Raw genomic sequence first — 144,179 nt, 5'->3', positions numbered from 1 at the left:
GGGACCCAGTCTATTGTTCAGATCTCCTAGTAATACCACTATGGACTGAGGGTATAGTACAGATATATCTTCTAGGATAACCTCCAAGCCCATCCAGCATTCAGAATTATAGTGCAGGGATGTGCTTGGAAGAATATACACATTTAACAATATTAACTCAAACTGGTAATATTCAAATTTGACAGCTAGGAAGTACAGATACTTATCTTTGTTATATAATTTCTCCCCCTGCCATTGCAACTCTTGCTTTATAAGAATGCATAGCCCACCAGAGGGTCTCCCTTTGTTCTTTGTTTTTTGGGCTGGGGAGGCCCATCCCTGAAAGCCTGGCAGTTGTACTGGTTCATCCACTTCAGTTAACCAGGTTTCTTGAAAGGCTATTATGTCAAATCTAGAGAGGAAGCTCATTAGTCCACTATCAACCATCCCTTTCCAGCCAGCTATGTTCCAGGTCATTAACTGTATGGGGTTCTCAGAGGCAAGGTGGTCTGGCTTGGTTGATTGGCTAGATGGTAAAAATGCCAGATGTCAACTTGACATTGGAGCCGGGTCGATAGCATATATGCTTCCCATATAAACACAGTTGTTGTGACGTTCGATATTTCTCCTCGTGGGTTGCAGAACTTTTTGTTGCTCCTCTATACCTTGGTTGCCAGTGTGCCTCTGCTCTTGCTCCAAGAATGATTTTTTTTCCCAATGGCCAGGTGCTCCGGCTTAAGTCTATAAATGTAGATTTATGTCCATTTTTGGAGGGGCATAGCTGAGTATTCATCTTGTGAAAAGATGTTGTGGGAACTTCTAAATCAAATGAGGATGGAAGCTGGATTACATCCTTAGTGTTTGTCAGCTTAGGGGGCACTGTGTGATGAAGCCTTTTCTCTTTCAGTTGTTTCTCAGAGGCTGTGTCAGTCAGTGCAGTTACCCCATTGTCAGCCTGTGTGACAGTACTTTTTTTACTATTGAGGTAAAGGCAGATTGTTGATTAAATATATTGTCAGAAGGGTGCGTGATTAGTGGAGCCAAATGAAATAGAGGCTTTGCTGTAGATTGAGTTGTTGTCAGTGCCTCTTTTTTTTTTGTTGTTGTTGTTAGCTGCGAAGTCGTGTCCGACCCATCGCGACCCTATGGACAACATTCCTCCAGGCCTTCCTGTCTTCTACCATCTTCTGGAGTCCATTTAAGCTCACGCCTACTGCTTCAGTGACTCCATCCAGCCACCTCATTCTCTGTCGTCCCCTTCTTCTATTGCCCTCGATCTTTCCCAGCATTAGGCTCTTCTCCAGTGAGTCCTTCCTTCTCATTAGGTGGCCAAAGTATTTGAGTTTTAGCTTCAGGATCTGGCCTTCTAAAGAGCAGTCAGGATTGATCTCCTCTAGGACTGACCGGTTTGATCGCCTTGCAGTCCAAGGGACTCGCAGGAGTCTTCTCCAGCACCATAGTTCAAAGGCCTCAATTCTTTGGCGCTCAGCCTTTCTTATGGTCCAACTTTCACTGCCATACATTGCAACTGGGAAGACCATAGCCTTGACTATACGCACTTTTGTTGACAGGGTGATGTCTCTGCTTTTTAGTGTGCTGTCTAGATTTGCCATGGCTTTCCTCCCGAGGAGCAAGTGTCTTTTAATTTCTTGGCTACAGTCCCCATCTGCAGTGATCTCGGAGCCCAGGAAAATAAAATCTGTCACTACCTCCATTTCTTCCCCATCTATTTGCCAAGAATTGAGAGGGCCAGATGCCATGATCTTGGTTTTCTTAATGTTAAGTTTCAACCCAAGTTTTGCACTCTCCTTCTTCACCCGCAACAAGAGGCTCTTTAGTTCTTCTTCACTTTCTGCCATTAGAGTGGTATCATCTGCGTATCTTAGGTTGTTGATATTTCTTCCAGCAATCTTAATTCCAACTTTTGATTCATCTAGCCCTGCCTTTCTAATGATGTGCTCTGCATATAAGTTAAATAGGCAGGGCGACAGTATACAGCCTTGCCGGACTCCTTTCCCAATTTTGAACCAATCAGTGGTTCCGTGTCCAGTTCTCACTGTTGCTTCTTGACCCGCATATAGATTTCTCAAGAGACAAATAAGATGGTCTGGTACTCCCATCTCTTTAAGAACTTGCCACAGTTTGTTATGATCCACACAATCAAAGGCTTTAGCATAGTCAATGAAGCAGAAGTAGATGTTTTTCTGGAACTCCCTAGCTTTCTCCATGATCCAGCGTATGTTGGCAATTTGATCTCTAGTTCCTCTGCCTCTTCGAAATCCTGCCTGTACTTCTGGTAGTTCTCGATCCACATACTGCTGAAGTCTAGCTTGTAGGATTTTAAGCATGACTTTACTAGCATGAGAAATGAGTGCAATGGTGCGATAGTTTGAACATTCTTTGGCACTGCCTTTCTTTGGAATTGGAATGTAAACTGATCTTTTCCAATCCTGTGGCCACTCTTGAGTTTTCCAAATTTGCTGGCAAATTGAGTGTAGCACTTTTACTGCACTGTCTTTTAAGATTTTGAATAGCTCAGCTGGAATACTGTCACCTCCACTAGCTCTGTTGTTGCTCAGCTTTTCTAAGGCCCACTTCACCTCACATTCTAGGATGTCTGGCTCGAGGTCAGTGACCACCTCATTGTGATTATCTGGGACGTTAAGCTCATTCTTGTATAGTTCTTCTGTGTAATTTTGCCACCTCTTCTTAATCTCTTCTGCCTCTGTTAGGTCCCTGCCATTTTGGTCCTTTATCATGCCCATTTTTGCATTAAACGTTCCCTTCATCTCTCCAATTTTTTTGAAAAGATCTCTGGTCCTCCCTATTTTATTGTTTTCTTCTATTTCTTTGCACTGTTCATTTAAGAAGGCATTCTTATCTCTTCTAGCTATTCTCTGGAATTCTGCATTCAATTGGGCATATCTATGTTTTTTCTCCCTTGCCTTTCGCTTCCCTCCTTTCCTCAGCTATTTGCAAAGCTTCCTCAGACAGCCATTTTGCTTTCTTGCATTTCTTTTTCTTTGGGATGGTTTTGGTTGCTACCTGTTGTACAATGTTGCGAACCTCTGTCCATAGTTCTTCAGGCACTCTGTCTATCAGATCTAATTCCTTAAATCTATTTGTCACCTCTACTGTATATTCAACAGGGATATGATTTAATTCATACCTGAGTGGCCTAGTGCTTTTCCCTACTTTCTTCAGTTTAAGCCTAAACTTTGCAAGGAGAAGCTCATGGTCTGAGCCACAGTCAGCTCCTGGTCTTGTTTTTACCGACTGTATAGAGCTTCTCCATCTTTGGCTGCAGAGCATATAGTCAATCTGATTTCTGTGTTGACCGTCTGGTGATGTCCATGTGTAGAGCCGTCTCTTGGGTTGTTGGAAAAGAGTGTTTGCTATGACCATCGTATTCTCTTGACAAAATTCTATCAGCCTGTGCCCTGCTTCATTTTGTACTCCAAGGCCAAACTTGCCTGTTATTCCAGTTATCTTTTGGCTTCCTACTTTAGCATTCCAATCCCCCATGATGATAAGGACATCATTTTTTGGTGTTACTTCTATAAGGTGCTGTAAGGCTTCATAGAACCGGTCAATTTCATCCTCTTCAGCACTGGTGGTTGGGGCATAGACTTGGACTACTGTGATATTGAATGGTTTGCCTTGGATTCGAACTGAGATCATTCTGTCATTTTGAGGATTGTATCCCAGTATTGCTTGTCCTACTCTTTTATTGACTATGAAGGCTACTCCATTTCTTCTGAGGGATTCTTGCCCGCAGTAGTATATCTGATGGTCATCTGAATTAAATTCACCCATTCCTGTCCATTTTAGTTCGCTGATACCTAAGATGTCGATGTTCAGTCTTGTCATCTCTTGTTTGACCACGTCCAGCTTTCCTTGATTCATGGATCTTACATTCCAGGTTCCTATGGAGAAAAAATCTTTACAGCATCGGACTTTCCTTTCACCACCAGACATATCCACAGCTGAGTGTCCTTTCGGCTTTGGCCCAGTCGCTTCATTCTTTCTGGCGCTACTAGTACTAGCCCTCTGCTCTTCCCCAGTAGCATATTGGACGCCTTCCGACCTGAGGGGCTCATCTTCCAGCGTCATATCGTTTTGCCTTTTGATACTGTCCATAGGGTTTTCATGGCAAAGATACTGGAGTGGGTTGCCATTTCCTTCTCCAGTGGATCACGTTTTGTCAGAACTCTCAGCTATGACCTGTCCGTCTTGGGTGGCCCTGCACGGCATAGCTCATAGCTTCATTGAATTACGCAAGCCCCTTCGCCACGACAAGGCTGTAATCCATGAAGGGGTGTGCCTCTTTTAGGTCATCCAATCTTTGAATGACATTAACATGCTCAGGTTCCAGCAATGCACTGAATAGGTCAATCAGCATTTCCTCTGGCACATCCTCAGCAGTTCCTGCAGCTGTGGGTAACACAGTTTGTATATTGCTCCTTTGCCTTCTCAGGGTCAGTTCAATTGCAGCAGCTTCAGGCTTAGTAGTGTGAGGGCTGTTGCAGCCTGGATTTAAAGTGATGGGTTCCCTCTTGGTGATGCTGTTTCAGGAGTGGGCACACTTTGTCTGAGCAAAAGACCCTTATTGGAAGTATTGAAAAGGTGCTCAGAAAGGGCTTCATTCTGAAGAGCATGGAGGAAATTGTGGGCTGCTTGAATGATAGGAGAATTCTCATACATTGCGTTCTTGCTGGCAACCACTCTGCATGTAGTAGATCTATCAGAGTGAATTCACAGCCAAGCAACTGGCACAGGGACAGCCTAATAGCTTTTTTATTGCTCCAACACCCTCTATTTACTCTCTTGTCATAAATTTGCAAAGTAACCTGGTTAGTTTGCAGACTGTAGTTATATTGGTCATCTCTTAGACCTTTGCCTGATTGAGTGTTTTCTCTATGTGTGTTCAAATTTTTGGAAGGAAGACAAGGTCCTTCTCTAGTTTCATTTTCTGAATTAGCCACCCCATGTCTATCCATGGTTGTCCTCCCAAGTCCTTCTGCAGTATTTGGGTGGCTCCTAACAAACTTTGCGAAAGATTCTTTCAGGCAGTCAACCTTATTTATGACAATTGACAAAAGATCATATATTGAATTTACAGTTTGAGCTGTAAGCAAACATTGTCTGGAGAGGAAGTCTGTCACATTTTCTCCCTTTAGATTTGTTACATCTTCCTCCTGTGCAAAGAAGGCTGCTGCTGGGCTCCAAGGATGGGAGCCACTCTCCGAGAGGGAGGAGGACAGCTCCACACACTGTCTGCTCTCCAGTTCGGTTTTCTCCAGTCCCATTCCAATGAGTCACATAAATTAAATTTATCTGATAAGGTGCCTGCGAATGAGTTACTTACTGGAACAGACTGTCTGTTTGCAATATAATCTTCCATTTTCTGCTGCTTCAATGGCTTGGATAAACTCTCTGCTGCAGAGTGCTGTCTCTTCCTCCTTTTCCCCATTCAAGTTTGTTAAAAGAGGTTTAAAAATGTTTAAAACTAGGTTTAAAAAGGTTAAAATAAATTAAAAAAGGGTAGGTTAAAAATACAATATTAAAAGAGGTTAAAAAGTTAAAATAAAAATAAAGTAAAATAAAATAAAGCTTTTACTTTTGGAGGAGCTCTTTACAGCCTTTGCTGCCTGTCCACCATCTTGGCTCCTCCCCCCATATCGTTATATGTATTTGAATCACAATATTTCTGGCTTTTTAATAAGACTGCCAGGCATAAATTACCCTTCATGTTGTCAGCATTTCCAGCATAAATTTGAAGAATCTTTAAAATCTGGACACTTTTTTGTGCAGCCATATTTCAAGAGTAAATCATTTATAAAAATTCTCTTATAAAGTAATCTTAACGTAAATTCTCTTTTAAGTTTTCTTAATGTAAGTTTCTATCCATTTAACCACATATTTTCCATGGTTCTATTAATATGTAATGTCCAACAATCTTAGCTGATGTTATCATACAGTCTTTCACTGGTTCTTCTTTCATTTCAAATTTCAATCTTTTTTTACATTTTAGAAATTGCATGTTCAGCATTTATACATAGTTCAGCCTCAAATACTGTCTTCTGCTGTTCAGTTCTAAATTTCTTATTATCTACCTTAAATATGTCTTTTAACTATGCATATGAAAACTATAGAAAACTAAATTCTGTGCAGCCATTTAGTCTCTTGATTTCATTTTATATTCTCCATCATCTTATCATTTGGAAAAAAAATCTTAATACGGCAACTTCATTTCCTTTAATATTCAAAATTTTCTTCTGATGCCTCTAAATTTGGAAAGTCTATGGTGTGAAAAATAATTTTCAGGTGTTTGAAAGCCTGAAATTGTCAAATATTATTCCTCTTTATTTGCCACTTATGATTGAAACTAGGAGGCTTACTAGAAAAAAAAACATATTTTTTTTTCAGACTTAATAATTGAATTGTTGTCTATGTAGTAGGAGGCAGTTGATTTTAGGACTCCTCAAACCAAGGCGGGAAGTAAAATGATGGCTGCATTATCTGCATGCAAGAGAAGTGTAATAGGTCTACCAGTTAGTTTGGAGGAGAATGGACTAATTTTTTTAAGTCTTGCCACCATATCATTAATGTAGAAATTAAATAATAATTTCATTTCTAGCATATGACCATGGTTTATATTCTTAAAAGCAAGAGAGATGTCCTTGGTTCTAAAGTATTCTCATGCAGCATTTTAATGAGTGTTAACAAAGTTCTATCAATAACAAAAAAATGTTTCCAATTTCAACAGTCATTCTCAGTAGACTGAATTAAAAGCTTTTTTTTAAAAAAGAGCTTTAAAAATCACCTACAAAACACACTTAGAGGGAAATATACATTTCTCAATTAGAAGTTGTAAGTCTAAGAACCGGTCCATGGTTGGACTTATCCTAAACCCAGCATGCTCTTCTATAAAAATGGTCTCTATTCCCACAAACAACTTTGCATATCATGAAACTCCTGATCAGATTCTTCTTCTTAAAAAATATAATATCATGTTTCCATTATACATTCAGTAATGTGTCTTGTCTGATTTGTACTTGACAATCGACACTTAATCATTCTATGTATATGATGCACACCCACATCTAAATTCCTAGCATTGCTATTTATGATTCTGGGAAGTCTCAAACAATTCTCTACACGCAGTGGTGGGATTCAGCCAGTTTGCACCAGTTCGACAGAACCGGTAGCTAATTTTTTGTTGACCAGGCCCAGAATGGACTTCCGGAAGTGGCATCCTCACAAAGAACTGATTGTTCACCACTGTCTACACCACTTTCAGTTAGTATTACAAAAATAGCCAAAAAGGATAACTTACTTACAGGATGGAAGCTGTTCCCAGTAAAGATGCCTTTTGCAATTGACATATGGTGAATTTGTCAATGCCAATGGTGTTCAAGTGGTGCTCCAGTTGTTTTGGGATTGTACCCAAGCCACCTATTATTATTGGTACTACCGTTGATTCTCTTTGCCACAGTCTTTCTATTTCTATTTGTGGATCTTTGTATTTTGTTATTTTCTCCAATTCTTTCACTTCTGTTCTGCTGTCTCCAGGCACTGCTACACTTTTTTGTCTTTCTTATCAACAGTTGTTAAGTCTGGGGTGCTATGTGGCAGATCCCAGAAATACTATTTTTTTTAAAGGAAAAATCTGTTGCTATTGAAGACTTCTTCAGATCTCAGCTTTGTCTAAAGTATATACGCTGGGCAATTATGAGACTGGAAAAGGGAATGCCTAGGATTTCTAATGGGAATTTATCTTGGATTTGTCAGTTCTATTTACATCTGGCTGTAAAATTGTAACTTTGACAAAGTTGTTTAGTGAACTTCCTCTTTTTCTTTTTCTCTCTCTTCTAAAGTACCATTTTATTACATGATAATATGCTCATGGGCAACATTTGATTTCAAGCTTGTTTGCTGTTTTGTTGTTTGCAATCCTAAAAGTAATCAATGAAACAGATTATTCTTGAACTCTTCTTTTAGTGCCATTAAAGTAATGTCCTCAGTGCCAAAGCATCTTATACCAAGCATGAAACCTCGCTGCCACTTCCAAAATGACCCATGGATTGAAGTAGAACAGAGAAAGATGAATGACATTTTCTCTGACATTTTAAGCTAGACTTAACACTTATACACTGGGGGGAAAAACATCCTTGGAATGTATGCATTGAAAGCTTCATTTTTGGGAGATCATTTTTTATTTAAACAAAGTTTGAGAGGGGGAACCAATATGCCAATTCAACATTGATGCAGAAGCCGTAACTCCTGATGGAAAGGTAAGTCACTGAGAAAGGCCATGGTTCCATTAACAAAGCAAAGGGCAGCAAGTTATTATGTAGCTGCCAAGGGACAGAACTTCATAGAGGTCAGTGAAGAAAGAAAAGTTTTCAAGGGGGAAGACAGAGCATCATTGTATATTTTTATTAAAAGAGAAGATTGGAAGGCAGCTATTGGGAATTTTTCTTCATAAAAAAACTCTTCACTTATTCTTCATTTTGGTTTCAAGTATTTATATGACTGTTTTATTGTTTATTGTTCTCAGTTTTATTTATTTTTTATATATAAAATGATGGTTTGGGAAGTTGTATGCTACTTAATAGGGACACAGTGGCTCAGTGGGTTAAGAAGCTGAGCTTGTCGATCAGAAGGTCGGCAGTTTGGCGGGTCGAATCCCGAGTGCCGCATAACAGAGTGAGCGCCTGTTACTCATCCCAGCTTCTGTCAACCTAGCAATTCGAAAGCACGTAAAAAATGCAAGTAGAAAAATAGGGACCACTATGGCGGGAAGGTAAAAGCATTCCGTGTGCCTTTGGCGTCTAGTCATGCCGGTCACATGACCACAGAGACGTCCTCGGACAAGTGCTGGCTCTTCGGCTTTGAAACGGAGATGAGCACCGGCCCCTAGAGTTGGAAACGACTAGCACGCATGTGCGGGGGAACCTTTACCTTTACCTTTACCTATGCTACTTAAAGTTGAATTCAGCAGACTATGAGGCTGCAAACCAGAAATTGTTCAATTTTTCAATGTCAGTCAAGGTGTTTGTGATAATTGATTGGCTCCACAAATCTTTGTATGTTTATGGCAGGATGTTTGTACAACAGAAGCTTCCACTAATACTGTGATAAGTGGATGGGGCTGTGGAAGACTTTGTCACTTGTCTGAAATGGTATAGGTTCTCCTGCTTGACCAGGGGACTGGACTAGAAGACCTCTTAGGTCCCTTCCAGCTCTATTCTATTCTATTGTTGTAGACCCACTAGAATAGTCCCATGGTGAGACAGGCAGCAAATAAATTGAGCAAATAAGTAGGGTATTTAAAATCAACTCTAGTTTATGAGAAGTCAGTTAATGATATTGAGCCAGATACTATCTAGTCTATACCTGCACATTTGATTTCTCTTGACTAAGTGTGACACCTTACTTTTCTCACCACTGAATTATATTTTATTGGAAGGGCTCAGTGTTCAAGTCTGTTGAGATCCTTAAGTGTTACTTATTTCCCACAGCTTGGTGTCATCTGCAAATTTGATGAATTTCCCTTCTATCCCTCATCTAAATTGTTTATGAAAGTGTTGAAGAGTACTGGGCCTAAGACAGAACCTTGGGGTATCCCTCTGCATATTTTCCTCCATATAGATGTAATTCCATTGATGACTGCATGTTAAGTGTATTTTGTCAGCCAGTTACAAATACATATGGTGGTGATGCTGTCTATCTTATATTTTTCTATCTTATTAAGAAGTAGGTTGTGGTCTACTTTATCAAATGCCTTACTAAAGTCCAAATATAATATATCCAGAGTATTTTGTTGGTCCACTAATTTAGTCACTTTGTCAAAGAATGCAATAAGGTTTGTCCGGCATGAACTGTTTTTGACAAACTCATACTGGCTTCCAATAATTGTTTTCTTTGTTTTCAGGTGTTCACATATCCATTGCTTGACTACTTTTTCCAGGATCTTCCCAATTATTGATATCAGGCTGTTCTGTAATTTCTTGGATTCAATTATTTTGCTTTTTTTTTCTTTAAGATGGGAACCACATCAGCTCTTTTTAGTGCTCCAGTAGTTCCCTGGTGCTCCAGGATCTTTAAAAGATATGGATCAGTGATTCCAAGATTACACCTGCCAGTTCTTTCAGAATTCTACATTGTAATCCAACTGATCTTGGTGATTTGAACTTGTCTAAAGTGGATAGATGTTGTCTTACTATCTTCTTGCTTATTTTGACTTCTATTCCTAATCTGCTTTTTACGGTATTGTTTTTGATAGGTTGGACTGTCTCTCTATGTGTGTGTGTGTAAGAGAGAGAGAGAGAGAGAGAGAGAGAGAGAGAGAGAGAGAGAGAGAGAGAGAGAGAGAGAGAGAGAGAGAGAGAGAACTGTACTATATGGAAGCCTTGTTGCAGGTATCTTCATAGTGAATATAGATAACTTTGGAAATAAGCCATCACTAGTGTGATTTGAAAGAGCTTGAATGTATCCATACTGTTCACATTTGAAAATGTTTGGAGAGAAGTGTTTTGTATCTCATACAAACATAGCAACTTCCTCTGGTATTTATTAAGGTAGCTCCTCCTTTTTCTGTCTTTCATGCAGACCTAAAAAAAAATGCACCTGCTGAAAGGAGTTAATTTGACTGAAATAGCCACATCTTATTTTTCAGGGTAATGCAAGTCACTTTAATGAATAGGGGATACTGTACTACAGGGGCATCATGCCGAAACCGTGCCCACCCCATTGCCGGCAATGGAAAAAAAGTCATGATACATTATGATACGTCACATGACATTGTGAGTTTGACACCCCTGCTGTACTAGAATGAGATCCAAACTAATTCTTCTGAATAATTTTCAACACATGATTGGCACTACAGAATTCATCAGTTTGACATCATTGTGGCTTAGTCTCAAGATGGCCAAATAATGATTCATGAGAAGTACAGCCATCTCAAACAGGATAGCTCCAGGAAGCAAGACAGAAATGAACATGAATTTTACAGCTAAAAAAATATGAAAAAGACTTTCTTCATCTAAAGACAAGCACTAGAATTTTTTATTCTGTTAACATTCATTTCATCATGGATTCACAGGGAGTAAAACATTCACATTTAATTCCTTCATACATTCCTTTTATCATATTCTAGTAAATTTATCAAATTGTAATTCAGTTGTGAGATATATAAAACAGTGTGCTTTGCCTTTGACAAATTAAATAAAATGTGTTTAAGTGTGAAGTCCTCAGAGCTTGATGAAGCTGAGCTTAAATTGATTGAGAATGAAAATTTGTGGGAAAGATGCATAATTATCAAAACAAGAGGTCACTGATTAGATATGATTAAGAGGAGAGTGAATTCCAGACATTGATGGTCCCTCAGCACTTACTTTTCTACTGGTATCCCATTCTGTTGCTGAATGATATTATCTTTATAACCTGACATGTATCACTTTTCTGTTATTGTTTCTTTTGAAAAGAAGAAAAGGAAGGTAAGTTTCTGTTATGCAAGATGTTGAAATCAGATAACATTTGACTTTGAAAATTACTTACCTCTTTATTTCCAGATAAGTTACACGGTATAGTTCTACCCCATATATTAGTGATCGGGAAATGCTAAATTTAACTTGGATGCCACAATAAGTATTCAACAAGTGTTCAACCATGTCAGTCCTAATGCTGGAAATTTGCATCCATAAGCATATTATCACTTGTTGAGCTTCTGCTTAAACATTTCAGATGGAACTTTATGTACTCTTTGATATGGACTAAAAGGCTACAATTCATTCTGTTCCTTCTCTCATTTCTCACTATTCATGCAATTACAATAAGGGTCATTCAAAACACCATTACAATCTGGGTAGGAATGAGTCCAATATTTCAAACTAGATAAATTTATTTCTGTATGGCATTCCAAATACAAACCTTTCACATTACCAGAATTATACTTTCCTTCATCCACCCTGGTTAAAAGCAACTCTCTGCTTTATTTTCTCCCTAGAGAGCTGTAGCTACATCAAACTCTTTAAATGAAACATTTATTGGGGCTTTTTTCATCTGGGCAGGCCTTTGGCAGCTCTAACCATGTGCTTTGCATCAGACCCAATTCTAAAGCATATGTTTGTAAATGACCCTTTGCCTGGAATGCTGCAGCACAGTTAGTTACTAGTGGCATATATTGAAAGAGTTGCAGTTGATATGAATTAGAGGCCATGTTGTTTATATGTATAGCAGGAGGATAATCTTTCAAGCTTCCAAGCAAGATGAGTGGGTATATCTGTAAAGTGTATATGGGTCTGTGTGTGTGTATATAATAAGAAAACAGTTTATATGGGGACTTCCCTATTTTGATTTTTATAATAACACAATCCTGTTACATTTATCTCAGAAATGGTGACTAAAAGGAGCAACTGCAAGGTTCAATGTCTGGTAAAAACATGTATTTGGCTGGAGATTTAAATTCAATTGGAATTGACCCAAACAGTACAAAACAACAAAAGAGTAGAAGGGACAACTGAAAAACTGATGATCTAATTTAAATTTGATTGAAAACATTTAGTGTGATTCTTCTTATGTCTGAGTCGTGTCTTCTTTTTATCATATACTAAAAATTACAATTTGGTAGAGAAGGTATGGAAGGAGATGGATAACCTGCCTGTATCAGCCTACCAGATCATGAGGCCCCCTTTCAGGCATCCATTGAATTGGGAGGGAAATGGCTCATGCAAAACTGGTAATCAAGAGTAGTAGGGATACATACAGAGGGGAAATAGGACTCAAAGAAAGCACTTTCTACTGTGAATCTTCATAGATTACAAGCTAACTTGAGGGCTAATCCACATGGAGCCCCATTTCCATCTGTCCTGTTTGCCATCGTTCACTCCCTAGAGACTAAAATGGACAATGTGAAATTTGAGCGGGCCCCAAACAAGGAGTATATATCGGAGGTGGTGACCCTTTGAGAGCTGTATACAATGAAATTTCATTTTGATATATGCTGATTGGTGTACATTCAAAGTGACAATAAAGTTATCATCATCATCATCATCATCATCATCATCATCATCATTATGTCAAGGATGTAGAGAACATCATTCAACAATTTGATCTCTCAGCAGAAGCTTATTCACACAATATTCTCAAGCCAAGGACTCTTCTCATTCTCTGGAAGTGCTTAAGAAGTATCCAGTGAAGATTTTGACTGACAACATTCAGTTTAGTTATATGCAAACATACTCTCCACCCCATTGCTCAAGCCCAGCCATTCCTGTATATTTCAGAAGGACATCTTTCAACTCTATAAATTGAGTTATTCCAAGTGAAAATGGCCTTGTCTTCGAGCTAGAGGATAAGAACTTACAGAAACTAAATATTATAATTAAAGGAGAAAAATACTCAAACCTGACTTGTATTTGGCTGGAGATTTAAATTCAATTGGAATTGACCCAAACAGTACAAAGCAACAAAAGAGTAGAAGGGACAACTGAAAAACTGATGATCTAATTTAAATTTGATTGAAAACATTTAGTGTGATTATTCTTATGTCTGAGTCGTGTTAATTTTAAGACTGTCTGACACTACAGACTCGGTGTGTTTAAAAGATGTTATTTGAAAGTGCATTTATAAGTGATAGGCTACAAGAATGACATTGAAAAAATGTTACAATGGGCATATAAAAGAAACTGTAATGTCATAAACAATAAAACAAGAAAGTGAAATGGATAATTTTCTCCTTTCTTTTTCTTTACTATATTCTTATTTTTTTCTTTTTCTATTTGCCTATTTTTTCTCTCTCTCTCTTTTCTTCTTGCTTTCCTGTGACTTTTATGTTTTATTGTTTTTAGTTTGTGTTAGAGAAATAAAAACATGAGATTGTCTGCCAAAAATAAAAAAGAACAGAATGAGTTTCCAAGTAATATAATATAAACCTTATTAGGTTATGTAAAAAGAGCATAAACATCAGAATGACCTAATATCCAAGTGTTAATACAGGTAATGGGTGGTTATGAATATTCTGAACTTTCCAAAATTACACATAGATTATTTTTTTTCCTCAAGCTATGTGTTACAAAATATGCAGGGGAAAATAATAGCAATCTAAAGTGGATATGATTACACAAATTAGATTTCAGTCAGGAGGTTCCCGGTGATATTTAACATCTACAAGTAATCAGGTGCAGTGTATGTTTTATGTTATCTTAAAGGCATCACTTTTTGTTTTAGTTTGTAATCTTAAACACCTGCTTGCTTCAGTATTCTCTTGAAAAATAAAGTTCCAGGTTCTGACAAGCCATCAATACATTCAATATTACCTCATGCTCTTTAGAGATTTTCTAGCAGAATGCAGAAGCCTGCATTCATTTGCCAACCTTGCATGTCCTGACAAGATCAACAACTTAACATATTGAGCAAGATATGTATGCAATCTGAATGGTTGGGCTACTGTATTTAATTCTGCAGAGATCTGAGCTACATAAGATGCCAAAACCTCTAGCCCATGTAGGGGCCTAGGGGTCTCCCAAAACTTGAAAGGAGGGAGGTTTCAATATTTTGATAATTGACAGAATAGATAGTGTAATGTATTGGCTTATCTGTTTTAATTCACTTGCTTAATGTCTGCCTGCTTGTTTAATGTCTGACCTACTTTCTGTGTGTATTTAACAGTTGCTGTTCCTGAGCTAGATTTGCTGTCTCCAGGCTGATAATTAGGTTTGGGGCGGGAAACTGCTACTTTAAACCTATTGGTAGCCGCCTAGAGGCCAACTGTATAAATAGCTGTGCAGCAGCTATTAGCTTGCTTCTATTCTGTTCTGAGTTACAATAAACTTGTTGCTGCTTCAACACTTCTTCTTGCTTAATGCCTCAAGAACTGAATATTTAACACTGGCAATGAGGATGGGATGTGCTGCTTCATCGTAAGAGCCTGAAGTCACTAGGGAGTGAGGCCAGCTCCAGAGCCTGGCAGGAACTACGTTCTCCCCCCACCCCTCGGTCTGCCTAGCAAGCCATGCTGGAGACCACCGTGCCCTAAGAATTTGAATGAATGAATGAACCTTTATTGTCAAAGTACAACCATGCATACATTGAGATTGGCTGAACCTCCCTTCGTTCCCCCACCACCACAACTCACAGTGACAGCAAACCCACCATCTTGTTACACCATGTGAGCTAATTGCATAACACATCAGCCTCGCAAGTCAATCATACATAAAATTATAAAATTATTTCCCATTCAAGAGCCTGACAGCCCATGGATAGAAGCTGTTCTTCAGCCTGTTGGTACGGCTGGGTATACTCCCATATCTAAACCTTCTGAATGATCATGAAGGCCGCCTAAGTATCTGCAAGATTATGTAAAGCAATTGAGAGTATGTGCTACCTAGGGGAAGGGGTGTAATGTATTGGCCTTATCTGTTTTAATTCACTTGCTTAATGTCTGCCTGCTTGTTTAATGTCTGACCTACTTTCTGTGTGTTATGTAATGGTTGCTGTTTGGGGCGGGAAACTGCTACTTTAAACCTATTGGTCGCCACCTAGAGGTCAACCGTATAAATAGATGGACAGCAGCTATTAGCTTGCTTCTGTTCTGTTCTGAGTTACAATAAACCTGTTGCTATTTCAACACTTCATCTCGCTTAATGCCTAAAGAACTGAATATTTAACAGATAGTATATCAAAATGGTTTCAATAATGAAAGGACGATTTCCAGAGACCAACCTATACGCTGATGATACCCAACTTTTTCTTTCCACCCCGAACCAACCCAGCGATGCCCTCGCCGTGATGTCCCGGTGCCTGGAGGCGGTCCAGGTCTGGATGGGGAGAAACAGGCTTCGTCTCAATCCCGCCAAGACTGAGTGGCTGTGCATATCGGCATCTCGGGTCAACCAGACTATTCCATCTTTAACGATGGGGGGGTGAAGTGTTACCCCCCATTGATAGGGCTCGCAACTTGGGCATCCTCCTGGATTCACGACTAAGTTTTGAAGACCATATAGGAGCCGTGACCAGGGGGGCTTTTGCCCAGGTTCGCCTGGTGCGCCAGTTGCGACCCTATCTGGACCGAGATGCCCTACGCACAGTCACTCATGCGCTCGTGACCTCCCGTTTAGACTACTACAACGCTCTCTACATGGGTCTGCCCTTGAAGACCACTCGGAGGCTTCAGCTGGTGCAGAATGCGGCCGCGCGAGTTGTGATGGGGGTTTCCCGATACTCCCATGTAACACCTCTACTCCGTGAGCTGCATTGGCTTCCAGTTGCTCTCCGGGTGAGATTCAAGGTGCTGGTGATGACCTATAAAGCCCTACATGGCTTGGGTCCGGGATATCTGAGGGAACACCTGCTGCCGGCATCAAGTTCCCTTCGTCCAGTGCGCTCCCACAGGGAGGGTCTTCTCAGGGTCCCACCGGTAAGAGATTGCCGGCGGGTAACACCCAGGGATAGAGCCTTCTCAGTGGGGGCACCTGCCCTCTGGAACCAGCTGCCCGTGGAGCTTAGGACTGCCCCTGACCTTCGTTCATTCCGCCGGGACCTGAAGACCTGGCTCTTTGAGCTCTCCGGCCCAGGCTGAGAATTTTTAACTGGGATTTTTATTTTTAGGGATAATTTAATCTTTTTAAATTGTTTTTTAACTTTTGTATTTTGTATTGGTTTGATTTTAAAATACCCTGTAAACTGCCCTGAGTCCTTTGGGAAAGGGCAGTATATAAATCTAATAAAATAAAATAATAAATAAATAAATAAATTCACCATATTTCAATTAATGGAGAATCATTGAAAAAATATCAATGTATTACATACATTGCTGGCATTGTGCAATGATCTAATTTAAAACGATAATTTTGTTGATGTGGGGAAAAGAAAGGAGGGAATCTGGGATGGGTGGTGCAATGGCAAAAATATGTTAATTTAGACAAATCTTATACAACAAGTCAAAAATTTGTTATTTGTTATAACATCTGAATGGAATACCATCATTCATAGGCTGTAGAGCATTTTACCTATTTTGGTGACATACTATTAAAAAAAACTGATGCTGCTTTATTTTTCTGTTTGTAGACTTAATTAGAGCATTTGTTGGACACAGGATGTTCAACTGGATAGATTGTGGGTTTTGTTTTGGTTTTTTTTTTTTTTTTTTTGCTGATTCCCCATTAATTGAAGCATGCTAAATTGGTCTCTGGAAATAGTCCTTTCATTATTGACACCATTTTTATATATCTAAACAGAGATTCATTTGTCACTGGATCAATATTGGGTAAAAGGTAACCAGCATGTATTCCTTTTCATAAGAAATCCATAGTATATCCAGCCTGCAATCCTTTCCTAAAATTTACAAAGGAGCAGCTGAATCTCTTCTCACTTTCTTTGATTTGAAAACACCTAGAGTAGTTATAATGCTGTGTGAACCCAAAACCATGTCAGATAGATCTTAACAAATATTTTGACAGTGCCATTAATGTACTGGATAGCTTCTAAGTAAAGCTAGATGGACAAGATTTCCTTGGACATCTTATAGATTTACAAAGGAAATATAAGATTCATCAGCTTTCCAGTCAAGTCTGGTGGTTTTTACATGGATTAAAACCCAACAAATACCTGGGTATAAAAAAAAATTATTGGCTCAAAATCAGTCTTCAGAAGAGTTAAATAAAACAAACTTGTGAATTGATTCTTTTCTTGACAGCATCTTCTGCAAGGTTTGCTTGTCTGCATTACAGTCTTCATTGCTTGGAAACACTCAGCAAGAGGTCCAGATCTTTTATTTATGACTGTGTGCTTTTCTGTTTCTTGTCTTCATGTGGAGAACAATGATTTCTTTCATGCATTTCACAGAACATAAGGTATGCCATTGCTACAATGCTAAACACTAAGCAGAAGCTTGGAACTGATCTCATTTTGGAAAAGAAGAACGATTTTTAGCATTATGATCTTCTGAGGCTTTATTGAAAAAAAATCCAGGTGTTGAAATTTGAGCATAATCACCACATTTGTCTTTAAACTTTATTTCACACAGAGTTACAGAAGAAGCCTGTATACAAATGTATGCTGATTTCATTTAAAAGAGTTGAAGATACTCCAATTTAAATGAATACAGACCCACCATTAGCAATAAATAACCCCAACTCTAACAAAATCTGGCAGCAGCAATTGCATTTTCAGAGATGGCTTTTTCCTCATAGCTTTTTATTTTAAAAAATGCTGTGGATACAGATTTCAAGGCTTGATGCTTATTACTTTTTTATGTGACTATGTTGTAACAGGATGTAAAAGTATGACACAAAGGGATTGATTGCTTATATGCAGATATCAATAAATCCATAGCATCTTCTACATCAGGGGTGTTAAGCTGCCGGCCCACAGGCCGGATGCGTCATGCTGAAACTGCGCCCACCCCATTGCCAGCAATGGAGAAAAAGTCATGATACATCACATGACGTTGCAAGTTTGACACCCCTGTTCTACATTGTTATTTAAAACTACTGCTCATCAACAACCTTTTCATTTGTCAATATTAATAAAGTTGTAGTTCTTTTGAAGAAGAGGACACTGGAATTAGCAAAACAAAAAACAAAACAAACCAGAAACAAACTTATTTTATCACTATAGCTTATTAAAGCTTATACCTTATAGTTGTAGTTGAGAAATGTAGTATCAAACTTCTGATTTTTTTTGCTTCTATAGACTGACATGGATCCCCTCCTAGAATATCTACAATTAGCTGAGAACTTCAGACATAGATTTTGGTTCCTCAGTATTTTGCCTTATGCTTATCACAGGGATATTGAAAAACTGTATTTGCAATTAGGAAAGAGAAAAACAATGATGAAATCATTCTATTGACATGATACAAACCCATCTCATATCTTTATCATACATCATGATGCTCCTTGTATGCATAAATGAAAAGATGGGGAAGGAGGGAAGGAACGCAATATTCTAGAAATTATTACAATAGATTGAAAAACATTAAATATCAGAACTTTCAAGAAAAGAGTATGATTGAATTGAAGAATTATTTTGCTATTGTCTTCCTTTTTTTTTACTTTCAGTTTAGTCTACCTCTTGGTTGTTCCAAATATTGTCCCACCTAACTACTAACTTACAGTTGATCATGTTAACTTTTTAAATAAGACAAGACTGGCTAAGTGCCCAAAATTATGGTGAACTTTAAAATTTGAGGTAAAATCAGGTATTGATGAAATAATTAGTTTTTAGAGATTATTTCACCTATTCCAAATTGAGCATTTGTGGACATGGATGTAATCATCAGGATTTAACCTTACCTGGAAGGCATTGTTACCTTTTCTATGCATGTATAACTGATACTGATATAGGTGTCTTTATAAGCTTTATAAGGGGACGCGGTGGCTCAGGGGACCCGGTGGCTCAGTGGGTTAGGACGCTGAGATTGTCGAACAGAAGGTTGGCAGTTTGGCAGGTCGAATCCTGAGTGCCGCGTAGCAGAGTGAGCGCCTGTTACTCATCCTAGCTTCTGCCAACCTAGCAGTTCGAAACCACGTAAAAATGCAAGTAGAAAAATAGGGACCACTATGGTGGGAAGGTAACAGCGTTCTGTGCACCTTTGGCACCTAGTCATGCCAGCCACATGATCACGGAGACGTCCTCAGAAAAGCGCTGGCTCTTCGACTTTGAAACAGAGATGAGCACTGGCCCCTAGAGTTGGAAACGACTAGCACGCATGTGCAGGGGAACCTTTACCTTTACCTTTATAAGCTACTCCTTAAACAATGGTGTAAGGTTAATCAACAATGTGCTATTTTAAGAGGATAGACTGAAAAAGACAAAAAGTTTCACAAAATATGTGGTAGAAAATAGAAACTGTGTTCATTTATCTGAAATTACCATGGGAAATCTTTGAAAAATCTTGGAGACCATCTCCCAGTCACAATATTTATCAAAAATGGAAAAATGTTGCTCTTAGACACTATTATAAAATATACTTAATTATACTGATAGTGATTTATTGGAAATATTTAGAAAATGCTTATACACTAGATTCAGGAGATCATTTCCAGACAGGAAGACCATCAAATTGAGGAATGCTTTACAAGCTGGTTTCCTGACAAAATATGTCAATAGACAAGATTCATAATGATATACTGTATAACATTTACTGGGTACTTTGCATATTTCTGATCTTACAATTCCTCAGTTTCTTTGTCTCTGGTTTTATTTATATAAATTCTGTTCTTTTGAATGAAGATTAAAAAATAAGGAAGCTAATGACAGCCATTAAGAAAGATACTAGCCTAATTTATTTTATTACATTTATATACCGCCCTATTCCCGTAGGACTCAGGGCGGTTTATAGGGAGAGTTAAAAACAGAGATACAAAAATTAAAATCAGATTAAAATTAATTAAATCAAGTCCCCAAAATTTAAACTAAACCCAATAAAGTTAAAACCCCTCAGCCTGGGCCCGACAGCTCGAAGAGCCAAGTTTTCAGGTCCCGGCAAAATGAGTGAAGGTCGGGGGCAGTCCAAAGTTCCATGGGGAGTTGGTTCCAAAGGGCCAGTGTGCCCACAGAGAGCGCCCTTCCCCTGGGAGTAACCCGCTGGCATTCCTTAACCGGCGGTACCCTGAGAAGGCTCTCCCTGTGGGAGCGCACAGGACGAAGGGAGCTTTATGCCGGCAGCAGGTGTCCCCTCACATAACCCAGACCCAAGCCATTTAGGGCTTTATAGGTCATCACCAGCACCTTGAATCTCACCCGAAGGGCAACCGGAAGCCAATGCAGCTCGCGGAGAAGAGGTGTTACATGGGAGTATTGGGAAACCCCCATCACAACTTGCGTGGCCGCATTATGCACCAGTTGAAGCCTCCGAGTGGTCCTCAAGGGCAGCCCCATGTAGAGAGCGTTGCAGTAGTCTAAACGGGAGGTCACGAGCGCATGAGTGACTGTGCGTAGGGCATCTCGGTTCAGATAAGGTCGCAACTGGCGCACCAGGCGAACCCGGGCAAAAGCCCCCCTGGTCACGGCTCCTATGTGATCTTCAACATTGAGCCATGAATCCAGGAGGATGCCCAAGTTGCGAGCCCTATCAACGGGGGGTAACACTTCACCCCCCCATCGTTAAAGATGGAATAGTCTGGTTGATCCGAGATGCCGGTATGCACAGCCACTCAGTCTTGGCAGGATTGAGATGAAGCCTGTTTCTCCCCATCCAGACCTGGACCGCTTCCAGGCAACGGGACATCACGGCAAGGGCATTGCTGGGTTGGTTCGGGGTGGAGAATAAAAGTTGGGTATCATCAGCATACTGATGATACCCCACCCCGAAACCACGAATGATCTCACCCAGTGGCTTCATATAGATGTTGAACAGGAGGGGAGAGAGAACCGACCCCTGAGGAACTCCACAAACGAGAGGCCTCGGGGCGGACCTCTGCCCTCCCGTCAACACTGACTGCGAGCGGCCCAGGAGATAGGAGGAGAACCACTGCAAAACAGAATATGAGCATCACAAACATTTTGTACTGGCAGCCTATTTACTAACTATTAGAGACTTTTCTTTTTTCTTTTTTTCCTTTTTAATCCTTTATATACCTATTGATAGAATTATGAGGTAAATTCAGAAAATTGCCTTTCCATATTTGTTTTTCCATATTCCACCTCTATTGAAAACTATATAGTAATATGAGCTGAGAGAGTCAGTAAGTGTCCCACAGTTGGTTTTTCATGCCTAAGGTGGGTCTAGAACTCATAGTCTCCAGGTTTCTAGGCCAACACTTTAACCACTACACATAACTGAATTTTTGGCCAAAGGCAAATTTTCTTTGCCAAAGCTCTGTTGTAATTGACAGACATACGTTTAAGGGAATAATGTGCTAAATACAGAACAAAATAAAATCTAGAATTTCTTTTTAAAACTTCCAAGTAGATAACAAAACCTAGGTAGATATAGTTAAAAGTAAACTTTGTTTAGAGGGACGTGGTGGCTCAGTGGGTTAGGACGCTGAGCTTGTCGAACAGAAGGTCGGCAGTTTGGCGGGTTGAATCCCGAGTGCCGCATAACAGAGTGAGCGCCTGTTACTCGTCCCAGCTTCTGCCAACCTAGCAGTTCGAAAGCACATAAAAATGCAAGTAGAAAAATAGGGACCATTATGGTGGGAAGGTAACAGCGTTCCGTGCACCTTTGGCGTCTAGTCATGCTGGCCACATAACCACGGAGAAGTCCTCGGACAAGCACTGGCTCTTCGGCTTTGAAACGGAGATGAGCACTGGCCCCTAGAGTCGGACACGACTAGCACGCATGTGCGGGGGAACCTTTACCTTTACCTTAAACTTTGTTTAGCTTGGTGGGCCTCTCATTCTTCTCAAACAACATATTTTATTTCTATTTCATCACAGGATTTTTATGTACCATGGAGATGACTGTACTCTAGACTGACTAAGTAAAGAATGCTTTGATAGCAAAAACAAAATGGAAAGCAATTATTTCAAACTATACTTTAAAGCTGTTTGGCACATTCTACTTTAATAAGGCAATTAGCTCTGGTTAGGAGCTGTTCAATTAACTCATGGTTGAATTCTTTAGCAGTTCTTTAATAGGAGGGAAGATACCTACTGCATCTTTTCCTGCTAAGTGACATACTGTAGTTTAAAACTCTCTATAAGCCATTATAATAGGGGCTGAGCCAGTACAATCCCCCTCAGTAATTCACAAGAGTTAAGCACAAAGGAAGATTCAAATGCTTTTGTGGCTTTGTATCCTCATTTATTGCAGAACATTACTTTGATTTCAGAAGGTTCTAAAAAGTTCGGCTCCCCTACTCATTTATAGATAAATAGGGGGATTATAATTAGGCAGTATGTTTAGATTAATATTTCTTTCCCTCCACTACAGCATTACTGGTGTAGGTTTTCAAAAAGCTTGGAAGTTAGATATACTGTAACTGAGTTTCCATAATCATGTAGATTTGAATATCTCCTTAGTAGCTTTTGTTATGGCTGTCTGCAGCTGGGAAAAGTTAGGAGAGCAAATAATGAAATGTGCATAATATAAGCATACTGCTTACATACTTGTACTAGATAGGGAGATGCAATTACAAAATACAAACCGCATTTGCATGATGTTAGCACATGTAGGCCAATATTAGGCATTGCAGTATTCTGCTGGCCATTTTCCTGTCTACTGCCATCAAATTAAGAAGCTTGGTAAAGCCAATTATGTCCCTCTATTATTTGACCAGTAGCAGCAATAACAAGGATGCACATATTTGACCAACAGTAGCAATAGCAAGGATGCAAACACTTAAAAGGGACATACCATAAAGCATATTGCTTGCACTCAAGATGGCTATTTCAAAGACTTTTTCTGACTGCCTGGAGATATAGATAACCAGTGCTTCTTTTTTATATATGAAAAAGGTGCCGGGACTCACACAAATCATACAACCCACCTTGCCTACCCTACAAGGTTTACCTTTGTAGTTAAAAAAAAACCTTCAATTTTTAGTGTGGCTAAAAGACTAGAATTTTGTTCAAGGTAAGTTAATACTATTAATGTTACCATGCACTGTGTGGCTTTAAATTACAAGAAGGCATTTTATTAATTTTTTGGAACATTTACCATGGCATACCCATTTAGTTTAATGAGTGTAAATGTCAGCTTTCTATGTGAATGAAATTGGCCCAATAAAAAAAAAAAATTGGTTGCTTGTAAAAGATTGTATTATTTTTAAGAAGTTGTCAAACAAGGTGGAAAAGTTTACATTTGGAGTTTAATATGGATATTGACTTGAAACAAATTAAAGTTAAAACTTTGTCAGTGAACAGATTACTTTTAATTTACCTTTAACTTAAACCCCATTTAATAAATAGATCTGATTAAACCTCGTACTGTAGGTCTACCTTTACATCTGACCAATACATAATTAATATATATTATTATTAATAATAATAATACCTCCAAATCACAAGACATTGGCTTTATTCTTATTCTTCCCCTCTGCAGTTTGAATATAAAGCATAAAAGATTAAAAAGAGATTTTTGTAAACATCCCAGCCTTTGAACTACCCAAGGAACCGAAACAGCAAAGTTTCGCTGCTGGGCAAGCCTCCACACCAGCCACCTTTCTTTCCTCTTGCTTCACTTCTTTTTAACCTCACACCCCACCCTCTGTAAGGGAACGCAAAAGACTCACTCACCCACTCATGAAAGATGGCCTCCATGTTTATGTGTCTCCCACCACCACCATTGGCTTCCACTCCACATAGTCTGACCCAGCCAATCAAGCCACACTTTGGCTGTGGTGCTCCGGCACCTCATGGCTCCTCCTAGAGGAGGCAGACAATGCCAGAGGGGACCCTGCTTGCACTGTACCAGCAGTAGGGCATTTTCAGAAACAAATGAGGATGGGAAGGGAAACAATAGGAAAAGAACGCAACTCTGGAAAATCTGTCAAAAAAAGGTGCCAGAACTCTGTTCCGGCGCATTCTATGACAACCTATAGACAACCACTGTGTTATCTAGACCCTGTGGATCTATACCTGAACATATATAAGCTCTGAAACCTAAGATAGCTACAGTAGCTATTAGAACCTCAAGTGGCATGAAATGCTTGTTGAAACCTTAAATTTCCTTAACAATGACTTACAATCTTCTTATGCCTTTGAATGGACAGTAATTGCCACTATATTTAATATACAATGCAAAGAACCAATTTGGTGTATTAGTAAAGGTACCAGGCTAGAAACCAGGAGACTATAACTTCTCTTCCTGTCTTAGGTATGAAAACTGACTGGGAGACTTTACATCAGTTGCACTCTCTCAGCTCAACTGACCTCATAGATTTCTTGTTCTGGGGAGTGAGGAAGGAATATTAAGTGTTCCACCTTGAGTTATTTTTAAAAATAATGAAGGCAAAATAAGAATAATTAAATAAAATAATTAAATAAAAGATAATTAAATAAAATTTAAAAGTATATCTACTTTGAAAGAATTCCATTGGCGGCATTTTGCATCTTAATCCATGTAAAGCAGTCTTTAAGATATGTTGCTAAGATTATATTTCTTTATTGGAAACATATCTATGAATGAATTTGATGACTTTCAGATCAACTATATGAATATCCAAAGAAGTTCACCTGAAAATTATTCTTTTCTTTCCTTCTCTATGCGCACACATATACACACACAAAAACCCTAAACATAAACATATCAATAAGCTATCAATTGTAATTGCTATTAATTTCTGTTATTTTATTAATGCATTCATAAAACAATAGGGATTTATTTCATAGTACAATCTTGAAACTCCAATATTTTCAAATATTCAAAATACATACAGTACATGTGCTCTGAAGCAGTAGCTCAACCACAAAAGATATAAAAGAAGTGTGATTACTATAGAATAATTGAAAAAAAAAAGACTAGGGTCTCTTGAAAACATTGGAGGTTAAATTGATCCTTGTGTTTATTTTGACTACCCTAAAGAACTGTCTTAAAGGACACAGTGAGCCAGGTATTGCATTATCTGTGATCATTAAGAGAAAAGAAGGGCTATTGTTTGCAAAGGTTGGATATTAACAACATTCTGGTTCATATGTATTATTAAAAACCAGTTGCTTTCACTTTTGGCAAGTTGTGGGGCAAATTTGGGAATTAAATAGATAATTGAAATCCATGGGCAATTGTAACAGTATGAAAAAATGCATTTTGCTTAATAAAAGAAAAGGAAGGCTAAGATCTTATGACAGCAGGTATTATGCATCAACCTCAGACCCACAATATTTTGTGCAATCATATCTTAATATTTTATCTAGTTATTCACTAAATTTGAAAGATTACTATCTCTATACTGAATAGTAGATGTTATGTAGATGTAAACATGTTTGAAGCATGTATCAATGGGACAAATTGGCTGCAATTCAAATCCCATACTATAATATTAATTTATATCTTTATCTGTATTTCATAAGCTTTAGAAGGCTGAATTGCTTCAGGGAATCTTCTCCTGATTTGATGTTGCTATCTTTTGTTCATTTTTTTTAATATAGAGGTATTTTCTTTTGTATGCTAATTTTTTTATGGTGGATGTTTTAAATTTTATTATTTTGTATATAAGCTATCAAGACTGTTTTTTATTGCTTTGGAGGAGAACTATGTTTAATAAATAAATGAACAACAAAAATGAATCAAATATGTATGGCTAAATAAAAACATGTATCTAATTTAATTAGATCCTAGTAATCATGATTTTATTACCAAGTGTTCCTCATTCATGAAAACAAATTATGGGAAGTCTTCAACTTACAACAGTTCATTTAGTGACTGTTCAAAGTTATAATGGCACTGGAAAAAGTGACATGACCATTTTTCACACTTAAGACAATTGCAGCATCCCCGTGGTCACATGCTTGGCAACTGGTTCATATTTACGACAGTTGTGTTGTCCCAGGGTCATGTGATCTCCTTTTGCAACCTTATGACAAGCAAATCAATGGGCAAGTCAGATTCACTAAACAACTGTGTTCCTGACTTAACAGCTGCCATGATTCACTTAACAAGTATGGCAAGAAAGATCGTAAAATGGGGCAAAATTCACTTTAAAAATGTCTCAACAGAAATTTTGGTTATACTTTGGTTATACTTTTTTTTCTGACAGACATCAATCTTTTTCTAGGATTGATTTTATTTTGCTGACTAATGATTTTTTTTCTAGGATTAAGAAGGTAAAGATTTGTGCAAGGACTATTTCGGATCACAGTCCAGTTTGGTTAGAGATCAATAAGGACAATAGGGATAGGTGTTCGTGGCGCGTAAATGAGAATTTGTTTAGAAATCAGAGAAATGTGGAAGAATGTAAGCAGCGGATGAAGGATTTTTTTGAAATTAATATGAATAAGGATACTTCTATGGACATGGTTTGGGATGCTAGCAAGGCCTATATGAGAGGGGTGTTGATATATATGAATAATAAATACAGACGTACTTTGGAAGCCAGAAGGAAAGAACTGGAGAATGAAATTAGGGAAAAAGAAAAGGTCTTAATTTTGAATCCATCGGATGTAAAGACTAAGGAAGTTATTAAGCTATTAAGAGGACAATTCGATAAATTGATGGCTGATCAAGTGGCAACCAATTTACGGTTTGCTAGGCATAATACTTTTTGCAATGCTAATAAGCCAGGTAGATGGCTAGCTTATAGACTAAGGAAAAAGCAAAGAGCTTCTAATATAGATAAAATTGAACATAAGGGAAAGGTTGTGTTTCAACAGGATCTTATTAAGGAAGCCTTTGTGGATTTTTATTCTAAATTATATGCTAAGGAAAAGATTAATGAAAAAGATATTGATGTATATTTGGAGAATGCTAGCATCCCGGTTCTTACGCAAGTACAAAAAGAGGAGATTAACCAGTTGATAACAGAAGAAGAAATTCTTATAGCAATTAAGGAATTGAAGCTGGATAAAGCGCCAGGTACGGATGGTTTGACTGCGGTTTACTATAAAAACTTACAAATGGAGTTGATAAAGCCGTTAAAGGAACTGTTTCAGACAATTCAGAGAGGGGGAAAGGTGCCTCCGTCTTGGAGAACTGCTTTTATCTCTTTGATTCCGAAGGAAGATCAAGATGCTACTCAAGTTAAAAATTATAGACCGATATCACTTCTAAATACAGATTATAAAATATTTGCTAAGGTGTTGGCTAACAGACTGATGAGGGTTCTGCAACAGGTGATTCATGGGGATCAAACTGGGTTTATTAGTGGTAGGCAAATGAAAAATAATGTGAGGCATATAGTTGATGTGTTAGAGTTTTTGGAAAGGAACAACCAGATCCCTGCGGCGCTAATTTTCGTAGATGCTGAAAAAGCTTTTGATCAATTGAATTGGCAATTTTTGATGAAAGTTTTAGATAAAATGAATTTTGGGGATAAATTTTTGCAACCAATTAGGGCATTATATCAAAAACAAACTGCCCGAATAATAGTTAACAATAGTTTGACTGAAGCATGTAATATTGAGAAGGGCACAAGACAAGGGTGTCCGTTATCACCTTTATTATTTGTTTTAACATTGGAGATATTATTGATAAAAATTCGGAACTCGGAAAAAATTAAGGGTATTCAAATTAGAGATCAGGATTATAGATTGAGGGCGTTCGCAGACGATCTGGTTGTTACAGTGACCCAGCCAGAAAATTCTGTTGTGCACCTGATGGAGATAATAATGCAATATGGGAGGGTTTCTGGATTTAAAGTTAATGCACAAAAAACTAAAATTCTGGCCAAAAATATGACAGTATCGCAAAAGGCTCTTTTAGAAGGATTAACTGGATTTGAGATTGCTAAAAGGGTCAAATATTTGGGGGTGTTTTTGTCACCCTCTAATACAAAGTTATATAAAAATAACTATGAAAAACTATGGGGTAAAATTCAAAAAGAAATGGAGAGTTGGGAAAAATTGCAATTGTCTTTGTTGGGAAGAATCGCAGCAGTGAAAATGAATGTCCTGCCTAAATTTTTATTCTTATTTCAAATGATACCGGTTCTTAAGAAAGATTCTAATTTGGAAGAATGGCAACGGTGTATCAATAAATTTGTTTGGGCAGGGAAAAGGCCACGAGTTAAACTTAAGATTATGCAGGATACTCGGGAAAGAGGTGGTCTTAAAATGCCCAATCTTAAATTATATTATGAAGCTGCTGTGTTAGCAGGGATAAGTGATTGGATTAATTTGACACAAGAGAGATTATTAAATCTTGAGGGCCACGACTTGTTATTTGGCTGGCATGCGTATTTGTTGTATGATAAGAAGGTAGATAATGTGTTTAAAGTGCATATTTTAAGACAGGCATTGTTGAGAGTTTGGAAGAAGTATAGATACAAGTTAGACTGTAAGATACCATTGTGGGCAATTCCAAAACACGCAATAGAAAACATAAATGTTGGTTTCAAACATGACGTGACTATGTATAAGGAGATTTTAAGCTTGGAAAGAAGTGTATGGTGTTTAAAATCGTATAATTTCTTGCGAGATGAGAAGATTGTTTAAACCTGGTTTCAATACACTCAATTACGGGCCAGGTGGAAAGAAGATCAGAAAACTGGTTTTGCAATGACTGATGAAAATTTGATAAAGCAAATTAGAAATCAGGGTCCAGCACATATCAAACGGATATATCTTGCATTGATATAAATTGATTCAGAAACAGAATTGGTTAAAGACTGTATGATAAAATGGGCCCAGAACATCCAAGAAGTTATTACAATGGATACGTGGGAAAAGATCTGGGTGAGGAATGTAAAATTTACACAAGCTCAAAACTTAAGAGAGAACTTTTATAAAATGTTTTATAGATGGCATTTAGATCCTAAAAAGCTTGCAAGTATGTATCCGAATTATCAGCCAAAATGCTGGAGGTGTGGACCTGCAAAAAGGTCAAGGCTTTTTGGATAAAAATTTGGTGGAATATGCAGAAGATCTTCAAGCAAAAGATAAAGTTTTGTCCGCAATTTTTTTTGTTGGGTATAATTACAGGTGCTACTGTTGATGTTAAATTTAGTTACAGCAGCAAGACTTTTAATAGGTCAGTATTGGAAGAAGGAGGAGCTGCCGACTATAGAAGAATGGACTTTAAAGGTTTCTGACCTGGCAGAAATGGCAAAGATTTCGGCTTATTTGAAAGATCATTCGCAAGAACGCTATATTATGGAGTGGGAAAAATGGATTGAATATATTCAGAAGAAATATGGGACTAAAAAGTTTCACTTAGCATTTGAATAAGTCTTCCTTTCTTTTTTTTCTTTTTTCTTTCTTTTTATATGTAATATTAATATTGCTTGTAGTTATTTTATATGAGCTAGAGAGTGATAGATTTAAGAATTTATTGTTGGTAGCATATGGATGTTTATGATTGTTCTTTGTTTTTATACCCTGTACTTAGCTCTGGGAAGTTGGGGGGGGGAGGGGGGGAAGGGGGGGAGGGGTAGGGAGGGATAGGTTGGGGAGGGGGAGGGGGGATTGTTAAAGATAAAATGTATTTTAAAACTTTTCAATAAAAAAAAGAAATTTTGGGCTCAATTGTGGTTGTAAGTCAAGGACTACTTGTAGTTTAAAAAGTGCTTTCCTATGGACTAGAGCAGGGGTGTCAAACTGCCGGTCCATGGGCCAGATGCATCACACCGAAACTGTGCCCACCCCATTGCCAGCAACCCCTAACCCCTGGACTAGAGCAATATCTTAATAGAGTGAATATGGGGAAACAAGGCATTGATGCTTATTTCCTTTTACCTTCATGAAGCAGAAGTATCAGGAATAATTGTACTAACTGAAATGGAAGTAGACATTGCATTAAAAGTTTTTCTGCTCCAATATAGTCAGTTTTGTAGGAGCCATTAAATCTCTGCCTAAGCAATTGACCATGAAGGGCATGTGCGAACTCTGAACAATTTGATGACTGTGGTGACATTAAAGTCCAACTTCTTTAATCTGCAACATGACAGAGAAAATAGCATAGCAGTTTTCAGATAATTTAAGAGCTTTCAACACTGAATGTTTGATTCCAGCTCTCTCAGTAAGAGGAGACTGCTCAGTAAACAAATGGATAGCTTCCAAAATAATTCAGGGCATCTCATCTACAAAACAAATGAGATGCTGTCAAAGAACATGGAAAAGCTGCCTTTGTTTGTGCTGGAGTGCTTTTTGAATGACAACTTTCAACAGCTTGTAATCTGTTAATAAACTGCTAATGAATAAATCGCCTTTGAAATTGTTGACTGTCAGCATATGTAATCACTCCCATAAATGAAGATTTTGCGTATTAGCTCTGGCTTGCATTAGTAGTGCACGCAACTGCACATCACAGCAAAGATTCTCTTGCCATTCTTTGGCTGTGCTTTTTCTTTGGCAGAGCGGATTGCCAAAGTTGGCGAAGATGGAAATGTTTTGTGTGCCTGCAGCTTTCCTATGCATCTTTAAGGATGGTTTGCAAATGAACTTGGAACATCTTTGCTCCCTTAGCTAAATTTAATGTCATTCACTGTGCAGACTGTAATATAAATAAGATTTTGGGAAAGGACATAGCTCAGGACTGGAGCACCAGCTTTCCAGGTGGAATTCCTGATTAAATGCTCTTTGGTTTGAAAAAGTGCTAGAGTGGATAATACTGGGCTTCATGGATCAATGTTCTCCTTCAGTTAAGAGAATTTTACAGAATTAATTTCTTCCCATGATTTTGCTTATGGGAAAGGAAAACCTTCAGCCTGTGTCAGGAAGTTATAGTTTTTAGAGATGTGATTATGCACCAGGACAAAGAACTGAATTAATTTTCTTTAAGTGACAGTTTAGCTAAAATTAAATCAAAGAAAGTTAATATGAGTAGCAGTTTATTTCCAATTATATAAAACAATTGCATTTCAGTGAAAACTTTTGGAAGAGCTGTAAATCTGTTTTTGAAGCCTTAGAGCTTCAGCCTGTACTCCTCTGCCATGTATGAAAATCTGTAGCTTTCTTTTGGAGATGCAGAATAAAATATGGCTCAGTTTTATGATTTGACCCATCTGGCTCTTAGAAGCTTGAAATGTCAAAGGCTTGTTCAATGCAATAAACTTAATAAGCTTGCCCTTCAGCTTAGAATAGTGATACAAATATTGGTGTGTTTTGTCTCATAAAACAGGCCACTAATTCAGTGGTTAAGACATAGGCAAGTGATAATCAATGGCTTCTACACATTAACCTTCATCAAGTTCTTATGACTCTTCTAAGCTCTTGATGAAAAGTTATGGTTTTACTTTTTTTCAAGCAGTCATAGCAAAACTATACCGTCCATTTGTCTTTGTGCTATTTTTGTAGTATACATTACTATGCCTATAGAGATAATACTTATCTATATATGCATTCCCCATTGCAGAACTGAAATAAAACTGATTGAATTCTAGATGCAAGTTAATTGTTCTTGTGGGGGAAAAAAAACAGAGGACGAATACCATGACTTCCAGCCTATGATTCTTTGATGATGACCGCTAATATTTTAGAGACTTTGCTTCTTTTGCCTTTCCTCCTCTTATTACTTTGTAAAATATAGATCCTCAATATTTGATTTCAGAATACATTGTAATATAAGTATACTTATATATTCATATGCTTATACACTTATATGTATACAAGTGTACATGTATCTTTTGGATTAAATGTTTATATATGTACATAAGCAATTTAATCCAAGAGAGAATTTTCTAAATTTGTAGGGGTGAAATGGAAATTTACAAGTATACGCAACTGGTAAATACCTAATGTGCAAAAAAGAGCAACTAAGATGATTAAGGGCCTGGAGACAAAAAAATATGAAGAACGGTTGCAAGAATTGGGTATAGCTAAAAAGGACTAGGGCTGACATGATAGCAGTATTCCTGTATTTCAGAGGCTGACACAAAGAAGAGAGTGTTGACTTATTTTCCAAAACACCAGAAGGTAAAACAAGAAACAATGGGTGGAAACTAATCAAGGAGAGAAGCAACCTGGAATTAAAGAGTAACTTCCTAACATTGAGAACAATTAGTCAGTGGAACAGCTTGCCTTCAGAAGTTGTAGGTGCTTTAGCACTGAAGGTTTTTAAGAAAAGACTGGACAGCCACCTGTCTGAAATAGTATGTGGTTTCCTGCTTGAGCAGGGGGTTGGAACAGAAGACCTCCAAGGACGTTTCCAGCTCTTTCAGATTGATTGGTTATAAAGTGTATAATTAAATATAGTCACCAATAATATATACAGGGGGAGAAAATCTGAAGTTAAATTAATTCCTTTTTTACTTTCAATGTTACTCCACTATAAAAGGTAAAGGTTCCCCCGCACATGCGTGCTAGTCGTTTCCGACTCTAGGGGCCGGTGCTCATCTCCGTTTCAAAGCCGAAGAGCCAGCGCTTGTCCAAGGACATCTCCATGGTCATGTGGCCGGCATGACTAGACGCCAAAGGCGCACGGAACGCTGTTACCTTCCCACCAGAGTGGTCCCTATTTTTCTACTTGCATTTTTATGTGCTTTCGAACTGCTAGGTTGGCAGAAGCTGGGACAAGTAACAGGCACTCACTCTGTTACACGGCACTCAGGATTCGACCCGCCAAACTGCCAACCTTCTGATCGACAACCTTAGCGTCCTAACCCACTGAGCCACCGCGTCCCTACTCCACTATAGCTCAGTCCTAATACTTGGAAGATGAGGATAAATAAACACAAAACATCAGACTGTGTTTTAACTATTCCTATCCTCCAGTCCTCTTTAGCTTAAAGCTAGATGCAAGTACAGTGTTTGATTGAGATTTATTTTCAGTATGCAACCACAAGGGAAATGAACATTTATTTGAAATGACCTTTTACTTCTAAAGTTTAATCTGTTGCTGTTTGTGGTGCCATGTCTTTCTAACAACTGCTTTGTCCTTTTCACTGCTAAAGAGGCCTCCCAAGAAAGGGGGGAGGGGAAGAAGTCAACTAAAACAAATGCCAATGTCCATTCTTGCAAATACATTCTTTATAATAGTGGGGCTTCCAACATAGTAGATAAACTACCTGCAACTTACAGTGTTTTCTTCCATATGAGGAACATCAATCATTTATAACATATACCAGCTTTAGTTAGAAAATGAACACCAGACATTTTAAAGCTAAACAAAGCTTATCAAAAATTGTAGTTATTTTTGCAAGAATATGTTTATCATCTGCCATTCTCATTAGATAAAAAGCAAACAAAATCAACACGAAACAAAAAGACATAATTAAGCAAAGGGATGTGCAAAAGAATCAATTCTTTTAAAGGGACAGAAAATAGAATGTATGAGGTGTCTCAACATTTGGACATTTCTACTGATTCCTTGATCCCATTGAGAATCTATCTTGCCTATCTTATATATAGAAATATGGAGAAATACATTCCAGGTCCATACTACATATGATATTCTAGCTGGTTTGTCTAGCCCTTGACTTCACATTTAAATGACATCAACAAACTGGATTACGAAAAGCCACCAGGATAGAGAGAAATGTGGAAAGCCAGGCTTAAGAGGGACTGAACTGTTCAAGTAAAAGATGATAATATTCTTTTGAACTACATTCTTAATACTTGGGACTGGACAATTGGATAATGCAAATGGATTCTTGGCCAAAAGTCTGAGATTGAAGCATTGGAAAGGTAAAAGTACAGGTAAAAAGGTAAATATAGCCCCTTTCACACAAAGAACGCCTCATTGTACTTTCCACATATGAGCAAACTTTTCAAGGAAAAGTATAATGAAGTATGAGATTCATTTTTACAACATATAGTAAGTTATAAAAAAATCAGTTATATACACGTTGCTATTTATATACATATACACAAACATACATATACACAAACATCCACATATTTAATAACTCTCTATTTTTTCTTTTCTTTGACAATGTATAATTTTTTATCTTTGTGTTTTTTATTTTTTTATTTCTCTGTCATTATTTTAAAAGCAATAAAAGAACAAAAAGTATACCAAATAATTAGAGTAAAAAATATACCAAATAATTATAGAAAAAATAGCAGTTATGTTATTGAAGGTGGAAAGATGTTCTCATAACAAGTTAGAGGAAATAATGAGAACAGCTGACTTATGACACTGTTGTCTCCATCATTCATTGCATCATCAACCGTATTTTTTTCCCTTGAATTTAATCATGTCCAATTTTTGAAGACTGCCTATACGAGACCCTGCAATTTTCTTGGGAAGGTTTTCCATAAGTGGTATGTCATTGCCTGTTCCCACAGCTATGGCAGGATTAGAATTCACAGTCTCCTGGTTTCTAGCATGAGTCTTAACCACTACACCAAACTAACTCTATCAACACCCCATTGCCATCCTATTCAATGTAGAAACAGGCAAGCTCACTTTTAAAGGCTGACACATTCTGAGCAGATTTCTTCCATCTCCACCTACTTCCTCATTTCTGCATTTCTGAAAGAGCCCCAAAAGAACAGACAATCATGGTACTGAAACATTTTAAGAAGTAGAAACTCTTAACTTTCATCTTCCTTGTTATTGCTTCAAACTAAGTTTCTTTCCAAGGTGACTATACTTTTTCTGACAGCCACACAGCAACAGTGTCTATTCACCAGCACATCTTCTGTTCATTATAGCAGGAGAAAAGAGCTGATACATGCTAAACAGCCAAGCCGGCTAGAACTTGCTTGATTTAATTTGATTTAGCAGAAAGGGAAAACGGATCAATAGAAAAATGGCTAAAACTAGCCTTTCTCTTTAAAAAAGAATAGAGCAAAAGAGCACATAGCATTGTTCATGTAGAATAAAATTGCAGAACATTTATTCATCAGTGGAATGTCTGCCTACCCCTGGGAAAGAAACACAAATGGTTAATGTTTGTTTCAGATTACTGTTGTTCTTAGAAACAAGGTGTTATGATAATTATGAACATCTACCTAGTCCCTTCATGGATTACTGCCTTGTCGTGGCGAAGAGGCTTGCATAATTCAATGAAACTATGAGCTATGCTGTGCAAGCTACTTCTGCTTCATTGACTATGCTAAAGCCTTTGATTGTGTGGATCACAACAAACTGTGGCAAGTCCTTAAAGAGATGGGTGTACCAGACCATCTTATTTGTCTCTTGAGAAACCTATTTGTGGGCCAAGAAGCAACAGTGAGAACTGGACACGGAACCACTGATTGGTTCAAAATTGGGAAAGGAGTCTGGCAAGGCTGTATACTGTCACCTTGCCTATTTAACTTATATGCAGAGCATATCATGAGAATGGCAGGGCTAGATGAATCAAAAGTTGGAATTAAGATTGCCGGAAGAAATATCAACAACTTAAGATATGCAGATGATACCACTCTAATGGCAGAAAGTGAAGAAGAACTAAAGAGCCTCTTGTTGCAGGTGAAGGAGGAGAGTGCAAAAGTTGGGTTGAAACTTAATGTTAAGAAAACCAAGATCATGGCATCCGGCCCTCTCAATTCCTGGCAAATAGATGGGGAAGAAATGGAGGTAGTGACAGATTTTATTTTCCTGGGCTCCAAGATCACTGCAGATGGGGACTGTAGCCAAGAAATTAAAAGACACTTGCTCCTCGGGAGGAAAGCCATGGCAAATCTAGACAGCACACTAAAAAGCAGAGACATCACCCTGTCAACAAAAGTGTGTATAGTCAAGGCTATGGTCTTCCCAGTTGCAATGTATGGCAGTGAAAGTTGGACCATAAAAAAAGCTGAGCACCAAAGAATTGAGGCCTTTGAACTATGGTGCTGGAGAAGACTCCTGCGAGTCCCTTGGACTACAAGGCGATCAAAACGGTCAGTCCTAGAGGAGATCAACCCTGACTGCTTTTTAGAAGGCCAGATCCTGAAGCTAAAACTCAAATACTTTGGCCACATAATGAGAAGGAAGGACTCACTGGATAAGAGCCTAACGCTGGGAAAGACTGAGGGCAATAGAAGAAGGGGACGACAGAGAATGAGGTGGCTGGATGGAGTCACTGAAGCAGTAGGCGTGAGCTTAAATGGACTCCAGAAGATGGTAGAGGACAGGAAGGCTTGGAGGAACGTTGTCCATAGGGTCACGATTTGTCAGACACGACTTCGCAGCTAACAACAACAGCCTTTCTCTTTAAAAATAATAGAGAAAAAGAGCACATAGCATTGTTCATGTAGAATAAAAATGCAGAACATTTATTCATCAGTGGAATGCCTGCCTACCCCTGGGAAAGAAATACTAACGTTTAATGTTTGTTTCAGATTTCTGTTGTTCTTAGACACAAGGTGTTATAATCAATTGTGAACATCTACCTAGTTTCTCTCCTGCCTGGGCCAGTTTATATTACAGATTGTAGCATGTTTGCCCTGCATGTTGTCAAGTATCTGCATTACATTTTTATGGAATAGTATGTATACAGAAGCACAGTAATTTCTTTATTCTGCCAGCATTTATATTTGGTGTTTACCTTGGTAAACAATTAAACATGATCAGTGCTTTCTGAACTTTTCACCAAGTATAAATATTGTTTTGAGAATACCATTCATGGCATTAAAATACATTTCCAGCAAATTTCAATTTTTGAATCCTACTCATAAAACAAACACTATGAGTAGTGCTTTTCAATAATCCATAATGGTTCTGTGGAATATGTATAGCTGTAAACTGTCAAAGAGATGAAATATGAACTAGTTAGTATTCAACATAGTTACTATCTGAGCATATTTTGAAACAAAATTTGCTCCTGCAGAAATACATTTGTGGATAATGTCATAATTTACATAAATAGCAAGTATAGTGTAGGATAAAGATGTGTCATAACATTTGCAGTAGCTTGAATGAAAATAATGGGAAATCAAGTATTTCCTATTGCACTTCTCATTTTTCAACTACAACAGCTAGCCCAAAGTATTCATGAAAAGATCTTCACATATTTTCAAAATATATTCACATTGGGGGAAAAAATGATAGCCCCCATCCAGAACCAGAAAATAAATCCAAAGAATCAGTTATTTGTGGTAATAAAATCTTTGATATTCTCTGAATATATTCAACCATTAGAGTTTTGCTTATTTGCAGGTTTTTTTCCTCCACTAATTTAATAAATGTCCTGGAATTAGCAGTGGCTTTCATGATGCTTCTAAGGAAGCTAAATGAAAATTCAGTGATGTCTTGAAGGAGTTGAGTTTAATTTCAAAGGAAACATTACATTTAATTTATTAAAGTGTTTCAGGATCTGTAAAATTAACCCTAGATAATGATAGAAAGGAAGGAGAAAAAACCTAAAGTATGCATAATAATGTAAGTTAAAATACCATTTTGAATCTTATTCCAAAAATTCACCAAATTTTTTCTTTTTTAATGAACATCAATACAAATTAAATAATTACTTCCAGACTTTTATCAGAACTGTAATATGTGTTAGAATAATTAACCCCTTTTCCCTACGTAATTTCTCCATGACTGACTTTAAGAACATGATTGACTTTAATGACTTAAAGAAGAGATTGGACAGCCATTTGTTTGAAATGATTTCCTGCTAGAAGACCTCCAAGACCCCTTCCAAATCTGTTATTCTGTTATTATTCTGTTATTCTGACTGGAAATCCAGTTTGGTATAGTGGTTAAGGCATCAGGCTAGAAAACAGGAGATTCTGAGTTCAAGTCTCACCTTAGCCATGAAAGCTGACTGGGTGACTTTGGGCCAGTTGTTCTCTTTCAGCCCAATCCATCTCACATACTTGTTCTAATGGAGAAAATAGGAGAAGAAAGGTGTGTTAGATATGTTCACTGCCTTGAGCTATTTATAAAAATAATAAAGGCACAATATAAACAAACAAATAAATATTTTTTTTCACTGAAAATAATCTGAACATCTATTGCTTGTACTGACATTTAATGTGTTTGGAATATGAAACAAACAAATGAGGTGAGAGTTCTAAACCATGCTGAAAGCCAATTTGGTCTAGTGGTAATGGCACCAGATTAAAAACCTGGAGACCATGAATTCTAATCCTACCTAAGGAATGAAAGCCAGCTGAGTGTCTTTGAGCTAGTCAGTTTCTCTCATCCCAAACTATCTCACAGTGTTGTTATGGGGAAAATAGGAGGAGGAAGTAGAATTAGATATGTTCACCACCTTGAGTTACTTATAAAAATAATAAAGGCAGGATAAAAATAAATAAATGCATACATTTTTAGATAGGTGTCTGCTAGCTTCCAAATCACAAAAACCTCAGAATATTCTATTTCTTAATACTATGAAAGAACATCTCTCTCTCTCTCTCTCTCTCTCTCTCTCTCTCTCTCTCTCTCTCTCCCTTTTCCACCTTCCCATCCCCTCACCCCAGATTAAATCTAATGATTGGTAGGAAAGAAAGTTTCTAATGAAATTACACTTCCAGTTAATGTATAGGTAAAAAAAGATGGAATCATGCAGATGTTGTAAAAAATAAAATAGGAACTTTGAAAGTAAAAAGAAGAGGGGATAATAATTGATAGGGTGTTAGTAGAAATCATAAAGCTTGTCTGTCTCAAATAGTACAATGTATTTTTAAGTAAATTAAACTCCATTCCCTTCAACTTCCAGTTACAATCATAAAGGTAAAGGTAAAGGTTCCCCCGCATATGTGTGCTAGTCGTTTCCAACTCTAGGGGCCGGTGCTCATCTCCGTTTCAAAGCCGAAGAGCCAGCGCTTGTCCAAGGATGCCTCCGTGGTCATGTGGCCAGCATGACTAGATGCCAAAGGCACACGGAACGCTGTTACCTTCCCACCGCAGTGGTCCCTATTTTTCTACTTGCATTTTTACATGCTTTCGAACTGCTAGGTTGGCAGAAGCTGGGACGAGTAACAGGCACTCACTCTGTTACGCGGCACTTGGGATTCGACCCACCAAACTGCCGACCATCTGATCGACAAGCTCAGCGTCCTAACCCACTGAGCCACCACGTCCCTCTAGTTACAATCATAATGTCAGTCAACTCTGTCCTTCTCAGCGATGCTATAGGTATGAAACTCTATCAACTGTGTATCAGAAAATAAAACTGTGCTTAGAGTATCTAATAATGTTTTTCTTGAATGACTTGTCCTGTCTGGTTAAATTCAAGCAATATTGTCAAAATTAATCAACAAAGAAGTTATTTCAAATATTCCATAGGCTCAATTGTGCTCCTCTTCTGAATTTTTGTTTCTTTTCTTTTGCAAATCAGATAGGTTCTCCTATCATTGCACTTCATATAGGTGTCAATGATTTCTTCTGTATCATCTATTTATTTATCCCCTCTCCTACTGATGGTCACTTCCATTTTTCACCATAGTTTCAAACTGGAACGATTTATCAGGTCACAGAGTTGTTTATGTAATTCTTTCATTTCTAAAGGATCTGTGACTTTTTGGCTAATATTTCCAACTTAACTGTCCCTTTATTCTGCTGATGCTCATTCTTATATCATTATCCGTATTTTTCTCAGATTGCTTTTTACAGCTTTGTAGATATAAGCCTATCCATTAAAGTTGCTTTTTCCCTTATCATCCCCAGACAGAACAAAAAATGCATCATAATAGAACATATATGTTCTGTTTTTGAGCTTCCTTGGTTCATCTAATAAGCTATTTTGCAATATTAAACTTAACTGGATTTTGGCATGATCTAGTAGAACTCTTCCTTCTTAGGTTGTTAAACATTGACCCAGATAAATTGATTTCTTCTATACAATTCACTCTCCTTACTTCACAGAATGAATGGTGCAACCAATAGATTGGTTCAAGAGAAGCAACCTAGAAATAAGGAGAAATTTCCTAACAGTAAGAACAATTAATCAGTGGAACATCCTGCCTGCAGAAGTTGTGAATGCTCCAACACTGGAAGTTTTAAAGAGACTGGACAGTCATTTGTCTGAAATGGTATAGAGTTTCCTACCTGAGCAGGGGGTTGGACTAGAAGACCTCCAAGGTCACTTCCAATTTTGTTATCCTGTTATTCTGTTTCTTATTTATTTATTGACTTTACAGTCAGAGGGCAAAGAATTAAAAAAGTATATTCTGTTTTCATTCTTATTACCACACTCCAAGCTGTAACTCTGAAAGTAATGTGATTCTTAATTAAAAGTGTTATGTATCCAGGTGAAGAGAACACATACACACTTACATAGCAGTTACCACCAGGGGGCATTGAACTGTAACTGTTTTGGCGGGAACCCAGTTTTGGCGGGAAACAGAGGTTCAAACTGATTGGCCGGCTACTCACCTGGCCAGGTATAAAAAGAGGGCAGGTAACCCCTATTCCCCAGTACAGTCACTTCCACCTAATAAAGATCTGCCATGCTGTACTTATCGTCTCAGAATCCTTCCTGCTCTCCAAAACCCACTACACAATAGTGGCGACGAAGGTGGGATCATGCTTCACCTTAAGAGCTGAAAGTCACTAGGGGACGGCATCGCTTGTTGGAGGAAAGAGGCATCTTTCCCCCCCCCCCTTGATGACTGGCTAGTCACCACGCTAGCAGCCACATCAGTGGAGCAGGATTCACGGAAGCCGGACGCAGAGATGGCACAGATCGGCCAGCCCCGAGAATTCAACATCCGTCACCCCGAACAGTGGGACTCACACCTGGGACAGGTCAAAAATTACCTCTGGGCAAACCAGATCGCCGAAGACAGCCTGAAAGCGGCAGCCCTGCTTTGCATAAGCGGGCCCGCCATTTCTGATTTGGCCATAAGCCTGTGCTCTCTGACATTGATTGAGACCGTGTCATACCGAGACCTCACCGATAAGCTGAACGGGCATTTCAAGCCATGAATCTCCGAGCTGGCCTGGCAGTTCCAGTTTGTCTAGAGCAGGGGTCTACAAACTTAGCAACTTTAAGACCTGTGGACTTCAACTCCCAGAATTCTTCAACCAGCCGTGATGGCTGAGGAATTCTGGGAGTTGAAGTCCACAAGTCTTAAAAGTGCCAAGTTTGAAGAGCCCTGGTCTAGAGGGTCCAACTGCCGGGCAAATCAGTGTTGGAGTTCATCGCGGCCTTGCAGCAGGCCGTCCACCTCTGTAAGTTCTCCAATCTGGACGAGAGGTTGCGTGACCGGCTCATGTTTGGCCTACACGACAAGTGCCTGCAACAGAGGTTGTTCGCAAGGCCCAACTTAACCCTCCAAGATGCTAAGGACGAGATCTTGGCCAACGAGGCAGCCGGAGGCGCAGGGCAAGCGGTCCAGACCCCCCGACCCAGCAGCCCAGGAGGATCCATTCACCTCAAAGACGCTGCGTACGGTGGGAGCGGAGAAGCAGAGGGGACCGGCATCGATCAGGTTTGGAGGAGGCCGGAACAACAGGAGTGACAATGAGGAAGCCGGGAGAACCAGCGGAAGACAGTTTCCTTCCCGAAATGCACAGGCTTCGGCAGAGACCACATGCGGACAAACTGCAAGTTCTGGTCGGCCACGTGTCAGGCCTGCAGAAAATCAGGCCACATCGCAGCGGTCTGCCGTAGCTGTTTCCGAGAGGGCCTCCATGAGCTACAGCTGGAGGATGCGTCACAGAAAGGTACCGGGGCTCAGAAACCGACAAGCATAGGGTTTTTTGAAAGCCAGAGGGCCATTTGCCAAACCGGGGGCCAACGGCCACTTAAACCCAAATTTAAATTGGACGTCCATTTACAGGGCATTCCCTGTAAAATGGAGCTTGACTCCAGCTCTGCAGTCTCAGTCATCTCATATGAGACTTTTAAACTTATTTGCAGCTGGAGCAAGCAGTGGGTCAAATTGAGGCCCTCAAACATTATCCTCACTGATTTCCAAAACACCCCAGTAAAAATCAAAGGGGAGGCCACCCTTTCAGTGCGGTTTAAGAAATTCCAAGGGCACTTGGATATTATCGTAGTTGAGGGCCGGAGAACTAGTCTAGTTGGGCTAGACTGGTTTGAGGCACTAGGCATAGTGATCTCAGGCATCTATAGGACCCAGGGAAGCAGCATCGAATCTGTCTGCAAAGAATTTGCAGACATATTCAATAACAAGCTAGGCAGGTACACCGGGCCCCCCATCTCTTTTAAACTAAACCCCAGCGTCCTCCCCATTAGCATTAAACCCCGGAGAGTCCCCTTTGTGCTTAACCACAAGATAGAAGGGGTGTTAGACAAACTAGTCGAACAGGGAGTCCTACAGCCAGTAGAAGGGGGAGAGTGGGAGACCCCCATAGTCACCCCTCTCAAAGCTAACGGGGAGGTCAGGATCTGTGCCAACTATAAATGTGTGTTAAATCGGGCCCTTAACCAGCATGCTTACCTGGTCCCAGTGGTTAGCCACGTTCTCGCTTCCCTCCAAGGCGATGCCATCTTTGCTAAGCTAGATCTCATGCAGGCGTACCAGCAGCTGCTGGTTACCAGGGAGATGGCAGAAGCACAAACAATTGTAACACACAAGGGAGCCTTCAAGGTTAACCGCCTGCAATTTGGTCTCAGTGTAGCACCAGGCATCTTCTAGGAGGTAATGGAGCGGACTCTTAAGGGCATTCAAGGGGTATGCCCTTATTTTGATGATGTCCTCATTGCAGGGGACACAGAAGAAGTACTGGCTGAAAGACTGAGGGCAGTTTTAAGCAAGTTACATGCTGCAGGTCTCAAATTAAAAAGGAAAAAATGCAGCATTGGGGTGGCATCCACTGAATTTTGGGAGTTTAAAATAGATGCCAGTGGGATCCACCCTGCAGAATCCAAAGTGAGGGCAATTAAGATGGCCCCCACTCCCAAGAACAAGGCAGAACTCCAAGCCTTTCTTGGGCTGCTCAACTTTTACCATTACTTCTTACCCCACAAGGCAGCAATAGCTGAACCCTTGCACAGGCTCCTAGATAAGAAAGCTGCATGGAGCTGGACCAATGTCCATGAAAAAAGCTTCCAATCCTTAAAGGCACTACTTTCAAGCAGGTCTACAGTCACCCACTTCATAGAAACAAAGCCCATCTGCATTGCTTGCAATGCTTCACCCTATGGAGTGGGTGCAGTACTGAGCCACCTAGAGGAAAATGGGGAACAGGTGCCCATCGCATATTACTCCAGAACCTTGTCAGGGGCAGAGAGGAACTACGCCCAGATAGACAAGGAGGCCCTGGCAATAGTAGCTGGGGTCAAAAAATTCCACGACTACCTCTATGGTAGGGAATTCACTGTATTCACAGATTATAAGCCTCTATTAGGGTTATTCACCATGGACAAACAACAACCCCCCAAATTCTCTCCCCAAGGATGCTCAGGTGGTCCATATTCTTATCAGCGTACAACTTTAAGCTGGTTCACAAACCAGGAAAAGAAATGGGCCATGCGGATGGGTTAAGTAGGCTACCCCTGACTAACACAGAACCTGATCTGATGCCTGCTGCACAGATACTGGCAATCCAAGAGCTACCAGAATGCCATCTCCATGCAAGGGACATAGCAACTGAGACTGCATCAGATAAAATCCTGAGCAGGGTCCAGTCTTGGGTATTCACAGGGTTGCAAGATAAGAGTCCAGGCCCAGAATTCCAGGCTTATTTCATAAGAAGACATGAATTGTCTGCCCATAAGGGATGCCTGTTGTGGTGTAGTAGGGTCATCATACCAGACACACTGAGGGATAGAGTCCTGAAATCCTTACACGAGGGGCACCTTGGTATAGTGCGAATGAAGGTGTTAGCTAGGAGTTACCTTTGGTGGCCAGGGCTAGATAAGGCAATAGAAGAGCAGGTACACAGGTGTTACAATTGTCAAAGGTCCAGACCTGAGATGCCCCAAGCACCTGTCCACAAATGGAAGGCCACACACACACCCTGGTCCAGGGTCCACATAGACTACGTGGGCCCATTCCAGGGACAGCTCTTCCTATTAGTGGTAGATAGCCACTCCAAATGGTTGGAGGTAGTGCCAGTCCCCAATATGACCACGGCCAGAACAATCCAAGTGCTCAGGAGACTTTTTGCCACATATGGCCTGCCTGACGTCTTGGTATCGGATGATGGGGCTCAATTTACCACTGCTGCATTTCAGGCCTTCATGAAAGAGAATTTGATTAGACATGTCACATCCGCGCCTTTCCACCTGTCAACTAATGGACAAGCAGAGCACATGGTGAGAATGACCAAGGACGCACTCAGGCGCATCATCATCGGTGACTGACAACACACGTTGGCGGACTTCCTATTATCCCAACACACGACACCATGCACAGTAAGGGGAAAGAGCCTGGCAGAACTCCATTGGGGCAGATGCCTCATCACCAAATTGGACAGACGTCACCCCAACAGAGTGGCTTCGGAGACTGAGCAACCCAAAACCCCTAGGGAGTTAGACCCTGGTGACTTGGTCTGGGCCAGGAACAATAATAATAATAATAATAATAATAATAATAATAATAATAATAATAATAATAATAATAATAATAATAATAATAATAATAATATAAAGTTGGAAGGGACCTTGGAGGTCATCTAGTCCAACCCCCTGCTCAGGCAGGAAACCCTATACCATTTCAGGCAAATGGCTGTCCAGTCTCTTCTTAAAAACCTCCAGTGTTGGAGCATTCACCACCTCTGGAGGCAGGTTGTTCCACTGGTTAATTGTTCTAACTGTCAGGAAGTTTCTCCTTAGTTCTAGGTTGCTTCTCTCCTTGACTAGTTTCCATCCGTTGCTTCTTGTCCTGCTTTCAGGTGCTTTGGAGAATAGCTTGACTCCCTCTTCTTTGTGGTAGCCCCTGAGATATTGGAACACTGCTATCATGTCACCCCTCAGCCTTCTCTTCATTAAACTACACATACCCAATTCCAGCAACCGTTCCCTATATGTTTTAGCCTCCAGCCCCCTAATCATCTTGGTTGCTCTTCTCTGTACCCTTTCTAGAGTCTCGACATCTTTTTTACATCGTGGTGACCAAACCTGGATGCAGTATTCCAGGTGTGGCCTTACCAAAGCATTGTAAAGTTGTATTAGTACTTCACTTGATCTTGATTCTATCCCTCTGTTAATGCAGCCTAGCACTGTGTTGGCTTTTTTGGCAGCTGCAGCACACTGCTGGCTCATATTGAAGTGATTGTCTACTAAGACTCTGAGATCCCTCTCACAGTTACTACTATTGAGCAAGGTACCACCTATACTATACCTATGCATTTGATTTTTCCTGCCTAAATGTAGAACCTTACTTTTTTCACCATTGATTTTAATTTTGTTAGATAGTGCCCAGTGTTCGAGTCTGTCCAGATCCTTCTGTATCTTAAGCCTGTCTTCTGGAGTATTGGCTATTCCTGCCAGCTTGGTGTCGTCTGCAAATTTGATGAGTTCCCCATCTATCCCCTCATCCAAATCATTAATGAAGATATTGAAGAGCACTGGGCCCAGAACAGAGCCCTGGGGCACCCCACTACACACTTCCTTCCATGTAGATGCGGTTCCATTGAGGACCACATGCTGAGTACAGCCTGTCAGCCAGCTACGAATCCATCTGGTGGTAATGCTATCTAACCCACATTTTTCTATCTTATCAAGTAGTAGGTTGTGATCTACTTTATCAAATGCCTTACTGAAGTTCAAGTAAATTATATCTACAGCGTTCCTCTGGTCCACTAATTTTGTCACTTGGTCAAAGAATATAATAAGATTTGTCTGGCATGATCTGTTTTTGACAAACCCATGTTGACTTTTAGTGATGACTTTGTTTGCATCAAGGTGTTCACTGATTTGTTGTTTGATTATCTTTTCCAGAATCTTCCCAGGTATTGAGGTCAGGCTGATAGGTCTGTAGTTTCCTGGATCTATTTTTTCCCTTTTTTGAAGATGGGAACTACATCAGCTCTCTTCCAGTCCTCTGGTAGTTCCCCAGTGCTCCAGGATCTTTGAAAAATATAGTTCAGTGGTTCTGAGATCACGTCTGCCAGTTCCTTGAGAACCTTGGGGTGTAATCCATCTGGTCCTGGTGATTTGAACTTGTCTAGGGTGGACAGGTGATCACTTACCATTTTCTTGCCTATCTTAACTTGCATTTCTATTCTGTTTTTTATGGCACTGGTTTGGGTAGGTTGGACTGTTTTTTTCCCCTTTGTGTAAAGACAGATGCAAAAAACGAATTAAATAGTTCTGCTTTCTCCCTATTGCTTGTCACCTTCTTGCCACTTTCCCCCACTAATGAACCAATCATTTCCTTAACTTTTTTCTTGTTTTTTATATGTTGAAAGAAGCTTTTTTTGTTATTTTTGACTTTGGTCGCAAGCCTTAGTTCATTTTGAGTCTTAGCTTTCCTCACTTCATCTTTGCAGGCACGGGCTATTTGCTGATATTCTGACTTAGTTATGTGCCCCTCTTTCCAATTCTTATATTTGTCCTTTTTATCTTTCAATTTATCAGAGAGTTCATTATGCAGCCATGCTGGTTTCTTTTGAGAGCTGTTATTTTTCTTCTTTGTTGGTATTGTACTAGACTGGGCCTTTATTATCTCACTTTTCAAAATTTCCCAAGCTTCTTGAGTTGTTTTCCCCTTTAGGATTCTCATCCATGGAATTCTTCCCATGGTCTCTCTAAGTTTATTGAAATTAGCTCTTTTAAAGTCCAAGAGTCTAGTTTGGCTGTGTTCTATTGCTTGTGCCTCCAGAATGTTGAATTCCAATATTGCATGATCACTTCCCCCCAAGGTTCCTGTGGCTTCGACACCTTCTATCATTTCATCTGTTAGTCGGGACATTTGTGGGTCGGGACATTTGTGGATTCCGGGGGTGGTGGTTGACAAAACCGGGCCTTTATCCTATGTAGTAGGGGTGGAGGGGGGTCATCAGGTCAGACGGCACATAGACCAGGTCAGGAAACGGGTTCCTGAACTGTCACAGAGTGACCACCTGGAAGACTACCCATCATCAAGCTCAAATCATCACTACCAACCCCACCGACAAACAATAGAACCTGAGCCTGAGGAGGACCTCACTGACCCAGTACTGTTGCCAAGAAGCCCTGTTTGACCAGGACAACAACATGACCAGGACTGCAGCGACAACCCTGCCACAGGGTCAGACTCTGGGGTGGGTCAACCGGAAATGGTCAACCAGGACTCTAACACTGACTCGGCCATCCAAGACATGGGGGAAGTTCCCCTAAGACATTCATCCCAGGTTCATTGGCCACCTGCGTACCTGTCAGACTATGTGTGTCAATAGGGACTGTTGTTTGAAGGGATTGTTTTGTCTTTTAAGGGGGAAGGGGTGTTATGTATCCAGGTGAAGAGAACACATACACAATTACATAGCAGTCACCAACAGGGGGCGTTGAACTGTAACTGTTTTGGCGGGAACCCAGTTTCGGCGGGAAACAGAGGCTCAAACCGATTGGCCGGCTGCTCACCTGGCCAGGTTTAAAAAGAGGGCAAGTAACCCCTATTCCCCAGTACAGTCACTTCCACCTAATAAAGATCTGCTATGCTGTACTCATCATCTTGGCGTCCTTCCTGCTCTCCAGAACACATTACACAATAAAAAGTTTGACATTTATTGCTAATTAGGACTGGATTCCATTTTGTCATTCTGGTATAGTGTGAGAAAGGACTAATATTTTGACCAAATTTAGTAATATAAATTTCATAACCTTCACCAGATTCCAAAGATATGAGACATTTCCTTCACTATATTCTTTCCACAAGTTTTCTTTCTCGTTTATCTGACATTTTCCAACTTGAAAAGTTGGATCTCGTAAATGTTTATAGGTATGGACATGGACCTATAGGAAATATGTCCATTGCATCTGTTACTATTAACATTTATTGAACAATATCATGTCAGATGTCTTTGTATACATTCATTAACAGATAGAGGATTAAAACTGAAATCATGAGAATACCTTCTTAGAAAACAATATAGCAGTATGTATAAGGAGTATAAACGTATTAACTTAAGGGCTGGAAAAGTGGAAGGGGCACTGACAGTGATAAGCCTGGCCTGAACATTTTTACAAGGTTCATGTAGTAACATCTGACTTATTCTGACCTACTATTATAATTGATCTCTAAACATATTAATACAATTTGACTTGATATGACCTGTTATTGTAAAACAAATTGGTTGTTTGTGTAGCCAGATTCCTCAAAGTGTCAAAATATAATATAATCAAATGTTAGCACATAGTCAAAATCTCTTTTATAGCCCTTTCGATTTGCAATGTAAAAACTACTTTAGACTCAGGATCTGGCAGTGGTATGCACATCTTCCTCTACTTCATATATAAAGTATTTTCCAAAAACAGAGTTTCTTTGTTTACATTTTCTGTCCCATTTCCTCCGCAATTCAAATATCCATCTTCAAACTTTTAAAAAAGACATCTCTGTCTCTCCTACTTAAAGGAAGCAAAAGACCATCCTTCAGGAACCCACCAAGACATCCTAGCTTCCCAAATAGTTATCCTTCATCCAGGATCTATGGGGGAAACACACACACACACACACACACACACAAACTTTATTCATATCAAACCTTCCATGGTTCTTTGACTTCTTAACTCTAACTACTGTTTTTTTCCCTTTTCATATTAAATGTTAATCATAATATCAAGAGATTTTTATCCAACCGTGCAGTGATTCATAGGAAATTATTAATTCATATAATACAACCTTGTACAATCAAGTATTTCAGAGAGATAAAGTGTAACGTAATCTTATGGACAGATGGAGTCAAAATAAGAAAACTCAGTTGTCAAAAAGTATTAGGTTTTAAATACAAAAATAGTAACACAGTTTCCTACTTCTACATCAGTTTTTAAAGCATTTTTAACTTTCCAAACAGTACTGCAGGTTATCCAGTGAACAAATAATTCAGACGACATTTTGCTCTCTTGTCATAATAAAGTGATTTCTTTAGGCCAACTTTAACAAATGAATTTGTAGATTTGGTCACAGATTCCAAATGTTTAAACAAAATCTACCATTTTGCTTTTATCTTTTTGATTAGTAAATGTGTAATTTTGTGTACAATTAAATAGTCAAAACATGACCCATTGCAGTGCTCCTAGATATATATATTTTTAGTTTAATTTGGGGCCAAGAAATCTATTAAAAGTTTCACAGAAGCTTATATCTTGCTGATTTAAGGAGACTGTCATTGTCTTGCCTAATCATTTTTATCAGTCAGTTCCTGATGAAGAGCTCTTTCCTGAGATATACCATTGTGACAACAAGAGCAGTTTAGGAAATATTAGTAGCAATTAACTGTGTTGTTTTGTGAGGAACATTTAATAAATTTGTAAGTCTTATTACAAAAGAGAAAACATGAGTGGGATATTTCCCAGATTTTTCTTTTTTAATGCAAATTCTTTGGCTTACACATGTCACTATTTTATTCTGCTATTCACTTGCTGGCTGGTGATAGAACTAATTTGATGAAATCCTCATCTACTGGATTACTTGATGGAACTCCAGTTTTACACAGTTGGCTTGAAGCTGACTTCACTGCTGATCTGTATTGTTTGCATTTTAATAGCTGTTATGAAAATCCAGCAGAGCAGTGCCTCAAGATCAAGTAAGAGGACGATGCTTGATAGGAGAATACTGAGCCTCTGATTACTTCTATTCATTTTTTCCCTCTCAGTTGGCCACATCCAATGATGAGAATGGCTAGCCAGTGGTCATAAGATTTTTTTTCATTTCTATCAGTTACACTTCTGTCATGGAGCAGTGAAACATATAAAATAACTCCCTAATCTTAGCATTCTATTAGGGTGACTGCTAAAGTTGCATGGAGACTGATTGGGAGGGATGCAGTCCAGAAATATGATCTCTCTACTACTTTCCAGACAATGCTAAATGTATTTGGGAATCTTTCTTTTCTTTAAATAGTGAGAGTAATGAGGAAACATTAATTCTCTTAGAAAAATAAAATATGGCTGCAGCAGTTAAGCATTTTGGAAGTTGATAGAAAAGACTGTTAATTAAGGAATGTCCATAGCAATAGGCAAGTGTTCATTACTTAACAGTTATAAATAGTACTATTTTCTGGAGTTCCTGACTTGATCTAACCAATTTTTGCTTGATAAATAATAAATAATAACAATATGTTCTATTTTTCTAAAGTTTTAGAAATTTTATTTTCTAAAAAATCAGGCAGATTGTTTTGATCATTTGTACTACTTCTTATTTTATTCCTTCATTCTTTGGTGCCCGATAGGTGAGAAAATTGGTCAGTTCCACCCTTTGGGAACTGTAAAGCTAGTGGCTACTAGAGTGCAAGAGCAAAATCTGCCTATTAGTTGCTTCCACTCAAGTCCCAGTGGCTGCCCCATAGAGTCATTGCCCAGACCGGTCTTGTTGGCTACTTCCAGCTAGCCAGGCTTTGTGGAACTGCTTTTCTTAAGCTCCTTACAGCAACTTCCCAGAGAATCTGTGCCTCATTTGTGGAAAGCAGTGTTGGGATGCATATCTAATCTGAAACATTTTCTCTTTAACCCTCTCACCCAAATCACTCAATTAAGACCAAGATCAGGTAAATCCTGGTATATTATTTCTAAAAGTTCTACCCTTACAAATATTGACCTCTTAAGAGTAGAATTTTTCCTTTAGTGTATATTCCCTTTAGAGATTGGTATACTTATGGATAGAAGATGTTTGTAAGAACAGGCAATCCATGATTGTCCTGGCTTGCATGGCAGGGTTTGTCTATCCACCCATCTCTCTCACATATTCAAGGGAGTGAATGTTGGTGATGCATAGAGCAAAAAGCTCTAAACAACCTTGTAGCTGAGACATAGTAAGTGAGTATTCTATGGGATTAATTTTTTGATCCAATGTTCTTTTTTCCCATCTCAAGGGTGGAAGAATGTTGAGGACAATGCTGGGTGGATAGATCCTTAGAAACAAAATTCCAAAGCTCAATGGACCATATTCTGAATGTTTGAAGTTTTCAGCTGAACCTTTGACATCTAATTGAATTACAGTTATGTGGGAAGTAAGGTGAAAAGCCTAAGATCCTAGCCAAAGCTGAGAATTCCAAATAGGTGTAAACCAACATAAAATAGCCTCAGATCAATCAGAGTCTTAGTGCTTTTTCTTTAGAATGAATATATTGTATATCTAAAATCTCTTCATGAGCTTGATAGTTTCTCAAGACACTTGGCCTATACTGTGCAAAATACCTTTTGTGGGATATTGGGTTATTGTTAAGACTGATTATTAAGCATGTTTGTCATCCAGTCTTATAACTTGATTACCATGTCCTGCCTGTGGCTCTTCCAAGCCTTGCAAAATCATTAGATTTAGGGTTTTATTTTTTTCTCATAAGATTCAGTAAAACAAGTAGCAGAAAAACTGCATCTTGTGTTTATTATCAGTAGAAAAAGCATAATATTTTTATATTCTTATTGTCTAGAAATGGAGCAAGAGAATAAAAGTCAAGTTGTGAGTTATAACATTTTTGTCCATTCTTACTGTATAATACTCTCTCTTGCAATCTATTTGTGATTTGCTTAATCATGGTTTATTGAATAAATCATATTTGGGTCCTTACAAATTATTAAGGCAAATACTATAATTTCATACTATATACAAATGATGATAATGATATTGTCCATTCAGGTTTGTCTTACTCTTGCTAATTTTATTGACCAGGTCTCTCCACATCTTCTGATCTTGTTGTGGCTGGTGTCAGATTTAATGGTGTCCAGCCATGGTGTTCTTTGATGGCTTGGTCAGATGAGAGAAAATACAGATAAGAAAAATGTTTTTTTTTCCTCTTCAGTCATAGAACCAAAGATTGAAGCTGAAGCTAAAATTAAATTTATTTGATGAAGGCAAGGGGATAATCATTTAGAATAGCAGCTTGCCCAAGCCACATTTCCAACCAGTAGTGCTCTTTTATTTGCCACTTGTCTTTGTTCCCTTGCCATTTAACCTTGACTATAGCTGAGAACTGGTTCTCTCCAGAGTTATTTTACCAATTAAATCTAAAACTGGGACACCTAGTGATTTAAAATGTCCAGGTTTACTAGTATACTGATCAAATGGAAAAGTGATTGAAGACTAATTTAGACACAGCATTATATAGAGAGCTTCACAGGTAGTTTAAGCTATTTTTAATTTTTAGCTCTAAATGCATTTTCTCCTATACCTTTCTGATAATGGCATGGTATTAATCACAAAAGGCTTTTATTATGTGCATTTAGATTCATAATGTCTTTTACATTCTAAACACTCAAGCAATGAATTCTGATGGCTCACGTTAGTACCACACTATGACAAATTGTCATGCTCTATAACACATCTCTGGGAGGATTCAGTAAAATATTAAATACAAAGAAAAATAATACTGTGACTTTTCAAGTTTAGTTTCAAGACCAGAAAGTTGTATTATCATCACTTACAAAGATATTTCAGGCTAATCTCTGTGCAGCACAACATTACTGTGGCCACAGAGACAAAAGAGAATATATTAAATAGTCAACAATTTAGCAAAAGGTTTATAAAACTATCAGCATAAAAATAACCTAGAATCATAGCCTTCTATTGCATTCTGTAATTCATAATCTTCTCCTACTTTGAAAAGAAGTAGGCAAGCTTGTATTCTTTTATTATTATTATTATTATTATTATTATTATTATTATTATTATTATTATTATTATTATTATTATTATTATTACTTTTATTAATTTTATACTATTTACATTCAAATATTTGTGAAGCAATACGGTGGTTGGGTAATCAAAAGTGAACAATATCAAATAACAGGTTATTTGTACATAGCTCAGGTTACATCAACAAAAATTCCCTCTCCGCTTCCCTTAGTTATAACATAGTGAAATTAATCAAATTAATACGTTTCTAATTGTGACCTAGTCAATTAAAAGAATTTTCAATATATGTTCATTAATACATATCAATATCCTGTTTTTAGGTTTTACCTAAATGCAATGAAGTAATCTAAAGTAGCCTATACTAAATGAGAGAAAGCTTACTTTTGGGTCACCCACATTTCCCTCTTTCAATAAAAAATAATTATCCTGTCTACAAAACTTACATTATTCATTTCAAAACATTCTTATTTTTACCAATATCATCTATTTATTATCTTAACAATTCACCACTTACATCAAAATATCTTATATTATATATTTCCAAATTCTATGATATATATCGATTCTAATAACTTTTTTTAAAAAAAATTAAATATAAGATGAGTTTCTATCTATATCATTACAACTAATATGTTCTATAAATCCTCTTAACCATACATCAATTGTTAACATACTACCTTTTGATATATCATTCCAAATTCTATAATATAGTTCAAAATTATATTCTAAAAGCTTAATTTTGTTTTCCCTTACAGATCTAAAACCTAAATGTAAAATCATTGATATTTTTAAGAGATTCCCCTTAATCTATTAAAATGTGTTTTTATACTCTATCTTTAGGAATCAAAAAAATAAAGTTCAGTTTTTTAAATCTAACTCTTGCCTTCCTTTTGTGCCAATCAGGCTTCCCTTTTAGTGTCTTTAAATTCTCAAATGTATCTCCCTTTCTTCCTATACCCCTTATTTGAATCCAGGGAGAATATCCAAATGTCAGTTTTGCAAAAAAAAGTGTCCCCTTTGTAACCATTGAAGTTTTGCTTTAATAATTCAGTTTTTGATGATTGATGTGTAGTTGTCATTAGATCAGTCAAGTCTTTTTCTTCTTCCAATTCCATCTGGATTAGGTAGAAAGTAGTAGCTGGTGTTACGGTTATCATTTGATTACTTGAATTCTCAATATAGTATATTTGAAGGCCTTTAGTGTCTTCACTTTTAATATTGCTTTATTCAGGTGCTATTGCTTTTTGAGTTGTAAGTTTTATAGTTGACATTGAAATTTGGACTTTGAGGTTCTCTGTTGGTTGTATTTGTTGTTCTTTGAAATCTCCTATTTTAATGTTAGTTTCCACTTCTTCTATTTGCTTTTGGATTGTCACTTCCTCATTTAAGGTCAGAATTTGATTTGGTGGCTTTAAGTTGTCAGATTTTTCTTGCAGTTTGGCTTTAATTTGCTCTGTCATTGCCAAAATTGTGTCCAGTATCAGTTTATAATCAAGTGGTGGGATATATTCATCCATTTTGTTGTTGTTTGCAGCTAAATCTTCCATGGAGGCTATTTTAATAAGAGTCAAAGATTATCCACCTCCAAAAGAGTTGTTTTCAGTGCCAGGTGTTCCCACACTTATCTTTAAAAGTGATGTCAAGGACAGCTCTGTTATTCAGTCAGTTCTCACAACAGGAAAAAGTTTTACTTGTTGTACCAGGTTTCGCCACAAGATGTCATCAATAGCATGTAGAATGCAATGTAAAAATTTTCTTTTTTTCTCAAATTAATATAAAACTTTTGTAGCATTAGTCCATTTTTTTTCCTTAATTCGCAGCTTAGAGAGAAAATAGGGTAGTAGATCCCCACCAAAAAATAGGAGCTTTTTAGTAAATACAGATAAAATTGCTTAATTTCTTTGCTGAATTATTTGATTTTATTTAAGGCTTTAAGGTTTTAATATTTGTTCCCGAAGTAATATTTGCCGTTTTTTCAAAGAATGGGGAAGGAAATTTTCAGGAAAGTCCCATAAGAAAATAGTTAAGGGAATAAGAAAGGTAAAGCTCACCCAGGTCCTCCAGATTGCTTCTTAGTACTAGGTAGTGCTTTTGGCTTTCGTCAGGGAGTGGCTTAATGATCGGCCATCTTTATGGCCGGTCTCTTCTTCTTTGGGCCAAAGGAGCTGTCCCGGATTCAAGCGGAGGGCTGCTGCCCTTCCGCGATCACAGGGAAGGCCTCCTCATGGTAGTTGCCCCTCCAGGGTGATTTTCAACCCTTTTCAGGGTCCTCCAAAAAATAAAAAATGGATGGCAGGGAGCAGACCCTTCCTGAACGTCAAAAGGCGCTGCGCACGCAAACCAGAAGCCTAAGCTTGTATTCTGTGGACATCAAATTTTAAAATTTTTAATTCTTATCCTAGAATTAAAGGGGAAAAAATAAAATTAAAAGATAGTGGGTTTTTTGAGTAAAGAAAACTCAAGAATTTGTTGGTTTGTCTTGCACATTTTTAACTTATGTATTTCTCCTCTAGAATTTTTCTAATGTACTTTCATTGGCATAGCATTGCTAAGTAGTGACACTCTAATATTCATGATCCAGTTATTTCTCTTGGCTTTTTCAAGCCCTCTGACAAGAGTCTATCAAATGGGATCCGTTACATTCTTCCATCTGTTCTGGGGATTTTTCTAAGCCACATAGATCTCTTTATAAAAAGAGTGAAACACTGAACTTGTAAGGTTTTGGCATCAATTAGCAGGAAATTGGCTCACCAGAATGCAAGAACGCTTCCAGCAAAGCCAAGATACCCAGCAGAATTAACAGGAAAACAATATGCAAATCCTAAATTAAAGGCAAACAGAAAGGTCAATGATTATTTTGATTCTCCGTGCTAATTGCCCCTTTCTCATTTGAATATCTGATCAAAGAGTTTTCATATTTCTTTTTTTAAAGAGAATATGTATCTTTTAGTCTACAGTGATTAAATAAGTGATAAACAGGAAGAGAACACATTATTTTTGACAGTGCTTCTGTTCTTTTTGAATTCACTGGGGTGATGTTTTTTTGTCTCGTTTTGTCAGTTGAAGTAGATAGGTCTAGAACAGGTTTCATAATGACTGCTGGAACTCTGTTGTTACAGGGCTTAATAATAGAATCCTGAAATCCTAACAAAGGCTCTGTCTCCCTTCTATTATACTAAAGAGCATTAAGATGGGACAAACATGAATTTCCTTCTGGTCTTCGCTTGGGAGTAAAAGCCAGTTAGGTAACTATGGCTTTCTGGGTAACCTTCTCCCAGTCACAGGCTAGGAAGTTGAAAAACATCCCAAAGATGATACTGATAAACCACTTCTGAAAAATGTTGCCAATAAAACTGCACGAACCTGTCCATGTCCTCACCAGAAATCAAAATTGACTTGAGGAGTTATAATAGCTATAGTCTCACATAAGCATGAAGAAAACCCAGACATTGCATGCCCTCAAGCAAAGGCCACACAGATATTTATCTGAAATGTTTCCATTTGTATTCCTGCCCTGAGCATACGATCAGAGCTTGATGGCTTTCTTTCATTTTATTTGCCTTGTGAGTTGAGCAAATATATTGTTTCATACAAATAAAGAGCTAGAGACATCTAGCACAATATTTTGCTTGGCTAGAATCCAATATAGCATTTCTGACTACTGATATGCAGGTAACATTGTTTTTAAGACCTGTAGTGAAGGACAGTCATCAAATCTTGGGGTAGCTGACACTGACTGACACTTCATATATTCGGGAGCCTCCTCTCAGCTAGCTTGAACCTAGAATAACATTTCTAATAGCAGACTTTCCCCTAATGGATTCCTAATAGCTCCTAGCTTACAATAACAAGTGGTATTAGAATATCCACATTGTCCCCCTCTCTCTTTTTGTTTATGCTCTTCTTCCCTGGAAATAACTGTAGCAACATTTGCCTTAAGAATCTGTTCACCATTCTAAGTTCCATTCATGGCACTAGAGAAGGAGGGGAACAACAAAATACTCATAAATACACAGAGATGGTAGAGAATATTTGGGGAAGTTCTGTAAATGTTCTTCAAAAAAAAAAGGAGTCAAAAAGAATAATTTTAGAAATGTTCTAAGAAGTCTTCTGAGGAAATTTGACTCACTCACCTGTTAGAATACATGGGATTTCTGAGATAAGAACTCGTCAATCTAGTGTTCCTTTTGATTTTTATAAGGAATAAAGGCAACTACTGTATATTAAAATAGCCACTTCCGTGAATGGCTAGACTATTTGTTCTAAAAATTTGTTTAAAAAATATAATAGGAATAAAAATAATTTCAGAGACTTTTATCTTCAATAAGTGAGATGAAAAGAAAATAACTTGTGCAATATTGGAGGATAAGAAACTTGACATCAGTAACTAAGAGGCAAAGGGGGCAGGCTTTATCAGAAAATTGTTTTCAATTTAAACATTTTTTTCTTTTTCCCCTTTTGTAGAGCTTCAAAGAGATAATCAATGCACTCCATTTCAAGGATAGCTAGGTACAGAAATATATGTTTATATATTTTTCTCTGCAAGTTCAGAAGGTTAATTACTCAAGTAAAAATATAAATTGTTGAAAGAATATCGAACTGTACAAGTAAGCATATATTCTCTTGCCTCTGCAATTTATTTTTCATTTTTCCTGATTGCTGAGAAAGGTTAGGATTCTTTCTTCAATTTTCCTCACTTGTGCTTTGTGAAATCTCCAACTTGGCCAATTGTATAGGAGTTTGATTGGGATGCAGTAAAGAGAGTTCATGAATTTTGAACAATTTTCTACTGTTTGCTTAAGGTTAAGGATAGCAGTGTTCCAATATCTCAGGGGCTGCCACAAAGAAGAGGGAGGCAAGCTATTTTCCAAAGTGCCTGAAGGCAGGACAAGAAGCAAAGGATGGAAACTAACCAAAGAGAGAAGCAACCTAGAACTAAGGAGAAACTTCCTGACAGTTAGAACAATTAACCAATGGAACAACCTGTCTCCAGAAGCTGTGAACACTGGAAGTTTTTAAGAAGAGACTGGACAGCCATTTGTCCGAAATGGTATAGGGTTTCCTGCCTGAGCAGGGTCCCTTCCAACATTATTATTATTATTATTATTATTATTATTATTATTATTATTATTATTATTATTATTATTATTATTATTATTATTATTATTATTATTATCCAATTATAAATATTTTCTCTCTGCAGAGTTTTATTATCATATAAATTAATGTGTTTATACTGTGCATCAAAATACATATATTGTGGATACAAAAATAAATTGACCTTCAGACCCAATCATATGACTGATATTCTTTACAATCAGATGAAAACATTTTAGTTACATTCTTCAAGTTCAGTGAATGAAAAAAATCAGTTATGGTTAAAGATATGTTGGGCTTTTACTCCTTTATGAAAATCTAGAAGAAAATAAGCTAAATGCATCTCTGAAGGGAGTGAGTTGCAGAGCAGGGGGACACAGAAAATATTATAATCCTGATATGTATTTTGGCTGATAGTCAGAACATTTTCAGGTGGCTTCCATACTGCTACAAATCCTGGCATAAGAGTTCTCAGCTGCAACCCAGTATATGTCTAAATAACAATTGATATTCTAAACCAGGAATCTTTGGATTCTAGCAACATGTAAATGACAGAAATATATAATTGAATAAGAATTATTACTATGTGGTAGAAAACAAATTTGGAAATAGACTCTGAAAAAGTATGCATTTTAAATAAAATTGCTCATGAAACTAGGACTGAAACAGCCCTAATGTATACATACAAACTGAAGAGATTCATTCATAAGCCTTTCAACCAACCATTTATCACAACAATCATAATTCAGCAAATCTGAATAATAGCTAACATAAACATTTGGATTTGTCTCTAATCCTTTGTATAAGATATTTTTGTTGATTAATTAACACATGATAATCTCCACATCTTTGGGGATTAAGTTCCCTTCAGTTAAAGTGCTGAAGATAATTATGATAATAAAGATGATGGGTTACAACCTGCCTGAATCAAGTCCATATCATTTTCATTAGTGGAAGAGGTTAGGTCAATGAGTTCATATATATTCCCTTTTTTGGTTTAGTAATGTTAAAATAATGTTAAAATTATACACAAGCATACAATACTCTCTTTTGCCATATTCTTCATCCTACAATGAACTCCTGACCATTTCTTGATTGAAGTTATACATCTAAAGTGATAATGATATGATCAATGAAAAAATAAACAAAAGCTTGTATATTTTTCTTTGCATGCTCCAGCTATATAGAGAATCTTCTTCAAGATATAAAGGAAAATAAAGAATTTTTAAAAAGGGGGGAGGGGGAAAAGGGGGGGTAGGGAGGGATTGGTAGGGGAGGGGGAGGGGGGATTGTTAAAGATAAAATGTATTTTAAAACTTTTCAATAAAAAAAAAGAATTTTTAAAAAGGTAAGGACTGGTTCTATTTTTTTTTGAAAGGAATTTGATTTGATGTCCCCTCCCCATTAATAAACATATTTGAACTGGAGTAAATGCTTGTCACATCATTTAATAAAAACATAATAGTAAAATTAAACTCTCTATTTTCGGCTGTTTTGAAAAGCACCTTTAGATCCTAAATAGGTAAGAAATTGGAAGGGGTTGATAAATGAATTGAAGAGAAAACAAATAAATCTAACAATGTAGCTCAGTTGAAATGTGGGAATAAGCATTTTGGATCCTCTAAAGACAGTCACACTATAAGTGAGGTTGGAAAATGCCTATTAAAGTTTCCAAGATTTCAGCTAACCTGTATTAATAATAAAGAACCTTACTGAAATCTTTGGAGTTTTTGCTCCATTGATCCTGTCCAGCTCTGTCAGGGCTGGCATTATGTCTGTGTGTGGCAGAGGATGTAGAAATGTGTTGTTAAGTCTTTGATTTTCATTGAGCTTCTGACTCAGAATGTGTTTGTCAACCTCTTGACAGTGTTGTCTTCTTTTAATCTTTTAATCCAATGTGCCTGGGATTCCTGAGGAATGTTCTCTGCATGCATTTATAAATCATTTAACCTACACTATGTCTGAAATCTTTGATAACTTCCAGAAAGGACACTGTTCTGTATCACCACCCATCAAATATATCAATGGTTATACTAACTTCAGTTAGAATGTTTATTCTTTATTATTATTATTATTATTATTATTATTATTATTATTATTATTATTATTATTATTATTATTATTATTATTATTATTATTATTATTATTATTATTATCAATCTCTTTATTCTGATTGAATTATATTCCATAGGAATTATACTGGAGTCTAGATCAGTGCTGGGAACAGCCCTGCAGCTAATTCTTTCTTCTACTTTACATGTTCAAAACCTGAAAATGGACTATTCGTATAAATCAATTGATGGAGCTGATGAATATCAACATCGAGGCAACATCTGCATTCAATTTCATGTCAGCATATTTTCTTTCAGTCCCATACATTGTGTATTTACTCCATTTTGCCATTGTAAAATGTGAGCAGGAGATTCATAGATTCCAACACAGTGAACAGACATACACAGTAGAAGCTGAAATGGTTTATTGAATAAAATAAAGAAAATAATTAGAACTTCTACTGTATATAGAGAAATATTCAATAGGAAAATGCCCATATTCCATATCCCGTCCACTCTGAAACTTAAAAATCCCTATATGTCTATGTTATGTCAGTAGCTTTGTTGCAAACATGTAAGTAGCTGGTTGCAAAGAAGGTTCCTTGAAGCGGGAGATTCTGGTGCAACTATTGGTTAAAGTTGTAAAAGCGGGAAAACCCGGACTTGTGATTGGATACAGTTTAACAGCTCTAGTATAAAAGCCGGAGTTATTGTGACAGTTGACAGTTGACATATGTGTATTGAATAAACCATTTTGCTGTTAAACCTCTCTGAGTCATTCGTCTGCCTGAACCAAACAACTGGCGACGAAGGTGGGATAGACGGCGGACTAGAGAAGGACCGGCGGAACAGCTGCGCGTAAGGCGGCAAATTTAGAAAGAATTCACAGTCAACCACAAGCGGCCGCGGCGGAATCAACAATTTCCCGAATGGCGCAAATTGGGTCCTTAAAAGAATTCGATCCAAACTTCCCAGAGGACTGGGAAGAATATGTGGGACAGGTCAAAGGGTTTTTGCTCGTTAACGGCATAACCGATGACCGAAAAAAGGCAGCTGCCTTACTAACCATTTGCGGCACACCAGTGTATCGGGTTGCTGTGGGACTTTGTCAACCACTGCCGGTTTCTAGCGTTCCGTATGCCGATTTATTGGCCAAATTAAAAGTACACTTTACGCCAAGGAGATCAGAACTCTTTTGGCGGCGCATTTTCGAAAAACGGAATCAGAGACCGGGCGAGTCAATTCAAAAATTTGTTGCTGCAGTCAGAGAAGCAGCAGTACGTTGCAAGTATGACAACTTAGAGATAAGAATTCGGGACAGAGTGGTGCTTGGCTTGCGAGATGAGCAGCTACAAAACAGAATTATTGCTAAGCCCACTGGTGACTTGCAAGAAGTACTCGACGAACTCTTGACCTCTGCTCCGTGAGCTGCATTGGTTGCCAGTTGTCTTCCGGGTGAGATTCAAGGTACTGGTAACGGTGTTCAAAGCCCTCCATGGCATGGGGCCGGAGTACCTTAGGGAACATCTGCTGCCGGCATCAAGCTCCCTGCGCCCTGTGCGTTCCCACAGAGAGGGCCTCCTCAGGGTGCCACCGATCAGAGAATGTCGATTGGTGGCCCCCAGGGGGAGATCCTTCTCTGTGGGCGCTCCGGAGCTGTGGAATCAGCTACCGGTAGAGCTCCGGATGGCGCCCGATCTTCGCTCCTTTCGTCGCGATCTCAAGACGTTTCTGTTTGTTCAAGCCGGCCTAGCCTGATGGGGATTGGTGGGGTTGTTTTATTCTTTGGTGTCTTAATTTTATCTTGGGGTTTTTAGAATTGTATTCCAATTGTTTTAACTTGGGCAATCATTTAATCTCTTTTTAATGTTTGTATTTAGTATTTTATTCTGCCCTGTGAACCGCCCTGAGTCCTCAGGGAGAAGGGCGGTATATAAATATTATTAAATTAAATTAAATTAAATTATGAATCCACCGGGTATCGCGACCCCCCCCCCCGAAATAGCATGGCCGCGTCTGCCGAAATAAATTAAGAAGGCCTTGTGGACTGCGGGGAGGTGGACCAACAATGGGAAGCCAACATCGCCGAAGTCACCAGACGGTTCGGAAAAATGGCGGCAAAACCATCCCGAAGCGACGGGCCGGAACCGAGTCGTCGATTCCAACCGACAACATCACAACGACAAACAACAACAACCCAACGACAACTGAGAGACACTGCAACAAGACCGCGCGACAACGACAATAGATGTGGCAGCTGTGGAGGCAATCATCCCCGAGCAACTTGCAGATTCCGTACTGCCAGATGCAGATTGTGCGGGAAGACCGGCCACATTCAAGCCATTTGCAGGGGTCGTGCACGCGACAATCGCCTACATGAAGTCGACGTTTGGCCCGAAGGTAAGGTAACCCCTTACTATAGTGGCAAAGAGACCCCTAGACTGTGGGCTCAATACCCGAACCGCGGGGAGGTGGCGCGAGTCAATCACAGAGTCGATCACAGTAGGAAGGGAAAAATTAACAAAATTGTGGAGTCAAAATTAAAAATTGTAGTCCAATTGCAAGGAATTCCTTGCAAAATGGAAATTGATTCTGGGGCCTCGGTGTCCATAATATCCAGTGAAACCCTTTAAAAAATTGAACAAAAAAGTGGCAGAAAGATTCCACTCAGTTCAACCAAAATCCAGTTGACCGACTTCCAAAAAACCCCAATAAAAATTAAAGGAAAAATTACCCTTAGAGTTAAATATAAGGGGTTTAATGGAACACTAGATTTAATAGTTACAGAAGGCCATAGAACTAGTTTAATAGGCCTTAACTGGTTCCCCGCCCTGGGAATTTGGATAGGGGGAATAAACACAGTTATTAATAATAAGACCCTCAAATCAGTCTGTGATGAATTCGCAGACGTATTTGATGGGTCTTTGGGTAAATATAAAGGGCCCCCAATTAATTTTAATTTAGACCCGTCGGTTAAACCCATCAGGCTTAAGGCCCGAAGGGTGCCTTTCGCCCTTAAGCAAAAAATCGAGGCCGAGCTCGATAAGCTTGTAGGCCAAGGCGTCCTAGAACCGGTCGAGGGTGGTTTGTGGGAAACGCCGATCGTCACACCTCTTAAACCTAATGGGGATGTGAGGATCTGCGCTGACTACAAGGCCACCCTGAACCTCGGAATGAAAAAACATGCTTACCCGGTCCCGACGGTGAAGCAGGTCCTCGCCACGATACAGGACGGCGCCATATTTGCCAAGTTAGACTTGGCGCAGGCGTACTTGCAACTTACTGTTTCCAGGGAGGCTGCTGAAGCTCAAACTATTGTTACCCACAAGGGGGCGTTCCGAGTCCACAGGCTGCAATTCGGTATTGCAACAGCTCCAGGCATCTTCCAGGAGGTGATGGAGAGGACCTTAAAGGGCATACCTGGTGTATGCCCTTACTTTGATGATGTTCTAATAGCTGGAAGAAATGAAGAAATATTAGCTGAACGTCTGGAACAGGTATTGGGAAGATTTAGGGGGGCTGGTCTTAAATTAAAAAAGGATAAATGCTGTATTGGGGTTAAATCCACAGAATTTTTAGGATTTAGGATAGATAAAGATGGAATTCATCCTACACCAGAAAAAATTAAGGCAATTAAATTGGCACCAGAACCAAAAAACAAGGCTGAATTACAAGCCTTTTTAGGATTAGTTAACTTTTATCACACATTCGTGCCTCATAAAGCTGCCATAGCAGAACCACTACATAGACTTTTAGATAAAAAAAAACCCATGGCAGTGGCATGATAAACATAGAGTCAGTTTTCAAACATTAAAAGATATTCTTTCAAGCCAATCCACAGTAACTCATTTTATTGAGAATAAACCAATCTATTTAGCTTGTGATGCTTCACCTTATGGTGTGGGGGCTGTTATCAGCCACTTGGATATTCAAGGTATTCAAAAGCCAATTGCATACTATTCCAGGACGCTTACCAAAGCCGAACGGAATTATGCACAGATTGATAGAGAAGCATTAGCAATCGTGGCAGGAGTAAAAAAGTTCCATGATTACCTTTATGGTAGGAACTTTACCATACTCACTGACCACAAACCAATATTGGGACTGTTTACCACCGATAAACAGACACCCCAAATAATGTCTCCCAGGATGCTGAGGTGGTCAATTTTCCTCTCAGCATATTCATTCTCACTTCAACATAGACCAGGTAAGGAAATGGGCCATGCAGATGCCCTTAGCAGACTGCCCTTAAGCAACACAGAGGAGGACCCTGCTCCAGTGGGACAAATTATGTCATTACAGGAAATTCCTGAATGCCCTTTAACTGCTAAAGAAATAGCTGAGGCTACTAAAAAAGACCTTATCCTCAAAAGGATCATGGCCTGGGTCCTTAGTGGGTGGCCTAGTACTAACCCTGATGCCAAGTACATTCCATATTTTAGGAGGAAGAATGAACTATCATCCCATTTGGGATGTATATTGTGGGGCAACCGTGTTGTCATTCCTGAACTCCACAGATCTATAGTTTTATCAGAATTACATGAGGGTCACCCTGGAATAGTACGTATGAAGGCATTAGCTAGAAGTCACTTGTGGTGGCCAGGACTTGATAAAGACATTGAAGAATGTGTTTCTGGATGTTATTTGTGTCAGCGTTCTAGACCTGAGCTGCCACACACTCACACTCATAAGTGGGAATTGGCCAGGAATCCTTGGTCTAGGATTCATATTGATTTTGCTGGACCTTTTCAAGGTTTAACCTTCCTAGTTGTGGTGGACAGTTTCTCTAGGTGGCTAGAGGTAGTGCCTGTCAGTTCAATGACATCTGGTAGAACAATACAGGTCTTAAGGGGCCTCTTTGCCACTCACGGGTTACCTGATGTGATTGTATCGGATAATGGGCCACAATTCACCTCTGTTGAATTTCAGGACTTCCTCAGGGCCAACTCGATTAGGCATGCAACATCAGCACCCTTCCACCCGTCCACCAATGGCTTGGCTGAACGCAACGTGAGAACCACCAAAGACGCCTTGAGGCGAATCATCCGTGGCGATTGGCACCAAAGACTGGCAGACTTTTTGCTGACCCAGCACACAACCCCTTGCACGGCTACTGGGAAAAGCCCGGCAGAAATGAGGTGGGGCAAATGGCTAACCACCAAACTGGACAGGTTACATCCTGACAAACTACCCTCAAGTGCTGAACCGGACATTCCAAACAGATCATTCAAAATTGGAGACTTAGTCTGGGCCAGAAACTATGGACAGGGGGACAAATGGGTCCCGGGGGTGGTCACTGACATAATGGGGCCGTTGTCTTACACCATTGAGGGGGAAGGGAATAGAATAAGTAAAAGACACATAGATCAGCTAAGGAAGAGAGTTATTGGAAGTATGCCAGTTGATGGGGGTCAAAGCGTACATGGGGGGAACACTGCATCTTGGTGTAATCATAACAACCTGCCAGTTAGTGGGGAAGCGGAAATTCAAACCAGTGTGTCCACAGCTAACCCACAACACAACCAAATTGACTGGGAGCTGTCCTCTTTGAGCAGGCCTGCAATAGCTGAGCATCAACATCAAACACAACAACAATCACAGCCAGTTAGTAGAGAAGCGTCAGAGCCTGTAATTCAAGAGTCCAGACCCATAAATATAAGCCAGCCTAGCAGACAGTCAGTTAGCAATGACTTAAGTAACCAAACCAACAGATATCCATCTAGGGTCCATAGGCCACCCAAATACTTGAGAGATTACGTCAATAAATAACATCAACTGGGGGGGAAGGGGTATTATGTCAGTAGCTTTGTTGCAAACATGTAAGTAGCTGGTTGCAAAGAAGGTTCCTTGAAGCGGGAGATTCTGGTGCAACTATTGGTTAAAGTTGTAAAAGCGGGAAAACCCGGACTTGTGATTGGATACAGTTTAACAGCTCTAGTATAAAAGCCGGAGTTATTGTGACAGTTGACAGTTGACATATGTGTATTGAATAAACCATTTTGCTGTTAAACCTCTCTGAGTCATTCGTCTGCCTGAACCAAACAGTCTATGTGCTTTGTTTTTCATAATTCTAATTAAGCAACTATTGTTTATACCTCTTGCATATTATCTATTAAAATTGCTGCTAGATAGTATCAACTTATACATCAGAAGTGTTTGATTTTTCTGCCAGAGGTGGCTGATTTCAATGCTGACAAAACATTTCTAAAAAGAAAGCTAACACTCTTGTGTGAGGCTGCATCAAGAGATGAGAAAAGAAATAAGAGAAAAATCTGGAAGGAAAAGAAATACAGAACAAAATCCACCTTATACAGGAAACCCTGACAGAAAACAAGGAATACCATCTATTTCACTTTGCCATTAAACAATATAGTCCTTGTTTAGCATCACAAATGGGACTGGCAACTCACTCATCAAACAAATGACTCATCATCTTACTTCTGTTTTCATTAACTTTACAGACCTGTAAAGACTGTGAATGCGAGGATTGGTTGCAAAGTATTTTTTTTTCCTTTTTGCTGAAAACAATATTTTTTATCACAATGTCCAGAGTCCCCTCATTTTTCAATTTTTCATTTGCCCAAAACAGAAATAAAAAAGAGATATCTGAGATTTTAGCTTTGTACTCACGTGACCAAGATGAGATATGTTGTAAATAAAAGCAGTGAATAAGTACTGTACAGTGAACAAGTACCTTTAACTCACACTAGCTATATTTGCAGAAAACACTGAAACCTAAACATATTCCAGGAAATTCTGGCTTATCAATAGCAAGGAAAATTGATAGTTTTCAGTTAGCTCTTCCTGAAAACAGGAAGGCTGATTTTGGCTATTTAAGCTAAAGAGAACTCATCAGCAATGTGCATCAGCTCATGACTTCTTCCTAATATATCAGGAATCTCAATTATTCTTGGTTACTAAATTTTAGCACTTCTGGCTAGATAAAAGTTGGTCACAACAGAGAATCTCTATGATTTTATTTGGTTTTTCTTATCTTTTCCTTGATAACCCCTTTGAAGAGTTACTAAAAATTCCAAACTTGTACAATGTTCACTTTAAAAATGTTTTATAGATATTTGTAATAATTATTCTTTGTTAAATGAACCCTTGAAACCTCAATGTCCTATCTGTACTGAGTCTGAAGAACTGATGATTTTCATTGCTGTCATAACTGTGAAAGTTTGCTAAAGAGGCAGTTGCTAAATGAGGACTACTTGTACATACCCTTTCTCTTTCTAGATGGAAACACAAACCATCCTGAGGTGTTCTTAATTGTAAATGAGCAATAGGAAATGTTCTGTCTTCATTCCTTCCATGCAAAATTTCTCCATAGTGATAAAAAGTCAGTAGGGAAGATACAAAATAATAAATTCAACATAATGTCAATTTTGCACAGAATCAGGGATTTGGATTATGAGAGAGTTTTGATATCATAGTAGGGTGAACCTACATTAAAATGGATGCAGCCAACATGAAGAGGTTGCATATGGATAATGCATCAGTTACCGACCTGGGCCATCAACAGAAAGCAATATATTATAAAAGAATTAAGGTGAGAGTGGTTTGAACACAATTTTCTTGCCCTGAAAGCAAGCAGTTTGGATGTAACAAATAGGTTTCCATGCCACTTACTTTTTTATTTAGAATTAGGTTCACCTTCAGTTGAGTAGGAGCAACTGTCATACCAAGGAGACAATCTAATGCTATATACACAGAGAGCAATTTGTTTCCAAACATTGAAACAGTTCTTTAGAAACTGAGCCTTCTGGATAACAAACTCAAATCTCAAATGCCATTTGAAACAGTGCCTGAACAAGTAAAGAAATTCAATGACCTTTGCACATATACTTCCTTGCAGCTCCTTGGAGCACATACTGTTAGCTATTAAGTTTTCATCCACATTAATCTTTGGGCAAAGATGATCCTGGAGTTTTAGTGCTAAATAAACAGTCTGCAGTTAAAATATTAGATAATTATAGAATTGGTGCAATTATATGACTCAGTATGAAAGTTCATATTTGGTTTTCTGATCAGCGTTTACAAACAGTTTTTAATTAATCTCAATGATAGCTTTGCTTTAACATCAGTGCAAGAATGTTCCTTCTCCACTATCTTTTAGTAGATCATAATTAATTGATGTTGATGCTGTCAATGGTATCATAAAAGGGAGAAGCTGAAAATTAAGGTATGTTTTTGTAGCAAAATTAAGTGATACATAAACAATTGCCTTTCACTTGCACATTTGGGGTTATTCACTGTTGAAAGAGGGACGCGGTGGCTCAGTGGGTTAGGACGCTGAGCTTGTCGATCAGAAGGTTGGCAGTTTGGCGGGTCGAATTCTGAGTGCCGCGTAGCAGAGTGAGCGCCTGTTACTCGTCCCAGCTTCTGCCAACCTAGCAGTTCGAAAGCACGTAAAAAATGCAAGTAGAAAAATAGGGACCACTCCGGTGGGAAGGTAACAGCGCTCCGTGCGCCTTTGGCGCCTAGTCATGCCAGCCACATGACCATGGAGATGTCCTCGGACAAGCGCTGGCTCTTCGGCTTTGAAACGGAGATGAGCACTGGCCCCTAGAGTTGGAAACGACTAGCACGCATGTGCGGGGGAACCTTTACCTTTACCTTTACTGTTGAAAGATTGCAAAATGCACCAAGTTGATGCATTGCTGTTATTGCTCAAGTATTTTTAATCTGCTGTGTTTTACTGTTTGATACACAAATGTCTATGTATTGTGTTATATTTGTTCCACTCACTTCCATTTGCCCAAAGTCTAGAACCATACGTGTGAGTGTACCCAAGAAACCATGCCACCTTTCTCAGCAGGTTCATTGGGTTCAAAAGACATAATCACAGTCTGATTGCTTCAGTTATGTATGGATATAAATTGCTCATTGCAGAATTTGAAAATTCCAAGGATTGTAAAAGACTTATAACTAGAAAAACAGTGCCCACAGGGGGGAAAAAACAAGTTGGGTGACTGAAAAAAAAGGTGGATATTCATATAAACACATTTATTGTCTGAAAAAATAAACAATATAAATGCATACATGTATTCACACAAACATTTTCTTTCAGATTGATAACAAGACTGAAGATAATCTGCAGTCCTAAGGAGAAGTTTAGATGACAGTAAAATTGACTGACTTATCTATTGTTAAAGTAAATGCAAAAATTTGGGTACAGCTTGCAAAAGAAGATCTATCTGCTTCAAATAATATTTCATTCGATACTCGGGTTGTCCGAATTGATAAATCTGTACTGAAGAGGATTAAATGTTCATTCATAATGCTATAACTTAACAGTAAAATTAATAGGAGTTTGCTAAGGGTTTGGATTTGATTGCTTTCTCTCTGAAGTATTTTTTTTAACTTTTTAACTTTGGAGTTATTTTCACAATGCTTGTGTATTGCACATTGAAAAAATATGTTTGAAAGACAGGAAAAAAGATGTGGTCTTAAGTATAAACATGTTAAACAAGTACTAACAGTTATTGCCGTTGATCACATGATATGAAATATAGCTCTCTCTTTAACCTCTATAAATGTTTTCCTAAAATTTGCATCCAATGAAATTGTCTGAAATTTGCATCCAATGAAATTGTCCAAAATTGAGACTTCAATGTCCTTTTTTGTAAGAATGGTGAAGTTTGTGTTGTCTCAGGTTGTTTCATTTTAATTTCTTCTACATCCCTTACTTATCACCATCAAAATTATCTCACGTTTTTCTGCTCCATTTCTTAAGTGAGCGTTTCCAAGTCATATAACTTCAAGTGTTCCTGTTGATTTGGGACAGCAACACACTTCATTTTGCTGCAAGCTAACTCCAACAGTTCCTTTTTTAATCATCCAGGTACAAATAGCTAGGAATGGGAGCCTGGGGTTTGTGGTGAGCGTTTCAAATTCTTGTACTTCATGTGACTCAGGAAAAAGTGAAAAAAATCATGGATGGATTTTTTTTTAAGCACAATAAAAATAGGGAGCATAAAATAATATTTTTTAATGTTTCTACTGGGTTTTGAACTGGCAACTTTATATTTACAAGCAAAGATTATAGCAATTATGTTTTTTATCTGAGGTAAAGGCAGCGGTATGAGGCATTAAAAAGAAATAAGCTGCTAAGAAAGAATTTTCCCTTTGTTTTTACAAAAGGGCTTGTTGTACTGCATGTATATACATTTTGCTTTAACTTTCTATGTATAAATTAGTGTAATTATATATAGGACATGATAGCTTGCAATTCAATCAAATTTCATTACATTTGATTTCTAATTTCTGGCCCTCATGTGGGCCAAAGAGGGACAGCCAAAGGACCTGATGTGATCTGGGGGCTATAAAATGCCCAGGTTGGGATAGCGGTTAAGGCATCAGGCTAGAAATAGAAAATTCTAGTCCCTCCTTAGGCATAAAGTCAGCTGGGTGACCAGTCACTCTTTCTCAGGCCTAAGAATCAGGCAATGGCAAACCAATTCTGGAAAACTTTGTCAAGAAAAACGCTGTGACATGTCAGGAAATCTCTCAGAATCAGACATGATTGAACAGAAGAAAAAAAATATTGGAAATAAGATAGCTTGATTGCTGTGTGTTGTAAGTAGGTCACTTTAATTCTTAGAAATAAAGCTCTCTTCATTTACTTCACAGCAGGGAACAATGCTTTAAAATATGCCACCAATGAGTACAATTGCTATCAGTTTCCAACACAGCTAAGATGCATGAACATTTGACTGATGTCTCGTATAGTGGGAAGTAGATTTCAACACAATAAAAAACCTGTTCGGTCAGAAATGTAATCATTATTCCATTCCTCTGGGATTCATCCAGTGAAACAAAATTGCCATCGTATAAGTACCATTGAAAGAAGTCCACATCAAGAAACTCATTGTTAAGATGCCTGGGTAAGATTCAGGCATTTTTAGTGTCACTAAACATCCTTTCCAAATTGACTGCACAAAGTATTTTATCATTAGTTGTTTACTTTGCTTCCCATTTGTATTTGAAGCTTATGTTTGCCTAATACTTATAAGTCCTGGTATTCTTTGGGGAAAATATCAGTGTTTTCTCTTTAGGCCAAAGAATGTTGTTGTTTTTTTCCCTTTCATGTGTTCAGTGAGAAAATGATAGCTTTATCCTGAACGTCTCTGCTTTGTTTTTTTCTTCCCTTTATTTTATTTTATTTTTATTGGGCATTTTTTTCTTACTTTGTTTTGAATTGAAAATTGATAGATTGACTACAACCAAGAAATATTAAGATCTTAATATATACATAAGTAGTCTTCAATCTATGATCACAGATGGCACCATAATGTCCATTGCTCAGCAAGGCAGTTGTTAAGTGAATCATGAAATCTTATCTTTTTTGCCACAAACTGTTAGGCAAATTATTGTAGTTAGCATTTTGATCATTAAGTGAATCCAATTTCCCACACTGATTTGTCAGAAACCAGCGGGGAGGTTGCAAATGGTGGTCATATGAGTCTGGGATGTTGCAACCATGTACATACATGCCAGTTGCCAAGTGTCCACATTTTGATGGGGATGCTGTCATAAATGCAATATTTGGCTGTAACAGGAGGCAGTTTGTTTGCTGAATGGTTGGAGAGCAGGATAATAATGAGTGTCTGCAGGCAACAGTGAAGCATGGTAGAGGTTCCTTGCAAGTTTGGAGCTTTATTTCTGCAAATGGAGTTGGAGATTTGGTCAGGATCAATGGTGTCCTCAGTGCTGATACTTATCAGATACTTATACACAGATACTTATCCATCATGCCATTCCATTTGATTGCCCCCAAATTTATTCTGTAGCAGGACAATGGCCTCAGACATAAGACCAATGTCATTAAGACATTTATCTTCAGCATAAAGAAGAACAAGAAATCCTGGAAGTGATAGTTCCTGGCCCCCAGAGAGCCCTGATCTCAATGTCATCGAGTCAGTTTGGGATTACATGAAGAGACAGAACAATCTGAGGCAGCATCCATCCCCAGAGGATCTGGGATGAGTTCTCCAAGATGTTTGGAACAACCTTGAAGGAATCTTGCACAGTTCCCTCAGAAACTGTGTGAAAGTGTACCTAGAAGAAATGATGCTGTTTTGAAGGCAAAGAGTGGTCACACCAAATATTGATTTGATTTAGATTCCTCTTTTGTTCATTTAATTTTCATTTTGTTAATTGATAAAAATAAACTATTAACTCTTCTATTTCTGAAAGCATTTTTAATTTACAGCATTTTTGCCTAAAACCTTTGCATAGTATTGTATTTCAGAATACACATTTTGAGCAAATGTTTAAATAGGATTTGTAAAGCTTGTTTGCACAGAGAATAGCATATGTAGACTAAAAAATGGAAATCAGAAAAGTTTCTTTAGTTCCAGGTACAACTATCTTACAATTTAATAAACCACAAATAGAGCAACACATATTCTTTCCATATATTTTAGCCAAAGGCAATCTACACTGTGGGTTATAAACAAATTAGGCTGCTATACTTGAATTTTAAATGAATTATGTACCAAACTGAGCAACAGTAATGTAATGTTCTTAAAATTAATCATATCCATTGTTGTGGGTAGAGGCCAAAAGAGCAGAAATTTAAGTGATAAGGATTCTGCTGATTTGGATAAGAAATGGTAGTTTGATTGCCCTTGTTTTAACAATCTTGGTTTATTATTTAATTAGTTTGAATATTTTAGTGGCTTCAGGAAGTAGGGTGTTTGTTTTGGGGTTTACCATGACTGTTTTTATTTTTACCATATGTTTTCTAGTTTTGCTTACCACTGGGAGTCTCAAAAGAATTGGCAGCACATAAATTCAACAAGCAAACAACATTTGTTGCTTACTACTGACACAGGAATGCTGTCAAGCAAATTGTTGGCTTGAATTCAGCAGGAGTTTTGTGTTTATAGCATGGATTTCAGTCCATGTATGTTTGCTTATATAAACTTTATGGATGTCAGCTTTGGAGAAACAACAATATTTCCTTCCATAATATTGCCTGTATTTCTTGTATTATGCCTTATTATTCAAAGGAACAATGACCATTCCACCATTTCTCAGGCAAGACTTTAATTAAGTTTTTTCCATTTGACAGCAGAAATTGTCAGGGTCCTGTGATTCACAGAAGCTGATTAGTTAGCATGCATATATGAGCCAATGTTGCACATCATTTGTAAATGGCGTATCTGAAGCATTACTACTTGTTGTGCTTTGAAGAGAATTATGTGCCTCATCAAAACAGTTACAAAAGGATATTGTTAGATGGATGCAATTAAATATAATGAAAGTTATTTTAGTGCTTTAGTGCTTAGAAAGCTAGTTTTATTGTTAAATTAAAGCATTTTTTTCCTCTCTTTCTTTCTGTCACTCACTTTATTATCTGTTGTATTTTATTTTGCCTTTGCTTCAGAAACTCAAGGTGAAGTTCTAGGAAATCCCTTCTGCTGTTTTGTTTTTGAAATGACAACTCTATGGTGTAGAAAGAGACAAGAGGGAATAACTGCCTTAGAATAAGCAAGCTCCATGATTGAATTGGAACTTGTTTGTTTGTTTATTTATTTATTTATTTATTTATTTATTTATTTATTTGTTTGTTTGTTTGTTTGTTTGTTTGTTTGTTTATTTATTTATTTGATTTTTTTTGTTGTTGTTAGCTGCGAAGTCGTGTCCGACTCATCGCGACCCTATGGACAACATTCCTCCAGGCCTTCCTGTCTTCCACCATCTTCTGGAGTCCATTTAAGCTCACGCCTACTGCTTCAGTGACTCCATTATTTGATTTTATCCTGGCTTTATTATTTCATAAGTAACTCAAAGCAGTGAAATACACAATGCTCCTTCCCCTTCTTATTTTCCTCACAGCAACAACACTGTGAGATGGTTTGGGCTGACAACATCTTAACCACCACACCAAACCGGCTCTCTTCAATCTGAAATTGAATCTGAATCTCCAACAATTGCACAGGAATTTTGTTTTTGATCTTATTTCTTATAGGAATCTTGGTGGTTTTTTTCCTTGTACCATATTTTGTTGCTCAGATTTTCCCCCCTGTTTTTATTTCTTCCACTGAATTATGATTTTTTTTAATAAAAATAATGTAGAAGGGAGAATGCCTGTTAAAAAGCATTAACAAAAATCAATAAATGATGAAGTTCATATTAAAACTAGCAGTGGAAAAATGACAAACATTCATTCTCTCCATATCTTATCTGCTCTAAAGTAGTTCCAAACTATGCTGTGTCAAAATTTTCCACATTTCTCATTTTCCAGAGTTCCCTGCAAAAAAGAGAAATTTTGTTTTTTTTAAACAAAATTCTCTTGTTTTTTTTTAAAAAAAAGAACTGATGAAGGTAATGTTCCTATGCTGATGTTACTGCTTTCTGTTAATATTTTCCCACTATTGTATCTTGAATTTAATTCAAAACACAGGAAGCTGTGGAGATTGCAGAAGGCGAAAAAAATTATTATAAGGACAGAAAACTCATCTTTGTCATCTCATAACTGAGTAAGTGCAAAGATGTTGTAGTCTAGCCACAAGGATTTCTCTGAAAATATTTTCTGTTTTCAAATGACTTATAAAGGAAATTCTTTTTACTCAAGTTGAATTAACTGGTGAAAATAAATAAGCAAAATTATATTCATGACTTTATGTTAAAGCCATGTAATACTGGTAAATAGGAGCTTAGGACTCTAGTGGCTGGCGAATTTCATGGGGAAAAAAGAAAACTATTATTTTCTCTTACTTCTTCATTACACAATTCTCTTGTCTGCAGTCATTTGTAATAATGAATTAGATACCAAATTAGTAATTCTGGAACCCCAGTCATGATCCCTCGGTTAAAGATGAGTTTTGATAAACAGAGACTTCAAGTGCCATATTTAATAGCATTGGGAAAGTATATTTTAAAACAATTTCACATTTTTGACTAGAAAAAAGGAGATTCTATATTGTTTTATAGACAGAATCGATACTTATTAAATCTTGAATAAGAAAATCATGATATTGATAAAACAAGTTATTATGAAAGAGTAGCATTTGGTAACAATGCAAAACAAAAGTGAAGTTAAATCTGTCACACACCTTTTATGAGATGCAGGCTTCCCATCATTTAGTGCAGGGGTGACAAACTGCCAGCCCGCATGCCGGACATGTCATGCAGAAGCTGCGCCCACCCCATTGCCGGCAATGGCAAAATCGTCCCGATACGTTCCGCGATGTCACTTGACGTCACAAGTTTGACATGTCTGGTTTAGCGTATAAAATATATACGAACATATTCTACTCTTAATCTTTCCACTATACACTTTCCTATGTAGAAATGCATGAGCACACTATTCAGCAATAGTGGACATATACTACCCAGAATCTCATATGAACTGTATTGATTTAACATAACATTAATAACGTCAACATTTTTATTCACTTATACCTAGTTTTTCCTCCCAGATTTTTGTTTCTGCTTCAGACGATTTGTTTTACTCTTTTCCCTCACAGTCATCCTGGCTTGAAAATTTATTAACTTCCAAATGATAGCGATTCTTCTGGCTGAGCCCATTAATCACATCAGCATCTTGACTTAATCTCATTCAGAACTGTAAAACCACATCAGATTCCATTTACTTAAAGTTAAGCTGCTGCATGTTCTACTGAGTTAAAACTTCACTAATTCACACTGTAGACATAATTAATATAAATGAGAAATGTACAACTAGCACAATGTACAAGTAACCTAAAAGGTGGTTGCCCTGTCATACTAATTATTACCCTTTCATGTACATTTTTCTCAGATATTATTTATAATGGGCAACATCTTCTGGATATTCAAAAGAGAAAAGGAAGGCTGCCTTTTATAGACTGTAACACTTGTTCATTTACACTTCTACCTCAGTGATTTTTCTTAGTTCATTCTTAATAATATCTCCTGCCAAATCAAGAATCTAGCTTTCATTATTTTTTAACAATTAAAATGATATTTCCTTGAAACTACATTATACATGTCAGTGTTTCTCTGTGTACATATTAATATTATTGCAGCTTCATTCTGTCATTGTTAAGAAATTTTTTTTAAAAAATCACCTAACACATTAAAATCCCTTTGATAAACATCTACAGTATTTACATAATATATCAAAACAATACTGACTACATCTGGTTTATAAATTCAGAGTACTCCTATTTCACAAGACTGGCTTAGTCTTTATCACTACAATGCTAGGGAAATTGTCTGCATCTGGCTCATGAATAAAAAAGAAATAACACATAAACATTTCCCCATAAAAGACTGAAATTTAGAATGCACCTGAAATTAATTTTGAAATTATGTTAAATAACTCTGCTAAAAACATTATCATGATGAGTGAATAAGTATAGTTGTTCATATCTTTTCAACTTTTATTAAGGGATTTGTCTTGCTTTTGTTGTGACTTCTGTAATGCAGTCTGAAATACTCTCAACATTTTTAGTTTCCTGCAAATTTGGTATTAGCGGAACCACCTGTTCTGCAGTATTTGGGAAGCTAAGAAATGAAACTTATGACTTTTATTCATTTTGATTTTTCATTGAGTGGTCCTGTAGTTTCTAATACAGCAATATTTTTTTTCTTACATGTACAAATGCTTGATTTTAAACCTTTTTTTCTGGAGGCTTTCTTCCTAGCACCCACCAAATTCCAGTTAAAGCCATCCTATGCATACTCACCATGACATTTTCTCCAGTTCTTCATACAAGCCATTTTAGGCTAGCAATCCATCATCCAAATAACTCAAATTTAGATCCAGAAACAAAATCTCTTGAAGTATTCTTCCATGTTTCATTCTTTTTCTGAGAAGTAGAGGACTAAAAGTCCACTTGAGCTTCAGTTGTTTTGGTTTTTTTGCCACAAAGTGATAGAGTTGACTTATAACTAACCAAACCCTTCAAACCACCATTAGACTTCCCCAAAATGTTTCTTTTCTTTCAAAAAAGCAAAAACATAAATCTAATTAAAATGCTAAAAGGGAATAGGGAAATTTGGGATATTTTCCCCTTATGCTAAAGCAAATATGAATAACATGATTTACAATGCAGGTAGAACTACTGTAGTAAAATCAAATATAGCAAATGTATGAGACAGACAAACTGCTTCAAGAAGCCAGTGGAATATGGTAACTAGAATGCTCTTTTCTTCTTTGCAAACAATATAAGACTGCCAAAGATCCTTTAAAATCCATTTTTCTATTGCTGTTCTTATGTAAATTTACCTGATGTAGCAAACTTTTCTATAATGTAAATTCTTTTAAATAACACTTTTTGTACTTATCTTTCAAGAACATAAATACATATTTCAGATACAACTTTTGCCAACAAGTTTTATTTTATTTTTCTTAAAAATGATAAAAGCTGAGTGATTGTAAGTTTTATTCTATACTATAGGATATACTACAGCAGAACATTCTACAAAATAAATTTTATAAAGCTGCTTTGATAGATATACACAATGGTTGGCTGTTTTATTGGTTTGTTTGTATTTACTTTTAAGTAGCAAGCTCTTTATATAACTATTTCTGGATTAAAAGCCATAAGTGGCTTTGGATTTGTGTACTGAAGGCCATTCTCCAAAAATAATAGACAGGGGGAAAAACCCTCATTTTCTTTTGATTTGATAGGCATTTAGATATAGTTCTCTTTAAATATAATTAACAGGAGTATTAGGTAGTTTGGACCTGAAGGAAAAAAAGGTCCATGTAGATATGAGCAAAGCAATGATTCACAGTTTTTTAAACCAAATTTCTCTGTTCCTAGAATCCCAATGTCTCTGTGAACAATCCCAGATATTGATGAATTTGCTTTAGGTGTTTCTAGCAGGTGCTACAAGAGCACACCTCCAGACTTTGAAACACCTTTTCCCTTTGAATCCAACAATTGCTCAGCCTAACAGATCCATTCTTACTGAATGGTTTCTTACATTGAATAATTTACAAATGTAGCAGAAATTGAACATTTGGGTACTTCTGTTATGGGCCATGGGAATCCTGAAGTCATTTGCTTTTGGATTATTATTATTATTATTATTATTATTATTATTATTATTATTATTATTATTAAACTTTTATTCATAAAACATGAAACTCAGTCAACTGAACACTCAAATTGACTGGCAGTAATGGTTGACATGGGTTGCTGCCAGCATCCTAGGTATCAACCAGGTATCTCCTTAAAATGTAAGATGCTCCGAGTAGCGCAGTTTTTTGTAGCTTTGCTGGAGTTATTGCAGGAAGTTGCAATTTCTTGATGTGTTTTGTAAACTTCTTGGACATAGTTCCCAGTGCCCCGATGACAATGGGTATCACTGTTACGCGTTTCATCCATAATCGCGCAGTTTTGATGGCCAGGTCATGGTATTTCATAATTTTTCCAGTTCTTTTTCTTTGACTCTGGCATCTCCTGGTACAGCGATATCAATCAGCTGTACGCTTCGGTTCTCTACAACTGCGATATCTGGCGTGTTGTGTTCCAAATGGCAATCTGTCTGTATTCAGAAATCCCACAAGATCTTCACCCTCTCATTCTTGACAACTTTTTCCACCCTAAGTTCCCACGACTTTTTGGACACAGGCAAGTCGTATTTTTTACATAATGCCCAGTGGATTAGTTTAGCAACTCGGTCATGTCTAGCTTTGTAATCAGTTTGTGCGATTTTGCTGCACTCACACATTAAATGTGAAAGAGTTTCAGCTTTGTTGTTGCAAAGTCAGCAATTTCGATTGTCAGTAGATTTTTGTAATCTTCGCTTTCATGGCATTAGATTGTAGTGCTTGTTCTTGAGCAGCCAGTATTAACCCTTCTGTTTCTTTCTTGAAGGTTCCCATCTTAAGCCATGCCCATGTCAAGTTGTTATCACATTTTCCTTCAATGTTTTTCAAATGTTGTCCATGCAAAGATTTGGTTTTCCATCTATGTAATCTGTCATCCAGCCGTTTTCCCTTATATTCTGCCTTTGTTTCTGTTATTTTGATAATGCTCTCTGTTTTCACAGCCTGCAGCAATTTTTCTGTACTTTGATTCACATAGTCATTCAAACTTCATTTTTTTTCTTCTACAGTTTGGTGGATTTGCAGTAGCCCTCTGCCCCCTATTCTTCTTGGCAGGTACAATCTGTCGATGTCATTTTGTGGATGTAGAGCATGGTGCATGTTCAAAAGTTTATGTGTTTTCCAGTCTAGGTGTTCCAATTTGGCCAATGTCCAGTTGATAATTCCAGCTGGGTAGCGTATCACTGGGACTGCCCATGTATTAATGGCTTTAATTATATTTCCACCATTCAGCTTTGATTTTAGCATTTTGTGGACTCTTCTGATGTATTCCTTTTGTGTTGACTCTTTGACTTTTCCATTCAAGATGTTATCTGCTTCCAATATGCCTAGGTATTTGTAACCGTCATCCTTTGCTAGTGCTTTCATAATACTTCCATTTCCCAGTTCTATTCCTTCTATTTTTCCCACTTTTCCTTGTTGCATGGATAATATAGCACATTTTCCAAGTTCAAAGTCCATGCTGATGTCGCTGCTAAACAGTTGAACTGCGTTGAGTATTGATTCAAGTTCAGTGTGGCTTTTCACTTACAGTTTTAAGTCATCCATGTATAGTAGATGGTTTATCTTGCCATGCTGGCTTGAGATGTGGTATCCCAGTTTTGTGTTTCGTAATATCATTGTCAATGGAATTAATGCGATGTTGAACAGTAGTGGTGAAAGTGAGTTCCCTTGGAAGATTCCTCATCTGATGTTGATTTCACCAATGTTCTCCCCATTTGCTGTTAGAACTGTTTTCCATTTTTGCATATTTGCTTTCAAAAATGTACAGATGTTTTTGCTGATTCCAAAGTTTTCCAGCACGCATTAATCCAACTGTGGGGTAATGAGTCAAATGCTTTCTTGTAATCAATCCATACCATATTTAAATTTGTTTTTCGTTGTTTTGCATTTTCAAGTACCATTTTGTCAATGAGCAGCTGATCTTTTGTTCCTCTTGATTTTTATAATTTCCTTTTTGTTCTGCTGGATACAAATTGTTTTCCTTCAGATGATTGAATACTGAATTTGCCAGTATTCTTGTAAAAAGTTTGAACGTTGTTGGCAGACAAGTAATTGGGCGGTAGTTGCTTGGTTCTGTGCTCTTTTCAGGGTTTTTCATTATCAAGTATGTTCAACCAGCTGTTAACCATTCTTCACTTGTGGCATTTTGAAGCATTTCATCAAACTGAGTGGCCATGCGGTGATGGAGACTGGTGAGGTGTTTCAACCAGTATCCATGCAGCTCATCCAGGCCAGGTGCACTCCAGTTCTTGAACTTCTTTACTTGTTTTGCAACCATATCAGTGGTTATTACAATATTCTCCATTTTGTTTTGTGTTGCTTGTTTTTGGATATCTTTGATCCAGGAGGCAGTTTTATTATGTTCCACTGGGTTTTCCCACAGTTCTTTCCAAAAGTTTAAGGTTTTTTCTTTACATGGTAGAACAGTAGTTTGGACTTTATTTTCGTCAAGTGACTGATAGAAGAGATGCTGGTTTCTTCTGAACTGGACGTTTTCACAATATTGTTTTATTCGTCCTTCATATCTTTCAATTTTCTTTGCTGTTGCTATTACAGGTTGTTTTAGGTTTTCCATGATTTCTGTTATTGTTTTTTTCCCAGGTTATATTTTTTTCTATAAATATTTTTCAGCTTTTCGTTCTTTAGTTTTCCTTCTTTCAAGTATTTCAATTTGCTGACATCTCCTCGTAGTTTTATTTTGTTTTATTTTCAAGTCAAATTTTCCACTTTGGTGTTCCAGTGGGTTTCTTTTTTGGCATTTTATAACCAAATTCAACAGTTATAACAGCGGCTGTACTGTACATTAGTTGGTTTGTTTCATACAGTGTACTGGATGGGATGGAAGTTAAAATGTTGTTCACAGCATTTCGTTTGCTATGCACTTCATGGATGGCAGGCAGTCTTTTTCTTTCTCTGTTTTCTTTGATGTGGTTTTCAATTTTTTCTTTCAGCATTTTTGCTAGATTACTGTTGTGATTCAGGGTCAGCCTGTGGGTTCGGCAGTTGGGTCGGATGACTCAGATGAGGGGGAGGAGGGGGGTGTTGAAGAACTTGCTGATGATGGCTTTGAGGCTCTGCAGAGTCCCCAGCCAGGCCCCTCCTACCTGGTGGAGACCCAGACCCAGCTGTGTGAGCCTGACAGTGTGGATGAAGATGACCCACAGCTGGCCCTGTTCAAGGACGCCCGACGCAGGAGGCAGTCAAGTAGGAGCAAGCAGAGGAAGGCTGTGGGACTTCTCGGAAGGAGGCAAAGAGAGGCCACGTCCTGAACTCTTTATAAAGGGAATGTTTGGGGGAGGGCTGGTTTGCTGAAAGCAACCGCTCCAATAGAGTTTCAAAGCTCCGGTATCTTGTTTCATGTTTTGTTTGTTTTTGTAATAAATTTGGCAGACGTATTCCAGCCTTTTGCCGTCTGTAAAGGGGTTGCCTTTTCTGCAAGGCCGGTAGCAGGCTGGTACAGAACAGTTTGCTTTCAGCCTCCCACCCCTTACTAATATTATGGAGCAGCTACGTGCTGAAAATGCCCAGCTCACCCAGCAACTCACTTTGCTGGCAGCTCAGGTGGCTCAACTGCAAGCTCAGGTTCATGCTGCACCCCCACCATCACCCCCACCCAGGAGAAAATGCCAAGTTGCAATGCCGGATAAATTTACAGGCACTCCAGAACTGTTTCCTGCTTTCCTGGGACAATGCCAGCTCTTTATCAGCATGAGAGCAGCTGATTTCCCCACTGACCAGGATAAGGTGGGGTTTGTGTTAAGCCTTCTTTCGGGTGATGCAGCTCGTTGGGGCACGCCTCTGCTGGCTCAACCTAGCCCATTGTTGGACAACTTTGTGGGGTTTTGTGATCATATGCGTCTGATGTATGAGGACCCTATTAAGACGCAGACTGCTACTCGACGTCTGAAAGCTCTGAGGCAGGGTCAACGCCCCCTACAGGGCTATATCAGCAATTTCCGGCTGCTTAGCCAGGATTCCGCCTGGAATGAGGCTGCGCTCGTGGATACCTTCCAGGATGGATTGTCGGAGGAGATGTTGGATGAGCTGGCCCGTGTGGATATTCCCTCAGACCTGAATGGGCTGATCCATCTCTGCCTGCGGATCGATGCTCAGTTGCAGCAGCGAAGGAGTCACCGTGCCACCCCACAGATCCCTGCCGCCCCTGTTGTGCGTGAGCCCCCAGTTCAAAGGGAGGAGCCAATGGAGCTAGGTGCCGCCAGGTCTCGTCTATCGGTGACTGAAATGAACAGACGACGATCGGGGGGGTTGTGTTTTTACTGTGGGGACCCTGGACATTTGGCTGCTTTTTGCCCAAAGAAGCGACAGCGGGCATCAGTGATCGAGTCTGCCCCGAGAAAGTCCCCTACTTTTCTGTCGGGAAACGCCCCGAGCCCGATCTAGACGGTGTGATAGATCGGGCGTCCCACAACAGCAACACTGAGCGACGTCTTTCCGATGCTGCCTGTGGACCTCCACGGCATCTGATATTGGAGGCACGTCTGATCCTTCCTGGCAAGCCAGAGGGGATTCCAGTCCATGCCTTAATTGACTCTGGGGCCACCACAAATTTTATGGACTCAGCATTTGTGGCCAAATGGGCTGTTCCCCAGTGCCCGGTGGATCCGCCCATGTTAGTGGAGACTATCGATGGTCGAGTGCTCCTGTCTGGGCCTATTACGGCCGCCACACAACCATTATGTATGGCCATCAGTTCCCATGTGGAGGCCATCCAGTTCTATATCACCTCAGACCTGCATTTCCCCGTGGTCTTGGGACTGGCGTGGCTCCGGGCGCATGACCCACAGATCTATTGGTCACAGAACTTGGTCACCTTCCCAAGCTTGCAGTGTGTGGACCACTCCCGCCATATTTGTGCCGGCCAGGTGGAGGGTTTCCCAGGGGTTTCCTTGCCTCCCGAACTGTCCAACTTTGCTGATGTGTTCAGCGAGACAGAGGCGGATCAATTACCCCCGCACAGGCCCTATGACTGCCCCATTGATTTAGTCCCTGATGCGCCTCTCCCAGTGGGGCGTTTGTACTCCATGTCGGACCCCGAGTTGGCTGCATTGTGGGACTTTCTGGAGAAGAATTTGGCTCGCGGTTTCATCCGGCCCTCGTCCTCACCAGTGTCTGCACCCGTGCTCTTCGTCAAAAAGAAGTCAGGCGAATTACGGCTTTGCTGCGATTACAGAAAACTCAACGCCATCACGGTGCGCAACCGTTACCCGCTGCCCCTCATCCCCGAACTCTTGGACCGACTCCGGGAGGCTAAGATCTTCACGAAACTGGACCTGCGTGGAGCTTACAACCTCGTCAGGGTTCGGCCGGGTGATGAGTGGAAGACAGCGTTTGGTACTCGCTATGGACATTTTGAGTACACGGTGATGCCGTTTGGCCTGACCAACGCCCCCGCTGTGTTTCAGCATTTCATGAATGACATTTTCCGGGATTTGTTGGATCAGTTTGTCGTGATCTACTTGGACGACATCCTGATCTACTCCCCGTCGCGTGAGGTGCACCATCAGCATCTCCATCAGGTCCTGCAGCGACTCCGAGAACATCGGCTGTTTGCCAAGTTGGAGAAGTGCCAGTTCTACCGGGAGACCATCGATTTCCTGGGTCACCGCATTTCTCCTGAGGGCATCGCCATGGAGCCGAGTAAGGTTGAGTCTTTGCAGAGTTGGCAACCCCCGCGTCGCGTGAAGGATGTTCAGTGACTTCTTGGATTTGCCAACTATTACCGAACTTTTATCCCTGGGTTTGCTGCCTTGACAGCCCCCCTCACCTGGCTCCTGCAGAAGAAGACTCGGTTCCAGTGGAACGCACCAGAACAACAGGCTTTCCAGACTTTGAAGGAAGCCTTCATGAAGGAGCCCATCTTGAAGCATCCTGACCCGCAATGGCCGTTTGTCGTGGAGGCGGACGCCTCCGACATTGCCATTGGGGCGGTGTTACTCCAGGCAACGACGCCCAGTGGTACCCTCTTCCCTTGCGCGTATCATTCACGAAAACTGAACCCTTCGGAGCGCAATTATACAATCTGGGAGAAGGAGCTGCTGGCCATCAAAGCGGCGTTCGAGGCCTGGAGGCATCATCTGGAGGGAGCGCGGCATCAAATCGAGGTCCGGACGGACCATAAGAATCTGGAAAGCCTGCAGACCGCTCAGAATTTGAACCAACGCCAGATCCGGTGGTCTCTTTTCTTTGCGAGGTTTGACTTCCGGGTTCGGTACATACCTAGCAGGCACAATCAAAGAGCGGATGATCTGTCCAGGAAGCCCGAATATTCCCGAGTGGAAGACAAGCTTCTGCCCAGGACAGTGATCCCCGTCGAGTCTTTTGCTGCGGTACGGGAGCCGGTTGATATACGGGCTCGGATCCGGGAGGCACAGCAGCAGGAGGTGTGGGTGGCTCAGCGGAAGGAGGAGGTGAGGAAGGAGGGCCAGATTCTCCTTGGACGGTCACGGATGGACTCTTGTATTATCGTGACCGGCTCTATGTTCCGGGAGGGCCACTCAGGGGACTCATCCTCAGCCAGTGTCACGATAACCCGGCAGCGGGGCATTTTGGCTTGTTCAAGACCCTGAACCTGGTCTCCCGTACCTTCTAGTGGCCCCGAGTCCGACACGACGTCCAGTCCTATGTCACCTCCTGCATCCCATGCAGGCAGGCCAAGTCAGCGACAGGGGCCCCGCCTGGATTACTGCAGCCCTTGCCAACACCCAAAAGACCCTGGAGGGCTGTGTCCATGGACTTTCTGACAGATTTACCCCCATCCTCTGGTTTTACGACAGTGTATGTGGTGGTGGACATGCTGACCAAGATGGCGCACTTCATCCCCTGTCGCGGCTTACCGTCAGCCCGCGCCACTAGTCGTATGTTCATTCAGCAGGTGTTTCGGCTGCACGGCCTCCCTGATAGAGTCGTCTCTGATAGGGGGGCCCAGTTTACAGCCCGCTTCTGGCAGGAGTTGATGCATGCGTTGGATATCAAGATTTGCCTCTCGTCCGCGCATCATCCTCAAACTGACGGGGGAACCGAGAAGGTCATCGGTATCCTGGAACAATATCTGCGCTGCTACGTCAATCTGCAGCAAAACAATTGGGTGGACTATCTGGCCATAGCTGAGTTTGCATTTAACAATTCGCAGCACACCTCCACACAGATGACACCGTTCTTGGCCAATGTGGGTTATCACCCCCGGTTTTTCCCCCTTTCTCCCGTGGACTCACCGGAGCCGGCAGCGAACGACTTCATGGCAGAGTTACAGGCGATCCATCGATTGGTGCGACGTCAGTTAGAGAAGGCCAAGGCCAATTACAAAAGGTTTGCTGATCGCTCCAAGACGGGATACGCCTCCACTATCGGTGGGGGATCGGGTCTGGTTGTCCACCAGGAACCTACCGTCAACACGGCCGGTGAGAAAGTTAGATCACCGATATTTAGGACCGTTCCCAGTCGAGGCTGTCATCAATCCGGTCGCCTATCGCTTAACTCTGCCACGTTCCCTGCACATGCACCCAGTCTTTCATCGGTCTCTGTTGGTCCCCGAGCAACTGGCTTGTCCACTCCGCCGAGCGGAACCTCCCCCATCAGGACCTCGTGATGGAGGCAGCACCCCCGAGTACGAGGTCGCCAGCATCAGGGATTCCCGTTGGCTGAAAGGTTGTTTCCAGTACCTGATTGAATGGAAAGGTTACGGACCAGAGGACTTCACCTGGGAAGACGCGACCGCCGTTCATGCCCCTGCGTTGGTGACTGCTTTTCATGAACAATTCCCATCCCGACCGCATCCGGATCGGCAGCCCCGGGGGAAGGGCCCTGCGGTGCGGGATAGTGTTGTGATTCAGGGTCAGCCTGTGGGTTCGGCAGTTGGGTCGGATGACTCAGATGAGGGGGAGGAGGGGGGTGTTGAAGAACTTGCTGATGATGGCTTTGAGGCTCCGCAGAGCCCCCAGCCAGGCCCCTCCTACCTGGTGGAGACCCAGACCCAGCTGTGTGAGCCTGACAGTGTGGATGAAGATGACCCACAGCTGGCCCTGTTCAAGGACGCCCGACGCAGGAGGCAGTCAAGTAGGAGCAAGCAGAGGAAGGCTGTGGGACTTCTCGGAAGGAGGCAAAGAGAGGCCATGCCCTGAACTCTTTATAAAGGGAATGTTTGGGGGAGGGCTGGTTTGCTGAAAGCAACCGCTCCGATAGAGTTTCAAAGCTCCGGTATCTTCTTTCATGTTTTGTTTGTTTTTGTAATAAATTTGGCAGACGTATTCCAGCCTTTTGCCGTCTGTAAAGGGGTTGCCTTTTCTGCAAGGCCGGTAGCAGGCTGGTACAGAACAATTACTTAGCTCTACACTTTCGAGTTGTTGCACAGGGGAATCTTTATCCTGTGTGGTGGTTTCTTCTGCTGGTTGGTCAGTTTGTTGGTCAGTTTGTTCAGGTATTGGAACAATTTCTTCAGCCTGTTCTTCATCATTTCTTGTTGTTTTCTTTTTAGCCAATGTTCCTAGATGTTGAATTTCCACATCTCTAAAAACTTTATTACAGATGATGAAACATCTTTGATCCATTAATCATTCTTCGGTTACATCACTTTCCGGATGCTTTTCCTTCCACAGTTGCATCATTCTTTTTTAAAATCCCCTGACTGTTGGTTCTGCCTGGTAGTAGCATTGGATGATTTCTCGATTTTCTTTGGTTGTCCAGGGTTTGCGCTTTTGTTCTAGTCGCTTTACAGTTGTATGCTCTGGTTCCCCAGCAGTAGCAACTGAGCCCTGTGGCCCATTTTTCGACAGATGTCCAGGAGCCATAGCATCTGACGCGGTCCTTGCTGACCTGGGCAATGACCGATCCAGTATGGATTTTTTTTATTTTTTTCTCATCATTGGTGATGGGAGGTGCCTGAGTTGGTTCATGATGGCTAAGCCACTACCAATCAGAAGACCGGTAATCCCATAACCATAGGGACCGCACCCAATATTGGCATAGTCAGCCAGATTGAATTTTCCATTTTTATCCACCAAGTCCTTCCCATGGATCTGATATAGATATAGTTTTATGGTATTAAAATATTGTCACAGGATGTAAGCTGTTGCAAATAAAGCTGTCATTTGCAACTGACTGATGGTGGTTTTATCAGTGCCAATTGTGTTCAAGTGGTGCTCCAGATGTTTAGGGATTACACTAAAGGTATCAGTTAGTACTGGCACTATTTTTGATTTCTTTTGCCACAGTTGTTCTATTTCTATTTGCAGGTTTATATTTTGTGATTTTTCTCCAGTTCTTTTTCTTCTCTTCTTATTTTTATGGTTGATTGCACAATGAGATATTTAAACTGAATTTGGCATTTTTATACACCTATCAAGTCTTTTCTAAGGATTTGGATAGGTCTTCTTGGTTGTCCTCTTCTTTTTCCTCCTCCTCTTTCTTCCTTCTGCTCCTTTCCAGGTCCCAGGCCTGAGGTTGATGCCTGCTATTGGTTTAATGACCCCTATATCTTTTTGCAGATTTTGTTATTAGAGCCTTTCAGTCTGAGTTCCCTGTTAATTTAATATTGCAAGCTCTCTTTATATGATTTTAGTTTTGTGTGCTGTCCAGAGTCCACTGTAACCAATACATTTAAGTAAAAATAATGAATAAAATAATTACAATTTATATAATGCCCAGATCCCAACAACTCTGTGTAGTTACAAATAAAAATGTTAAAAAGTGGGGGTGGGGGGACAAAAATGAAGAAGTCTTTCCATCTTGTGTAAAGCAGCTTTTCTTTTTTTTAGGAACAGTAAACTATTAGGCTCTTTTGACAGCAGACAACCCACTTAGAAAATGCTGTATTCTAAGCAAATTCTGGGAAGAAAAGGAGCTGTATTTACAGGCATGTTGGTTTTCTTTCAAAACCTGCTAATCATGCAAAGTGGAGCAATTGTTGAATTTATGAAGGGAGAGAACTAGTGGCTGATGGTCTGTCATTTTCTAATTCTCTCTTCTCTTTTTTCTCTCTTCTGTGTTGCAATAGCAGCAGCAGCATGAGGGTGGAGATAAGTGGCAGCCAAAGAGATGGTGCATGATTAGGTTTGAAGGTAATGCATCCAGCTGAGCAGGACTCCAAATCTATTAAATGAACCCTGGGAACACAAGGGCTCTGTGTGGATGTGCTGCTGTGGTTTGATCTCTGAGAGAAATGTGGTTTAGTGCTGGCAGCTTATATTTTCCCCATTCATCTGAGACATCAGTTGAAAACAAGAGGTGGGGAGATCTGTTCTGAATCTCACTATGTTTAATCGTTTTTTTTTACTGCTGATACTCATAATAATAGGCTGGAACAAACTGTGACCTACAAACTTCAAATAGTCCAACAGGCATGTATTATGGCCTGCTACTTAGCTGATAGCACTTCAGTTTCTGGTGTTGAGTTGTACAGCAGGGGTGTCATCTATGACTAAAAGATTGTGTTCATTTTGACAAGTCACAAGTTGTCCTTCTATGGTAGAACAATTTTTATAAGCTGTTTAAAATGGAAGGATTGCATGAAAGAAGATGATTGTCAGAAACTTTTACCCAAAATGCTTACTGAGAAAAAGAAAAAAAAAGTCTTCCAGTTGAGAACCACTTGTTATTTAGTTCTTCAACTTGCTACAGTCTCTTGAGTTACTAAAGTTATTAGCCAAGTACTGTTTGTATTTTCTTTCCAGTGACATTTCTTACAATGATTGAATTCATTAATTAGAACAAGAAGGATGGAAGGAATGTTTATTCATTGTTATAAAAATATGATGTGCAGTTGAGGTTTTGAAAACCCAAAGACCTCAATTATAATTTGTTAGGTGAAAAACATAAATGACAAACATTTAGATATCTTGTGTGTCCAGAGTAGGGAACATGCAGCCAGCCAGATTTTTTTTATTCAATTTCCATTGGTCTTAGCCAGCAGAATCAATAATTAGATGTGTTGACAACAATAAACCTCTACCATTTTGTAATTACAAACAGAATGCTTTCAATATAATTTGAATATTAAAAATGTTTTAGTCTACAAGTCTTTTTGAAGCTTGATTTAGTTCTGATTGACATAAATAATATCCCCAAATAAGAAATAAGTCTACAATGAGCTTGGATTTGCCTTGCCCTTTCAATTTAAAAGACAAGAACCAGAGGGATGTTTCTGATCATTGGTCAATGAGGAGAAGGCATAAGGTAACTGTCAATTAAAATAGGCTCACTGTAATGCAATGTTAACCTGAGGGGAGCAGAGAGGGAGGCTTTGGGCAACACAGCTTTCCTGGAGAAAGGCTGGGATTAAAAGACTATGCAGTTCTGAGCATGGGCAGGAGAAGTGGGAAGACATTTAGAGTAGCCACACCCTAGAATCTCTCTGGATATATCTAATAGGTTAGAAGCTGATATCCTGAGTTGGGCAAGATTCTGTCCATTAAGTGTAAGCAATTAAAGGATTAGACTCAATTGGATTTTTTGTCCTTCCTGGGCTTGGGTCTGATATCAATCTTTCTGCCCAGGAAACTGTACATAGGATTGCATTCATAATTCTTCAAAATCATTGTGTATGTGTATGTGTATGATCTCTGGTTGTAAAGATTAACTTTTCTTTCTGACTAGAATCATCTTTTAATCTTACAAATATTTGGTGAATACAGAAAGAGATTGCATACTGACATATATTACTTATATCTTATAGTACTACTTTTTAAGGACACATTCGGGCAACTGCCTCTGATAATAACATGAAGGGAACTACCACATCTTTAGTATTTATGAATGGAATATTTATTGACCAAGTTCCTGATTAAAAGGACAAAGCATAAACAGATATATCCATCTGCACAAATGTTAGTTTTATTCTATCAATTGTGAAGCATTGGTTTCTTACTAATTATGTTGCTTCCAGAAGCATTTGGTTATCAACATATCCTCTCATAAAATTCAACTATTCCAGAAATGAATCAATTTTATTTTATCACTACAGTTCAATGCTTTTCTCTTTTTCATTTTACAGTATTTCTGAATGCTTTTCACATACTGTTCTTTCCACATGCTATTAGGTAACAAATTTGGGTCTGGATATGTTTCTTATTATCCAGTACAGCAGATTACAATATTGCTTTCCACATTTAAAACTATAAAATAATAAAGTGTATTCTAATTAGAATCATCAGCAAGGATAGTTGGTTTTATTTTTCTAAAACTGTTTTCAGCTATTGCTGAAACTAGTATTAGTAATTTTATTTCTAGTTTGACCTCCTATCTTATTCTTCACAATTTCTAGGATATACTGTAGTACTATCCTTAACTATTCGTCTACTAAGACAGAGAGGAGTTTTTTTTTAAAAAAGGGGGGGGAATGAAAAGGAAGAGAAGGAAAAGGAGTTGGTGAAGGACAGGGAGAGGGTGGATTCTTTTTCTGCAGAGGAGGAAGTTTTTCAGAAAGAAAAAGATCTGTGAATTTCTGTTCATCTCTAATTTATATACGTATACACATACTTTTTGTCACCTTTCAGTAAAATCAGAATGAGATCAGCCTATTTTATCATTGTAAAACCTGTGGTAAAGATTTTGCTGAATGCCAGTCACCAAAGTCTATATTTATTTATCATTTTGTGAAAAATAAGTTCTGTGAGGTACAATACTATATGACTTAGTCCCAGTTATCTGATGAATTATCTTAGGGAGAAAGCAGAGCTGCTTAACTCATTCTTTGCATCAGTCTTCATACAAAAAGAAATTATAGCCCAATGTACCAAAAAAAAACCCCACAACCTAATGTAAAAGACAAATTAGAAATAAAAATTAAAATAAGCAAGAAAATGGTAAGAGAACACGTATCTGATCTTGATGAATATAAATCACCGGGACCTGACAGATTACAGTACATCCCAAAGTTCTGAAGGAGGTGAAATATGTTATCTCGGAACAATTGTACCAATGGTAGGATTCAGATATGTGAACAGCCAGTTCTCTGTGTGGATGCTGCTTCTGGAAGTCCATTCTGGGCCTGGGCAACAAAAAAATAGCTACTGGTTCTGCCGAACTGGTGCAAACTGTAGGAATCCCACCACTGAATTGTACCATATCTTTCAAAAATCCTGGTGCACTAGGGAAGTACCTGAGTATTGAAAAAGGGCTGCTAAGCTTGTAAGCCGCCCTGAGTCTTCGGAGAAGGGCGGGATATAAATGGAATTAAAATAAATAAATAAAATAAATATGGTTCCCATTTTCAAGAAAGGGAAAAAATACAGCCCTAGGAAACAATCTAACATCAATACCTGGAAAGATCCTGGAAAAGATAATCAAAAAACAGATCTGTGAACAACTAGAAGCAAACAAAGTTATAACTAGTAGCTAGCACAGATTTGTTAAAAACAGATCATACCAAACCAATCTTATTTCATTCTTTCATAAAGTGACCAAATCAGACCAAAAAAGCTAATACAATCCTGGGTTGTATAAACAGTGGCATAGAATGAAGATCACATGAAGTATTAGTATCGCTTTATAAAACCCTAATAAGACCACACCTGGAATATTACAACCAATTTTGGTCATCATACTACAAAAAAGATGTTGAGACATTGGAAAAAGTTCAGAGGAAGAGCAGCTAAGATGATCAAAGGCCTGGAGACTAAACATATGAAGAACGGCTGCAGGACTTGGGTTTGGCTAGTCTAAAGAAAAGAAGAAATAGGGGTGACATGATAGCAGTATTTCAGTATTTGAGAGACTGCCACAAAGAAGAATGGGGTCACATTATTCTCTAAAGCACCAGAGGGCAGGACAAGAAACAATGGTTGGAAACTGATCAAAGAGAGAAGCAACCTAGAATTAAGGAGCAACTTCCTAACAGTGAGGACAATCAACCAGTGGAACAGCTTGCCTCCAGAAATTGTGGACACTCCATCACTGGAGGTTTTTAAGAAGAGGCTAGACAATCACTTATCTGAAATGGTATAGGTTCTCCTGCTAGACCAGGGGGCTGGACTAGAAGACCCCCCAAGGTCTCTTTCAGCTGTATTCTATACTATTTAAAAAAAAATCTCAAAACTAATTGGGAGCTCATTGGTTTGATTAACAACATGGAATACTGTTTCAATCTAAACCTGATTGGCATTGACTCAAGTGAAGATATTTAAGTTTGTAGAATAACTTTTAAAAAGAAACTATTGCAATGGTATAGAGATTTTATTATTGTTGATATTATTTCATGTCAATGTTGATTCCTGGCAACTGCCTGGACATGTCCCTGCAGTTTTCCTGGCAAGATTTCAAAGTGGTTTGCCACTGCCTCATTCCTATGGCTGAGAGAGTGAGGCTGGCCCAAGATTGCCCAGTTAACTTCATAAATAAAGTAGTACTAGAGTAAAGTAAGTAGGACTAGAACTCAATGCTTTAATTACTACAACAAACTGGCACTCTACAGAGAATGTAAATCATATTAAAATATAGATGTGTCATTTGGTATAACTGTTAGAAACATTTGTATAAAATGCATAACTTAACACACATGTTATGATCCTAAAGTGGAGACAGTTAGAGTGCAATATATGTACTTTCAATCTTTATGGTACAAGTTCTTGACATCTGGAAAGATATCTGGAAGTAGCAGTAAGGTCAGTCCAATACATATCAAAGGAAAGGACACTGAGTGATTGCTTTACCATTTTTATATTTCTATTATCTATCTGCTGCTAATATTATTGCCAATATATATATTATGTGGAGAATGGCCTTGCTTGAGGCTTTCTCCTGCAGTCTGCTGGCAGAAAATATAGTCATTCATTGTAAGGATTTTCAATAAAGTGTTTATTCTTTCTATCTTCTGTTTTTGTCCAATAACAATGTTACAACCAAAAAATAAAATATATAAATTAGAAAAAAATAAAAAGTACTGATAAAAGTAGTCCTGCTTTTATTCACAGAATTTTAAAATATAGCTGTATATAAATTGAACAGGGATAGTGGGAATAGTGAAATACAGGACACTGAAATTTCTCTGAAAATCTTTAAAGATGGTGAATTCTAATTGTTATTTTGAGTTGACGGTTTTGGTTTGGTTTTTTGGGGGGGATTGAAAAAGTCTTAGTTTAATTTTTTTCTAAATGACCACTTTTATAAACTCATATTTTAATTTTTAAAACTCAGTTCAGAACCCAGTTTTGCCCCATAAGCATACATTAAGTCTACTATCAATCCTTATTAGTTTATTTTAATGGATTGCTTAACAAATTCCTTCATTCACTATATTTGATTGCAGAAATTATACATTCCCCCCCCCAAAAAAAGTAGGCTTAGAGATTGGCACATTTTTTGTAGTAATAATTCAGTGCCAGTTTCCTGGCAACACATAAATTCCGCTATGGAAAATAGCCAACCAGTAGTTATCCCTTATTATACAAAATAATTATATGGTATGAATGTTGAAATTAAAAATGTCTAATACAAAGTGTGATGATTATTTTCTACATGAGAATAAATTGAATTAGGCTATAAAAGAGTTGTATTAATTTTAGATGTCCTAATCTTATTTCCAAGCGTACACTTTGAAAAAGTGACATCCAGGGCATTTTTCTTCTTCTCATAAAGCCTGGCAGGGAGCTACCCTCCTAACACAAGCAGATGTGTGAGTAATTTAATGCCAAAGCAGAGCTTACACAAAGCAGCAGCAACAGATGTCTCCACAGTAGAGAGCTGAATGATGTTACAGCCATATTTAATGCTTCTAAATCTTAATACTGAGACTTGATGACAATGTAATCTGATCAGACTTGAAAATTTTGTGGTGGAACAGTGTATTTCATGTGTGGAAGACTATAATAAAACAAAGTATGATTATTTACATTTAAAACAGCATTAAGATTCTAAGGAATCCAACAATCACCAGGAAATGTAAAGTTAAAGTGTGAAACTTATGGTAAGAAAGTATGATGGACAAATTAGATTCATAATTAAATGTTTGTTATTTTTTTAAAAAAATGTGGGAATATGTCTACAGATTGGGTGCCACATATAGAATGAAGATTGCTCAGCTCTAGATATTTTTAATGGATTCTTTAATTTACTTGACTCCATCCAGTATATCATTGCACCCAAGCAATACTTCAAAACTTGCACATTGTAAGAATCAAGAAATTTCTCCTTAGTTAGCCAGGTTTCACCTAATCTGTACCTGTTCATTTGGTTTTTCTTAGCTAAGTATAAAACCTTATTTTTTTCTCCATTGAATTTCATTTTGTTAGATAAGTCCCAGTGTTCAAGCCTGCAAGAGACATCTGGATCTTGAGTGGGGTGTTGCTTATTCCTGCCAGCTTGGCATCGTCTGAACATTTGATGAGTTTCCCTTCTATTCCCTCATCTAAATCATTTATGAAGATATTGAAGAGTACTGGGCCTACTGCTTACTTCCCTCCTTGTAAATGTAGTTCCATTAAGGACTACACACTGAGTGTAATTGGTCATCCAGTTACCAATCTATCTGGTGGCAATACTGACTATCCCACATTTTTCTAGCTTACCAAGAAGTAGATTGTGATCTGTCAAATGCCTTATTGAATTCCAAGGATGCTATGTCGACAGCATTTCACTGGTCTGATAATTTAATCACTTTGTCAAATAATAAAATAAAATTTGTACTGCTTCTGGTTTTGGCTTCTAGTTATAACTCTCCTTGCTTCTAGGTGTTCACAGATCTGTTGCTTGATTAACTTTTCCAAGATCTTCCCAAGTATTGATGTCAGGTTGATTTGATCTCTTGGATTTGTTTTCCCCCCTTTTTTTGAAGATGGGAACCACATCAGCTCTTTTCTAGTCCTCTGGTAGTTCCCTGATGCTCGTAAGGAACCTGTTCAATCTCCACTTGATGCAGAGTTTGTTTTCCAGTTGATGTCAAGGTTCTTAAAGTCCCCCAATCAGTGGTGGTATTCAAATATGTGAACAACTGGTTCTATGTGTGAATGCTGCTTCTGGAAGTCCATTCTGGACCTGGGCAACAAAAAATTAGTTGCCGGTTCTGATGAAGTGGTGCGAACCGGCTGAATGCCACCCCTCCCTCCATTACCAGATTGTTGGGAGCAATAAGCTGACTTTGTAATAATGCCGCTTGGGGGGGGGGCGAAAGCCCTAATAAGCAGGCATATACATAGAATGAAGGCTATTGCTAAGCACATTTGATTTGTGCTTAGATTGTAAGCCGCCCTGAGTCTTCGGAGAAGGGCGGGATATAAATGGGATTAAATAAAAATAAAAAAATAAAAAATACCATTGTGGTGTGTTTCCTACTTACAGTAGTTAACTGATTAACAAAAGGTTTATCTATTTCTTCTGCTTGGTTCATTGGCTTGTAGTATACACCTATAGGAATGTCATTCTTTTTTTTTCCTTTTATTTTAACCCATATGCATTCAAGGAGGCTTTCATCCTTGGTTTTATGCATTTCTGTACTAGTGTAGTGATTTTTTACATGTAATGCAACACCACCTCCTCTTTTTTTTTTTATTACATTTATATCCCGCCCTTCTCCGAAGACTCAGGGCGGCTTACAAGCTTAGCAGTAGCCTTCATTCTATGTATATGCCTGCTTGTTAGGGCTTTCACACACACCCCAAGCGGCATTATTACAAAGTCAGCTTATTGCCCCCAACAATCTGGGTCCTCATTTTACCTACCTCGGAAGGATGGAAGGCTGAGTCAACCTTGTTTTGTTAGGTTTGTTTCTTTTGATCAGTTTATATCCTTCCAGAAGTACATCTCAATAGTGAGTTTCATTTCACCAAGTTTTGATAATTTCAACTATACCATACCTGCCATCATATACTAGTATTTCAAGTTCACCCTGTTTGTTCTCCAAACTTTGAGCATTATTGTATAGGCATCTGTGTTTTATATGGCTGACTTTGGCTATGCTTCCTATATGTCCTGCTTTATATCTGAGTTTCTTTTCTTCCTTCCCACTACTCCCTATCTCCTTGTTTGGTGGATTATTTGAGGGGGTTTCTGCTTGGGACTAGGTCCTAAATCGGTCACCCTCCTTCTTCAGTTTTAGTTTAAAGCCCTTTGGATAGGCTGAGCAAGCTGTTTTCCAAATACATTTTTCCAGGTTCTTGTGAGATGCAGTCCATCTTTTGCCAGAAGCCTTTCATTTAGGTAGTGTGGACTGTGGTCTAGGAATCCAAAATTCTCTTGACAGCACCATCCCTTAAACCAGTGGTTTATTTTTATAATCCTCTGTTTCCTTGTTGAATGTTGACTTTCTTTCTTTTTTTTTTGAAGTATAGATGAAAACCTCTGTGCTCCTAGTGCCTTAACTTTGTTGCCAAGCTGCTCATAGTCTCATGATATTGTTCATTGTCATGTCATTTGTTTTCACATAAACTTAAACAAATTACTAAAACATAAACATAAAAAATAAGCATAAACAAACTTCTAAGCTTCCTTACATCAATTTAAAATGATAAATGAGTATCATCATCATGGTCATCTCTTTCTGCATTTTATTTACATATTAAAAAGGAAAAGGATGAGGAGAAACAGGAGACAGTGTAGGAGAGAAAGAAATCACATTTGTAGCTTTCTGTTCAATATTTCAGGGTTAAAAATATTTCTTCATGTGAGAAAAGTTTTCTTTTCTCACTTTCAGCAGGAAAAAATGCTGGGATATTCGAATATTGATTGATTGATTGATTGATGGATTGATTGACTGACTGACTGACTGACTGACTGACTTAGCTGATCCAGCAGAAAATCAGTGTTGCTATAATGAATTTATTTTCCTGAGCTGCAGACCACAGCTAATCCATAAGATCTTGTCCAAGTTACCTTAAAAGCCTCAGGATTGCAGAATAATGATTTTTGCAAATATATATTCCACACTCATTGCTTTTGTACATGAATATATATGTAAATAACCAAGCAAAGCACCCATATACACATAATTCAAAGCTGCACTCTGAAAGTATGCCTTTTTTGTAAGAAGAACAAGAAGGAATGAAAACCAAGCTGAAACTAAATAAGAGCTAGAAGAAAATAAATAAAACAATAAAGAGGAAAAACCTTCAGAATTTACAGAAAATCTATACTAATATATATAAACTTCCCATGTAGGGCATAATTAATCAATCTATGGTTTATTGTATCATAGCAGTCTGCTAATCTGATCATTTGGAAAGAAATTTATTCATTTAGAATATTCAGTGCTTTTTTCCCAAAAAAAAAAAAAGGTGCCAGAACTCAGAGGTGCTGTCACTGGGAGCGATGCCGGTGTCTTGCTACGGTGTCACCGCCCATCCTTTGCAACCCCGCCCCTGCGGCTCGGAGCAACATGTTGTGGGAATTCCCCTCTCCACAGCCACTGTGAGGATTCCCCTCCATGCAGTTGCCACACCGCGGCCCGTGCTGAGCTCCCACCTGGAGCTGCTCCAAACCCCGACCCAGAGCTGTGTTCCTCATGGCAGTGGTCTCCGACGCCAAACAGCTGATGGCCTCCGGCACTGGCACTCGTTCACGTACTGCCCCGTTGCTTCTAAATGCAGTAAGTGAGTGAGCGAGCAAGTGGCGTTTGGAAGCATTTGGAAGCGATGGGGCAGTAAGTGAGTGAGTGAATGAGCAAATGGCATTTGGAAGCGTCGGGGCAGTAAGTGAGTGAGTGAATGAGCAAATGGCATTTGGAAGCGTCGGGGCAGTAAGTGAGTGAGTGAATGAGCAAATGGCATTTGGAAGCGTCGGGGCAGTAAGTGAGTGAGTGAGCAAGAGGCCTTTGAAAGAGATGGAGTGAGTGGGGGAGAATCTGAATGAGGTGCCTTTGAAAGAGACAGAGGAGTGAGTGAGAGTGACTGGAGGTTTTTGTGAGCAAAGTGTGAGTGAGTGATGGGGCTTTTGCGAGCGAAGGTGTGAGAGAAAAAGGGAAAAGTGAGGGGGAGAAGGGAAAAAGAAAAGGCATTGACTTCTGACTTCCTCTGTTGCAGGAGTAGAAGGAAGCATTAACATTGAACCTCAACTTTTTGCTTTTCTATAATATTATAAACTAGCCATTTCTATAATAATAAATGAATCTAACCAATGAAACCCAAAATACCCCCCCATTTTTTTTAGTCATTTAGTTTTTGACACCTTGTTAAGCATTGGTGGTGCTTGAGTATTGTCATGTCCTAAAAGTGGTACAATTTCTGAAAAGGTTGAAAAGCCCTGATGTAAATGCAGCCTAAATTGCTTATTGCCATCCTATTTGCAAATAATATCTTACTTACTTACTTGTGACTAAATAAAATTTTAATGTACAGATAATACCACTGATAATACTACCAGAAATTATTTTAGCCTTTTTAATAAATGTTGCTATTGATGTTAAGCTCACCATGGAAAACATCATATATTGTTATGTATATACTAGTTAATTATTTAAAGACTGAAGTGCAACATAACTAGATTCTAAATAATCTATTTTTCAAAACACACAACAGTCCAAACAATAAAAGTAAAGTCCAAATTAAGAATATTTCATTCTTAAGAATTGTTTAATTTAAAGTAGTTTAGTTGTAATAGATGGTTATAGATTCAAAATAGTTTTCAAGAGTGTACAAAAGGTACTATTTTTTCTAGCATCAGCTAAATTATACATATTACATTGAGAAAAATGTTTCTCATTTCTTTCCTGTTACCTTTATTGATTTCATTGCAGAGATGTTAACGTAGGAAATAGATTATTTTGTTATCTAATTTTACCTTCCAAAAGACAGAAGAAGATGAAAAATCTGAGGTTCCTTCCTGTTGGCTTTTTTAATTAGCTGCTTTAGATTCTAAAAGTTTAGTTCCTAAAGAAGTAACCTTGTAAATAATTTTAATGTCCTCCTCTAATGCAGGGTAGGCAACTGTGGCTCTTTTATGACTCAAGGACTTCAACTCCCAGAATTCCTGAACAAGCATGGCTCAGCTTGGAAACCTCTCTCTTTCCCCTCAGCGTGGCTGGCTCAGGAATTCTGGGAGTTGAAGTCCATGAATCATAAAAAAGAGCCAAGATTGCCTACTCCTAAAGCCAATAGAGGGAGCTTTTTATTTTTTTTTTGCAAAAAAAAGGTGCTGGAATGCCATTCTGAGCGTTCTATGAGAAAAAAAGCCCTGAGAATATTGTATCCAGTTTAGGCACTACATTTTAGAAAGAAAATTGCTGAACTTGAGCATGACCAGATTTAATTTAATTTAATTTAATTTAATAATATTTATATACCGCCCTTCTCCCTAAGGACTCAGGGCGGTTCACAGGGCAGAATAAAATACCAAATACAAACATTAAAAAGAGATTAAATGATTGCCCAAGTTAAAACAATTGGAATACAATTCTAAAAACCCCAAGATAAAATTAAGACACCAAAAATAAAACAACCCCACCGGTCCCCATCAGGCTAGGCCGGCTTGTACAAACAAAAACGTCTTGAGATCGCGACGAAAGGAGCGAAGATCGGGCGCCATCCGGAGCTCTACTGGTAGCTGATTCCACAGCTCCGGAGCGCCCACAGAGAAGGATCTCCCCCTGGGGGCCACCAATCGACATTCTCTGATCGGTGGCACCCTGAGGAGGCCCTCTCTGTGGGAACGCACAGGGCGCAGGGAGCTTGATGCCGGCAGCAGATGTTCCCTAAGGTACTCCGGCCCCATGCCATGGAGGGCTTTGAACACTGTTACCAGTACCTTGAATCTCACCCGGAAGACAACTGGCAACCAATGCAGCTCGCGAAGCAGAGGTGTAACGTGGGAGTATCGGGAGACTCCCAACACAACTCTCGCGGCTGCATTCTGTACCAGTTGGAGCTTCCGGGTGGTCCTCAAGGGCAGCCCCATGTAGAGAGCGTTGCAGTAGTCCAGACGAGAGGACACGAGTGCATGAGTGACCGTGCACAAATCATCCCGGCTAAGATAGGGCCGCAACTGGCGCACCAGGCGAACCTGGGCGAAGGCCCCCCTAGTCACAGCTCCTATATGGTCTTCCAAGGTGAGCCGTGAATCTAGGAGGACTCCCAAGTTGCGAGCCCTATCTACGGGGGGTAAAAGTTCACCCCCCATAGCCAGAGGTGGAATGTCCGAATAAACCCGGGATGAAGGTATGCAAAGCCACTCAGTCTTGTCGGGGTTGAGTTGAAGTCTGTTCCTCCCCATCCAGACCCGAACCGCCTCCAGGCAACGGGACATCACGTTGAGGGCATCACTGGGGTGGTTTGGGGTCGAAAGGAAAAGTTGGGTATCATCAGCGTACTGATGATACCCAACTCCAAAGCCACGAATGATCTCACCCAGCGGTTTCATGTAGATGTTGAACAGGAGAGGCGAGAGGACCGACCCCTGAGGAACTCCACAAATGAGAGACCTCGCGGTCGACCTCTGCCCTCCTGCCAACACCGACTGCGAACGTCCCTGGAGATAGGAGGAGAACCACTGTAAGACTGTGCCTCCCACTCCCAGTCCCCTGAGACGCCGCAGCAAGATACCATGGTCGATGGTATCGAAAGCCGCCGAGAGGTCTAATAGGACTAGAACAGAGGAATATCCCCTGATGAGGGTAACAAAACTGAGAAATCCTAGAATGAAAAAAATTATGAGGATCAAATGAAGGTATTGGAAAGATTCATGCTGGACAAAAAAAAATTGTGGGGAAACATGACAGCAGAGTTTTCAGACACATGAAGAACTATCTTATGGAAAAATGACACAGATTTTCTCTATTTATAAGATTTTTATCCCACCTCAAGGCAGAGAACGTATATAATACTCCTTCCTTCTCCTCCTTTCTCCATGACAACCACCATGTGAGTTTGGGTTGAGTTGGGTTGAGAAAGAATGTCTAGGTCTAGAACTCCAAATCTCCTGGTTTCTATACCAGCACCTTAGTCACTATACTAAAATATCTTTTTTTGTTTAGAATTTTTAAAAGTTTGGAATTGTGTTTAATTCAGTTGAAATTAAAAGAATAAATATTTCAGTTGGTCCTCAGGAAATTTTTTCCAACTTTAACACAGACTGTTCAGGTGGTAGTGGATTCTCCTTCATTTGAATGCATTAAACAGAAAGTGGATGGCCATCTGTCAGAAATGCATTAGCAAAAGATTCCTGTATTGGGAAGAAATTCGACAACATAGTCTCCAATGATGTCCTCATATTCTACAGTATGATTCTATGAAGGCAAGCTCAGAGAACACTAAGGACCTTTCATTTCAATCCTGAGCTACAAATATTCTCCTTCAATTTTTAAAATACACATTTTGTTGTTGTTGTTGTTAGCTGAGAAGTCATGTCCGACCCATCGCGACCCTATGGACAACGTTGCTCCAGGCCTTCCTGTCCTCAACCATCTTCTGGAATCCATTTAAGCTCAATCCTACTGCTACAGTGACTCCATCCAGACACCTCATTCTCTGTCGTCCCCTTCTTCTATTGCCCTCAATCTTTCCCAGCATTAGGCTCTTCTCCAGTGAGTCCTATATTCTCATTAGGTGGTCAAAGTATTTGAGTTTTAGCTTCAGGATCTGGCCTTCTAAAGAGCAGTCAGGGTTGATCTCATCTGGGATTGACCGGTTTGATCGCCTTGCAGTCCAAGGGACTCACAGGAGTCTTCTCCAGCACCATAGTTCAAAGGCCTCAATTCTTTGGCGCTCAGCCTTTCTTATGGTCCAACTTTCACTGCCATACATTGCAACTGGGAAGACCATAGCCTTGACTATACGCACTTTTGTTGACAGGGTGATGTCTCTGCTTTTTAGTGTGCTGTCTAGATTTGCCATGGCTTTCCTCCCCAGGAGCAAGCGTCTTTTAATTTCTTGTCTACAGTCCCCATCTGCAGTGATCTTGGAGCCCAGGAAAATAAAATCTGTCACTACCTCCATTTCTTCCCCATCTATTTGCTAGGAATTGACAGGGCCAGATGCCATGATCTTGGTTTTCTTAATGTTACGTTTCAACCCAACTTTTGCACTCTCCTCCTTCACCTGCAACAAGAGGCTCTTTAGTTCTTCTTCACTTTCTGCCATTAGAGTGGTATCGTCTGCATATCTTAGGTTGTTGATATTTCTTCCGGCAATATTAATTCCAACTTTTCATTTATCTAGCCCTGCCTTTCTCGTGATGTGCTCTGCATATAGGTTAAATAGGCAGGGTGACAGTATACAGCCTTGCTGGACTCCTTTCCCAATTTTGAACCAATCAGTGGTTCCATGTCCAGTTCTCACTGTTGCTTCTTGGCCCACATATAAGTTTCTCAAGAGACAAATAAGGTGGTCTGGAATTCCCATCACTTTAAGAACTTGCCACAGTTTGTTATGATCCACACAATCAAAGGCTTTAGCATAGTCAATGAAGCAAAAGTAGATGTTTTACTGGAACTCTCTAGCTTTCTCCATGATCCAGCGTATGTTGGCAATTTGATCTCTAGTTCCTCTGCCTCTTCGAAATCCTGCCTGTACTTCTGGTAGTTCTCGATCCACATACTGCTGGAGTCTAGCTTGTAGGATTTTAAGCATAACTTTACTAGCATGTGAAATGAGTGCAATGGTGCGATAGTTTAAACATTCTTTGGCACTGCCTTTCTTTGGAATTGGAATGTAAACTGATCTTTTCCAATCCTGTGGCCACTGTTGAGTTTTCCAAATTTGCTGGCAAATTGAGCGTAGCACTTTAACTGCATCGTCTTTTAAGATTTTGAATAGCTCATCTGGAATACTGTCACCTCCACTAGTTTTCCTGTTGCTCAGCTTTTCTAAGGCCCACTTCACTTTACATTCTAGGATGTCTGGCTCAAGATCAGTGACCACCTAATTGTGATTATCAGGGATGTTAGGCTCATTCTTGTATAGTTCTTCTGTGTAATTTTGCCACCTCTTCTTAATCTCTTCTGCCTCTGTTAGGTCCCTGCCATTTTGGTCTTTTATCATGCCCATTTTTGCATTAAATGGTCCCTTCATCTCTCCAATTTTCTTGAAAAGATCTCTGGTCCTCCCTATTCTATTGTTTTCTTCTATTTCTTTGCACTGTTCATTTAAGAAGGCTTTCTTATCTCTTCTAGCTATTCTCTGGAATTCTGCATTCAATTTGGCGTATCTTTCTTTTTCTCCCTTGCCTTTTGTTTCCCTCCTTCCCTCAGCTATTTGCAAAGCTTCCTCAGACAGCCATTTTGCTTTCTTGCATTTTTTTTCCTTTGGGATGGTTTTAGTTGCTACCTCTTGTACAATGTTGCAAACCTCCATCCATAGTTCTTCAGGCACTCTGTCTATCACATCTAATTCCTTAAATCTATTTGTCACCTCTACTGTATATTCAACAGGGATATGATTTGGCCTAGTGCTTTTCCCTACTTTCTTCAGTTTAAGCCTAAAGTTTGCAATGAGAAGCTCATGGTCTGAGCCACAGTCAGCTCCTGGTCTTGTTTTTACTGACTGTATAGAGCTTCTCCATCTTTGGCTGCAGAGCATATATTCAATCTGATTTCTGTGTTGACCGTCTGGTGATGTCCATGTGTAGAGCCATCTCTTGGGTTGTTGGAAAAGAGTGTTTGCTATGACCATCGTATTCTTTTGACAAAATTCTATCAGCCTGTGCCCTGCTTCATTTTGTACTCCAAGGCCAAAATTGCCTGTTATTCCAGTTATCTTTTGGCTTCCTAATTTAGCATTCTAATCCCCCATTATGATAAGGACATTATTTTTTGGTGTTAGTTCTATAAGGTGCTGTAGGGCTTCATAGAACCGGTCAATTTCATCCTCTTCAGCACTTGTGGTTGGGGCATAGACTTGGACTACTGTGATACTGAATGGTTTGCCTTGGATTCAAACTGAGATCATTCTTTCATTTTGAGGATTGTATCCCAGTATTGTTTTTCCTACTCTTTTATTGACTATGAAGGCTACTCCATTTCTTCTGAGGGATTCTTGCCCACAGTAGTATACCTGATGGTTATCTGAATTAAATTCACCCATTCCTGTCCATTTTAATTCGCTGATACCTAAGATGTCGATGTTCAGTCTTGTCATCTCTTGTTTGACCACGTCCAGCTTTCCTTGATTCATGGATCTTACATTCCAGGTTCCTATGGAGAAAAAATCTTTACAGCATTGGACTTTCCTTTCACCACCAGACACATCCACAGCTGAGCGTCCTTTCGGCTTTGGCCCAGTCGCTTCATTCTTTCTGGTGCTACTAGTACTAGCCCTCTGCTCTTCCCCAGTAGCATATTGGACGCCTTCCAACCTGAGGGGCTCATCTTCCAGCGTCATATTGTTTTGCCTTTTGGTACTGTCCATAGGATTTTCACGGCAAAGATACTGGAGTGGGTTGCCATTTCCTTCTCCAGTGGATCACGTTTTGTCAGAACTCTCGGCTATGACCTTTCCGTCTTGGGTGGCCCTGCACGGCATAGCTCATAGCTTCATTGAATTATGCAAGCCCCTTCGCCACGACAAGGCAGTAATCCATGAAGGGGAAAATACACATATCTCTGTCTAAATAAGAAAGCCTGGAGAGGATGCCATATGTGACACCTAGTCTGGTAAATTAGTTTATCCTCTGTCACCATCTCTTCATTTTCCTATGACTAAATTTATCTTATGGTGATTTGGACTGATGTAATAAGATCAGAGTTCCATATCTCGGCAAGGGCACTAAGCTGCCTCAAAAGCAGCCACCGCTTCTGCTGCCACCACCGCCAACCTTTCTGTTTTTTCCACCTAGCAGGAGCAGTTTTAATTGCCAAGCCTCCCCATGGAAGTCAATGAGGCGCCACGGTTGGCCTTTAGAGTTGGTGAGTGAATGAGAGCGAGAGAAAAGCATTTTTGAGCAAAGTGTGAGTGAATGAGAGTGTGAAAGAGGCTTTTCAGAGCAAAATGTGAGAAAATGAGAGAGCGAGAGAGAAGCTTTTGCAAACAAAACATGAGTGAATGAGAGCGAGAGAGAAGCTTTTCCAAGCAAAGGTGAGTGAATGACAGCAGAGGGGGCAGGGTGGCTGCATGTCTCGCCTTAGGCTCTACTGTTCTGTCATGCCTCTTGTTTTGCACATGCACATCCATTTTTTGCGGCTCCCAGTTTTTCCTTTTGTGAAGGAACTGGTTCCGAGTGGCTCTTTCACTGTTTCAGGTTGCTGACCCCTGTTTTAGACTGACTGTTACTGATGTACTGATGTGATCTTACTGATCACATATTTTCTATTAAATCCTCATGTATTTGAATTAGGTCATATAACAGTTAAGCTAGAGGACAAGAAGCAAAGAAAGAGAAAAAAATAAGTAACCAGATAAGGATACTTGAGGGCTCATAAGAGAAGAACATTACAATGGTCAGAAATTGTCAAGAGTTCCTAAAAAGACTCTTCTGTTGTAAGGAATGATTATTCAAAATTAAACACAGAGGAATATGTTCTTTGGGGTATTAAGTTGTTTGTTTGCTTGTCTGACTGATTGATATTTATCTAGCCTTAATTATTCATAGAATTCACCATCTAGATCTACATGGTAATGGAAAACACAGAAAAGAGATGTTGGTAAAGATTAATGCTGGATAACAAAAATCCTTCATTGTATGCCAATTGACTTTAAAGGAACCACAACCTCTCAAAGAAACACTGGATAGATAATATAACTCACTTCAACTCATATAACTCAAAGGTGATAACATGAAACAATTGTGATATGTTGAAACCAATTAGAAACCATATAAAGATGTTCACCTTGATTATTCTGCCTTAGCATATTTAAGAGATTAATTACATATTTAGGATAGTATCTCTTGATTAATCAATATGATTAATCTGAAGATTGACATTTCTTATAAAAACACATTTTCTAAAGATGAACTTTTCTTTATACTTTATTAAGAATCTTCCAAATTGTAGGAACAGCTTGTATTAACACAGGACATAAAAGGCTTGAATATTTTTCAATATTATGAAAAACTCAGTTCCAATAAAACTAGACAATTTATTTTCACTGAGATATACTTTCAATCCAGGAGCTTAAAAAAATCAGGTAAGGAAGCACATTTTAAGCAGAATAAGATTTTTTATAGTTTTTAAAATTATGTTAGCATCCCATCATTTTATAAGTCTTGGTGGGTATAACCTTTCATAACCTGTGGCTGAGAAATTCAACCTATTATTATTAGTACTATTACATTTTAAAAGCTTGTTGAGTTTATAAATGGCTTTGAAGGGTACCTTTTCTCAGTCCTAGGAATTACTATGCATTAAGTCATCATGGAAATCTTATAAATGAACTCTGTCCTTTATTTTTTAGAGATTTCGAATAAAACCAGGCCAGAAAATTGGTCAGATTGGAATTATTTCCTTATAAGGGATCATTCTATCAAGATTATTAATCATTTAGGAAATCTAACCCAAGTGTCCCTGACTTTCAGTCACTTGGGAGATGATTTCGACTGCCTTAGAAATGGGAACGATTAGAGGTTGTCCCCTTCCACTCAATTTTACAGCCTGATTTGTTAACAGAAATGTTCTCCTCCATCAAGCAAACCAGTAAGGTCAGTGCTTGAGGGCAGCATCCCAAATTTTGCCCTTCCAAGCCAAAGACAGTAAAAGTTCCCTTAGTTCTAACCTTCTGTAGGCCTGATAATTCTTGAAAACTGCCATGGTTTCTCAGCTAAGGCCCTATTACTTTACCATCTACATATGCACATCATTCTGTTATTTTACATCAGGATTATTTAATTGTATTTGTTTCATTTTTAGCCAAAGCTAGGCAAAAAAACCACATTTATGTCTTCATAGAGTTAAGATCTGTACATATTTCTAAAGTACAAATATTATGCCTGAAAAAGAATGAACTATTTTTGAAAGTAATAGTGGCACTGTTAAAGCTTTCATTGATAATAGGCTTACTGGGAGTCTTGACAGTTTAAGTGAGCCTAAAAAGATATTAAGGAGATGTTAGAGAGAAAGCAACAATGATGAGCTTTCTGGACCACTAAGGTAATAAACCATAGGGAAGAAATAAAATACATGGATAAGAGTTGAGGGATGCAATTTATTTTACAAGGGTAAAAGTGAAAGGAAGAGATTAAAACCATTTGTCAATCACTTTATATAACTCTTGTATACAACAATCATGAGGGAATGTTTCAGTGCTTAAAATATAAAAGTCATGTAACTTTTCTGAAAGTAAGGAAATATAATTGGGGTCCCAGTTTGTTTTCACTATTGTTTTTTATTATTTTTATTGTTCAATCTGTACACATTCCTTCCTCTGTACACCGCCCCGAGTCCCTCGGGAGAAGGGCGGTTTATAAAAACTAATAAATAAATAAATAAATAAATAAATAAATAATGAATGAATAGTAAAAATAGTTAAGGACCATTTTACTGGGTGAAAAATAATTTCAGTCAAGAAATCCAATGTTTTCTGGAGCTTTTCCTATAAGGCCCTGTCAGCTTGTTCAAACACAAAAGATTTCAGAAGACGTCTTTCAAACTGTTTGAAAGGACCCATTATTATAAGCTTTGGTGAGGTGGAACTTAAAAGTTCAGTCTCTGAGAAATGCAGAAGGGATATTTTCTAAGTGTACCTGATGCAACATGTCACACATCTTAATAGAAAGGTAATAAATAAAACTTTTAAAATGATTTTTCATTTCCAATGGAAATAGTAGATTGCCAGTTGCCGAGATTTTCTATGACATACTACCTACCGACCTAAGGTTTTGCTTTGTTAAAAAGATGACATATGCTTCAATGCATTAAAATACCAAGAACAAATCAAGGGGTTGGGGAGGAGAGGTAGAGAGAAAGAGAGAGGGAGGGAGGGAAGGAGGAAGGGAGAGAGAGTGAGAGCAAGAGAGAGAGTGCTCTTCAGGCACAAAATTATAAAAGTAAAATAATAAGAATCTATTTTAAAATGAAAATTGCCATAAGTATATTGTATGTACTTAATCTATTCCCCCAAATGCCATGGTGCACAGATTACTTGGTTTAGAAAAATAGATCAGTAAAATAAAAGTAACTAAGCACCAGAGAGAGGGTTTTTTTAAAAAAAAAATTCCAATATTTTCAAAACTTCACATGTTTGCTTTCTACTGTAAGTAACCATGTGGACCTTCACCAAGGATACACATATGGGTCTTTATTATGCAGAAAATAAACAAGGAAGGTGAAAACAAAATGCCATCACAGCATGCTACTTTAGTCACTTTTTCATGGGCTTTAAGCTATTAATCATGCCTAGGGATAATGAAGCCTGTTCTTTATTTGCTTTAGGACAATCTGATACTGACAGTTAACTAAAGTGGAAAGAAATGAATGTGTTAACTAAAATTGAATTTGTATGTGTGTGCATGTGTATTTATATATAACGCTTGTTCAATAGAATCAAATTCTATCCTGATCTACTCAGTAAGTTTGATGTGGGGTTTGATGAGGCTTACATTTAGAAATGTCAAAACAGGACTACAGCTCTAATTGATCATCTTTCATTAAATGTACCACTTACAATCCAGCCTCAGAAATTTGCTGTTAAACATCTATAGCATGATACATGTAGGATAACATATAATACATATATAATATGGATTCCTAATCATGATCTATCTTTTATAGCCCATTACAGTATTTTACTTCCAAGCAGGTTCACTTATATCCTTATGATCAGGTTCTCTAGCAACTGAAGGAATTAAAATCTATAGTTATTATATGTAGTAGTGACTGAGAGCAGTGTATGAATGACAATGTGATTTAAGTTGTAGAGTAAAATAAATTTTGTAATAATACATTCCACAGTTTAACAATAAAATTTGTGAAACAATTCTCAGTTAAGGAAATGATTTGTGGACCTATTATATGCCACCTTAGCTGTTTTTTTGGTAGACTAAAACAACTCTTTTTGAACAACCTCATCTTCTTGCTAGACCTTATCTGCAACTTTTTGAGATCTAAAGGATATAGTGCTCAGAATTCTATTATTTATTTGTTACATTTATATGTCACTTTTTCTCCAAGAGTTTAAAGCAGCTTCACAGTTCTCCCTTCAATTTGTTCCATTCCAGCTCTGAAGTTCTAAGAGAGGAAGTGGCTTCAAGGCACCCATTGAGGCTTCAACAACTGAGAATGAATTACTAGGGATGGTGGTGGTGGCGGTGGTGATGAATGTTTAGTTTAGTTTAGTTTGATTGTTTAGTTTAACTTTCTGGGTTACCATCTAATAACTTTTTTACAGTAAGCAGAGACTGGGTCAATCTGACTGATAGACAATAGAATTTTGTATTTATGTGCACACAGATGCACATACACACAAACAGTTTGCTTCTATGTTTGTTTCTCACAGTAGTGATTCATGATTGTTTCTAAACATTGTTGTTCTTTGATCTAATCTGAACTCATCAATTTATTATTGCTTTCAAGTTGTCCCAAGCTGCTTTATCATTGCATTGATTCTCCTTGTTTCACAGGCAATCTTTATATAAAGATTTGTGTAAAGGCAAGACAAGAAAGAGACAGTTTTCAATTTATTTGTTTAATGCTACATAGAACTATGTAGCAAATATAAGCATACTTCACTGTGAAATTAAATCATGCATTGTATATCAAAGATGTAAATGAAAAGGCAACAATTAAAGAAGTAATTTCAAAGCTATTGGATCTGGCACTCATGACATGCTCTGAAAAAGAGAAATTAAAAAACTATGACATGAGTATGTTTTTGTCTATGCTTGACTATTTTCCTCCCTGAAGAGAACAACTTCTTGTGGAAAACCCAGATCTAGGAGGAAGCACATAGGTCTGCCATTAATCCTAGAGAGTTTGTAATTGAAAGGAGTTAAGCTGATAAACAGGTGATCTTAAAAAACAATTATAATCACTGGGGCTCCTGCAGCTGCTAGTATGTGGACAAGCTGAAATTATTGGCATCCATTTCAATGGGTAATTCTTTTGAGGTTGCTGGAAGGAGGGGATACAGTATATGTAGCCTATAGTTGTAATAAATGCTATTAAAAATATGCAGATTAATGAGAAAGATTTGGATATAAGGCCCATTTTTACATGGAATCTTTGGTTCAGGGGCTGCATATGGCCCTGGACAGCTACTAATGTAACATTATATAGAATAGTTTTATATATTAACTACTGTATATTATATATTTTATATGCAGCCCAAGATAATTCTTCATTCAACGGAGTCCAGGCAAGCTAAAAGAGTGGACCCATGATCTAAAACAAACAGATTATTCTGTATAATGTTAAAATCAGTCCTAATCTATATGATCATAGCACTATTGAATTTTATAGAAATAAGTGCAATTATTTTTTAGATCTGGAAATCTACATCATGAACAGACAAGGATCCGTTAGATGGATTTAAAAGAAATTAGCGATCCTTCTCCTCCTCTTTTTCTTATTTGTTTTTTAAATCTCATTGGATCATTTAAGGCAGGCATGTTAAACTCAAGGCCCATGGGCCACATCTGGCCTGCAATAGGTTTAGAACTGGCCTGCAGGGCCACCCTGGAGATGGCAAGGAGCTGGTCACCACTGCCTCGGCCCTGACCCACCCCGGCCAGGTGCTCCACCTGGGCAGGCAAACAGGAGGTGATGAGTGCCAGGTGCTGGCAGTGCCAGGCAGCAGCTGCAGCTTGTTGGCCACTTGGCCACACATTGGCCAGCAGCAATGGCTAGCTGGATGTGAACCGGGACATCCAATAGACTGAGCTCAGCCCCACCTCATGTGCACCGCTCTTGAACACCTCAAGGCCATGCAACCTATGCAGCATAGGTGAGCTCCAGTGCTGTGTCCATTGGGCCAGCCCTTTAAGTAGCAATCAGAGGCATGGGGGAGGGGTAGGCACATGATCAGGCTCTTTGGATGCACTGGGTGCAGTTGCAGGCAAGTAAAGACAAAGAATGGGGCCACAGCGACATAGCCTAGCCAATTGTTGTCAATGCCACATCATGGCCCTTGCCTGCTCAGCCTCTGCCATCCAATCTTATCCTCTAGCTCTAGCCACACACATGGGATAAGCCTCCCACCTGCCGCTATCCCTCTGATGGCCCCAAAAGGCAGCTGGGACTCCTTTCCCTGCTCTGCCCTGCCTGAGTCCAGCCCTGGAGTTGCCCTCTGCCAGAGTTGGGATGCTGTTTGAGGCTCACCCTCTGATTCCATCATCTGTTCCTTGCCCTGTGCTTGGCCCCATCCCATGTGCACTGCACTCATGCATCTCAGGGCCCTGCGGCTAGGCTACCCCCACCCTGCCCTCTCAGTCATCTCACCTTGCCTTGCCCCATAGTAGTAGCACTGGCAGCAGCAACAGCCCCAAACAGCAGGAGCCTCACTTCTCCTCTACTCTCCTTCACCCTGGGATTCCCAGCCTGGCCAAGGAGAATGAGCACAGCAGCAAAGCCTTGAGGAAGTCAGCACGGCCAGACAACCCCTTGGGGAAGCAGGGCTGGGCTGAGCTATGGGGTCCTGGTGCCCCAGGAGCTTGAGGGCCAGGCTGGGTGCTTGCGGTCCACTGGTCATGGCTCCTGGCAGCCCAGGGGACCATCAACACTAACCGGGCATCTGTATCTTACTCTGGGTGGGTCCACACCCAGCCTCCTCTCTGCTCAGGTTGTGGCATTCTGTCAGCCTAGTGCTCCAGGGCTCAGGGCATAGTCATCCTTCTCCAGGTAGTAACTAGTGTGTCACCAGGCTGCAGCTCCACATCCAGTGTGAGTGCTGTGTTCCCCTTTCCTGCCCTGCCAAGTGGCAGAAAGGGGGGTCCAGAACAGGCTCCTTCTGACGCTTGGTTCACAGGGCCCTGTACTCCTGTCTCCCCACCTTTAATTCCACAGGGCAGCCGGCAGCTCCAGGTCACCCTGTCTATAATGGAGCAGGGCTGGAGAGAGGAAAACAGCATTCATGTATGGACGCATGGCCTGGAATGGCCGGGTGCCCAACAAAGCATGAACCACCCTGTGAAGGATGACTGCACCCCGAGCCTTGGGGCATGGGGCTGATGGAATGCCACAGCCCAAGCAGAGAGAAGGATCCAGTGCTCAGTTAGTGTTGAGATCCTCCAGGATTCTCTGAGCCCTGGGCTCTGGGATCCCACAGCCCAGCCCAGCCCAGCCCCACTTCCCTGAGGGGTCACCTGGCCATTCTTACCTCCTCCTTGAGGCTGCTGTTGCTGTGCTCACTCTCCTTGGGGCACGGCAAGGCTCTTCTGATTGAATGATGCTCTGAAGATCACCCCAGTCTTGGCTTCCTCTATTGCATCCCCCCTCCCAGCCTTGCTTGGCCCCCTACAGGCACCCCTTGACATGAGTGATGTCAAGCTGGCCACATCGAGCTAGCCATGTCCACCCAACCATGTCTACCCAGCCATCCCCACTTGGCCCGTTGAGGGCAACCATAATGCTGATGTGGTCCTAATGAAATTGAGTGTGAGACCCCTGATCTAAGAAAATATATGATTATCTAAATGGCAAGAAGAAACTCAATCAATAATTAATTTTAATAATTAACAATTAATTTGTCCATTATAAAGTTACTTTTTCATATATTTTTTATTAAGGAGTTTAATTACAATATTAAAAACTAATGCAAATTTAAAAAAGGAAATTGAAAGATAGTTAAAAAAGGAAACAAAGATAGTTAAATTAATTTTGGTTCCCATAATAAACTATTTTTAAAAAATACTTACTTTCCAAATCTTTGAGTAAAAATCAATATTCAAAATATAACTGGACCCTTAATGCATTTGTAATGTTCTTAGATTAAAATCTTATTTAGTGTTTTGCTTCTTATTTTAACTTCCCAAGCTTATAGTTTAGTCTTTTTTTCAGATCTGAAGCTATATTCACCTGCTAACTTTTCAAATTTGTCATTCTGAATGTCCCTAATACTTTTAAAATGTTTTAATAATTTAATAATAATTTTGCAACCATTAGAATAGAATAGAGCTGGAAGGGACCTTGGAGGTCTTCTAGTCTAGTCCCCTGCTTAAGAGGAGGACCTATACCATCTCAGAAAAGTGACTGTCTAGCGCCTCTTCTTAAAAATCTCCAGTGATGGAGCACCCACAATTTCTGGAGGCAAGCTCTTCCACTGGTTAATTGTCCTCACTGACAGGAAATTTCTCCTTAATTCTAGGTTGCTTCTCTCTTTGATCAGTTTCCAACCATTGTTTCTTGTCCTGCCCTCTGGTGCTTTGGTGAATAACGTGATCCCCCCTCTTCTTTGTGGCAGCCCCTCAAATACTGGAATATGCTATCATGTCTCCCCTATTTCTTCTTTTCTTTAGACTAGCCAAATGCAAGTTCTGCAGCCATTCTTCGTATGTTTTAGTCTCCAGGCTCTTAGATCATCTTAGTTGCTCTTCTCTGAATTTTTTTCAAACTCTCAACATCTTTTTGTGATATGGTGACCAAAATTGGCTGCAATATTCCAGGTGTGGTCTTATTAGGGTTTTATAAAGTGCTAATAATACTTCACGTGATCTTGATTCTATGCCTCTGTTTATACAACCCAGGATTGTATTAACTTTTTTGGCTGCTGCTGCACACTGCTGGCTCATAGTCAAGTGATTGTCCACTAGGACTTCAAGGTCTCTCTCACAATTACTGTTTTTAAACCAGGTCTCGCCTAATCTGTACTTGTACCTTTGATTTTTCCTGCCTAGATGTAAAACTTTACTTTTCTCCACATTGTAAGTCATTTTGTTGGATAGGACCCATTGTTCAAGTTTGTCAAGATCTTTTTGGATCCTGAGTTTGTCTTCTGGGGTGTTGGCTACTCCTGCCAGGTTGGGGTCATCTGCAAATCTGATGAGTTTCCTTTCAATTCCTTCATCTAAGTCATTGATGAAGATATTGAAGAGTACTGGGCCTAAGACGGAACCTTGTGGTATCCCACTGCTTACTTCTCTCCATGTTGATGTAGTGCCATTGAGGACTACTTATTGAGTATGGTTTGCCAGCCAGCTACAGATCCATCTGGTGGTGATGTTGTCTATTCCAACTTTTTCTAGCTTACCAAGGAGTAGGTTGTGGTCTACTTTATCAAATGCCTTACTGAAATCTTAGTATATTACATCCACAACATTTTGCTGATTTAGTTTAGTCACTTTATCAAAGAATGAAATAAGATTGGTTTGGTATGATCTGTTTTTAACAAACACGTGCTGGCTACTAGTTTGTTTGCTTCTAGTTGTTTGCAGATCTATTTTTTGATTATCTTTTCTAGGATCTTCACAGGTATTGATATTAAACTGATTGATCTATAGTTTCCTGGATCCATATCCCCCCCCCTTTGTTGAAGTTGGGAACCACATCAGCCCTTTTCCAATCCTCAGATACTTCCCTGGTGCTCCAGGATTTATGAAAGATGTGGTGCAACGGTTCTGAGATAACATCTGCCAGCTCCTCCAGAACTCTGGGAGGTAATCTGTTGGATCCCAGTGATTTATATTTGTCAAGGTCAGATAAGTGTCCTCTTACCATTTTCTTGCTTATTTTAATTTTTGTTTCTAGTTTGTCTTTTGCAGTGGTTTTTTGGTATGTTGTGGTATAATTTCTTTTTGCATGAAGACTAATCCAAAGAATGAGTTAAGCAGCTCTGCTTTCTCTCTGTTGCCTGTTACTTCCTTGCCATTTTCTCTCTTTAATGGACCTACAGTTTCCTTGACTTTTTTCTTGTTGTTAATATGTTGGAAGAAACTTTTTTTTTATTATCCTTCATTTCTGTTGCAAGTCTTTGTTTGTTCTGAGCCTTTGCTTTCCTGACTTCATCTTTGCATGTTCTGGCTATCTGCTGATAATTGGCCTTAGTTATGTGCCCCTCTTTCCATTTTTTTATTTGTCCTTTTTGTTTTTCAGTTTGTAGAGAAATCTTTACAATCTAATCATTGGTTCTTCAGTGTCACAGTCATTGACTTTGCAGAGATGACTTCAATTCACCATACCTCCCATGGAAGTTTATTATAAAGTTACATTTCATTGTTCTTACAACTGGAGAACAATCATTATAATCCATCACTGTTTCCCTGACATTCATGATATTCTTTTTCTGAGCATGAAAATGAGATTTGACTGCATTATGCGCTGAAGAAAAATTATTGCATCAAAGCTGCATAGTTATTTTAAAAGGTTGTAATAAAAAAGTAAATAAAACAGAAGTCCTCAGCTCTATCCCATAATTAGGGAGTCTTTTAACTGCACACACCATATTATCCTCCATATCAAAAACTTTTTACTACTATATAAAGTATAAATGAATATTTGTGTCCATTTCTTTCAGAATTGATCTGGGAGGTTTATTACTTATGAAATGTCTTTATTTGACAAAACTGCAGAATGAGCTTTTGTATTTTTCTCCCTCATTTCCATTTGCTTCATTTTTATGCAAATTGGGCAGCTCCATGTGTAATACTTTATGTATTTATATAGGCTATATAGGGAAGCCTACATGTTGCAAAATTTAAATGCTTTTATATCCTATCTATGAATTTAGATCTCTTTGTTTTCCATTGAAGGAATCATGAGATGATAACATATATCCAAAGAGATCAATCACAACCGTAATAACTCATTTGAATGTTATCCCATCAAAAAAGACTTCTAGGGAACACTGAATGTGTAAAAGTACAAAACAGCAAGTGTTAAATTGCATCACAAACTTGATAGCTAAATCTGTTAGCAGTTTTTTACTGCTAAATTTTTGTCATAAAATGTATATGTATAATGAGGGGTCCTTGGTGCTGTATGAGCTTGCTTCTTTTCTTGCAGACATTTCATTACTCTAACTAGGTAACATCATCAGTGCTAGTAAGAACTGTTGTTTGCTGTCAGTTTATATTCTGGTGTCTTTATATTGTAGATGGGTCTTAGGGATTCCTTGGTTGGGCTGTATACTAATGGCTCTGTGGCAGTTTCTTGACTGGGGTATTGCTTACTTGATTGTTGGTCTGAAGGTGACCTTGGAGTTAATCTATCCTGATCTGACTGCTGAGTACTGGTGGGGAGGTGATGGAGTCTTTTTTCTCTTTTGGGCTGGTTGATTGTCTCTTTTACATAGTCTATAGATGTTTTTAATGTCTATGTGTCTATTGATGGCTGATTTGTCAGAGTGCCAGGCTTCTAGAAATTCCCTGGCATGTTTGCATTTGGCCTGGTCTAGGATTGTCACATTTTCCCAATTGAAACTATGGTTAAATCTGTTTATGTGTTGTAAAATTAAAGAATTCATCATGGTGTTGAGACAAGTTTCGCGTTTGTGCCAGTTTTCGGACCTGGAGGAGAGGCTTCAGGAAAGGCTCATCTGTGGCATTCCAACCAGAGAGTTGCAACAGAAACTCTCAAAGAAGTCATGGTGGATGAAGCCGCCACAGGCACTGTGAAGGCCATGCAGCCCGCCAAAAGCACAACACACAGGGAAGCAGTCCACCATGAGGACGCCTAAATGAAGAAAACAACTTCAACTAAGAAGTTGACAAGGTCCAGAAGCACCACAGCAAGGACATGAGCACTCTTAATAAGGCAATTCCCTCTCTTTGGTGCCTGGGCTGTGGAGGCCGCCATCTTTGAGCAGTCTGCAAATGCCGAACGGCCACATGTTGGGCCTGTGGGAAGACAGGCCACATCGCATTTGTCTGTTGGGGTTACCAACAGGACCACAAGCAGCATGACAGTCCAAGGAGAGGTACTGGGGCACTGGGGCAATTCAGAGTAGGGTTCTGCTCCAGTTGCAGAAGTGTCTGCCACACGGGAGCTCGAAGGCCCCTCAAACCCAAAATTCAACTTCAGGTCGAACTGAAAGGCATTCCTTGCAGGATGGAGTTGGATACAGGCTTGGCAGTTCAATTATTTCTCTGAATACCTTCAGACAAGTCTGCAGTCGCAGCAAGCTCAGGCCATCCAACATACTCCTTACCGACTTCCAGAATTCCCCGGTCACCGTCAAGGGTGAGGCCACATTGGCCATCAAGTTCAAGGGGTTTTTGGAGGCCCTAGACATGGTCATGGTAAAGGGCCAGAGAACAAATCTCATAGGCCTTGATTGGTTTGATGCCTGGAGAATCCAAGTTACAGGGATAAACTGGTCACAAGCGGTGAACTTGGCGTCAGTATGCTGCTAATGGTTGCCTGTGTAACAGCTTGGGGGTTTTAGCCAGACTTAGAGTCTCCTACTTGGCCATTGGCTAATTTGGGCAGGAACTGTATTATTTTAAATCTATTGGCTGCCACCTAGTGGCCAACCTGATAAATAGCGGTGCGGACGCATGTGCACTTCACTTCTGTTCCAGCAGCTCAATAAAGCATGTTCCTGTTTTCACCTCCTTGTCTCACCTCGTGCTTCAAACCAACGCAATACATAACAGTCAGCATCTAGTTAGATAAGGATCAATAGCACTCAAAGGGGAAGTAAACTGAAGTCTTTTGAGGCCGATCTCTCTTTTAACTTCACCCCCAGGTTCTGCCATTCCTCCTCGTACATATACTCATGAATGCAAGCTTATGTTGCTATATTAGCTTCCTCTTCCCATCCTTTACATACTTTGTTACCAGGTTGTGACATAGTATTAAGCTTTGCTTAAACATAAATTATTGATTACATACAAAATCTCAATTGGTCTTGGATATGTGTTTTCACAAGATATTCATTGTAACAAAATCTGTATTCTGTATTCTGACAGGCTGATACTTGAACTGATCCAGTACTCCCATGTCATAATAGTCTCATATTTTTGAAATATTTACTTTTGAAATATTTGTTTTGATTTGTGACTTAATGCTGATAACTACAAGAAGAAAGTAAATGGGTGTTCAAAAGTCATTTAAAATTATTTAAATGTCAAACAACTCTGACATTCACTGACTTAAAGGTTTGAAGTGTAATTAATTTTTTTAAGTTGAGAAATAATTTGCTCTCTTTTTCTGCAGCATTGGAAATGTCATATCCACAAACAAATGAACTTTTAATATTGCTACGAGTATTTTTATTAGCGCATATATTGTATTATTCCCATAGCAGATCATAAACTATTTTCATTTTTTATTTCTTCCTCAATGGACAGAGATATTCAACAGACACTGAAAATATTTCGAATTGTTCTCTTTTCTTATTTAAGAATAGAAGTTATCCTGCAGAGTTAAAGAAAAATATTTTGTTAGTATGAGAATCAGAAAACCTGAAGTCCTACAAATATTTTAGATTATGATTTCCATAATACCTTGATAATACTAATTGGATCTGATGAGAGTTGGATTTTAATTGCAATAGGCTGCATATTTTTGGATAAATAGTTTTTCATTATTTCCAAGAAATGTATGGTTGTTGAATGGTTCTTCCATCTCTGAGTTGTATTTTATCTACAGCTATCATAAGGAAGGGCTGTGAATAAAATGTATGTGTGAGAAGCTTTTTTCTGCAATAATCAGTGGTTTGGATAGAAGAAAGGTAAGCCAATTCAACACAGACCGAATTGTATAACTCTTCATTGATGATTCACAGAAATAAATGTTCACAGTCTTTAGTACTGCCCTGGACATTTTCACACTCTGAACACAATGTGACTAGAGAAATAGCACTTAGACTTATATGCCACTCCTTAGTGCTTTATAGCACTCTCTAAGTGGTTCACAAAGTCCCCAACAATCTGGGTCATCTGTCATGCTCTGTCAGAGCCTGGTTCCTAGGAGGAGGAGAAATTAGAGCCGGGATTGACAAAGGAAGATGGCACAGTCTCTCTGGCCCAGGTGGAATGACTGAAGGAGCAAGATGAAGCAGTCCCAGGTTCCTCAGGCCTCAGAAAGGTCACTAGAGAGGAAGAAAAAGCACAGGATGACTGGGTGATGGGGGAGGAGATGAAAAGGGCAGGCAGCAGAGCAGAGGAGCAACGGAGCTCTGGAGATGAGCAACTGCCTCCCACTGCCCAATCCCCAAGTACGGAGACTGGAGAGCTGGGGGAGTCAGCACCCGGCGACCCGACTACTTGGGAGGAAAGCACTTCACCCCTCTTCATAAGGCTCACCTGGAGAATAGGATTTAAGGATATGCCATGAGGAGGGGCTTTTGTCAAGAACAAATGTATTTGCCAGCAAACGTGGCATGATTCAAGAAGCCTTGCAGTTACCAATGACCTGCCGCCTTGCTTTGCCTTGCTTTGCCTTGCCATGTGTGACTTCGCAGCGACCCAGCTTGGCTCCATTTTGGACTGCAGACCTGGAGAATTCTCTGGTGTGATGGAGAAGCACATGACCAAGTTTCCTGAACTGTTTTTGCTCTCAGAACTGTGCTCTTGGACTTCTAGCTTCAAGGAACTGCATGAGGTGTGTGTGCATGTTAGAGTCTTGCTCTTGGGCTTAAAGTGAACTGTGGGGATTTGGGGGAAGGTTGGTTCAATAAAAGGGATTCAAGCCTTTTCATTCATCAGTGTTGCTTATATGCCCCGCCCCAGGTCATAACATCCTCATTTTACTGACCTCAGAAAAATGGAAGGATGAGTCATCCATGAGCCAGTCTGGATCAAACTGCAGAGTGTGGGCAGAGTTAGCCTGTAATACTGCTCTTTACCCCTTCATGGATTACTGCCTTGTCGTGGCGAAGGGGCTTGCGTAATTCAATGAAGCTATGAGCTATGCCGTGCAGGGCCACCCAAGACGGACAGGTCATAGCCGAGAGTTCTGACAAAACGTGATCCACTGGAGAAGGAAATGGCAACCCACTCCAGTATCTTTGCCATGAAAACCCTATGGACAGTACCAAAAGGCAAAACGATATGACGCTGGAAGATGAGCCCCTCAGATCAGAAGGCGTCCAATATGCTACTGGGGAAGAGCAGAGGGCTAGTACTAGTAGCGCCAGAAAGAATGAAGCGACTGGGCCAAAGCCGAAAGGACGCTCAGCTGTGGATGTGTCTGGTGGTGAAAGAAAAGTCCGATGCTGTAAAGATTTTTTCTCCATAGGAACCTGGAATGTAAGATCCATGAATCAAGGAAAGCTGGACGTGGTCAAACAAGAAATGACAAGACTGAACATCGACATCTTAGGTATCAGCGAACTAAAATGGACAGGAATGGGTGAATTTAATTCAGATGACCATCAGGTATACTACTGCGGGCAAGAATCCCTCAGAAGAAATGGAGTAGCCTTCATAGTCAATAAAAGAGTAGGAAAAGCAATACTGGGATACAATCCTCAAAATGACAGAATGATCTCAGTTCGAATCCAAGGCAAACCATTCAATATCACAGTAGTCCAAGTCTATGCCCCAACCACCAGTGCTGAAGAGGATGAAATTGACCGGTTCTATGAAGCCCTACAGCACCTTATAGAACTAACACCAAAAAATGATGTCCTTATCATCATGGGGGATTGGAATGCTAAAGTAGGAAGCCAAAAGATAACTGGAATAACAGGCAAGTTTGGCCTTGGAGTACAAAATGAAGCAGGGCACAGGCTGATAGAATTTTGTCAAGAGAATATGATGGTCATAGCAAACACTCTTTTCCAACAACCCAAGAGACGGCTCTACACATGGACATCACCAGACGGTCAACACAGAAATCAGATTGACTATATGCTCTGCAGCCAAAGATGGAGAAGCTCTATACAGTCAGTAAAAACAAGACCAGGAGCTGACTGTGGCTCAGACCATGAGCTTCTCCTTGCAAAGTTTAAGCTTAAACTGAAGAAAGTAGGGAAAAGCACTAGGCCACTCAGGTATGAATTAAATCATATCCCTGTTGAATATACAGTAGAGGTGACAAATAGATTTAAGGAATTAGATGTGATAGACAGAGTGCCTGAAGAACTATGGACAGAGGTTCGCGACATTGTACAACAGGTAGCAACCAAACCATCCCAAAGAAAAAGAAATGCAAGAAAGCAAAATGGCTGTCTGAGGAAGCTTTGCAAATAGCTAAGGAAAGGAGGGAAGCGAAAGGCAAGGGAGAAAAACATACATATGCCCAATTGAATGCAGAATTCCAGAGAATAGCTAGAAGAGATAAGAATGCCTTCTTAAATGAACAGTGCAAAGAAATAGAAGAAAACAATAGAATAGGGAGGACCAGAGATCTTTTCAAGAAAATTGGACAGATGAAGGGAACGTTTAATGCAAAAATGGGCATGATAAAAGACCAAAATGGCAGGGACCTAACAGAGGCAGAAGAGATTAAGAAGAGGTGGCAAAATTACACAGAAGAACTATACAAGAATGAGCTTAATGTCCTGATAATCACAATGAGGTGGTCACTGACCTCGAGCCAGACATCCTAGAATGTGAAGTGAAGTGGGCCTTAGAAAAGCTGAGCAACAACAAAGCTAGTGGAGGTGACAGTATTCCAGCTGAGCTATTCAAAATCTTAAAAGACAGTGCAGTAAAAGTGCTACACTCAATTTGCCAGCAAATTTGGAAAACTCAACAGTGGCCACAGGATTGGAAAAGATCAGTTTACATTCCAATTCCAAAGAAAGGCAGTGCCAAAGAATGTTCAAACTATCGCACCATTGCACTCATTTCTCATGCTAGTAAAGTCATGCTTAAAATCCTACAAGCTAGACTTCAGCAGTATGTGGATCGAGAACTACCAGAAGTACAGGCAGGATTTCGAAGAGGCAGAGGAACTAGAGATCAAATTGCCAACATACGCTGGATCATGGAGAAAGCTAGGGAGTTCCAGAAAAACATCTACTTCTGCTTCATTGACTATGCTAAAGCCTTTGATTGTGTGGATCATAACAAACTGTGGCAAGTTCTTAAAGAGATGGGAGTACCAGACCATCTTATTTGTCTCTTGAGAAACCTATATGCGGGTCAAGAAGCAACAGTGAGAACTGGACATGGAACCACTGATTGGTTCAAAATTGGGAAAGGAGTCCGGCAAGGCTGTATACTGTCACCCTGCCTATTTAACTTATATGCAGAGCACATCATGAGAAAGGCAGGGCTAGATGAATCAAAAGTTGGAATTAAGATTGCCGGAAGAAACATCAACAACCTAAGATACACAGATGATACCACTCTAATGGCAGAAAGTGAAGAAGAACTAAAGAGCCTCTTGTTGCGGGTGAAGAAGGAAAGTGCAAAACTTGGGTTGAAACTTAACATTAAGAAAACCAAGATCATGGCATCTGGCCCTCTCAATTCCTGGCAAATAGATGGGGAAGAAATGGAGGTAGTGACAGATTTTATTTTCCTGGGCTCCAAGATCACTGCAGATGGGGACTGTAGCCAAGAAATTAAAAGACACTTGCTCCTGGGGAGGAAAGGCATGGCAAATCTAGACAGCACACTAAAAAGCAGAGACATCACCCTGTCAACAAAAGTGCGTATAGTCAAGGCTATGGTCTTCCCAGTTGCAATGTATGGCAGTGAAAGTTGGACCATAAGAAAGGCTGAGCGCCAAAGAATTGAGGCCTTTGAACTATGGTGCTGGAGAAGACTCCTGCGAGTCCCTTGGACTGCAAGGCGATCAAAGCGGTCAGTCCTAGAGGAGATCAATCCTGACTGCTCTTTAGAAGGCCGGATCCTGAAGCTAAAACTCAAATACTTTGGCCACCTAATGAGAAGGAAGGACTCACTGGAGAAGAGCCTAATGCTGGGAAAGATCGAGGGCAATAGAAGAAGGGGACGACAGAGAATGAGGTGGCTGGATGGAGTCACTGAAGCAGTAGGCGTGAGCTTAAATGGACTCCAGAAGATGGTAGAGGACGGGAAGGCCTGGAGGAATGTTGTCCATAGGGTCGCGATGGGTCGGACACGACTTCGCAGCTAACAACAACAACAACTGCTCTTTAACCACTGCACCACCAGGGATACAGTATCTATAGATTATATAATGCTATTCCTTGTCCAAGCTGTTGTGAATAATACAGGAAATTGGTGGCAGTATATGCAGTCTGGACTGGCATGAGGCATATTGGAGAAGAAGCAGATATTGGCAGATATGTCCAGCTCCAGGTTTTATCAGTTTCTTTTATGATCAGTTAAAAATGGAAAGATTTGGAGAGAATTTTTGCACATGATACATATTACATAAGGCAGCATTTTTTTTGCCCCTCCTATAAATATTTCCTATTTATTGAAAACAATTTTACTGCCTTTCTGTCTGCTAAAAAGTCAACTTAAAGTTGATTCACATGTCTATTTGTCATTTGCTTTTGTCAGGCACCAAAATAATTGCAAACATAGCAAAATTTATATTCTTTAAAGAAGTTTATCAGTGCCCTGAAGTGACATAAAATAAACACACAGATCTTCCTATGTTGTTTAAATAGTTAGTGCTAATAACAAAAAATCTTTACTATGCACACACTGACCCAATGTGTATTTCAGACAGCATGATAGTTAGTGCTGAGAAATGACAGCTATTAAAAGAAATTCAAAGGATAGCTATTAGTGGACTATAAGAATTAAATTATAGGCTATGCATGTTTGAAAATGATTGAGTAGAAATGCTTTGGAGATCATATGCACATATGAACTTCTATTCATTAAAGCAACCACATCTTTTTACAGGCTTCTCTGCAAGACTGAAAAGTAATTTGACTGCTTTAATTAGTTGATACCTTAAAGCAATGCTTAAAGCAGCTGCATCTTTTTGCAAGGTTTTGGAAGTCTGAAAAAAGCTGTGATGCTTTAATGAATAGAAAATAGGTCCAAAACACTTTGTCCAAATCATTTTAAGCATGAACAGCCTTAATAGATATTATTTGTGTGCAGATCATCCAAAGTTTAATTTGAGCTCAAGATTTGAAGGTTACAAAACTGATCTAAATCCACACTTTGAAGTTTTAAGGCAACAGTTCAAGATTCACTCATCAGCTACAATGAGAGAGCCTAAAAATATCCAGAGCTGATTCAATTTGGAGGAGAAAGAATGAAAATAATAGGAGGATGTGAACCTGCAAAGTTTCAACTGGATGGCCTCCAGGATTTCACTGCAATAAAGTTCTGAATTGTTCCTTTGCTTTTTTTTTTTGAGATAGATACAATTTGGATAAAGAGACCAATTGTTCAACAAAGAAAGCTTGTGCTGAACAAATGCAGAAACTACTTGGCTCCAATAAAAAAAAGATATTTAAAACAGTAGTATGTAGGCTCTTACTAAAAGCATCTAAAAGCCTACTATTCTCTGACCACTGATTTCCAAATTTATTGTCATCACTTTTTTGGAAAAGTTAGGCTCTTCTGAGAATGAGCTGTTTTAAGTGGCTTCTGCAGATTTTTGTTTTTTTTAAAAAACAACTATGTTTTCACTACTACATAAACCAGTCAGAGTGATATACAGTATGTCATAAGCTCTATTTGTAGGCTATAGCCTAATAGGCAGAACACTGTCTCAGGAGTCAGGACCATCTATATGCAGTGAAGAAAGCTAGAATAAGTAGCAGGAAGTAAAGAGAAATTACTTTTTTCCTTATTGGTAAATGTGGGGTATGGAGGAATGAACAGCCTTGGAAATGTTGAAGAACAGCTGCATGCAAAGATTAATGGGTCAGCAAACACACTGAGTTAAGAAATGATAAAAAGATATATGAAGAGAGGTAACAGTAACTTAAGAAAGAACATTTTTTTATTTTAAAAAAGCAGCAGAATAAATCTGATTTCCCCTTTCCCTTTCTTTAAACGAACTCAAATAAAGTAATTCTAAGAGAAGAATAAGTCACAGTTGGTCTAGCAACAGTCCTATAGGTATTCTGATAGCAGGGGTTTAAGAGTTAATAAAATTCACCAAATACGGATAACAAAATTAGAAAGCCTGTTATAGCATTCTTCCCTCCTTCAGTTTTTTCTATGAATGAATCAGCGATGTTTCAATCTACATCAAACTTCAAAATAACCTTCAAATTTCTATGAATCAAATCAAAGGCAACTAGTTTGACCTACCTGTCACTTTGAATCAATTAAAAGAGTTAATTACAATATTCAGTTTGAGCATGATTCAATGAAACCTTCTAGCTCAGAGGTGTCAACCTGCCGGCCTGCGGGCCAGACGCATCATGTGGAAGCTGTGCCCACTCCATTGCCGGCAATGGAAAAACAGTCCCAATATGTTACATGACATCACATGACCTCACAAGTTTGACATGTCTGTTCTAGCTGAAGCTTTACAAACTTGACAAAGCATTGAACACACATGAACTGCCTAGAGTCATTAACATAATGGGCATACCTACATAATTAACTAATTCAATTAAAACCTAGAAACTAGCAGATAGGGTTTTCTCTGACTTAGGGATTCCACTAGAACCATGCCAGGGTCACACAGCTAGAAACCTGAAGGTTGAAATTTGTGTTTGAGGTGGGTATTTTATCATCACAAATGTGGCCAAATTATAGGAACAAACCACTATGTGAACCACGACTAACTGAAGGCTGTTTTAGAATTGGTTGATGAGGCAGGCCCTTCTTTAGACTAATTCCTACACAGTTTTCAATGGTTGTAGAGCCTTTGACGTTAATGTTGCTGCCATATTATGATTTTGTCTGTTTTTCTACCTACCAGCATATTTATTGTGCACTTTTACATTCTTTTGTTTCACATAAGGGTGAGATTTTAAGAAAATTCTACCTAAATCTCTAGACAGAATGGGTAGAATCATACTTAGTAAGTTGTTTCCCAGTCCCACGCTGTTGATCTTTATAAGTAATGATTGATGCTTCAAATTGGGCTCAGATGTCGACCAGTAGCCAGTTCAAAAATATGTAGAACTCTGCAGTTGTGAGTTTCCCGTTATAAATTTCCAGAAATTTTGAAGCCATGAAAAGAAACTGGGTTTTCCCCTGCTTTTTTCTGGAAAAAATAGAATTTGGGGAAAAAATCAGTGTAGAGTAGTTTTACAAATTGCATGAAATGCAGTGTATATAAAAGTATTATGCTTGCAATAAAACAGGTAACACCTCCCTTTTGCTCAAAAGCAAAAAAAAAAGCAAGAAACCATCAACATAAAAATTAATCAGATTTGCTCCTAAGCACCAACAGCAAATTTTTATTTTATTTTTAATTTATTTTAATTCCATTTATATTCCGCCCTTCTCCGAAGACTCAGGGCGGCTTACAAGCTTAGCTTAAAGTTAAGGTCCACCTCAATTTTTAAGGTGGATAGAAGGTTTACCTTTTGAGTGGTGCTTTAAAAAACAAACAGAAACAGAAGACAGAACATGTACATGTATTTTATTCTAGCTCATTTTCTGAACTACTGCTATCATTTTCCATTTCTTCTACTTCAGCATCTTTGTCATTTATCTCATGGACTTCCAAAAACTTTAGGTTTGCACAGATTGAAACAGGCTTTTCTACTCTTTCACAGGTCAGTTTGTTTCTTGATTTGGTATGAATATTGCCAAACATAGACCAGATTCTTTCACATGCAGCAGAAGATGCAGGAATCTGCAGTAAGCAAGATGCAAGAGGAGTCAGAGGTTGTGTGGTACAGAGACCTTGCCACCATGTTGCAAGAGGGATATGTTTTGAACAATCCCAGAATGCATTCCTGGCCCAAATCCCTGAAGATATTCTATATTCTGCAACATTTGAATGTACTTTTCCAATTTCAAGTCCTAAGTGCACAGGCAAATGCAACAGCTATATTCTTATCACTCACACCACTGCCTTTCAATCTTGGATGCAGTAGATTTGCAGCAACATGTATTGGCTGGCAACATTTTTTTCCCATTTCTTAATAAAATATTTCACTTTACTTTTCAGCAGTTGTAAGTGGAGATGCACTGTCCACTTTGTGATAGCAACACATCAGCCAGTCTTTTTTTGTTTTTATCATAGCCATGTGGTTAGGAATTTCTGACAAAAGTGCAGTGTCAGATGCACAGATTGCTGAAAAAAAATGGTGTTAAAATCTATAGAAGACATTTCAAACCCACGATGTCATGTGACGTCGCATGGCGTATCGGAGCTATTTTCCCATTGCCGGCAATGGGATGGGTGTGGTTTTGTTGCGATGCATCCGGCCCGTGGGCCGGCAGTTTGACACCCCTGATCTATAGGGAGTTCTGCAGCTGAACCCAAAACACATCCTCATCAAGCACAGTGTTTCTTATATTTCTGATAATTTTATTACTGTACAATTATTACTGTTGCTTGAAGAGTTTCTTTGTTTTTTAGTAAACTTTCAGAGATCACCACTCCATCCCGACGTGTTTTACTACAGAGCTTCAGTGTCACTATTTTATTATGTGCATTTTTCTTCTTGCTTTTTCTTGAAGACCGCAGAGATAATATGAGTAGCTTTTACATATTTGATAATTTCTTTAGCTCTTCTATAAATCCTTTCAAGGGTGTCCAGTTTCATGAAGTTACTAAGAAGTAAGTTTAGTCCATGAGATGCACGTCCTAATATGTGGATACTTGTCCATTATGATTTCCCATGCAACTTTCATATTACTTGCATTGCCAGTCAGCAAAGCAAATACTTTACTAATTTCAATTTTTTCTAAAACTGCCCATATTTCACTGTTGATATACTCTGCAGTATGTCTGTTCTCTCCAGTTTCAAAGCTTCTATAAAAGACTGGTAGAGGTGTTGTTATCACAAAGTTGATGATTCCTTCTCCCCAAACATTTGTCCATCCATCTGTAAGTACTGCAAGACATAGTGCTTCTCTGATTTTTCCTTATACAGATTTCATCACACGTTCATATTCTGACTCCAAAAGAGGCTTGCTCAAGGAATGTCTGCTTGGCAAATGGTATGAGGGTTGTAATAATTTAAAAGCTTCCTGCCAATATGCATTTTCAGTTATTGATAATGCTGCTCTAGAAGCATATATTGCTCTTGCAAGAGTGTGATCAATTTTCTCCTGATTTGCAGCTGTCATTTTATCTATAAACAAAAGTAGGCAGTGGTTTGCAACACTTCCTTACTTGAAGATGCTGCTGGTGAAGAAACACTTTGTGATGATCCAGAAGCAGCAGAAAAAGTATTTCTGGAATAAGAATTCTGGAAGGAAAAGCTACTTGCATTTTCATTCTGGTCCTCATCATTTAATTCCATAAAGTATTTTTAATGTCTTTAGGGTACCTCTGGCATACAAGGATGTGTTTTTTCATCCTTGTAGCATTTGGAAAAGAATATTTCTTCTGACAATATTTGCAAACTGCAGCTTTGCTCTCAGCAGAAATTGCACCGTGGAAATGTTTCCAAACTCTAGATGTTGGTCTCACCATTTTACTGAGAGGAGGAAAAGAAAAAACAATTTACTGAACAGACTATAGGTAAACATTATGCTGTGATGGTGGAGAACATTAATAGGAATCATTTAAGGGTTACAAAAGAGATACTAATTTGTCACACAAATTTACCCTGTTATCTGTCATTTAAGGCCTGAGAGAAGGAGACAAACTATAATCTACTGTATACCAACAATTAGTCAATTGTAGGAGGTCCTAGGTACACAAGCAAATTAAACTGGAGCCTTTTCCATTCAGTGCCTCTAGTGGCACAAATGCATATTTCTCTTATTTAAGAATTGCATTGAGAAGTACATTGTTACTTGAATTGTATTCCAGGATTTTCTTGTCTTCATCTGAGAGAACTTGCAATAATTGAAGACTTTACAAAAAGTGTCAGTAATCTTTCACCAAGGTCTTCACATGACATAGTTTGGATACTATGTTGACTCAGCCTTCCATCCTTCCGAGGTAGGTAAAATGAGGACCCAGATTGTTGGGGGCAATAAGCTGACTTTGTAATAATGCCGCTTGGGGGGGGGGCGAAAGCCCTAATAAGCAGGCATATACATAGAATGAAGGCTACTGCTAAGCTTGTAAGCCGCCCTGAGTCTTCGGAGAAGGGCGGGATATAAATGGAATTAAAATAAATAAATAAATAAAATATATTATTTATCATTTGGGAAAAAAAAATATTCCACACTTTTTTTTTCAATTTTTCCGGAAAAAAAGCAGATTTGGGGGGGCGGGGGGGAAGGGAAAAAAATCCACTGGTTTTTCCCCAAATTTTTTTTGGTCTTTTTCAAGCCTTCCCATCTCTAAAGTTGAATCAGGAAGATACAGTAATTTAGCTGGCATGAGTTAATATCATCAAGGCTTTCTAAACAAAGATTGGGCTATAACTGGTACACGAAGGTTGGGCAAATGTGACTTAGCAATAATATTCCATTGCTTGCAAAACAGCAGTTGCAAGTCCAGAAAAATCTCCAAGATGCAGATCTGCTCATGCAGAAGACATCCTAAATTAGATCATCCACTTCAATGGCCAATGTTTCTATCTCATGCCTAGATCTGAATCATGACTGAAAGGCACTTAATGTTCTGCCTCCTCTGGGACAGGCATGTATATTTATAACGAATGGGCTTTGATACCTGACATGCTGATCTGCGTTTCTGAAGCTAGTGAAGCCGTGACTGTGCTGGACCTAGTGGAGGCATGGAGGTACTCAACAACATGTCTCTTGGGGTGATAATGAATTGTGTAAGGTTGCTTGGTAGGCAGAACACATCCAGCAGACCTTAGGTTGTTCAGAGCTGTTTTACAATATTTGTACCTGATTCTCTACTTCCTTCCTTCTTCAGATTTCTCTAAAACAGGGGTGTCAAACTCACAATGTCACGTGACATGTTGTGATGTATTGCAACTTTTTTTCCATTGTCAGCAATGGGGTGGGCGCAGATTTGGCATGACACATCTGGCCCGTGCTCTGGCAATTTGACACCCCTGCTCAAAAAGTACAAAATTGGAAAAAAAAACACCCCACAAAACCACCCTGAAGTTTTATAATGCAGATGATTCTCTATTATCTCTTTAACAAGATTAGATATAAGTAGCAGGTTGCAAATAATAAGGAAAGTTTTATAATGCAGCTGGATCAAGATATGGCCTCTGCAGAAAAAATACTCACTGCCATCACTGTCAAAGCAATTTTGTAATACCTCTCTCAGAGTGGCATCAATCCCTTCCCAGATTTTTCTGCCCATGGCTCAAAGAGACACATCACTTGGCAGCAGTCATATACTACAGAGCACCTATACATTTTATGGGCCTCCAAAAGTTTGAACATCAGCAGCCTTAGTCATCTAATGATTAAACATTTCTTGTCTTTCTGTGTTATCTGCACAGCTTTTTTTTGTCATAGAATGCTCAGAACGGAGTTCCGACACCTTTTTGGGATGGAACCTTGTAGGGTAGGCAAGGCGGGTTGTATGACATGTGTGAATTCCGACACCTTTTTCTTTTACAAAAAAAGCACTGGTTATCTGTATGTATAAACAGCCTTAACTATCATCCTACAGCCTAGAATTACACAGTATAATAAAACTAGGTTTCATTTATTGTTTAAATGGTTGAGCAATTTTGTAGTTTCTCTCTCTCTCTCTCTCTCTCTCTCTCTCTCTCCCACCCACAGAAAAAGAAAGAGAAAAGCACACATTTCAGCTTCAGATCCCACTCATGAGTATCTACTTTTCATTTGCTATAATATAAACAGTATTTTAAATGTGACATTGCCTGATTCCATCAACACTTTCAGCTGCAAGTCTTTAGCACAGAGAAATTGATTGGGATTGGTCTCCTGTGATTTTTTTCAATAGTTACCTTTGTTGTCCGGGCTAGTTAGGAAGAAGAACTTAAAATGAAGGATTAAGCTACAAGACAAACTGTATTTGCAGGAGATACTGCATACATCAGCTTTAATGAATCAGACATTGGTTTTAGATTTTCTTCTCAATATTTTTTTACAGAGGGAAATACTTTTTTCTCCAGTATTAGCTTTTTTTGGATTAAAAGAAAAATTCAATTTTTTTCCTATGCTATGATTGCTGTTTAGATGCAGGATTTCAATGCCAAGTCACAAACCACTAAAAGTATATTTTTCAAAAAAAAAATCTAATCAGTGCTTTCTCATTTACTCTTGGGTAAACATGTATAGGGTTATAACCTTCCCATCTACCTCTATGAATTTCTCCTTAGAAGGAAATCTTATGAAAATCTACCTAATTTAGTTTCATCCAGTTATTTCCACTATACTGGGCATAATCCATAGCAAATTAAAGAGATCTTTCTTCTGACTGAGTATCGACTAATACAGTGTTGCATGCTGTTTCTTTCTAAATTGCAATTTTAATTAGGCATGTCATATTTATGCTGTAAAAACTCTAATAACCACTAGATGGAAAAAAGCAGATAAAGTGTTTTTTATTTCTTTACTGGCCTCTATTGAGGACTCTAAATTTTGAAGGTCAGATAAAGCATGGCAGTTTTAATGTGAAGCTTACTTTTTCTGATATTGTCCTCTTGTTTTGTATTAAAGCTGCTTGGGTAAGGGATCTTACTTATTAGGAAATATGAAATAGTGATTATCAAATTCATCCAAATTAATGGTTCCTCCCTCTGATGTCTCACTATTTGAACTTTGTGATTTTTTTCTTATGTAGCAATTATATAGGTTTTGTTAATCCTCATGTGGATTACTTGCCCATCACTAGAGTTTTCCAGTGTTAGGCAAATTTATTTCCGCTAGTATTATTAAATGATAATAAGTTCCTTATTTTTAAGCATCATGTTTGGTACACTAAATAAATGCAAAAAGTCTAATTCTGGAGACCATTTAATTTTATATTTAGTGATACTGCCCTTAAAATTTAATGCCCAAAGGATATAGCTATTTACATATTCACCACAATGATTTTAAAAAATGACTTTTTTTACAATCTCTTCAACTTTTGTAAGAATAATTTTGATAAATATATGCCAATATAATTGAAGTATAGTGCCAGCAGTATAGTATAATCTTCTACTGCAGTTCTTACTTTTGGTTGTAGTGAATTTGTCTGTTTTCCATAATTTCTGTCAATTTATCTTCTGTATGAGATTACCAAGATCAGTACCTTAAGCTTCCTTTAAAGCACACTGTGTGTAATATATTGGGCTTTGTCTTACTAAAGTGCATCATGTGGGGTTAATTGCTGGAAGGTTGCTTAAGCAGGGAAGCTGGCAAATGGCTCCCAATTCCTTAGACAACCCATCTCCAGCGCCGCCGTTGGCTGCTTCAACCCTATTGGCTGCCACCTAGAGGCCATGGTATAAATAGTATACCATGGTATGGTATAAATAGCTGCATTCACAGCCCTGTTCCCCAATTCAGTTCCTGCAAGCAAATAAAGAATGTTTTTTACTGAACTCACTCACCTTGTCTCTTCAGTCAAGCACAGAACCCAGGACACAATACTGGTGACAAAGGTGGGATCCTGCTTCTCCAACAGAGCTGAGAGTCACTAGGGGAGATGCCAGAACACGCCTGGCGGGAAAAGCAATTCTCCCCCCCTACGGTCAGCCTAGCACAGCCACGCTAGCGACCACATGCCCAGAGGACCAGTCCCTGGGCATACAGAGGAGCAGGATAAGAAGATGACGAGCCCCAGCTGCGAAGACCAACCGAGATGGCAAATTTGACATAGCTCACCCAGAAAGATGGTCTTCCAGGGTCGAGAACTACCTCCGCACAAATCAAGTCACCAAGGATGGCCTGAAGGCCGCTATGCTCCTGTGTGCTTGTGGCCCAGCCACGTTCGACATCACAGAGAACTTATTTGCACCAATGCCATTGGAGTCTGTAACATTCTTGGACTTGAAGAAATGGCTCGGCGACCATTTGCAGCCCAAGCTGTCGGTAATCACTTGGCACCACGCGTTCGAACAGAGAGTTCAACAGCAAGGTGAAACAGCATCTGAATTCATCACGGGGTTGAGGCAAGCCACACGCCTGTGCCAGTTCTCCGACATAGAGGAGAGGCTCCAGGACTCGCTCATCTGAGGCCTTCGGAATCAAGAGTTACAGCAAAAGCTTTTCGCCAAAAAGACTCTGTCATTCCCAGACACGCTGAAAGAGATCATGGTGGACGAAGCCACTGGCAGGGCCATACGATCCATGTGGTGGGCACAGCACAAGGAAGCCATCCACCACGAGGACACTAAACATGCTGAAGATTCCGAAGACAACACAGAAGTTGACAAGCTACAAAAGCACAACAACCAACAACGTCACAGTGACAAGCAACAAGGGGTGACTTAAAAGGCAGAGCCCTTCCTTAGGTGCCCAGGGTGTGGTGGCTGCCACCAATGCATGGACTGTAGGTTCTGGACAGCCACGTGCCGGGCCTGCGGGAAGACCGGCCACATTGCGTCCGTCTGCAGAGGTCGCCAGAGGGACTGGCAATCAAATTGCCAGTAGGACATTCTGATTAGGAGAGGTACTGGGGCCCCGGGGCAGTATAGCATAGGGTTTTGCTCCAGCCGCAGAAGCATTTGCTGCACAAGAGTTTGCTGCCCTATTAAGCCAAAGTTTAGACTTCAGGTTGAGCTGCAAGGGGTCCCTTGCAAGATGGAGCTGGACACGGGCTCAGCCGTATCCATTATATCACTTGAGACATTTAATTTCATCTGCAATCACAGCAAGAGATGGGCCAAGCTCAGGCCATCTGACATTATACTGACTGACTTCCAGAATGCCAGAGTCGCAGTCAAGGGTGAGGCCACACTGGCCGTCAAATTTAAGGGGTTTTCTGGGCACCTGGACATTTTCATAATACGGGGTCAGCAAATGAGCCCAATCTGGCTTGATTGGTTTGATACATTAGGCATCTAAGTAACCGGAATCAATCGGATGCAAGTCATGAGTCTAGCGACAGTATGCAAAGAATTCGCAGATGTGTTTGACTCAGGTCTTGGGACTTACACGGGCCCGCCAATAACATTTAAACTAGATCCTACTGTAATGCCGGTCAGGATTAAACCTCGTAGAGTGCCATTTGCTCTTAAACACAAGATAGACGCTGAGTTCGATAAACTCGTAGAACAGGGGTTACTACAACCTGTAGATGGGGGTGAATAGGAAACCCCAATCATCATGCCACTAAAAGCCAATGGTGAGGTCAGAATCTGTGCTGATTACAAGTGCACAATTAATCGTGCACTCAAACAGAATGTGTACCCAGTACCAGTAGTAAGCCACATCCTGGTGTCTTTGCAAGGGGGTAGTTTCTGCAAAATTAGATTTGGCTCAGGCCTACCAACAGCATCCTGTGGACAAGGCCACAGCCATGGCACAGACGATTGTAACTCACAGGGGGGCTTTTAAAGTAAAACACCTGCAATTTGGGGTTAGCGTAGCCCCTGGCATTTGTCAAGGCATCATGGAACGAATGCTCAAGGGCATTCTGGGGTCTGCCCTTATTTTGATGATGTGCTCATCACCGGTGAGTCCACTGAGATGCTGGCAAGGAGGCTCAGAGCTGTCCTTCAAAGGCTTTGTGAGTGGGCCTTAAGCTTAAGAAGAACAAGTGTAACATTGGAGTCCCTTCAACTGAGTTCTTGGGTTTTTGTATCGATACCAATGGCATCCACCCTGCTGAGTCAAAATTGAAAGCCATTCAGATGGCACCCAGCCCCAAAATGAAGGGAGAGATTCAGGCATTCCTAGGCCTCCTAAATTTTTACCATGCATTCCTTCCTAACAAGTTCGCAGTGGCAGAGCCGGTAACACTGGCTCTTGGATAAAAGTACTGCTTGGAAATGGACCAATGTTCATGAAAGCAACTTTAAGGCATTGAAGGCCCTACTGTCCATCAGTTCAACGATCACTCATTTTAAGAAATCGATGCCAGTGTCCCTTGTGTGTGACGCATCCCCATACGAGGTGGGGACTGTTCTAAGTCACTTGGAGAGTGATGGGACTCAAGTCCCAATTGCTTTCTATTCCAGGACACTGTCCTCCTCAGAGCATATGCACAAATTGATAAGGAGGCATTGGCCATAGTAGCTGGAGTAAAAAAATTCCATGACTACTTGTATGGCAGTGACTTCACAGTCTTCACAGAACATAAACCACTATTGGGGTTATTCACTACAGACAGACAGACACCCCACATCTTATCCCCTAGAATGTTAAGATGGTCTACAGTTTTAGTCCAGAGAAACTCGAGTCAGCCAGACTCTCTTGGACTCAAGGACCCTGGTCTACCCAGCCTGGCGGGCAAGGTGGTAGACAGGGAGGTGCCAGGCTCTCCCAGGTGATCTACAAGGGTTTGCAAACCTCCTGTGTACTTATGGGATTTTGTCCCAAAATAATTGAGCTGTAATGTTGTGTTTGTCACTGAATTGCTGCTAGCCAGGAAAGCCTCTGTATTAGCGAAATATGGAACAATGTGTATTCATGCATACTACTATTTGTATTCTTGTAAACTCTGTAATTGCTGTAATCATTCCTTTTGTTGCTATAATGTGTGTACATTCTAGGGGGGAGGGGTGTAATTATTGGGCTTTGTCTTACTAAAGGGCATCACATGGGGTTAATTGCTGGAAGGTTGCTTAAGTAGGGAAGCTTTTTTTTTTAATCCCATTTATATCCCGCCCTTCTCCGAAGACTCAGGGCGGCTTACAATTTAAAGCACAAATCAATGTGCTTAGCAATAGCCTTCATTCTATGTATATGCCTGCTGGTTAGGGCTTCCCCCCCCCCCAAGCGGCATTATTACAAAGTCAGCTTGTTGCCTCCAACAATCTGGGTCCTGGCTAATGGCTCCCAACTACTAGCTGGCTAATGGCTCCCAACTACTTAGACAACCCGTCTCCAGCGCCACCATTGGCTGCTTCTAGGGCGGCAATAGGTTGCTTTAAACCTATTGGCTGCCACCTAGAAACCAGGGTATAAATAGCTGCACTTACAGCCCTGTTCCCCAGTTCAGTTCCTACAAGCAAATAAAGAATGTTTCTTATTGAACTCACTCACCTCATCTCTTCAATCAAGCACAGAATCCAGTACACAATACTGTGGATCACTCATATCTGATTAAAATAATAATATATACAGAGTATTTGAGAGAGATGGGTGGCAAATATATACACAGACATATATACATAGACATATACAAAATATACAAAATATCTCAACCTATCTTTCTCAAAATGCTAAGATTTACTTCTTATGTAAAGACAGTTACAAGTATGTAGGTCTTGGCGTATTCAGGTCTTTTCCCGTGTAAGATTGAGGGTGTCTTGGTGATGTTTCGACGAGGTCCCACTCATCATTTTCAGGCTGGTGTCTTCGGCTTCATGCTGGTGTGGGTGTCTCTGGGGTGCTGGCTTTGTTGCTGTAAGTGTGTTGGTTGGCTGTGTTGTTACATGTTGATTGGTTGATGGGGTTATTCCTTGTGGATTATTCAGCTGTTTTGTAACATCCTGTGTGGCTGAGGTGTTGGCTGTGTGCCCATTAGTCTTTTCTGTTGTAACAACCTGGATAATGGGCTGTGTGATGACATCCTGAGCTCTAGTGTAGTGTTATCCTGAGTTCTGTGCTGCAACATCCTGGGTGGTTGGCTGAGTTGTGACATCCCGAGCTTTAGCATTGTAACCTCCTGAGTTCTGTGATGTAATGTCCTGAGCAGAAGGCTATGGTGTAACATCCCAGGCTTTGGTTTGTCTTTGAGTTTGTGGTCTGGTCTTGTGTTCATGGCGTGTGTCAGTTTGCTTTGTGTGGGGGTTGGGGGGGTGCAGCAGCTGGAGATGCCGCCATGGTTTGGCTTCTGGATAGTGGTTGCATTTCGTCTATGGGGTGGGTTTGGGTTTGAGTCTGGTGAGGATGATTGGTGGTGGGGTCCTGTGTTGTTGTGGGTCCGGTGTCGGTTTTTGTGGCTGGGACTTGTTTGTTGACTAGGGCTAGTTTCCAGATGTCTGGTAGGTGGGAGGTATCATCACATTTATTCATGTTGTGGGGGTATTTCTCTATTTCGATGGCTTCCATAACAACAAGAGAATAATTATGATTATGAGTGGAGGGCTTACTTACATAAGCAAAGGGCATTTGCACTCATGCGCAAAGGTCCATTTGTACAAATGGAGCTTTGCACCTGAGTGACATCTGCTTACATGACTGGAGCTTTGCATGTGAACACAAGTGCCTGCAACAGTCTCTGCTCACGTGCAAAGCTCTATTTGTGCAAATGGAGGATGTGCATAAATGGTACTGTGTCTATGCTACTCACACACATCAGGCTAGGCTACCAAGCTGGAAAGTTTAGGGACCACTGCTCTGTATACTTGCATTTACACAGTTCTCCATGTTTGTTGTTGTTGTTAGCTGCGAAGTCATGTCCGACTCATCGCAACCCTATGGACAACATTCCTCCAGGCCTTCCTGTCCTCTACCATCTTCTGCAGTCCATTTAAGCTCACACCTACTGCTTCAGTGACTCCATCCAGCCACCTCATTCTCTGTCGTCCCCTTCTTCTATTGCCCTCAGTCTTTCCCAGCATTAGGCTCTTTTCCAGTGAGTCCTTCCTTCTCATTAGGTGACCAAAGTATTTGAGTTTTAGCTTCAGGATCTGGCCTTGTAAAGAGCAGTCAGGGTTGATCTCCTCTAGGACTGACTGGTTTGATCGCCTTGCAGTCCAAGGGACTCGCAGGAGTCTTCTCCAGTACCATAGTTCAAAGGCCTCAATTCTTTGGCGCTCAGCCTTTTTTATGGTCCAGCTTTCACTGCCATACATTGCAAGTTCTCCATATACCTTCACTATTTTTCTGAGTAGGGACGTTCCATGCTAAAGCTGTTTTTCTTTTTTCAAAACTGCCAGCCCACACAAGTCACACAGAAAAGAAACAGCCTGTACTTTGCATGCTGGCTTGTCTGATACAGGGAAGGCAGTGGGGTGGCTTTTCTCTCTCAAAATTGCCTCACTTAGACAGTTCCAAGTCTTTTAACTAATTGACTCTGATCAATTTTACCCCAGTTTATTTACCTCCATACCCTGCATATGCCAGAAGGATTGTAAAGAAAGGAAAATAGGGAACAGATTTGCAAACTGTTAAAGCAGCCTGGATCAATTTTACCCTAAAATCTGAAGGTGTAAGGAAGTGAAAAGCTATGCATTTGAAAATATTTTTAGAGATTTCTTTTTGCCATATTTTTATAATTATTTTTAAAAACATTTTAATTAAAATTGCTCTTTAAAAGAGGCAGTTGTTTGTAGTATTATATATTAGTAATACAGCTACATCTGTATTATATCATAAACATCATTTTTAAAAAGAAAGCAAACTTCCTATTCTAAGAAGTTTATCATGAATTTTCATTTTTCTTAGTTTCCCTCCTCTCTACAAGTTTTTTTTTGTAAAATAGTACTAAATACTGCAAAACAACATACATGTATACATATAAAAGAAGAGAAAAAAGGATTTCTTTGTGATAGAGAAAATATATAAGTAGCTTAATCTTTTATTGATAAGTTACATGTAGCTAGAGTTTAGCAGAATTGAATAGCAGGTAGTTGGAGCTTATATTCTTGGACAAAGACAGAAAATCCATACAATTTCATACATGCTTGTAGTAGCTTTAGTACCAACTGCTTACTTCTGATTTTTAAAATGAATAATTTTATTTATTTAGGAAGGAAAGTAGATTTATCTTCTGTTTTCATATTGATCGCTTTACCCTTTCAGCAATACCAAGACAGACAATTGAGTAGTATCTTGTACCTTAACTCCTTGTCATTATTTATACAATTTTTCTTAGCTTGTTTACATTATGAGCTGAAAAGCATAGCAAAACACAAACACAATACACATGCCACAAAACAAGTTGTACAATAACTTAAAGATTATTTTTATATGTATATATTTAAATACTTAGTTGTGTGTTCTAGATATACAGTGGTGATGCAAGAACATTGCATTTGATGGACTTCCGGTGGCGATGCGGCGCCGAAGACAGTCGGCTCCGGGCTGTCCGCTTTGCAGCTGTGTTTATCTACCTAAAACAGGGCCGATCAGCTGTTTAGGTGGATTTGAAGCCCCCTCCTCGGGAGAAGAGGAGGGGGTGAGGCCCCAGGTAGGGGTTGAGCTCTCCGCCTGAGCTGTAAGTTTGGGCGGCTGAAGGATTGAGCCCCCCCGAAGCCTGGGTTGCTCCGAGCTGCGCAGCGTCTCTGCTCCGTGAATTTTGGAGCGGAGCCAGGCGCTAGCAACCACCCCTGCCAGAAGGAAAGACTTTTGAATAACAAGGTGCAGGCAGAGCGGTACAGGAGGTCAAGGTGAAGTGGACTTTTACTTTTACTCCCTGGCTCAATGGATTTTTTAGCTTTAAAGTGAAAGTACGCAATAAGTGAAAGTTGGGCAAGATGGCGGCTAAATCTTCCTCTAAAGTTCTTTGGAGTGCGGGAACTTCCCCGGTGCAACAGACATCGTTGCAAGCTTTGCTTCCTCCTGCACCTCCTGTGGCATTGACACTTAAGGACTTACAAGATGCTTTTGCAAAGCAATCCCAGGTAATGTCAGAAATGATGGATGATAAGATGGTAAAGTTGGAGGAGAAACTGGAGAAATTGGAGGAGAGGATGGAAGAGAAGTTTAGTGCAATGGAGGAGAGGATGGAAGAGAAGTTCAGTGCAATGAGGGTAGACATTTTGTCTACAATTGAAAGCGTGGCTGAATGTGTGCAACGTTTGGATGAAAAACTGGAGGATCTTAGTCAAAAGAACTCTATATTAGAAGTAAAGTTACTGGAGAATGAAAATTTAAGGGATAAAATGGACGGAGAATTGAGCCTTGTCCAGTACCATCAGATGCAGTATGCTATTAGAATCAGGGGCTTAAAAGAGAATCCTAAAGAAGACTTAAAGCAGCTGATTTCTGAGGCTTTGGAAGCAGTATTGGGCCAGCCAGCATCTGAAATAGAGGCAAGCATGGATAAAATTTTTCGTGTTAATTCATGGATTGCAAGGCAGAGGAAGCTACCTAGAGATGTGGTGGTCTATTTTACAAAGAGAGCAACTAGAGATGAAGTTATTCAAGCTGCTTATGATACTAAGGTTGTGGTTGCTGAGCAAGAAGTCCTGGTTCTAAAAGAGATTCCTCCAAAGATTTTAAGGAGAAGGAAAGATTTTTCATTTCTTGCACAGGAATGTGACTTAAGCAACGTGATATCAAGTTTAGATGGGAGATTCCAGTAGGATTGGTGGTGATGCACGAAGGTAAAAGATATCGTCTGGCTACCGTGGCTCAGGCGCGTGATTTCTACAGCAATGTTTTAAAAGCAACCCCTCTATCACTCTTGGAAGCTGCAAAGGGATCTGGAGAGGGAAAATCTCAAGATGCTGAAGGGGGACAGACAGAGGAGAATGGTGCTGGAGGGGATCAAATTACAGTTTCATCAGCTGTTGCTGGAGAGCAGAGGTTGACGCATGCCGCTTTAAGACGAGCAAGACAAGTACAAGAGCATGATCAGCAGAAGTTTATGGAACTTTCAAAGCGTACTTACAGTGAAGCTGTGGGAGGAGCGCGGCCCAAAGAAGTTGCAGGGGCCATTGAAGATGTGATCCAAAAGCTTCGGGGCGCCAAGCATGGCGACTAAATTTCTAACCTGGAATGTTAATGGATTAAACTCACCACAGAAAAGAAAGAAAGTTTTTCAATATTTAAAGCAATTTAAGATTGATGTTATATGTTTGCAAGAAACGCATATTAGGGTTATGGACCAAAAGTATTTATCGAACTCAAGGTTGGGCACGCAATTTGTTGCCTCTGCGATGAATAAGAAAAATGGAGTGGTTGTCTACGTTAAAAGTACTCTAACAGCGGAACTAATTGAAGTAGATAAGCAAGGAAGATATGTTATGATAGATTTGCTGTTAGAAGGCAAAAAAAACGCTTCTAGTTGGACTGTATGCTCCTAATCAACAACAAGCTGATTTTTTTAGTTTACTTCACACAAAGGTTACCCAATTAGATTACAAATTGTTTATTTTTATGGGGGACTGGAATGGTGTTTTGGACGTACAGATGGATAAGGCTGGTTCTTTTAAGTGTGTTCCGAGTCATGCCAGATTGCCTAAATCTTTTTTCGAAATGAAGGATGATTTGGAACTGCGAGATATTTGGCGTGACACTCATCTACATGAAAAGGATTATACTTTTTTTTCTGATAGACATCAATCTTTTTCTAGGATTGATTTTATTTTGCTGACTAATGATTTTTTTTTCTAGGATTAAGAAGATAAAGATCTGTGCAAGAACTATTTCTGACCATAGTCCAGTTTGGTTAGAGATCAATAAGGACAATAGGGATAGGCGCTCGTGGCGCGTAAATGAGAATTTGTTTAGAAATCAGAGAAATGTGGAAGAATGTAAACAGCAGATGAAGGATTTCTTTGAAATTAATATGAATAAGGATACCTCTATGGACATGGTTTGGGATGCTAGCAAGGCCTATATGAGAGGGGTGTTGATATATATGAATAATAAATGCAGACGTACTTTGGAAGTTAGAAGGAAAGAACTGGAGAATGAACTTAGGGAAAAAGAAAAGGCCCTAATCGTGAATCCATTGGATGTGAAGACTAAGGAGGTTATTAACCTATTAAGAGGACAATTTGATAAGTTGATGGCTGATCAAGTGGCAACCAATTTACGGTTTGCTAGGCATAATACTTTTTGCAATGCTAATAAGCCAGGTAGATGGCTAGCTTACAGACTAAGGAAAAAGCAAAGGGCTTCTAATATAGATAAAATTGAATATAAGGGAAAGGTTGTGTTTCAACAGGATCTTATTAAGGAAGCTTTTGTGGATTTTTATTCTAAATTATATGCTAAGGAGAGGATTAATGAAAAAGACATTGATGTATATTTGGAGAATGCTAGCATCCCGGTTCTTACGCAAGCACAAAAGGAGGAGATTAATCAATTGATAACAGAAGAAGAAATTCTTATAGCAATTAAGGAATTGAAGGTGGATAAAGCGCCAGGTACGGATGGTTTGACTGCGGCTTATTACAAAAATTTACAACTGGAGTTGATAAAGCCGTTAAAGGAACTGTTCCAGACAATTCAGAGAGGGGGAAAGGTGCCTCCGTCTTGGAGAACTGCTTTTATCTCTTTGATTCCGAAGGAAGATCAAGATGCTACTCAAGTAAAAAACTATAGACCGATATCACTTTTAAATACTGATTACAAGATATTTGCTAAGGTGTTGGCTAACAGATTGATGAGGGTTCTGCAACAGGTGATTCATGGGGATCAAACTGGGTTTATTAGTGGTAGGCAAATGAAAAATAATGTGAGGCATATAGTTGATGTGATAGAGTTTTTGGAGAGGAACAACCAGATCCCTGCGGCGCTAATTTTTCTAGATGCTGAAAAAGCTTTTGATCAATTGAATTGGCAATTTTTGTTGAAAGTTCTAGATAAAATGAATTTTGGGGATAAATTTTTGCAACCAATTAGGGCATTATATCAAAAACAAACTGCCCGAATAATAGTTAACAATAGTTTGACTGAAGCATGTAATATTGAGAAGGGCACAAGGCAAGGGTGTCCGTTATTGCCTTTATTATTTGTGTTAACATTGGAGATATTATTGGTAAAAATACGGAATTCGGAAAGAATTAAGGGTATACAAATTAGAGATCAGGATTACAGATTGAGAGCATTCGCAGATGATCTGGTTGTTACGGTGACCCAGCCGGAGAACTCTGTTGTGGACCTGATGGACATAATAATGCAATATGGGAAGGTTTCTGGATTTAAAGATAATGCACAAAAAACTAAAATTCTGGCCAAAAATATGACAGTATCGCAAAAGGCTCTTTTAGAAGGATTAACTGGATTTGAGATTGGTAAGAGGGTCAAATATCTGGGGGTGTTTTTGTCACCCTCTAATACAAAGTTATATAAAAATAACTATGAAAAATTATGGGGAAAAATTCAAAAAGAAATGGAGAGTTGGGAAAAATTGCAATTGTCTTTGCTGGGAAGAATCGCATCAGTGAAAATGAATGTCCTGCCTAAATTTCTATTCTTATTTCAAATGATACCGGTTCTTAAAAAAGATTCTAATTTGGAAGAATGGCAACGGGGTATCAATAAATTTGTTTGGGCAGGGAAAAGGCCACGAGTTAAACTTAAGATTATGCAAGATACTCGTGAAAGAGGTGGACTCAAAATGCCTAATCTTAAATTATATTATGAAGCTGCTGCGTTATCAGGAATAAGTGATTGGATTAATTTGACACAAGAGAGATTATTAAATCTTGAGGGCCACGACTTGTTATTTGGCTGGCATGCATATTTGTTGTATGATAAGAAGGTAGATAATGTATTTAAAGTGCATATTCTAAGACAGGCATTGTTGAGAGTTTGGAAGAAGTATAGACATAAGTTAGACTGCAAGATGCCATTGTGGGCAAGTCCAAAACACACAATAGAAAACATAAACGTTGGTTTCAAGCATGATGTGACTACGTATAAGGAGATTTTAAGCTTGGAAAGAAGTGTCTGGTGTTTAAAATCGTATAACCTCTTGCGAGATGAGAAGATTGTTCAAACTTGGTTTCAATATACTCGGTTACGGGCCAGGTGGAAAGAAGATCAGAAAACTGGTTTTGCAATGACTGACGAAAATTTGATAAAGCAAATTAGAAATCAGGGTCCAGCACATATCAAACAAATATATCTTGCATTGATAGAAATTGACTCAGAAACAGAACTTGTTAAAGATTGTATGATAAAATGGACCCAGAATATCCAAGAAGTTATTACAATGGACACATGGGAAAAGATCTGGGTGAGGAACGTAAAATTTACACAAGCTCAAAACCTAAGAGAGAATTTTTATAAAATGTTTTATAGATGGCATTTAGATCCTAAAAAGCTTGCAAGTATGTATCCGAATTATCAGCCAAAATGCTGGAGGTGTGGTGGCGAAGATGCAACATATTTTCACATATGGTGGACCTGCAAAAAGGTTAAGGCTTTTTGGATAAAAATTTGGTGGAATATGCAGAAGATCTTCAAGCAAAGGATAAAGTTTTGTCCGCAATTGTTTTTGTTGGGTATAATTACAGATGCTACTGTTGTGGACACTAAGTTGATGTTGAATTTAATTACAGCAGCAAGACTTTTAATAGGTCAATATTGGAAGAAGGAGGAACTGCCGACTATAGAAGAATGGACTTTAAAGGTTTGTGACCTTGCAGAAA

This window comes from Vipera berus (assembly GCF_964194415.1).
Source record: "Vipera berus genome assembly, chromosome: 7".
Lineage (NCBI taxonomy): Eukaryota > Metazoa > Chordata > Lepidosauria > Squamata > Viperidae > Vipera > Vipera berus.
This window is presented reverse-complemented; position numbering follows the sequence as displayed.